General features: G+C 31.7%; 2 protein-coding genes across 2 annotated transcripts; one reads left to right on the forward strand and one right to left on the reverse strand.

Moving 5' to 3' along the window:
• Positions 1-1,472: 1,472 nt before the first annotated feature.
• LOC132752305 (uncharacterized) lies at positions 1,473-17,970 on the reverse strand (the record flags this gene model as incomplete). The annotated part of the gene is given in 12 exon segments (XM_060742615.1): positions 1,473-1,592; positions 2,310-2,413; positions 4,072-4,170; positions 4,567-4,666; positions 6,506-6,591; positions 7,500-7,599; positions 8,229-8,343; positions 12,190-12,281; positions 14,917-15,022; positions 15,900-15,978; positions 16,816-17,100; positions 17,724-17,970. Coding segments are annotated over 11 exon segments (1,214 nt in total), but the record flags the coding sequence as incomplete, so codon positions are not given.
• A 27,798-nt stretch (positions 17,971-45,768) lies between these two features.
• LOC132752303 (inositol 1,4,5-trisphosphate receptor type 3-like) lies at positions 45,769-114,040 on the forward strand. The gene is made up of 40 exons (XM_060742614.1): positions 45,769-46,229; positions 47,421-47,491; positions 48,193-48,317; positions 57,933-58,019; positions 60,871-60,948; positions 67,622-67,702; positions 68,236-68,339; positions 69,830-69,856; positions 75,064-75,151; positions 76,555-76,642; positions 77,083-77,190; positions 78,239-78,384; positions 78,759-78,837; positions 79,305-79,393; positions 84,647-84,772; positions 85,371-85,421; positions 85,929-86,065; positions 86,819-86,948; positions 88,266-88,493; positions 89,189-89,299; positions 90,079-90,093; positions 94,266-94,334; positions 94,771-94,903; positions 95,629-95,714; positions 96,613-96,744; positions 97,633-97,762; positions 98,401-98,494; positions 98,619-98,673; positions 99,325-99,434; positions 103,302-103,322; positions 105,748-105,835; positions 106,479-106,586; positions 107,298-107,434; positions 108,920-108,987; positions 109,445-109,500; positions 110,024-110,185; positions 110,869-111,107; positions 112,539-112,620; positions 113,137-113,324; positions 113,896-114,040. The coding sequence occupies exons 1-40, from the start codon at positions 46,144-46,146 to the stop codon at positions 114,038-114,040; spliced, it is 4,158 nt and encodes a 1,385-aa protein (XP_060598597.1). The 5' UTR covers positions 45,769-46,143.
• Positions 114,041-116,660: the final 2,620 nt, after the last annotated feature.

A 116,660-nucleotide genomic window follows, 5' to 3' on the forward strand; every position in this document is an offset into this window, starting at 1 on the left:
TGACAGAAAATTCAGTTAAAGTTTGGAAATGTTTTTGAAGTACCATATTATCAAATTTGATGCATATTCCTTCTACTTAAACTTTCAGTAAAGTGACTACATGTATTTGGAAAGCTAAATATAGCAATAATAAGAGACTATAATATTCTATAATCCATTGCCCAAGGAAGAAAGTGTGTAGAAATAAGCATGAATATGTTCTTTCTCTATAAACATATTGTGCAATATACTTACCAATTATTAATGTGCTCTGTTATATGGAAAACACATGTATTGTAAGTGAAAGGTACATGTATGGTATTATATGTACATTTAATTAGCAACTTAACAAGAGCTGTCGTTAGGACAGCATGCTCGACTATTTTAAGTGCTTCATAGTATGACCCTCCAATTATGACCCTAAGTGCATGTGTAAAGTTTCAAGTAAATATCTTTGAAGACCTTTAACGTTTAACCAAAATTTCTAAGTTTCAAAGGGGCAAATAATTCTGCAAATATTGCAGGCAGAGTATTGCAATTTTGCAAACTGATGTACATTGTTACTATAAAAAAGTATTTTAAATTTCAATTGAATATCTCAAGCAATAATTGAGATATTTGACTTTACAAATAAACTTTAACCAAAATTTCTAAGTTCCAAAGGAGCATAATTCTGTCAATATTGTAGGCATAGTTATCCAACTTGTCAATCTGATGAACCTTGTTACTATAAGTAAGTATTGTAAGTTTCAATTGAATATCTCAAGCAATAATTGAGATATTTGACTTTACAAAAAACTTTAACCAAAAGTTCTAAGTTAAAAAGGGGCATAATTCTGTCAATATTGTAGGCAGAGTTATCCAACTTGTCAATCTGATGTACATTGTTACTATAAATAAGTATTGTAAGTTTCAATTGAATATCTCAAGCAATAATTGAGATATTTGACTTTACAAAAAACTTTAACCAAAAGTTCTAAGTTAAAAAGGGGCATAATTCTGTCAATATTGTAGGCAGAGTTATCCCACTTGTCAATCTGATGTACCTTGTTACTATAAATAAGTATTGTAAGTTTCAATTGAATATCTAAAGTAATAAATGAGATATTTGACTTTACAAAAAACTTTAACCAACGCAGACGCCGACGCGGACGCTGACGCCGACGCCGGGGCGACTACAATAGCTCTCATATTCTTCGAATAGTCGAGCTAAAAATGATTAACTGGTTAATGTTAAAATCATATGTCATCTTTAGTGTTAATGTATTATATTGGATTGAATTAACTTCAAAACACATGAAACATTGATATAATCATCAGAAATGTATAGCTTAGGTACATGAAACTGGAAATAATCATCTGAAATGTATAGCTTAGGTACATGAAACTGGAAATAATCATCTGAAATGTATAGCTTAGGTACATTAATTGAAATAATCATCTGAATGTACATGAAACTTTGAAACAGTGTAACAAGGCAGTGCAGTACTTACTCCTCCTCCTCTTCCTCCACCTCCTCCACTTCCTCAACAACTTCTCCTCCAGCTTTTCTAGTAATCTTACGTTTCTTCACCTTGTTTTGAGCATACTGAGAGTGACCCCAAATATCATCCCTAAAATCAAATATTCTTTGTTAAAGATTTCCACAAAAAGTAATAAATTTACTGATTATTATGCCATTTTTCTGCCTGAGTATCAAGTACACAATACTTTAAGAAAATCTACATTTGTATCTAGTTAAATGAACAATAAATTTTAAGATAAGTTGTTTTTAAACACTTTCCATGCTTTATTCATAAAATGAGCATATCTTACTTTGAATTCTGAATTTTGTATTGTCAATGACATAATCACATATGAGCCGCGCCATGACAAAACCAACATAATGCGTTTGCGACCAGCATGGATCCAGACCAGCCTGCGCATCCGCGCAGTCTGATCAGGATCAATGCTGTTCGCTTACAAACCCTTAATCAAGTATAGAAACTGATAGCGAACAGCATGGATCCTGATCAGACTGCACGGATGCGCCTGCTGGTCTGGATCCATGCTGGTCGCAAACGCACTATGTTGGTTTTGTCATGGCACGGCTCAAATGACTCTTTAACTGAATGGTCATCAAAACATGTATAATGTCCAGTTACATCAGCAGAGATGAGGAAGCTGACGAGACCCTAAACTTGAAAAGCAATGTGCATTGGGCAATAAACTTCCCAACATGCAGCAAATTTAGACATTATGAAATTGGCATTGGCAAAAGAGGCTTGTTGTTTGAAATTATGGGTAAAAAAAAAACAACAAAAATTAAAATGTTACAATTATTCTTTCACCTGTGCCTATTTCTATTTTCTTTCACACCAAAATAAGCTTTAGTGACCATATTGAAGGCACGCTCACTCGGGTCCCTCTCTGTATCCTTCCCTGTTGAGATCATCTGAAAATTAGTTTTATAATAGTGTAATCTACAGCTGCTGTTATTCAGTGCAAAGCATATCAATGATAGTATAAAATAGATGTCCGATGACATGAATCGCCAAAACATGATCAATGTATCAAGAAATACTTAAAATTATTTGTCTATAATTCACTTTAATACCTGTTTAAATAATTTCAGTAAAAACATAATTATTCTGTTCATACAATTATGACATGTCTTTTTTTTTTTAATGCAAAGTGCATGATTTATTTCTTCTTATCACTGTTATGAAGTATGTTCATTATGTAACAAAAGCATAGTTGTGAGACATGGACACCTAGTTCTGTATATGTTTTGGGTGAATTTTCATAATATCTAGAAATTCACTTAAGTTAATATTACTGACTTTCTTAAAAATATGTATAAATAGTTGATTGACAGAAAAATATTGACTGTTAACATCAATATTGTTTGTATTGTTGACAGATTTAGGGTAATCATAGGATTATATTGATATGGAACTTGTATTTAGCAAGACCAGGTACTCACAAGGCCCTGAAGCACAAAGTGTGATTCTTTATAGTAAAATCCAAGATATCTAAATACAAGTTTCAGATCAAGATATTCCTGAATTTGTAACAGGAAATAAGAAAACAACAAGCGAATAACATGTCCTGAATTTGTACCAAACAATCACAAAGAACCAGAAAATAGCATGTCCTGAATTGTTTTTTTTATGTTTAGGTCCCTTAAACAGGAAAGATGATAGGAAAGATGATTTTGGCTAACCCCCCCCCCCCCCCCCGAGTGTTACAAACTTTACACAACACCAGGGGTCAAAACTACCTCACTTGCATAGACTCTAGTAATTTGAACCCATTCAGTTGCCTCTTACAATCACACAGGGATAAATGGTGGCTGAAATTCTCAGATGCCTCGAAAATTAACAACCCCACAGCCACAAGTGGGGGGTCCTGAATTAGTTACAGACAATCACAAATAATGACAAGCAAAAAACATGTCCTGAATTTATAATAGACATCACAGAACAGCAAGCAAGTAGCATGTCCATTCATACAAAATTTAACAACAAGAGGGCCATGATTACCCTGAAATCGCTCACCTGTATATAGCCTCCCGGGCGGGGTCAATCTTAACCCAAGGGCTTTTATTTGAAAAAATTTGGCAGACACCCATTAGTAGATGTTTCATGATGAATATTAAATCTCTAGCTCTTTGGGGTTTTTAAAAGAAGATTTTTAAAGTTTTTACTATACACAGTCATGGAAAAAGTATGATCCCCCCCACCCTGGCAGAGCCTATTTTGACCCCAGGACTTTTATTTGAACAAACTTGGTAAACACTCACTAGAAAATATTTCGTGCCTAGTATCTAAACTCTAGCTCTTAGGATTTTTTAAAATAAGATTTTTTAAGTTTTTTCTGTTGATTGCCATAGCAACCTGGAGAGTTTTGCATGGATTAAATTCTTTGAACAATTTCTAAAGTTGACTACCACAGGAACATTCCTGAGAAGTTTGGATGAAATTGGCTCTGCGGTTTATGAGGAGATGTCGTTAAATGTAAAAGTTTATGAATGGACGACCGAGGGACGAAAAGCGATCACAAAAGCCCAGCATATCACTTTGTGACAGGTGAGCTAAATAGAGAACAAACCTCTGCTTCAGCCATTAACATGGAATCTGTCATATTTTTGAAGGTACCATACATATGATACATCTCCTTTATAACTTCATCTGTCATGTCTGCTGTCACCTGAGATAACACAAGTTCAAGTGAGAGATATTAAACAACATTACTCCTGGGGAAAAATAATACATGAAAGTGCCAGAATGATATATTTTCAATGATGTTATATGCTGATTTTAACTTGTAACATACTCACTTTATATAACGTTCATGCCCCATTTTGAGTATAAAATTGTTAAATATTACTTCAAAGGATATCAAAATCATAAACATATTAGGAGTAAAATTGATCAGCAGTACAGTAATAAAGAGTAGGTTCATATTACATGGATGTACAGGCTTGCCTCACAATACCTATGGTACCTACAAATTATAGCTGTTCTCCTTGGGTGTAAGTTAAAATTTTATGACATCTATGAAAAGCTTTAACGCAGATACAATATGAGAAAATGAACAAGTTACATCTAGTTGTATATCCTCTGCAATAAGATGTACTGCTCTTTTCTCTGCTATAGACTCTGATTGTCTCTGCATCCACACCTTCTCCTCCTCCAACATGGCTCTAAAATTGTCATAACATTTATTACTCAGTCCTTACCATAAAATTTAGGATAACATCAACTAAATAAGTTAATGTCTGCTCTTATAATGAAAAAAATTTATGTTTTGAATTGCAGTTCTCATTATATTTTAAACTAGAAATGTGTCATCATGCCACGGATGCCCCCGCATGCAGTCAAAATTTGAGATGTTATAATATTTAGTTCCAAATTTGTTTGCACAAATTATTTTTTTCATTTTAAGTTCAAAGCTCTTAAAACTTTTCAATGTTAACACAAACCATTTTCATACAATGTTCAAGGCACTGAAATTATTCAGTCTTAACCTTTTGAAAATAGCATATTGCATATTTGTAGCCAAAATAATGGCTACATACATTTCCACTAAAGTATGAGTGCTGAAACTGAAAGTTCAAAAATTTTCCAAAATTCAGGAAAGATAAGTTTGTCCAAAATCACTGAACCACGACCAAATTCAAACTTAAACTGCTTATTCCTAAGATGTATCTATATTATTTTCAAAGTGAAAGGGACATAACTTTGCCAAAAAATCATAGAACCATGACCAAATTCCAACTTGACCTGCCATTTCCTTTGACATATCCATATGTCAAATTTGAGTTGAATATCTAACACTGTTGGGTAGATAATGAACAGAAACTGTAAATTTCATATTATTTTCAAAGTGAAAGGGGCATTACTCTGCCAAAAATCATTGAACCATGACCAAATTTGAACTTGGCCTGGGCATTCCAAAAACATATCCATATGTCAAATTTGAGTTGAATGTGTTGTACCGTTGGGGAGATTATAAACAGAAACTGAAAATTTCATATTATTTTCAAAGTAAAAGGGGCATAACTCTGCCAAAAATCATCGAACCATGACCAAATTCGAACTTGACCTGTATTTTCTCAAGACATATCCATATGTTAAGTTTGAGTTGAATGTGTTGTACTGTTGGGGAGATAATGAACGGAAACTGAAAATTTCATATTATTTTCAAGTAAAAGGGGCATAACCCTGCCAAAAATCATCGAACCATGACCATGTTCGAAACTTGACCTGTATTTTCTCATGACATATCCATATGTCAAATGTGTGCAACCGTTACTAAGATAATGAATGGAAACTGATGATGACGGAATGACAGAATGACGGAAGGACGGAATGACGGAACAGGGTAACACTATATGCCCCGGCCATTACATGGCGGGGGCATTACAAATACAATTCTGTATAAAACTTAAAGAACAATGAAATATGAGTGCTTTGGCAAATACAACACAAGCATTCTGACCTTCAAGCTCAGTTAACAATATTGATCATTAATTTGTTTTCTTGAAATTAGTTCACTAATCAAATTGTATTTCTATTATCTTCCATCTTAGTTACCTCTTTGTTTTATTCTGTTGAGATTAGCATCAGTTTAGCAGTATTTCAATTGGATCAGAAAGCATTTACTTTTAGGTTTATAGTTAAAAGTTTTTGCCACATGTCTTCCAAATTTCCACAAGAAAAAGAATTTGGTGGCATACAAATATTATCAAACATATTGTTGCCAAATAAAATTCTGGGAAGACCTTTGCCTTGCCCTGGACTCTTAACTCACTCATTCTATTTCCATACACCTGACTGAACTAGAGGAACAATCTATATATCAAGTAACTTGAATTCCTAAATTTCATTTGTTCATGGATAATAAATATTAAGGACAGCAGGGTCTTTCAAATAGAATTCTTTTTGAAAGCCCTGAGGACAGTAAGAGAGTTTTCTTACTTTTTCATATCAAAGTTATTTTGTTTACAAATATTTCACAATTACATAAACCTATGACATACTTGTATGTGCCTTTCTCCACTACATCATCATGTACAAAATAAAGGTTGAGGAAGTCTTCTACAACATCGTTCACTATATCCCGACTCTGAAACAAAAATGTTAAACAGTTATAACAATTATTTATACACTATTACATGATACATTGTACCCAAGTTGTAACATTTTGTCGGGTTTCCTTATTATCTGTGACCCTTATTATTAGGGATGGCAACAAACACCAAAATTAATACATGTACTCAAGTACTTGGTCATTTTTCCGATCGAGTACTCGATTACTCAGATGATTTCCAATGATCTTCAAAGTTTTATCACACAATATCAACACTGTCTGCATGCTACTTTTGTTTTCTATTTAAATTCATAGAATTCGTAACTATATATACGTATATGGGACTGCAAGGGAGGTAACTAAACAAATTAATTAAAGTTAACTCAACAACATTGTATTTTACAACGTTTTAATTAATGCACAATTTGAGGTAATTAAATGGCAAAAGAGGCTGGATGACGTAAGCGACACAGGTGTTCAATCCCATGCGCATTGCCTTGTTAAATTTACAATATCATTTTCAAACCTCTGCAAGGATATTTTGATTGCATTTAACAGGTATTAATGAAGATACATGTACATCTCCGAATTTTGGAACTAATTGGATACACTTATCTTTCAAAATCGCAAACAAAATAGAAATTATATATTTTTTCCGAGTGATCGAATATCAATTTTGTTAACCGATATTCGGACGTTCGATCGAGTACTCGGTTAACCGGTTACTTGTTGCCATCCCTACTTATCATGAATTTTCCAGTGTTTATAAAACATGTTAAATAATTTAGAAAAAAAACCACAAAAAACATGCTGTAACCTCTGACAGTACATGTTTAACTTCAAGATTAAATGTGGATTCTGGATTACAATTTTGTTGACTATATGCAGGTACATTTCAGGATGATTTAAACATCATAATTTATTTAAATATTTTTAAAACATACCATGAAATAATCTTGTATCTGCCATGGCTGATAACTGGACAAGCCCAGCTCTCCATTGTAAGGTTTCTTGTAGTAGTTATAATGGGACTGCAAATCCTCCCTGAAATAATAATAACGCTTTATCATCAACAAAAACAGCCATCATTATTCATGTATCATTTCTCTGGCATGGTTTCAGGTCAAAATAATACCTACAAGCATTAACCTGCTCAGGAACCATGGGATGACAGACATTGCCATAATGTACAGCCAGGTAGCGTTGTACATCCATCTGGTCTGATCAGGCTCTATATTGATTGCTGACTAACTTCAAACTTTCATCTTCAAACAAGAACAAAATGCAATTGATACTAAAAATGGTGCATATGTGTGACTTGGATGGGATCTGATTCAGGACTTGAATCTACCCAGAGTGTAACAACTTATTTTCTTGTACTATTTTTGTGTACTTTATAATGTAATAATACTTATAATGTGTGTTCAAAGTTGACAAATGGGCTGAGAGAAATATTGCTTTACACATTAACATAACCAGTGTTACACTTGATGGAATAAACAACATAAGCAGTAAAACCATTTAATCTCTTGGATAATTACCAATGCAATATTGTCGTTTATGCAGAAACAAAATAATATGATGCTCTTAATGCAAAAAAATCAAAATTAAGAAGAACTTAGATATTTTGAAGCAACCATTATAACCAAGGTAAAAGGTATTTTATATCTAACCTGATTTTCCATATTTTATCCATAGCCTGTGGCAGTGCTTCCACTGTGGACTTTATGTAAGAGTCTACCCCTTGTGCTGGCTTCCCTGATGGCCCCGGATCTATGGGTCTCTGCTCTGTAAAAAACAAAGAGTACACTCTTCTTCAGTTTATACATTTTTAAAAAAAATATTTGAAATTATTGACATCTTAACATTTACATTTCCACCTTAATATTTACATTTCGACCTTCATTTAATTCTAATCTACTAGGTCAAAGGTCACCAGAGCTTACTCAAAGTGGTATCCATTTTCTATGCAGGTCATAGGGTGTGCTCACCTTTGATCTTTCTTTTCAATATTCTAGGGGCTTATTGTGCATTTTGACATATATCATGAAGCCACCACAATTTTTTTCAAAAAAGCTGCCTTGGCAATCATGATGTTATAGAACTATTCTGATTGCCAGCATTATAGGTAGAAAAGAACACAACATTTAAGATACAACAATATTATTTGCCTATTGGTCCTAAATATGTTACTTCAATGACTTGAAAACAGGTGATCACTTCTTTTAAGGCTTGAAGTGTTTAATTGTAATCACGTAAACTATACCATCTGAAATGTTAAGTTTCAGAATCTTCATGTTTTACATACTTGAAATTTACACACAACAACAACAAGGTGTAGTTTTATTAATATCAATTTTTTTTATAAAACTAACGTTAGACAACTATAGGGAGCCTTCAAAAGAATATGATTAAAACTTGGTCCAATATTGCAATAAAACATCATACTCTTTTCAATTTAAACTGAATAAAATTTATTTACAGTACTTTCAACAAAAGTAAATAGTAAATACATCTACCATACAAAAAATAGACATTAAAATAAACTGTAAATGATTGAAGTAAACAAGCCAAATGTTTACATGTTTACCATGTTTATATCTTATTATTAACAATATTGATTTTAAACAAGCATGATAAAAGAAAAACATCTCTTTTTAAAGCAGGAGAACAAGCTACAACTCCTAGTGGAAGACTGAAGTAACACGATATAAATAAAGAAGCATGTACACTACTCTTCATTCAATATCAAATCTTTTCATTGTATGTGTAAAAAAAAAAATGTGTAAAATTCAATTTAAAATCTATTCAACATTTGTTCATAATATGCTATTAAAAATCCATTTCAAAAAGGTTCTATAGAAAACTTGAATGAATAAATCATCAATGTCAGTGGTTTTCTACCATTAAACGTTCAATAATCTATAAATCAATATCTCATCCCCTTAGTGCAGTAACAGGGTAAGTCCTATTAAAAATTCAATATGAGTTAACCTGTTACTGCAATAAGGAGACAATATTATAGAAGTCATTGACTTGATATAATATGTAAATTTAAATTATAATGAATATTTAAATTTTATGCAAATAAGAAATGTCAAAGTTCAAGGCCATAATGAAAAGTGCATTTATATAAAATTGAAATACATGTACTGTGATATTATTACTTCTTAAAGAATATTTTTCACATCAGGAAATGACAACAGTTTTTCATTCCTATAATTATGACATGCCATAGCAAAGAAAGATATCCACTTAAAAAGTAAAATTTACAATAATGAATTCCTGTTAAATAGGTGGGAAAATGCAGGAATCTATCACTAGATATTTTTTCTTGCTGACTTTTTGAATTTGGATTCATTTTGCTTTGATTTTGAATCTGTCCATTTGTAATTATCAGGGATGTAAAACTAAAATTCTGAAGCTACTTCTACCAGAGTCTTACCAAGTGTCAATAATGTGCTACTGACTGTGCTAAAATACAAACTTTAGGAAAAATAGTAGATGACCAATATATACTTTATAATAGGAGGACAACAAATCAACACAATAAAATTCATAACAATTTTATTGAACAATAAATATCTAATGGTACAAACATAACATCTATTAATAACTATCCAAGTTGACATTTTATAATACTGGCACATTATATAATATAATCAATAACTAAGATCAAAGTAACAAGGGGCGTTGGTGTGCTCTGTGGCTGACTGACTCAAGTAAATAGTTTCTTATCATTTGTGCACCAACCATGTAGGTTCAAATCCCGTCACGGGCAAGCCGTTGTTTCCTTGAGCAAGAAACTTTACACTCATAGCTTAGAACTGGCTGGTTCCAGGAACAGATTTGAGTGACTCTGATTCCAACACAATCAAACTAAAATAAATTTATATCAACTAAAACAACAGGAAAATATTGAAACACAGCAGCTCTCAACAAAGTATACAATACTATACTAGCTCCCACTTGCACATCAAGGGCACATTGTGCTTGTCCACTACCCGGAAAGATGTGCAGATGTGATCTTACTCTAACATTTCAATTTCCTACATTGTACAATGGACCTGCCCTTCTTAAAAAATGAATTAAAATCTAATTTTATAGGGGAAAGCTGGTCTGTCTTTATAATGTTGGCCTAGGCAAGACAGCATCATAAACAACATTATAAGAATAAGATAAACTGTTTAAAAAAAACAACACATGATATGTATATAATGTCTCAAAAAGTTCAGTGTTTAAAATCTAAAAAATATAGAAATTCTACACTGTGCCTTATATCATTTCTAATTCAAAGTGAAAGTATGTGTTCATTTGCAGACAACAGCTTATTATAATGTCTACAAATACAGGGTTAAAACAAATTACATGCTTAAATTCACAGAAACCATTTCAGTACTATTAAAATCTTGAATTGAACTTGCCTGATCTTTTATATTAAATCTTAGAATGTCCTGAGCATTCTGATACTGTGTTATAATATTTACAGCTAACACAAGTTACATTATATTCTCCTAACAATAACAACAAATTGCCAAAATATCAAAACATTCACTCTATTTTTTTCAAGAATTATTATCCTAATTGTGAAAAATGACTGAAGATTGTAACACTTTACACTAAAATCCAGCTATGAATAGCACAGGGATATGATTTTCAATTTATTTCTGAGTATACTATTTAATTATCTTTTGCATATAATTCTGTTTTATGTGTCCCAGATGAACTATGTACGAAATTCAAATTCTAGGATTTTTAGACTTATGGGTCTCAGTGGAGTTCCTTCAATTCTTAAGAAATAGTTTCTACCCCCCTCCCCCCCCTGCCCCCTTACACATCTGAAATACTGAATTCATTAATAGGATTCTTTACCATGGTGTCGTTTATATAAATGAACTTCTCACAGTGTAGTGGAATATTTCTAAAAATGTCACATTGTTCATTCTATCCAGTATGGTCCATTATTTTTAGGTCTATATGGTTCTCCAAATGAAGGCATTGGTCGAAACTTAACTTTAAGTTTCCTGGTAAAATCCTGACCTTGACCGTTTTGTCTATGTTGATTCAAAGAACTATTTTCTATCTGACCTACATGTATATCCTGTATTGTTTTTATTTTCTTGTCTCGATGTTTTGGAGTCCTATACCCGTCATGCATAGAAACAAATTTGAAAGATTCACGAAAATCGTCCGCTGAACGACTTAATCCAAAGTTTTTCATTTTACTTCTCAAGACATAGTCCTTATAGTTAGCATGAGTCCTAGACTGATGTTTGGCAGAATGCCAATTTTCATTATCTGCTGTGAACTGAGGAACATAGCGAACTTTGGGATATGCAGGTTTTTGAGAATGGTGTTTATTTTCTGTAAAACTTTGAAATGCCTTCACTGCTTCGTCTACCTCATGCTCTTCTTCATTTACTATCTTCTCCTTGTATTTATTCCATATATCACTATCCTCAATAGGCATTGGCACAAACTTCACTTTCAATTTCCAGTTGTCAGTTTTTGGAAATTCTTTTGTTATCGGCAAAAATAAAGAATTACGTATTAGTTCTTCTTTATTTTCAAAAAAATGATACGGTTCATACGGCAAGAAAGATTTGTCATTGTGATATGATATTTCATGCTTACCCGTCGGTGACATCGTGTTTAGTAATGCCCGTCTCTGCTCCTCAACACGTCTCCTAGCTTCTACTAAACGTTGTCGCTCTTTATCCAAGTACCTGTAAAATACATGCAAGGAATCATTGATAATTGACCAGGGCCAGCAAAATCAATTGTTTGTATTGCCTAGGTTGTCCCACAGCCTGTATGGACAAGTGAAGATTTTCAAGAATTAACTATGTAAATATCATACGAACAAGTTAAAAAATGCTTCACATAAAAACGGACAAGTGTTAAGTCAAAATCAGATTTTGCCGGCCCTGATTGACTTATACCTCCTTATAGATAAGTTCAAATATACCAAGCCATTTGGATAAGTTCAAATATACCAAGCCATTTGGATATGTTTAAATATACCAAGCCATTTGGATATGTTTAAATATACCAAGCCATTTGGATAAGTTCAAATATACCAAGCCATTTGGATAAGTTCAAATATACCAAGCCATTTGGATAAGTTTAAATATACCAAGCCATTTGGATAAGTTCAAATATACCAAGCCATTTGGATAAGTTTAAATATACCAAGCCATTTGGATAAGTTCAAATATACCAAGCCATTTGGATATGTTTAAATATACCAAGCCATTTGGATATGTTTAAAAATACCAAGCCATTTGGATAAGTTCACATATACCAAGCCATTTGGATAAGTTCAAATATACCAAGCCATTTGGATAAGTTCAAATATACCAAGCCATTTGGATAAGTTCAAATATACCAAGCCATTTGGATAAGTTCAATTATGCCAAGCAATTCGGATACGTTCAAATATCCTAAGTCATTTGGATAAGTTCAAATATACCAAGCCATTTGGATAAGTTCAAATATACCAAGTACATGTAGTTACTATATATTATACTTTTAATCTTCATAAGCAACATTAAAATTTATATAGAGCATTGTTGTTAGAATTTCAATATGAAATTATCCACTTTTAACTTTAATTATTTCAGTAGTTACTTAATTCAGTTGAATTTTAAAAGCTGTCCAAAGTCCAAAGGCTTAAAATTTGAAAACCTTACACAAATCAAATGAGGCATTTAAACCAAAATATATGCAAAAGATGATAAATAAATAAATTTTTAGTGTATTTCCTTAGCCCGATCTGAGTTAATAAACAAGAGCGATCAGTAATCACATGTGTCGCCTCATAATGGCCAATTTCATGTTGGGACAAATTTTGTGACAGACGGACAGTGCACAACTAGACTTGGTACTGATCAATCATGTAAAGTTTGGATAAAATTGCACCAGTAGCTTATGAGGAGTAGTCCGGACAAGCTTTTGCGTATCTGGCAACACACAGAAAAAAAACACCTTTTTATCAAAGGGCCATAACTCAGCCAAAAATCATTCAACCGGAAAACCCGTGCAATATGCGCAAGGACTTGAGCTACAGATCAATCCTGTTAAGTTTCATTGAAATTGCATAAGTGGTATAAGAGAACTAGTCCGGACAAACTTTAAAAATAAAAATTATTAAAGGGCCATAACTCTGACAAAAATCATTGAACCGGAAAATGCTGACAATATGCACAACTAGACTTGGTACTGATCATTCCTGTAAAGTTTGGATGAAATTGCACCAGTAGTTTATGAGGAGTAGTCCGGACAAGCTATTTGTGTATCTGGCAACACACAGAAAAAAACACCTTTTTATCAAAGGGCCATAACTCGGCCAAAAATCATTCAACCGGAAAACCCTTGCAATATGCCCAAGGACTTGAGCTACAGATCAATCCTGTAAAGTTTCATTGAAATTGCATTGGTGGTATAAGAGAAGTAGTCCGGACAAACTTTAAAATTAAAAATTATTAAAGGGCCATAACTCTGACAAAAATCATTGAACCGGAAAATGCTGACAATATGCACAACTAGACTTGATACTGATCATTCCTGTAAAGTTTGGATGAAATTGCACCAGTAGTTTATGAGGGGTAGTCCGGACAAGTTTTGTGACGGACGGACAGACAGACGGACGGACAGACAGACAGACGGACAGACAGACGACGGAGAAGTGATCCCTATATGTCGCCACTACTCCGTAGAGGCGACACAAAAAGTTTGAAGACTTCACTCTTTCTGGTTATTTTGCATAATACAGGTAAAATGATTATTCTGGGGGAAAAAAACAGAATGAGAAATTTATCTTAATTTTGCACAAATGTTTTTGGTACAGACCTTATCTTAAAAAATTTGTCATGTAAAAAATCATAGGTGTTCCTGTAAGTTGAATTGTTGTATGTGGAAGCCCTGACCCACTTAAAACCAATTTGATAAAGGTGGACTTGAAATAGCATATTTATAAAATTTTAGAAAAAATTTGGTTTTTCTTAATCCTAAAATTGATCCTTATTTTGATCTGATTATTTTAGAATAAGCATCATTATTCTTCAATTCTATCACAAAATATGCTTGTTTCTTTTCAATTGTTTACTTTTTTATGTATCATTTAATTTTAGCCTAATACAATCGATTTTAAGTTTTATAAACAAATGATTTTGATCCTGATCTACCTCTGTTCTTAGTGATTATGAGGCATGATCTTCTTTATACTAACTGACTACCATACTCACATGAGAAAATTCAATGCATTATTAACACCTATATACAAACCAACAGTTGTTAGGTGGGGCAAAAGATTAACTCAATCATTAGTGATTGTAAATACTTAAAACATAAAAGTTATACTTTGCTTTAAGAGCTGCCTCCTGTTGTTTTTGTGAGAATTCTTTGGTCCTATGCTGTATCACTGTTTCTATAACATTCCTATCTAGACCAGGACTGTTGTTCCTATCTGAAAACATCCAATAAAATAAATGAGCCGTGTCACGACAAAACCAACGTAATGCGTTTGCGACCAGCATGGATCCAGACCAGCCTGCGCATCCGCGCAGTCTGATCAGGATCCATGTTGTTCGCTATCAGTTTCTCTACTTGTAATAGAGTTGGTAAGCGAACAGCATGGATCCTGATCAGACTGTGCGGATGCGCAGGCTGGTCTGGATCCATGCTGGTCGCAAACACATTATGTTGGTTTTGTCATGACGCGGCTCAAATACTGACTGAGGAACAGATTGTTATATTAGAATACAATGTAATATCAATACAACTTTTAAATTACCATCTCAGTTCAATGATTTTGGTATCATACATTGCAGTGAAGAGCAATTCTAGGAAATTTAACAATATACTCATACTAACATAAAAATATGAAAAATTCACAAACTTTTTTTCTGTTACGGAATAAACTTATTCCAAATCATAAGATAATTGATTTATAGCCCTTAGAATGCAGGAATCAAAAGTAAACAAGACTTTTTCCTATCTGCCAGTATAGAACCAGACCAATCTGCACTTCCATGCAGGCTTACTAGAATAGTTACTGTTGAATAAACATCAATTTATCATATAGATATCTATACCTTATGGACATTTAAGTCCATTTAAAACAATCTGCTGGATAAAGGCTTACATGATAAATATTTGAAGGCAAAAGGCAATAGTAACTTGTAAACCAGTCTGCACACCAATGTCATTGGCATGTATCACTGTTGACAGATTTATTTAAGTATTTTAACATTGCAACCACATAAATTTGTAAAGGAGGTCAGTTCGAAATTGAACAAGGGTATTAGCCTAAAACAAGTCAAGATATTCTAACAATCATTCACCTAAATGTGAGTCTCTCCCATACAATCTCTCCATCTCACTTTGTAGAAGTCTGGGTGTGCTGTTTCTACTGTTTCTTTCCTGAAATACAACAACATTCATGTATATACATGTACTGTACTCTCTGTGAAATTTTAATGAGTAGCCACAAAATAAGGAACACTGAGGGACATCACTATTCATTGAACCAGATCAACAAGTAATGGCACCAGGACGATGGTGCACTATGTCACAGGATCAATATAATCACTCAAGGATTTAGGAAGGGAGGGACAACTTCAGTCGTTAGACTTTAACAACTGCAAAAATGCTCAGTGCACCATTAAGAGCAATGTACCACTTGCAACCTGCAAGATCTTGAAACAAATAACTATGATCTTATGCAAATATTAATTTTTGACTTTGTCAAACACTTATTTAGAGCATGTCACTCTTTTATTTGAGTAAAAGGTGTATACAAATATAATTAGATAAAAGCTAACATATGTAAACAATTTTTAAAATATTGTAAATTTCTGTTAATATATGAAAATGTGAATAAATTTACTGTTAATTCTTTAACTGACCTGAAATAATAATACATTTATAAAGTATAAATTCTTATTGAATTTGTCTAATTCTTATTGAATGTCTTATTTAAATAAAAGAAGGTAAAATCTTTGTATGGAAACCTGTGTTCCTTTAATAATGAGTCAAGAAAAGCTAGTCCTTTCTTAAAGAAAAACTGATAGATTTTTTTAATGACACTATTACCTTGTGTTCACTTACAGTGTATAGGGTATTAAGTATACAGTGTAGTTATCTACTTTGTGTGAAGTAAAAACATGTATACTTAATATTTACAAAGAGACTGTGTAGCAATTATCATTATTTTCAAATATCATATTTGAGCATAATATATACATTTAAAATATTTACCAAGACTTTATCTTCCACTTCTCTTTTCTCATCCTGTACAGCTTGAAGACGGTCAAGTTTTTGTCGTAGCAGTTCTCTATCTTTCCGATCATTTTCCATCTTCAATATCTGTCTTTGTAACTCATCGATCTTCTTCTGTCCAATAGTGGACCGGTCCCCTGTCTTCGGAACATACCAATGCTCTGTAGGGGTGTATTTAGAACCAGATGTCATGATTTCTATCTCATCTAGTCTCACTTTGACCTTTTAACCTTTCACCTTATAGGAAAACTCAGTAATCATGACCTGGAAGAGATTTTTTTAAACCATAAACTATCTCAAATATCTGAAATCATCATTAAATGTTCAAATCTTTATAAAAAAAATTTAATGTATGTGAACATATATAATTATATATAATTATATAATTGTGTGAACACAATGTCAAGTTATACACAATCAGTTCTTTATTTAAAACAGCTAGGTCACAAAACTGCAAGGATATACCGGCTATCTGGGTATAACTTTGTAATCACTTAGGCAAGACTTTATTTGAGCCGTGCCATGACAAAACCAACATGGTGTGTTTGCGACCAGCGTGGATCAAGACCAATCTGCGCATCAGCGCAGTCTGATCAGGATCCATGCTGTTCGCTTACAAACTGTATGTATTACAAGTAGACAAACTGATAGCGAACAGCATGGATCCTGATCAGACTGTGCGGAAGCGCAGGCAGGTCTGGATCCATGCTGGTCGCAAATGCACTATGTTGGTTTTGTCATGGTGTGGCTCATTTGTATCTAACTGCTAGTATTCATTAATTCAATGTGGTACTGTGACAATCTGACAGCTAGGCGGTCTGAAAATAGTCCTCATAATTTTATATATGTAAAAATTTGTTTATATACTTAGAACATAATTAGAATACCTTTAACTGTAGAACCACATTTCCTAGTACAAATGTATTTTCTTCCAGAAAAAAAAAAGACAAAAATAATCAAATCCAGTAAATAACATCTGTTATATTAAATACATCTTTACACATGGGGTTATACTTCACATCCTTTTATAAGATAACAGACTTTCTTTTGCCAAATATTTATCAGTCTTGTATATATAATTTATTCTATTTCATTCATTCAATGACAGAATTAAAGTATACACCCTATAGTACAACACATGACATTTGACGTAAACTGATTTAAAATCAATATTCATAAATTTTCCAACAACATATCCCTTTTAAAAATCTATTCAGCAATTTTGTTTGGTTCAAATTTTCATAATTCAGGCATTGAAGTAAATGTGAAGTGTTTAACAAATGAATAAAAGATATATTTGCTTTAATGTAACTTTGAAACATGTGCTTAAATGGAAAGGATACTTTTCACACTTATCATGCTTTAGTTATTTATTAACTTTTACAACTTTGAATTGGAAACTCTGAACTGTTTTTATAAGTGATTTCAATATCAAAATGTTATAAGTTAAAGAGGCAAACAGTATATTACAGTATATTTCGTCACCTTAGTGCAGTAATGGAATAAGTTCTTCTAAATTCAATATGAGTTAATGAGTTATTGCACTAAGCTAAAAAAGTCACAATATATTATATAAATATACTATAGGAAGCTCAATGAAAGTGTCTTGATATAGGAATTCATCAAACTCACACAAAAAAATGTTATTTCTTACCAGGACATGTACTATACACTTATGCATTACTGTAAAATTAAATAGCTGCATTTGTGCCTAAGTCCATCATTCTTAAACTGGGAAATTCACAACTTTAAAATTCCACTATCTCTGGGTAAAGAAATCTTCTCTGTACACACAATGAGATTATCTGATCAACTGAAAATCTCATTTAATACTTAATAGAGTGCTTACTGCATTCAATGTGAAATCTATACTTAAGATAAAGGCTTGTTTTTGTTAATTTTTATGTATTTTATTAAAATTTATCTTGTAATGTAAGAGTGATATTGGAACCTCCTTGAGTTGACTCAACTTCTTGATTGATTATAATTATTTAATAGTATTGTTTCAGAAAACCTGGCTGAAAACCATGTAAAGCCATATATATGCTATACTGGCATGCGAGCAGTTCCCGTACAAAAATCCTAGTAACTTGAAATTTATTTTTTATTACGCTCACTCACCAAAAAATTGAATTTTCCACATCACTATTCAGCTCATCACACAAATCATAGAAATTCCATCATTATCTAAACATAGAATAACCCTTAGTTATGAGGCCTCATATGGGGTACCGAAATTATCTATTATTTTGTACGAAGAGAAGTAGTTCCCGTACATAAAATATAACGCAATCTAATTATACAATGTTGTTATATCAGACCTATTTTTCATTTATAATGGTTGAACAGACCATTTTCCCAGATGTAATTCAGGAAATAGAGCGTAGACTAAACCCTGGTATCTATTATCCGATGCCGTTACCCCAACGCATTCACATGCAATGGCTTGTTTGTATGCATGATATTTTACGCATTAAAGCAATAAAATTATTAAATATATATAGTAATGTAGGCCAAAATTCTGATAAACAAGTTTTCATCCCATTGCCTACTTATCTGTACACAGGTGGTATTAGTGGAAAACCCTTTAACACGCCTAAAATGTAAGTATTTTTGCGCAGGCGCCCAAGTACTGAATCCCCCAAAGTAAACAAGGTCAGGTTTTGACAATGCACAGGTGAAAGTGATTTAAAATGAAACTTTTTATACGTACTGCCGAACTGTCTCGTTTATGCAACTGATTGATTTGATATTAATTTTTGAAGAATGCAAGTAAAAAGAAAGCGTTTAAACGAAAAAATATGGGAACTGCTTCTGTACGGGAATTGCTTGCATGCCAGTATATAAATATGATATTGTTGCCATTCAAACAATTATCACTTCAAGTTACTTGTTATTAAATACCTTTCTTTTTAAAGAAAATGCATCTTTATAAGCACTATACATTTAAAACATAACATAATAGTATTTGCTATATTGATATTTTTATTACCCAGAAATGCCCAGTATTACCCAGAAAAACCCGGGTTTTCCCAGTAATACCCACTAGGCTGGGCAATACTCTAGCCCAACAAATTGTGCGCTTTAGGGCTTTTATTATATAGACGATGGTCGCCCTAAAGACAGACATCTATGAAAAATCAGATTATAAAATCAGTCAGTCTTGCAGTCGAATATTGAGACTAGGCAATACTCATAAAACCCGTTTTTTTGCCAACCCTGTTTTCTGGCATTATATTTTGACAATTCTTTGACACTGAACATTATACTTCAAATTTTCCTCTGAAAACTGAATGAAATGTATGCTGACAGGTGTTGGCGCAATGAATTAGAGTATAAAGAAGTTATTTAACCTATTTTGTTTTACACTTTGCATATGTAACATTAGTTCTGGCTTCCAAAACTTTATAAGCCGCTATTTAACATTTTTTATTCTAATCTGATACGGCATTAAAGTTTTGGATTAGACCCTTTACGAAACCTAACCACAATAACATAAGTTGATTTAACCTTATTTTCTATTTGCAAATACACTTGACCCAATCAATTCTTGTGCATTTTACGATATAACAATTATTTTAACATTGTTCTATACCAATTAAAGTATCAAAATATTAATACCGTCATTAAAATTGTCTATTTAACTTTAAAACATCTATAACGACGACTACAGTAGGCCAGGACATTTAGGTGCCATGCGAGACCTCGTATGACGTCATTCGCGGGAACCGATTAGAATAGAGTCGTGTGGAAGCACATGAGTTCGTAAAGTTCAATCTCGTAATCATGTGGTCAAACATTTTAGCAATATGGCGGCCAAGTGCCGGAATTTCTATCTGTCGGAAACTGTTTGGTAGTTTATGTTCGTAATAAGATTTATAATTTTCCATCCTTGGCTTATCAACAATTATATATAGTTTTATCAAGGAATGCTTCACTTTACTTCATGGCATGTCCGATGAATGAATACGAGCGTGTCAGATTCCTGGCACGATTATTGGTGGACTTTCACTACGGGGTTGTCTTCAGCACTCACGTCATATCATAGTATATAAACGGGTACGCTGAAGACCTTAAGCTAATACTTTACTTTACTTTACTTTATCCAGCGTAGGGTCGCGAGATCAGAAATCTCTTGTATAGGCTAACCCCCTAATGTAACCATATTTTTTAAGGTCTTCAAAATTAATGTATAAAAACAAAAAAGGGAAATGGAAATAAATCTCGCAAATGTGACATTAGCCAAACATTTTTCTTTCTTTTTATGTCAAATATTATTCTCAATAAACAAACAAAGTTTAAAAGAAATATCTTTATTTCTTTTCTACCCGATCGGGCATATTTTTCACCTGCCTGACAAATGACTTATTTGTCTACTGTCATATAATAAAGAAAGTCATACTGTATCTAAATACATATCTACATCACCGCGATTGTTTTTACATTATTGACATATATATCAGTTAATATTACCTCCTTACTTTCATTTTGACGTTAGTCGGCCATTTTACAACAACTTTTGCAACCAGGTGAAGCAGTAAATATTGATCGATGATTGGCTAAAAATCATTACTGTTTGGGACAGGTCTAAAATGCGAATATTCAAGATGGAACTGTTTTACGGATGATTTAACTATAAAATATGCTCGCAATAAGACAAAATGATTTTAATATAAAACTTGTACATGGAACATTAATGTACATTATAAACTTAATTAGTGGTCACACTAATGTTATCCTTTTCATCTTCAATATCTTATTTTCTTTCTTTTATAACAGTCCCTAGGCCTGTGTCAAGATCAGCAGAATCCACCCTGGGACATACTATAACTTATCGTATGTCCCAGATCCACCCAACCAGGGTCTTTCAAGTAGAACCTTAATATAGAATAATATGGTTTTCTTCAGGCCAATATCATAACTTCACCGTGGCCGAAGAGTTTGCGCGCTCTCTTAGGAAGCGAGAGGTCTCGAGTTCAAATCCTTGTTAAGGCAACTCATTTTTTTTTCAAATTGTTTAAGTAAAAAAAAAACATTGAATTGAATATCAGTGTTGCAATGAGTCTTATAGCCAATTTACTTCAATTAAAACACTGGAAAGCATTGGTGGCACTATACAAAAACAAATTGGTTTATAATCTCACAACCTTCACCTTTCTGAGACCCAAACAAATTCAGCGCCTTAGAACTGTGCTTTGATTAATATTTGAAGTTACACAAAACTTGTTTGCATACTTTGGGAATTGACAAAACAAAGAAGTTATTTTCCTCAAGTCATTTGATTTTCTTTATTTTTTCCAGATATCTCGTGATAATTAGATGATAAGAAAGCTTTACAAATAATTATACAGGAGATCGATCCAGTAATATCAGATACAAAAGCAATATCATTTACGTACACGTGTGCCTGAAGCATGTATTTGAATATTTCAACGATTTTTTTTACTTCGTGATCATTTGTTTTTTACTTTCGAGTATATATGGTAAAATGACCTAATAAAGGTATGATAAAACGATATGGAAGTGTGAGTAATAGTGAGCGAAACAACCAAAGGTACATTTGTATGTGATGCTAAATATAAGTAACTACGTACCATAAAAGGCAAAAAATTTGTATGTAATAATTCATAAACTTATCATTTATAATAACGTTTATACAATTGCTTTACATAGCATATTTAAATATAATATTATACAGACGATTTCAGTTCAAATTAAAATAACAACAATATTAATAATAAGGAATATTTTGCAAATGTGAATATTTTTGTTAGAAATAGTCAATTGAATATGCATTCTGGTTCGAGTAATTTCTTTACTTCGAACTAATACATGATATTTTATAATACATTTTAACTGCGTGTTAAGGTAGAACACCCCTAATGGGCACTAGAAGGAACTGTATAATTGACAACATAGGACAGTTATATGCCTTAATAAATGTCACCTGCATGCAAGATTTAAACAAAATTTACCGTGTAGTTTATGAGTTATGGACATTTTTCTGAACTAAAAAAATGCCATTAGAAGGGCTTTTTTCAGAAATGCAGAAACTCTAAATAATCTATAATATCATCATTATGAAAATTGTTTTCCTATTGCTCATTGTTAAGAAACAAATAATGACATTTAGGTTTCAGATTAAATAAGCAAACTGATTGTTTTAAAACGAAATGTTTTAAATATGTATAAAAATGTAACCCGACCCATCCACTTTTAACACTTATTTGACCATTTCCCTATGTAAAAAGCCTTATTTAAAATATCCCTAAAAATTTTCACAATGAGGGGCTGTTTTCAAAGTTTGCCTAATTTTTTTTAAATGTATATTAGTTGGTCTTGCAAAATATAAAATACTTTTACCGTGTAGTTTTTATTTTATTAAACTTTGAAAATATCTGGTATCATATTTGTTATTAAATTTAGCATTATTTAGTAAATAAATACCGAAAATAATTATATAATTAAAATGAGACACTTTTTTCTTCCATAAGGGATCTGAGAGATTAATAAAAGATGTTAAAAAGAAAAAGAAAAAAGAAAGAAAAAAAGTTGCCTCTTCTGGGGTTTGAACCCACGCCTCTCAGTTTCAATACACTTACAGTGATTCTAGCCTATTTGAATACTCTTCAAAGTGGAGAAAAGCGTGTTCTTTCGCCCAAGAGTTCTTAGGCATCAATCATAGTCATCAATCAAGAGATTATTTTTTTGAAGTTATACCTAGATGGAAAATATGTTTCTCTGCAGTGAAAAAAAATTACAATGAAAATACAGAAAATGAAAGTATGCATTTTATTTCATCAATATTTCTCAATATTTCATTTATACGTTTCTAATAAATTTAATTATTCTATATCGACGATTTTAACAGATTATCAATACCAACACAATAAAATAAATATGATTCCACTGGCTACTTGTTTAATTTAATTAACATGAATTTATAAAACTATTGCAATGGAAAGTGCGGATAAGAGATGAATGATCATACACTGTATGTTATAGATTATATCATAGATAAATTTAATGAACTGTATATAATATACGTAGAATTTAAGATTTGCATCTTGTTCACAAAGACAATATAAGAACTGAGAACTATTCTAACGTAGCACAAATGTTTCCTTTAACATTGCCTGGTTTTATTGTTTCATTGCAGTATTTAACGCTGTCTCTCTGTCGTTGTGAAATATAAGAACAAGGTGAAAAATATGTTTACAAGGAACTATTTCCTCCGCGAGGAAACAAGCAAAAACACTGAACTGTTAATGTATGAAATCTAATTAGTCTTAGTCAATCATACAATTGGGAGAGGACACTCATAAGCTTTATAGCTTTCTGCCCAATCTCAAAATGTACTTTGTAAATATTGTTCAGTTGTTAAATGTTTTGTTGAATAAATACGTTTAAACCAATCACACAATTAATTACTGCTTCAATAAATTAATGATATAGAGTCGAATCAATATATTCAATATTTAATATTTCAGTTGAGGGTTTTGAACTTTTCAGATATATATCTAAAACGCAGAAGGATACATAACTGCTTGTGAAGGACAACTTTTCTAATATTTTTAAAAAAAGGTTTTCTAAAAATACAGTTTGATCTGCCATTTTTTATCATTTTCTTCACTTGAAATGAAATTTATAAAATAAAAGGAAAAAGTGTAGAAGAAAAAAGAGTGTGTGTATGAGTATTTATATTGGATTTATGATACCATACTTTTAGAAATGTCATATTGGTATAGCATATCAAATCAAGTCAAGGCAATCCTGATTTTGGTAACTTGCTCTAGTTTTGTTATCATTTGGTTATCATTTCGGCTAAAACTTCCAATGATTAAACCATTAAGTGGTCTTGGAACCAATCAAAGTGTTTCAGTTTACAAAATCGGAATATTAATACCATCAACAACAAGAACTTTAAAAAATCCAAATTTGAAAAACCTGAGTTTGATCACAAAATGTATGTCTTCTCTATATAAATTCATGGAAAAAGACTACAATTATCATATCTACGTGGGAGTTGATGAAGGTGATTATCTTGTAACAGCCAAGCGTGAACTTCAGACAATGTTTGATGATAAATTGAAAGTTATTGTGACATTTGGAGGAACATTTACAAAAACTGTCAATGCAGTCGCCAGAGAAGCTTATAAAGATGGTATGGATTATTTAGTTCGTACAAATGACGATACTTCGTTTGAAACAAACAACTGGACTTCCCAAGGAATTAAGGTACTACAGAGCTATTCTCCGCCAAATATAGGAGTTGTAGGCCCGACTTGTAACCAGGGAAACACAGCCATTCTAACACATGATATGGTACATCGAACACATTTAGAGATTTTCGATTTTTACTACCCTCCCTACTTTGACAATTGGTGGTCAGATGATTGGATAACAGAAGTGTATCAGCCCAAACATTCAACTAAATTAAAAACATGGATGGTAAAACATCATATTTCAGTACATTACACGAGATACGAAGTGGACGAAACACAACGTTTTCGACTAAATAAGATTTTAACGTTTGATAAAAAAAGACTTTCAAAATACCTTGAAAGTCGTAATCAATCAAGAAACTATCATCAGTAAAGTACTTAAGTTGGAGACTCTATGATGGACAGTTCTTAAAGCCCTTTTGGACTGAATTGCCTTAATGTTCGTCTTCTGCCTTGCTTCGTCGGGCCCTTGTAGGTGTTTTTCGTGTTACTCTGTCTTCAATTGGACATTGAGTACTTTTATGATGGTCATTGGGTTTACTTTGATATGTTTCATTAAAGTGTCATTATAAATGTATATCACTAGTTGTACAGGACTTGCATTCTGCCATTCGGAGCTGCCTCGGCTATTATCTATAATAACCTTATCCGAAGACTGACGGAAAGGACCGAGCATTTGCGATTGGCATTCTGCAAAAAATTGCTTGCAGAATAAAATGTTTGTTTTTTTTTGTTATTGATGGGGGTTTTTAACGCTGATTAACACATTTTTGTTCATATCAAACTGGCAATTCATTTTCTTGCATTTGTTAGATCTTAGTTTTCCATGCAGTTATATTATATAGAAATGCTAGCAAAGCTTGCATAACAATGACATAATAATTTCTTGTAGGATTTTTAATCTTAAAAATTTGAACACTTTAAGATGTATGTGTTTCTAAACAAACCTATCGTGTTTCGATAAGTGAACTCAATTTCTAACACGAACAGATCTACACCTTTGGTAAGTCAATCATTTTTATAAACACTTCATTAATAATATATAAAAATTATAAACATTTTTCAAATGAACACATCAATAATCAAATAATATATATGACATTTATTGAATTGATGTAAACTAAAGGTATCTGATAAGTTCTGATATTATTCTAGTTATTTCGGACAAAATTTAAAACTTAGATCTTGTGTAAAATAGAAATAAAATAAACTCAGTAAGTTCTTACGCAAAATAAACTGTCCACTAGAAAATGTTATGAGATATGAATGCAAGTTGTTAATCAGAACTTAGATATCTGAGGAATTTAACTAGAAAGTTAAAGAACTGCCATGTACATTTTATTTTAGAACAATCCTTTACATTTTATTTCATAATGGCAAGAACTATCCTTTAATTATATTTTAGTATAGAACAATCTTATAATGAAAAGACCTATCCTTTCCATTTTATTTTAGAATGACCAAGAAATTTCATATTGTAATTTTAAAATGACCAATGAAAACTATCATTACTGAAAACAGACCGGCCTTCGACTGGAAAAAGTGACAATAAATTATAATCATCACATTATTTAATGCCATTTGGTCATTCATTTTGAATATACTATAAGAAATTCAGGTGTAGTTAAGGCATGTAATGTTAAAATAATCAACTGGTTTTCAGTCATATCCAAATAAAAAGAGAAATAATAAAAACAGACCTTTTTGGCGTTTGGTTAAATGTTGTAGGATATAATCAAGTTCTGACATGAATTGAAATCCCCCACAAAATGATACCATTCACTTTGTACCTCAAAACATTAGTATGATAAAAACCATACACAAATTAGCAGTGACAAGCTAAAGGGCATCCTTATGGCAATAAAACACGAATAAGTAAATAGTTTACGTAACTGATACACATTATCATTTTTTTTAGATATTTCTACAAATGATACATTATTTTTAGATACATTGTAGTGACTTTAAGATAAGCTCTAGACGTAAATTAAATATGGAAAAAAATGAAAACTGCAATATTATATAAACAAGAACGAAACGAAAAATGCAAATGTAGGAGACGTCGGTCAATAAATGAAGTTGTTAAGAAAATTGCAGGAAGCGCGAAAGAACTACAATAACAGAACTATACAAGCATATGCGGTCATAACATAGTTGTTTCCCTTTAATACTCTCGTTCACTTGAATTCCAACTTCGAGATAAACAGAATTCGAGTTAGAGGGCAATACATAGTTTTCAAGGCTTCTCAGCAAACAACTTACCACGTCACAATAACATCTAGAATTACACACCTGAAATAAATGCATTTGATAATCAACATTAACATTTGTATCTCTCATCAAACAATAATACAATCATAAATACAATGTCAAACGTCTAGTTTTCTAGTATATAGTTCTGTGTTTTCCTTTTTAGCTCACCTGAGCACAACGTGCCCATGGTAAGCTATTGTGATCCCCCACCGTCCGTCATCCGTTGTCATGCGTCGTCAACAATTTCTTTAAACGACATCTCAAAAACCAATGACTGCACAGTAACCACACTTTATAGGAATGATCCTTGGGTGGTCCCCTGCCAAAGTTGTTCAAATGGTTCCTGGCTGTTCACGGGGCTAGAAAAGGAGTTAAAAAATGCAAACTTAAAAAATATTTCTGCTTGAAGGTACAAGGCTATTAACTTAGATATTTTGTATATAATATCATCTACAGGTCCTCTACCAAAGTTGTTCAATTATAGCCCCTTGGGTCAAAATTGGCCCCGCCCCGGGGTCATAGGTTTTCCTTATATGTATGTAGTAAAAACTTAAAAAAAAAACTTCTCCTCTGAATTGACAAAGGCTAGAGGTTAGATATTTGGCATGAAGCATTGTGTAGTGGAACTCTACCAAGATTGTTCAAATTATAGCCCTAGGGTCAAAATTGGCCCCGCCCCGGGGTCATAGGTTTTCCTTATATGTATTTAGTAAAAACTGTTCCCATCCACAAACTTTAACCTTGATGTCATTGCTTTAGAGTTCTTGGTGTATTATCTTAAAACATCAACTTCTAATTACCTATACAAAAAATTAACCCTGTTTTGAATATTTTTAAGACCTGGTAGCTTTACTTTTGTATATCAGTTGCATTTAGTACTCAGGTGAACGCATTGGGACCAATGGCCCCCTTGTTTATAGTTAGAATAGCATGGATCACAAACCATACATCAGAAGAAGAAAAATACTTTTAAATGGAATTGGCCTCTTGTTTATAGATAGAATAGCATGGATCACAAACCATACATCAGAAGAAGAAAAAATACGTTTAAATGGAATTGGCCTATCAAGGGCACATTTTCAAGAAGTACTTTAATACCTTTAAAAGTTTTGAAGCGGACACCAAATGTGGATTGTTTTTTCCTTTGACCTTTATGACTAACCTTTGATGTAGTGACCTATTTTTGCGCTCTGTACATTGTCTCATACTGGTCACTTAAAATTTTTCATTAGTTTAAAAGTTCTGAACTGGACAAATGTGGACTAAATAATATTTTATCTCTAAGAGTGACTTTTACCTTGAGATCTTGTTGTTGGCTTCATCTTGGTGGTCATTTGGGCCAAGTTATTTTTAAAAACTTTATTTAGTTCGGACATGAAAAGTTTCCGGTCGGACGTTCTAACGGGACGATACTTCTCCGTTGTTCTCTCTATTGTTCATATTAGCCACATAAAGGAAAATAGCCACATAAAAACTAATGGAATGAATGCCACCAAAGAAATAGTACAGTTACCTATCGTTTATATAACCACATTTTTAAAGTATCCATACAGATGGACAGACGATCGAAGGCCATTCCGTTAAAACGACAGGAGATTATTAAAGGTATACACATCGCATAAGCACTTCAAATGCATATGTTTGTTTGTTTGTTTCATTTTACGCCTTTTCCCAACAGTATTTCAGTCAATATAAAAGCAAAATAGTTTGAAAAAGCGCATCAACATTTTTAGGCTGAAATAATACAAAACTTAACATTACTTCATGACATAATTGTAATGGCCCTGTAATTTGCCCCGCTTATAATTTAGATCAGTCCATTTAAAGTTAAGGATTTCAGTATCAAACTTTAAAGACCGAGATACCAACTGTATAGAACGTGTCAGACTGCACATTAGTGCACGTTGGCCTGGTACTATTCTTGTAGTCTGGATTACCTGTCCCTTCATATGTAGTCTGAATTACCTACCCCTTCATATTTAGTCTGGATTACCTGCCCCTTCATATGTAGTCTGTATTACCTGCCTCTTCATATGTAGTCTGGATTACCTAGCCCTTCATATGTAGTCTGGATTACCTAGCCCTTCATATGTAGTCTGGATTACCTGCCCCTTCATATGTATTCTTGATTATCTGCTTTCTTATACGTAGTCTGGATTACCTCCCCCTTCATATGCAGTTTTATTAACCTGCCCCTCCATATGTAGTCTGTATTACCTGCCACTTCATATGTAGTCTGGATTACCAGCCCCTTCATATTTAGACTGAATTACATGCCCCTTCATATGTAGTCTGGATTATCTGCTTTCTTATACGTAGTCTGGATTACCTGCCCCTTCATACGTAGTCTGGGTTACCTCCCCCTTCATATGTAGTCTGAATAACCTGCCCCATCATATGTAGTCTGGATTACCTAGCCCTTCATATGTAGTCTGGATTACCTGCCCCTTCATATGTATTCTGGATTATCTGCTTTCTTATACGTAGTCTGGATTACCTGCCCCTTCATACGTAGTCTGGATTACCTCCCCCTTCATATGCAGTTTTATTAACCTGCCCCTTCATATGTAGTCTGGATTACCTAGCCCTTCATATGTAATCTGGATTACCTGCCCCTGCAAATATAGACTGGATTACCTGCCCCTTCATATGTAGTCTGGATTACCTGCCCCTTCATATATAGTCTGGATTACCTACCCCTTCATATGAAGTCTGGATTACCTACCCCTTCATATTTAGTCTGGATTACCTGCCCCTTCATATTTAGTCTGTATTACCTGCCCCTTCATATGTAGTCTGGATTACCTGCCCCTTCATATGTAGACTGGATTACCTTCCCCTTCATTTTTAGTCTGGATTACCTGCCCCTTCATATTTAGTCTGTATTACCTGCCCCTTCATATGTAGTCTGGATTACCTGCCCCTTCATATGTAGACTGGATTACCTGCCCCTTCATATGTAGTCTGGATTACCTGCCCCTTCATATGTAGTCTGGATTATCTGCCCCTTCATATGTAGACTGGATTACCTGTCCCTTCATATATAGTCTGGATTACCTGCCCCATCATATGTAGACTGGATTACCTTCCCCTTCATACGTAGTCTGGATTTATCTGCCCCATCATATGTAGACTTAATAACCTGCCCCTTCATATGTAGTCTGGATTACCTGCCCCTTCATATGTAGACTGGATTACCTGCCCCTTCATATGTAGACTGGATTACCTACTCCTTCATGTTTAGACTGGATTACCTGCCCCTTCATATGTAGACTGGATTACCTGCCCCTTCATATGTAGTCTGGATTACCTGCCCCTTCATATGTAGACTTGATTACCTGCCCCTTCATATGTAGTCTGGATTACCTACCCCTTCATATGTAGTCTGGATTACCTATCCCTTCATTCTTTCAGAAATACGATAGGGACCAGGCTTGTGACCAGACTACTATTCTTGTGGCACAGGCTAATCACTTTTGGTTCCCGCAGTTTAAGGGTTAAAATACAATAAAAAGTTTATAACTCTTTTGACATAAGGTAACTTTTAACCCATTCGACAGTGTTTCAAGTATCAGATACTAATGCGGAGGTCAGAGTGAGTAAAACAGCTATCCATATATAGAAGTAAATATTCAATACATGTTTTATTGTCAGATTATTAGTCGTTTTTGTCTTTATGGCAAGTGCAAAGTGAATACTGCTTATATATTCTAATCGCGATGATTAAATCTTAATGTTGTTAACTTTAATCTACGAAAACGTTTCCTGTCCTATCCAGACAATAGAGATAAAGGCAATCATTACATCCAATTGTTAGAAAATGGTTAATGTTTTCTATTAAATCATTAATTAAAATTTATTCATTAATTATGCCAAATCCCCGGGGTGGAGGTGAATACACGGGATCCATGGCGACCGGGATCCGGGATCGATTGAACTATAAATTGATAACTAATAAACTATATATGTGTTGATATGTGTCGTCAATAAAATAAATGACAAAACCAACGTTATGCGTTTGCGACCAGCATGGATCCAGACCAGCCTGAGCATCCGCGCACTCTGATCAGGATCCGTGCTGTTCGCTATCAGTTTCTCTATTTGTAATAGAGTTTGTAAGCGAACAGCATGGATCCTGATCAGACTGCGCGGATGCGCAGGCTGGTCTGGATCTATGCTGGTCGCAAACCCATTATATTGGTTTTGTCATGACGCGGCTCAAATGTTAACATTTTCGATTATATCGTATGTTGTGACCGGGATAAAGACTGGAATATATTTAGAGCTATATATAAACAAATTTGAAATGCGGAAGTCACAATACAATAAGGATCTATGTCTGAAAAGAAACATCAAAGTTTTTGTTCATACACACTTTAGCTGCTGAAGTTTATGCTCATTTTTTATTATTAAAGATAAGAGTTTAAGATATACATACCATAATTTACAAAAAAAAACAACCTTTTGACATCTCTGTCAATCATTTCTCATTACGATTCCTGGCTTTTCTGAAATCGATATGTACGTAATGGTCATTTCCCGGGATTTCTATATCTTATACGATCCCAGCTTTTCTTCATGCGATTTCCCGGGATCATTTTATGGGTATACACCTTCATTCAAGGTCTTTCTGTTTTTAATATTGAACGCCAGGGATCGTAATAATTTAATAGGGGGTTAGAGAGTTTAAATGAGCCGCGTCATGACAAAACCAACATAGTGCGTTTGCGACCAGCATGGATCCAGACCAGCCTGCGCATCCGCGCAGTCTGATCAGGATCCATGCTGTTCGCTTACAGACCCTATAATAAGTAAAGAAACTGACAGCAAACAGCATGGATCCTGATCAAATTGCGCGGATGCGCAAGCTGGTCTGGATCCATGCTGGTCGCAAACCCATTACGTTGGTTTTGTCGTGGCACGGCTCAAAGTAAAACCCTTGAAACTTAGACTACAGCTCCAGTAATGTTTCTCGTGTGAAATCCAGAAACAGAATCAAAAATTTTACAAAAAGATCGGGTGGTACAGCGGGAGACTTTGATGGGTCACCGCGGTACCCCTTTTTCAACCTGTCCACTTGTTGGAAACAGAAACTTGGGTTTAGCCCCGGCTGTTTTATGTTTTACAAGATTGTCCCAAAGGACTGATTTTCAGTCCCCTACTTCCTTATTTAAATTCTATAAAATCATAAAAAAACGCTCCCCCCCTTTTCAGGGTGTTTTTTACCATTTTTTTAAAAAAAGTTTTATATTAATTACATTTTTAACTTCCGTGCTTCTATACAGATTGCAACTTCTGTCAAATTATTGACGAGTGCAAAAAGTCATCAGATGCATTACCTCCTAGGAAAAGTCTGAAAGCTAAACATAGACATTGCTTTAATGTTGGTTACTTAATAGGGGGGTAATGTAAAGCGTGTTTGAATTTGTTATGACGTTGTTAGAAACTTAGTGATAAACTATTTGAAAAAAGATCAAAGAAACTCTGCATATTTATTATCCACATCAAGGAACTTCCTTGCATAATATCTACATGGTTCACTTCATGTGCGTAGTCGCAATTATGGGTCATTGCCTAAACTGTAACAAATCTTAACCGCATCGAGCGGACATGCATCCTTTTTCCTAAATGTTATTTTGCGGTAGGAGGCGCTACCTCTATGAATCCTTTCATGAATAGCATTACTTGCAATATTATCCATTTCAAGTCCCCGAGAAATAATCGTTAATAATCGACTCATTGATATAACTCTAAAAATCCATCTTTTGGAATATCATTAAAAATGCTGTAACAGTGGTTAGCGTCCCAATTATTTACAGCGATTTTTTTCTGTGTATTTGGTCATCCAACCAATCAGGAACACCTAACATACTTCTAATTGGCTCATATGGTGTGTGGTTTACAATATCAGTCATTGACACATTACATGAAAAGTAACCGAGGTTCCGAGTGGGTATTTTATTTATGAAGAGAAGCCAATTGTAAATTGAAATTTTATGTTTATTAAATTCTCATTTCTTTTTATCATGCGATAAAACAGTTATAAAATATATAACTCGACTATTATGTAGAAATATTATGGCCAGGGCGGCATCTCGAGTTTTCCCTACAGACAATGTTCTTGGTCCATATTCTGTAAAGAAAAACCTTGGATGTCACACCAGGCCATGGTATTTCCACATAACAATCTGGTCGCTGTAACTATAACTTGTTGAATCTTAAAGTGATAAATATTTTTATGAATGTAAGCATTATTATAGAAACATATTATATGACACGATAGCTTTACAAAGTTCAATACTTTCAGTTTGATTTGTCCAAGTTACATATCCTTTATTAGTGAATCGTTTATCATACGAGTACTATCCGCTCTGCGTCAACATTTTCATGTACTCGGGCCTTTGAGTATTTCTAATGCTAGCATAGGCTTGTGTGCCCTGTCATTGTGGTGATCAAACACACTAATGTTACAATTGAACTTTCAGCCAAACTCTAAGAAATCTTAATTGTTTCTAGACATTGGCTGTTTAATGATTATATGGAAGTGGTCCGTAGTTTTGTAGATAGTTTTCTACATCACTTATGGATCTCTTTAGCACATATGGAGCTCAAATGCAATTTTGAGCAGCGATTCCCTTCGTTTGTAGCCAATAACTGTTTATTTCAGGATTTGTCCGATTGTTAAGCATCGGTCTGTAGTGAGATTTTGTAAAATCTCAGTTTTTTGAGTCCGTTTAGTGACATTTTCTTCATTCACACTGCATATTTTTGACACACCAGAACCCACGACGGAAAGAATATCTCGATTAAGACTTCATTGAAATCAAAAAAAACAAAAATGGGTAATATAGAGGAGAATCAGGAGGGTAGAATCATATTTCGATTTTCTTAAAAAAGGATTGAATTTTATATAAAAATGTAAATGTTTAAAAAGATGAAAACTTAACCCTACGATTGACATATTTTCACAATCACATCTGGTGTTATGCTTCACATCTGGAGCAGCGGACATTCACATTTACTTTTTACCGATGCTCATTTTTGAGATACATATGGGGTTGCACCCCCGTGCTGGTGGATGTACTTACTAGTAATAGTGGCCGAGTCGGGAGAATATCGCCTACTTCAAATCGTCTTTCCTTTACTGCTGTGGTTGAAATCCCGTCATGACGTTGGATTCTTTGTATTTGAGGAATCTATCAAGCTAGTTTACAGAAGGTCAGTGGTTCTAGTTAAGTGCCCGCTCGTGTCTGAAATGTTTAACTAAGGATTATCTGGGGTCTTTCTTTACAGTAAGGCAGAAATGTTTTCACATGACCTAAATCACTGCGGATGATCACGTGACCAAAATCGTACAATGGGCTCATAAAATGGCGGCTTAATCTCTCGGTAAAAGCAGTGAAATTGAGGTAAGCATACAGTTAACGTTAAATTTATATGTAAAACTTGGCCGCACGGAACCCCTGTATAAAAACCACGTACTGTTCTGTTATTGGTTACTTTGTAGTTCTCTCTGTTTAGTCCTGAAAGTCGAAAAAGTTTTTTTGGGTGATGAGTACAATGGCCGAACATGTACTAAAATGCGTTGTTTTCAGTAAAGGAATCGCATTTTAAGCAAAATTAGCAATGAAATCTTGTGCACAATTGCAAGTTTGCCTGTCAAATGCAATTTCCATCCTTTGTAAAGTTGCATAACGAAGTCGTGCATCTTTTTAAAAAACGAGTACAATGGTCGAACCAAATTTAATGAGTATAAAGGCCGAACGATTTTATTGCCTGTCCTATTTCGTCAATTTTTTCATTGAATTATGCTTGTTTCTCGCTTCCTGTCTTTGAAATCATACAAATATGATATTTGAAAGTTAAAAGTAGGAAAAAGTATTAAATTAAATAAATTCACTTTCCTTGCTATAAATTTTCATCTTAATAGTATTCTGCTTTAATTGATAACACACGTATACATCAGCTTAAAAGTATTTACAAAACAAAATAAAATACAAACATGTACTATCTTTCATGGTCTTTCGGTATCATTGATTCAAGCACTTTTAAGTGTTTAAGATTGAGTAGCGCTCAAAAGGCCGGTGCTAGAGGGCGTGTGGGATGTTGCATCTATTCATTACCCCTAAATACAGATTCAGTCAAACCGAGTCTGCAATTTCATGTAATTTTGTTGTTTATAATGCTTCAAATCCCTTTATTTCGTTCTCACTCGTTTCACTTATGTAGAAATACTTTGTTGTTTATTTGTATGTACAGTATATTATATATACTTTTGGGAATAAATATGTTTAAACCAATCGATAAAATTGATATGGGGTTTCAGGGATTTTTTAATGTTGAAAAAATTAAAGAAACCGCTCAACCCGGTCCCTTAAAGGGGCGTGCCCGACCGTTTTTTTCCCATTATCTGTCATAAACTGTACTAAATAAAACGAGTCTGAAATTTTCATGTAATTATGTTGTGTTTAATCCCTTCCGGGGGAAAACCCCTTTTCCAAAATTTTTTTTTTCTTACAAAACCAACAAAAAAGAGATTTTAAAAGTTTAAGAGTTTGGGTTTTAGGTCTTTTTGGGTTTAAAAAAACCTTTTTTCATAAAATTCCTTCAAAATCGGTCCTTAAATATTAAGGGTTCGTACCTTGTAAATGCAATTTGAATTCTTCAACATTATCTTTATAAAACAAATTGAGAACAAAAATCAACAGGGGCAAGACGACGTTCATTTGCTAACTCAGTTTCATATACATTACGACATTTTACAGAACTAAAATGTTGATAATTTGATTTCATATAAGGAAATGTCAACTTTATTCATTGTAATTGACTACTTACTTACTCAAAAAAGATAGATTGCTATAATGGTGATTGACAGAAAATGGCACTTGTAATTTGCTTTCATATAATGACATCTGGTTCAATACATAGATACTTTGGTGCCATATAATTATAACAAAATGAACAAAATATATTGCCACTTCGGTTACATACACTTAGTTTAAACATTAAAGCTCGTTTGCGAAACAAGTTCTTGCAACTTATATTAATTAACACTTTCGAGTCCGCTTCCTGGAGGTAAACAGTACTGGTGTCATATGAGGAATCCTGACCCGAACAGGGTCGAACCCATGGTTCCTGGGTTGAGAAGTAGACAACTTAACCACAAGGCCACCGCTACATATACTGTTAAATTACATTGACGTTAAATAAAACAGAAAATGACTTTTGATTACACTCATGACTTCTTTGGTACCAAACATGGCAAAAATCGGTATCATAATATTCAAAATCAACTATATACATTATACATGTATATTCCTACTTCCTAGCTTTTGTTTGGTTTTACGGCGCACCAACACAATTAAGATAATATGGCGCCGAAAGAGGAAAGATGACTATGGCTCCAAACTTAAAGCAACACCAGGGGTCAAAACCACGGTGCGTAATCGTTCCGGGTTGATTTGAGTTATTTCCTGTTGCTGAACTGATTTGGATTTTTGCACCGGGCTGATTCATTGAAAGTGATCCAAAGTGACCAGAAAAACTTGTGATCCTCTCTGAAAAATCGGTTTTTACTTATTATCATCAAATGATACATGATAAAACTATCACCACGGAACATCACAGTGTTCAGTTTATCTTCAAACACCAAGGCAACATTTGTCTATTTTTTGGTTAAGACTATATTCTTCTAAAAACGAAATATAAATGCTGTATAGTCAATGTGTTTTATCTTGATTTCAAGAGAAATAAAAGATACCAGTAGGTGAATCATAAGTTAGAAACTTTCTACATGACCAGGAAAGTAAATCAAATTAAAGCTAAGTCTAAAACAATAAAATTGGTAAAGAAATGAGTATCAATGTGATTGTCAGAGTGGAAACAGGCTGCTAGAGGATCAGAAAACGGATAGATTCAACAAAAGATCAAATGTAGGAAACAATTCAATTCAATATTTTATTTGGCATTAAACTACATATAGCATATAGCCATTATTACATAATAAAGGTAAAGTGTAAGACATTTTAACAATAAATTGTTCATAATACAGTACAAAATGTTTTCAGAGAAGTTATTAACATTAACAATATATCTTCATGAGATTTAGCAATTAACAATATGAGATATATACTTAACATAGAAATAAGTTGTTATTGTTGTCTATATGTATATATATGTATACAAATACAATCATAAAATATGTTTTCAGATATGTTATTTACGGTATGTCTTTATTTAGATTTAATTATATACAAGTTAATCAGAGTTTCTTACTTTAAGTGAAAAATATAAATAGCTTGACAAATTATTAAGTTCTTTTTCATTTTTTAGATGACATTAAAGTTTCCATTTTTTGAAGTGTAGGCCAACGGCAAAAATATGGTTTTAAAAATTTCTTACGAAGGTTATAATATTTTGAACAAACGAGTAAAAAATGGAATTCGTTTTCATGCATATTTCATTGTTGACATAACCTATTTTCTCTTGGAACTCCGTTGTGCCTACCAATTTCAATTTCTAGATTATGTGATGATAGCCGAAATTGCGTCAGTTGTACTCTGTATTTATTTATATTTACACAATTTAAGTATTTTTCAAATTCGAGGTCGTACTTATACATACTGTATGTTTGTAATTTACCTGAATTATTTATTTCTGAATACCAAGTTTGTTTATATATATCTAATATTCTATTCTTTATTATTTGAAATGATATTGTTGTAGCCATATCGTCAAGTATTTTTTTTATTTGATATGCCCAATTATTTCCGTTATACGATATGTTATTATTGACATCTTCTTTCATTACATTATACATTTTTCTTATTAATGAATTATTTTCTGAGCTCAAAATTTTTAACCAATATTTAATCATAATAATTTTGCAGTGTATTCTCATCGGATACCGTCCCAGTTCTCCGTAAAGACCAGATAGATTAGTTGATTTTTAACGCTAAGGCAGCACACCACACTAAATGAAGCCGCATCTTCAAATGGCCAGGAGGATTTCATGGATATAGTGACTATTGTGGATGTAAATGACTGGTTGTCTTTAAAATGCATTTTCAGCATGAAATTTGTTTTTGTGACATGTAATATGATCATTGGCAAATTCGAAAACATGGTTAGAAATCACATGCTGATAATTATTGATGTCAAGGTCGCCATTGTTTGTAAACATTGCTTTTAAACAGCATGCTCGGTGAAAACAAGTAATTTTACAGGGGGGTACAAACTTTCAGCAATAGCAAAAAATCTACAAGGCCAAGCACCTATTTCTTTGTGATATTTTGCATGCATAGGGAGTTGCAAAAGCAGTGACAGAGTTTTTGTAGACCGTATATTTGCAGGTATTTTTTGTCGGAGGGACGAAAAATGTTGTTTTTGGTCTCGGACCACTATAGATTTTTGGCTTTTACGGAATAAATTGGAATTTTTTTTAACTGCCTGACTGTTGCCGTGGGATGATTTCATTACAGATTTGCAATGGTATGACATATATGTTCTTAACAAAATGTGTTTCCTTTTTCCAGGTTGTGTAGTTTGGGATCAGATTTATCAGACATATTGCTTGTAGGACATTGACGGCAGAAACTTGAAATTTAGTGTGGAGTGCTACCTAAGTGTCTTTCGTAAAAATTTACAATGTATACGCTCAATATATTTTCCCTCGTAATTGCCTATTATTTCGGCGCCATAATTTAGGATTGATCCCACCAAAGACATTATTTCAAAGTTTTTTTTTATTTTATCTTATTTTATTTTACTAAACTAAAGGCTCAGTAAATATGATAGTTGCCATCTTGAAGAAGAAAATAATAACTGTTTTCTATTGAAAGCTAATTTAAGTAACCTTAAACCTGGACAAAGAGAATTCGAAAGAGAAACAAAAAGAAAGTTCTCTACATTCTTGTATCAAATTGAGGTTAATTGAATTATTTTGCACGTTCATTTATTTCGCTAAAACTGCCACCATTTTGTCCTTACTCCAAGAGTATTGTTATGCGATGAAAATTTGCAAAATCTTTCTCAATGAAATAATCTTTGTACATTTTTGTAATTGTCATTTTTGTATTGAAACATATTTTTTCTCAAATTCTAAAAAACACTTTTTGTTCGCCTTATCAAACAAATATGGCTTAAGCCGGAATGGCTGTCTTAAGCCGGAATGTATGTCTTCTATTTCAATAAAGACTTATCACCAGAATTTGTACAACAGATTACTTATCAAAATATGCATTTTTTAGATTGCTCAACATCCAATTGAGAAATGACCGACACCTTAGCCTGTGGCAACCAAATGTGTTTTTTAGAATTTGAGAAAAAATATGTTTCAATACAAAAATGACAATTACAAAAATGTACAAAGATTATTTCATTGAGAAAGATTTTGAAATGGAAAGAAGCAATATTTGTTAGAATGGCAAAACCAAAGGTATACACCATCTTGGCAAGATGAAAATGATGTTTCTCCAGAACTTAAAAGGTTGTTCCATGTAACACATACAAAAACTGGAAAAAGGAGAAAGAGGCAAAAATATAGATTTCTAAGAAGAGTTGAGCCAAGCCCAATAATAAATGCGAATTAGATGTAAATTCAATTTTAGTTAATATGTGCACTGCTATATACTTGCAAATCCAATACATTAAGTTCTAAGCTGTTAAGAATTCACAGATACTTTTTTCTGTATATTACTTAGCCCTTGTTTCTACAACTGATTTGGGGTTAAGTTTTAAAGCATGTATATACAGTATGTTTGTCACCACAAAATTAATACATTATTGTAAGTGTGAGTGTTAGAAACTAGTAAGGTTTATTCTCATCTATCAAACTACTTAAGTTTGTAAACTAAACCAAACGTTATCCATATATCAGTGAAGTGTATGTTGAAGTATGTTAGTTGTATGAGTGTGATGTGTGATTCCTTTAATTTTTTTTTATCAACTGCAACTCCTGATAGGTACAATATTGTTGCGCGCCAATATCGTCACCATCTTTGGATAACAATCAAATCATTATATTTTTAGTTGGCTGGAGTAAACTGATGCTGTTTCTGATCTCCATTGTTTTGTGTGTCAATATGGTATCTGGTAGTCTACCAAATGAATTGCAGCGACTGAACTATGGTGTTGTTTTCGAACCATGGAACCGCATGCACATGGCAACTGAAAGTTGGATCCACACCTTTGCTCTGGAGTTACCAAAAGACCTAAACCTAATAGATTTAACAGGATGTACTTTAAGTCCAAATACTTGCAAAGTTGTAAATGAAGTTTTGCTAGAGATAAATCAAATCAGGCAAACAACAGAAATCAAGCTAAATGCTACAATGGATTCTATATACCAACTGGTTCCTGAAACTAAAATTGCTATGAGCAAATCAAGGTCACGCAGGTCCTTGTTACCATTTATCGGCAAATTGTCAAAATCATTGTTTGGAACTGCAACTTCTGGAGATGTAGAAATGTTAGCAAAACATGTAAATGCCTTGAACAAACTTTCCAGAACAATGACTTACAATATTGAACAACATGAAAATAATTTAGCCTCTTATATGCATACAATGGATACTAGAGTATCTAACATTGTTAAAGGGATGAAAGAAAATGAAATAGCCATTCAGCATATTCAGACACAATTATATGATTCATTTGAAAATCTTGAACAATCTTTTGCTACAATGAATGTATTGATGGCTAAACAAATTGAAAAGTCTAGAATGTTAGAACATAGTTTTAATGAATTATTAATGGGAGTTTATAATTTAGCAGAGGGAAAGTTATCTCCACATATAATTCCAGTATCTGTCATGCAAAATACTATGTCAAAAATACAAGTTATTTTACATCAAAAATTTCAAGGACATTATTTAATTTCAGAAAATCTAAATGAAATATACAAAATAGTACAATTTATTTTTGCACGAAAAGGCTCAAAATTGTATATATCTGTCAAATTTCCTATATCTGCATTTCAACAGCCTATGTTACTTTATAAGGTATTATCTTTTCCGGTTCCAATTAATAAAACATCAGATCATGCCACACAATTGTTGGATTTACCTCAGATTTTTGCTGTAACAAATGATTTAAAGCTTTATACAACTCTTGACTTGATAGATTTGAATAACTGTAACTCTGGTAAAATTTACCTATGCAAATATAGTAAAGTTTTGTCAGTTATGTCTGATGATACTTGTGTTTCAGCCTTATTCAAAGGTGACACACTTCTGATTAAAAGAAAATGTAACTTTAGGTTTTTGGTTAATCATTTGTCAGCTAACATGGTTCAATTGTCTCATACTTCTGTTTTACTATATAATGTAGATACATTTCATATGAATTGTAAAGGAAACACTAAAGTAAACAAAGGCTGTACATTTTGTATTATAAATGTACCTTGTGAATGTTCATTAGCAACAGATACACTATATTTACCACCCAGACTATCTGCTTGTCATAAAAACACAACCAGTATACTACACCCAGTTAACTTGGCTTTACTTCAGCAATTTTTCAATGATACTGAATTACAAAACATAGGAAGTAATTTACTGTTTGAAAATCCAATGTCTGTGGATGTGCCACAATTTAAAATTTACAACCATTCTATGCAAAATATACTTGCTGATGATAGGAAAAATCATTTAAATCTGGAAAAAATGGCCAAAGCTGCAAAAAATGATGCTCTAATATTTCAAACAATGACTGATCCACTGTTATATGGAGATATTGCTTTACAAAATGACTGGCCTTCTTCAGATGACATACTGCTGTATTGTACAACAGCTGTAACTTCTTTTTGTTTAATTATTATTGTTGTCCTTTCCTTGAAACTGAGAAAGGTTCTCATCACTTTATCTATTTTGCAAAAATCAACAGTTAAAACAGCTCATGCAGCCACTATACCATCTTTTGTGTATAAGAAACCAACAACAACCCAAAGTCCAGATAGTTATTTTTTGCAAAATTTAGACATTAGGCTAGAACATTATATACTTACATTTACTATCCTTACCATGATTTTAGTGTTCATTTTGGTAATAAAAAAATGTACAATTAGAAACAGATCCACACAAATTATAGCTGAAATAACCAATGGAAAAACATGCATTCATTTTCCATTGCATAACTTATCATTGTGTCCAAACTACTGGAAAATAACTGTTCCACAGGAAATCTCCTGTATTCAAGTTCAAGGGTTATGGAACCCAATTGTTACATTCTCTTGGGATGTTTTCAAGATACAGAATATCCTGAATGAACAAGTTTTTCACATTTCACCTTACATTAAAGTGAATTGTCTAAAATCTAAACGTTTGAGAAATATTATGAAAACTACATATTCAGTGCATTTTTATGTTAAACATAAAAATCTGTTAATACCACAGTTTTAATGAGACCATTGAAAGCCTATTGCTTTGCATTTTAGAGGATTGCACCTATAAACAAAGTACAAAATGTACTATATGATTCATGACTGTGTGTTACTATGATATACCTGTATATATAATGTTTATTAACATTGTTCAAATGTAACTTCTTTTTGTAAATGTTCAAACTTGTAAACATTTTATTAAAATGCAGTACTATGTATGTCATTAATCATAGCTGTATTAAATGCCATCTGTAATATTATTGTATTATTGTCAACATTTTATATGTGAACATGCATAACTTGTATATATCATGTTTTTTTGACTTCATATGAAGCATTATTTCAATTGAAAGTGTATTGTGTACTACAATATGAATATCTTAGCTTATTTTATAGGAATAAAGTAAAATAAAGGAGGGGAAATTGTTATGCGATGAAAATTTGCAAAATCTTTCTCAATGAAATAATCTTTGTACATTTTTGTAATTGTCATTTTTGTATTGAAACATATTTTTTCTCAAATTCTAAAAAACACATTTGGTTGCCACAGGCTAAGGTGTCGGTCATTTCTCAATTGGATGTTGAGCAATCTAAAAAATGCATATTTTGATAAGTAATCTGTTGTACAAATTCTGGTGATAAGTCTTTATTGAAATAGAAGACATACATTCCGGCTTAAGACAGCCATTCCGGCTTAAGCCATATTTGTTTGATAAGGCGAACAAAAAGTGTTTTAGCACCTTTTTTCGGCACAAGCCGCCGGCAGTGGTTCGGGATATTTCGATATATAATTTTTGATTGGTTGTTTTTTTTGTAACGTCAATGGTTATTGGTTCAAATCTTTTTTGGTCTTTCCTTAAAAAGTGTGTCTTTCCTTAGTAAAGTCACTTTATGTTGGACTTTACATGTGTTTTATTCTTTAAAATAAAAAAAGGAAAGTACACATATTCTTCTTGATATTTTAGATGTCTTGGAAGAGAGTCAAAAACAGGGGCAACAACTCCTGAATTACTTAAACAATAGAGACCGTGCAACAAAGCACAAAAGTATCGCTTCAAAATCACCAAAACTAGTTTCTGGAAGCCTTAATACTTTCTAAGGCAATCCATAAACGTTGATTCCACATGTACTATCGCTATACGATCCAAATTCCTGTGTATTTTACACAGAAAAATGATCGGTTTTCATTTGACAACACTATAAATCTGTCGAAAGTTTCAAATGTTCATATATAAACGTATATGTTGCTTTGATTTTTGCCTGCTGGTATTTGCAACTATTAAGAATATTTTTAACATTTTATACATTTAATATGTATATACAAATTGATAGATTTTAGTGACGAGCCTTTGTTCAACTTATACATAAGAATTCGGTGGTTGATTAATTGTTGCAGTGACCAGTCCGTTGCCTTGTTTTTGCTAAATATGACTCAATCCGGTGCCCTAGGTATTTTCATGGTTGTCATAAAAACACGTACAAATCATGTACTATACAAAACATTTTACCAAACCCACTTAATTGTCGCGGAATGATTTTTTTCTATAATATGAGCATGAAATTTCTGAAAAATCAGAGATGATAATGACTTTTTGACAATTTTATGTGAGTGTTAACGACTAATTCACTACATGTGAAATTTGTTTTTTTTTTATTTCAACTGATAAAAAGGCCGTTTACAAACCTTATAAAGTTGTATATGAATTCCTTAAACATTGCAATGTTCCGTGCACGCAGAATATTCGAAGACTAACATCATATATTCTTTCACCCCGTCAAGCTCAAAATCCTGAAATCAATCCGGGCCATAAATCCAAATCAGTTCTGGAACTGGGGAATATTCCAAATTTAAGCGATGAAAAGACTCATTAGAACCCATATAGTCCCCTCTTACGCTCACGCAGTTATTTTCAATTTATAAATTGTCGTATCGAACTTACACATTACCAACACGGTTAAATTAATAAAAAAACATAAGACAACCTCTGACCGTAAAAATAACATTTTATTCAGTTCTCGTTTATAGCACACGCTTTCTTTTAATTTGGGACCATACTCCTTTTTTCATGGAATGGCCCGAAAGTGTTACATTGAAGTTCCATGATCATTGCTATCATCTGCCGATGTTTCTTGATTTAAAATTTCACCATATTATGTTCAATATTGTCGTTTTGAGTGTTCTTTAGGATCTGTTTTCTCTATTTCCATTTAAATATGTTAATCATATTTTTTGTAAAATTGAAGACCCCTGCTGACCTTTTTTTTTGAATAACAACATGAAATGTGTCTTTATTAACAAAATTTGTGGGGGGTTTTTTCCACTTTCTGATAATGAGAATTAGACAGGTCGGGGACTTAGATACTTATTTTGTATTGGTTTGGGATTTGGTCTTAGGATTAATAATTGGTTGTATTATTTTCTTTCAATGTGATTTTTCATGTGACCAATTCAAACTCTTTGAAAAATGTTTCTAACAGTGTTGCCTTGGACGCGTCTTAAAGTCTTCAACGAGGTCACTCTTTACAGGACCAAGAAACCTGTGAAAGTCGTGCAAAGTTTAGAGTTATTTTTAATAAAAATTACTTATTTTAAAAAGTTTAATCTTTGGGAAAAAAAAATTTTTTAGTATTAATGAATAAAAAATATCACGTCATGATATTTAAAATAAAAATTATCACATACTAAACGAATTTCTTAAACAAATTTATATTACATGTATATTGCAAGTACATGTTGGTAACTTGTAAACGATTATTGAACATTCGTGGTAGGTGTTTAATTAAATCACAATAGGACGTCTTATCTTTACATATAGATCTAAATCAAAATATAGATTAATAATAGTCCTAAAATCAAATATTTTAAATCAACGAATAAAAGTTTTAATAAAGTTAGGAAGGTCGTATCTTATTTCGCCAGCAATTGTAAAACAGAAAAAAATATATTTTTTAATTTCAAAGTTTACAATACACACGCGATTGCCAATTGTGTACATGAACGAATCGATACCCATGTAAGACCGCTACCCCGATTGGTGTATTGAATTGATCGGATAATAGAAAAATAGGTAAAACTTAACTTGTCTATTCATTGAGGAACATGTGTTTGAACAGGAGCGGTTTTGTAAATTGGGATTAATTTTTATGGATAATGAATATAAAAATATAGGTCTGAAATAAAGTAAAGTTCAAGTTAGTTTATTAATACGTGATCAAAAAGAATTATATATTTATTCCACAACGGTGTATCTACCTTTATTTTTAATAATAGTTTCAAACAGTAAAGGATAATTATAAATTGTGAAAAGAAGAAAAAAACGAAGGTCGGGGATATACAAAAACGATTTTTAAAATTATAAAAGTGGAATAACAAAAAACTTAACCAGATGACGGACTAAAATTGGAAATACAAAAAGTTTGAAATCGTGAGGGGTTTATTTAGAGAACCTGATGGCAGACGATACTTTGTGTATCGGGGACGTCGTCTGCTTGTACTCGGCCGAGTCATACGGCTTCGTGTTCTCCTCACAGAGCAGGTATGTCTTGTTATTATCATAAAATAATTAACATCATACCCAGTTCTTCCTTATTTCAACACGATTGTTCTCAATAAGAAAAAAAACTAATTTGCGGGTTTCAGAAAAACGAAAAGTCGAAATTTAATCGAAGATTGCGTTATTGACTTATGTAATTGCCAGTGAGTGAGTTAGTACTAAAGTAAAACTCTCTCATACCAATTCTATATATTAGTGACGGTCCTCATTTAATCATATCAGTATACATGTATTACTATATGCCCGTGCTTGAGGTGATATTTGAAGTATCTATGAACCCCATCGTGACATTTTAAGTTTTTTCCCATTGAACAATGTCTTATGGACATGTGTATGTGTTAGAATGTTGGTGTGCACGTTTTTGATTGAAAGTTGCAATAGTGCTTATATCACTCTTTAAAGATCTTTAAACTGGTTCTAAATGCAACCTCATACTCGTAGAAAAAAAATCCTTTCCGTATAATTTACTGTATAGCAATCGAGTTTGAAGCCTTATTTAAAAAAACACTAAAAAATATATGTTAGGTAAATGTAAATAATCTGATAAAAGCTTATATAAAAGAATTTACTGTTATCGCTGGTTATCTTGAATGTTTACATTGAGTGTTCGAAGGTTTTAACAAAAGGTGTATAAGCGTCAATTTAAACATAACAACCGATCAATAAATTATCGTTCGAAGTTTATCATAAATAGGAAGGCAATCTAAACAATTGTGTTATAAATCAATTTTGGAATAACAAGGCTTGCTAAGTAGCCTGACTGTTTATAAATTTACTTAAAACAAATGATAGCTCTTTATTATAATATAAATCGGCATTTACAGAAGCATAATTTAGTGTACAGGTATGGGGAAATGAATCGAAAATGCTGTCGGACAATATGATGATGACGATACTTTGAATGATTCGTTAGAAGTTTAGAAATGCACGTAATTGAAATGAGGCGGTATCATTTTAAATTGTGTTCTATTATACGACATTTGTCCCCCACCCGCGCGAGATAATTGTCTCAGACATTTGCATCTCCACTCGTTATTGCTATGGCGAACATTTTGCCCTTTTCGTTAACTTTTGATAGGGTGGACATGACTTTTTCTTTCTTATTTCATATATACAAATGTAATATGAATCTGACAGAATGATGTGTTATGATATTGGAAGTTTACATTTCAGCTCTGTACATAATGAGGTGGCCGTTGGTTCTAAACAAGATAAAGTAAAACCTGACGTGAAGGACCAGAATTGTAAGTATGACTGTATGACTAGAAATTTACATGTACGCCTATATATAAGATTTATAAGTAATACAGTATACATGTAGCTCCCTCTTATAACAAAACTGACAATTCTTGTGTATTAGATCTGAAACAAATAACAAAACCACCATGAACAACAGCATATGATTATTATAAATAACATTGCAATTATCATCATCATCATCATCGTCATCATCATTATTATTGATACAACCATTATTACAAACAATTACTTTTCATCATCATCATCATCAGTGTCATCTGACTATTAACAACAACAACAACAACAACAACAGCAAATCAACAACATAATTGCAAATATAATTTTAATATCATAACCACTGCCCTTGCAGTTATTATAGTGGTCAATGTACCTTTTTTGTGCAATAAGAAGTACAACAATATATAACCTACAATCAAGAGCACAATTAAGACCTGAGGGATTTAATAAAGTCTGAGGGCTTGAGATTGCAGATGTGAATTATGCATAAAAAATATGCAAATTTGCACTATTCTTATAAGTGTATGTCTGATTGGGTAATTTTGCTTTTTATTAATTTTTCATATAAATAAATGGGTTTAGTTATGCTAAAATCTGAAGAAATGGAGCCATGTGATTGGTTCAGCCATTTCAATAAACGATCGTTATTGTTTCATGCACTGTATAATATTTTGACTTTTTTTTTCAGTGCTATCTTTTGAGATATGTATAGCCAACAGATACAAGTTAAACAAAACTTTCCGCAAGATCCGCACAAAGATTGAGGAGGATCCAAATAACTTAACATTGCGGAATCAGCATCATCAGGCACAGGTAAAATAATACACCCATTTAATGTAAAAATCAAAATAGAATCTCGTCGCATTTCGTTTGTTTGTTTGTACAGCACACAAACACAGTATAGGTCATATGGCACCAAAACAGGAAAGATGCATTTTGGGTAATCACAGGTGTAACAAACTTAAGGCAACACCAGGGTCAAAAACACCTTACCTGCTGGAGCTAAGAAATGCATAGCCTCCAGTAATTTGAACCCATTTAGTCACCTCTTACGATCATGCAGGGATATTTGGTGGTTGCAATTCTGATACTTCAAACTGTTAAGGAAGACCCTCAGCCACAAGTGGCTTATGTCCCATTTCATGTGTGAAAATAAAAATTCTCCCATTTAATGTAAAAGTAAAAATTCTCCCATTTCTTGAGATTATGAAAATACTACAATTTCATGGGAGAAAAACAAATTTCTCCAATTTCATGTGTAAATCAAACTTCTTCTAATTTTAATGCGAAAATCAAAATTCTTCCATTTCATGTGAAAATCAAATCTCTCCCATTTTAAGTTAAATCAAAATTATCCCATTTTATGAAAAAATACTCTTAATTTTGTGTGAAAATCTTAACATTACAGTCATCATGCAAAGGTCAAACAGTCCATTTTTTTTATAAAAATTTACTTGTTTCACATGAAAACCAAACTCTCTCTTATAATGATTTTCATGTGAACATTGAAATTTTCCAACTTTTTTCATCTGAAAATCTCAAAATACACGCATTTTGTGCAAGAATTAAAAATACAAATGTACTAAAGTTCCAAATTGCATATGTTTAGATAAAAATATACTTTTATGTCATGTGGAAATCATAATCCTTGTTTATCCCTATTTGAATAACAACAATACATTTAATAACAAATATTGACATATGTTCTAGTCTGTTAAACAGATATATTGTAATGAAGTTCTTATTGTAATCCACTAATCTGATAATAAATAAACAGATTATGGTCATGTAGTGTTCTAATGTGAAAATCCACTACCCATTTAAAAATAAGATATCATGTGTAATGTTAATATAAAATTAAGTACATTTTTTCTTTCTGGCACATGTTTGACTTGTATAATTTACCCTTTTTAAATATGTAGAACACAATTTATGCATTTCAATTTTTATCAATATTCTATAGACATTCCAAGTCATTTTGTTCCTGTTAACATTTCTAATTTCTATAATGACAGATGTAATGCCGAATAAAATATGCAGCACTTTACTTAACTTTTTCTTCCAAACAAAATGAATTAGAGCTACAATATATAGTAAAGACATAGATAAACTTTAAGAAAAGTAACCTTTTGGCAAAATATAAATATTATTTTATCGTATGTATATAGATTAGTTCTTCTCTAAACTGGTCTATACATGTATACGGTAAGTTTAGATTATAAATTTGCCTTTTTACGTCCATTTTAACCAATTTTATGTTTCTGTACAACTTTTCTTTAATTACCTTACAAAAATCAAAATATTTGATCAGCCTTAAAACAGAATCTTTATAAACCCTTTATTGATTTTATTCTCAAATTATGTATGTGGTATACATGTACCACAGGGGTTGATCAATTAGTACCAGTATTTGGACTCCTTATTTTTGAAAACAGGGGCCATTAGGTTACAAAAAAAACCCACTAAGCTGAAACTAAGATGTTAAGGCATTTCATTGGTCAGAAGCTATATCACAGAATGTACACTGACCAATGAATGTCCTGAGATTTGAGATAGAACTATTTATAACAAGAGGGCCATGATGGCCCTGAGGTCGCTCACCTGTATATAGCCCCCCCCCCCCGGGCCAATTTTGACCCAAGGGCTTTTATTTGAACAGACTTGGTAGACACCCATAAGAAGATGTTTCATGCTAAACATCTAAGTTCTCGCTCATTGGGTTTTTTGAAAGAAGATTTTTTAAGTTTTTACTATACACATATAGTTAAAAACAATGACACCCCTGGGGCAGGGCCAGTTTTGACCCCCGGGCTTTTATTTGAACAAACTTTGTAGATATTTACTTAAAGATGTTTCATGTATAATATCTAAACTCAAGCTATTTGGGTCTTTTCAAAGAAGATTTTTAAGTTTTTGCTATACACATATAAGGAAAATCAATGACCCCCGGGGCGGGGCCAGTTTTGACCCCAGGGCTTTTATTTGAACAAACTTGGTAGACACTCATTAGAAGATGTTTCATGCTAAATATCTTAGCTCTAGCTCTTTTGGGTTCTTTAAAAGAAGATTTTTTAAGTTTTTACTATATGCATATAGGGAAAATCTATGACCCCCTGGGACGGAGCCAATTTTGACCCCAGGGCTTTATTTGAACAAACTTGGTAGACATTCACTAGAAGATGTTTCATGCCAAATATCTAAGCTCTAGCTCTTTGGGTTCTTTAAAGAAGATTTTTTAAGTTTTTTACTATATGCATATAGGGAAAATCAATGACCCCCGGGGAGGGCCAATTTTGACCCCAGGGCTTTTATTTGAACAAACTTGGTAGACACTCACTAGAAGATATTTCATGTCAAATATCTTAGCTCTAGCTCTTTGGGTTTCTTTAAAAGAAGATTTTTTAACTTTTTACAACATGCATATAGGGAAAATCTATGACCCCCTGGGGCAGGGCCAATTTTGACCTCAGGGCTTTTATTTGAACAAACTTGGTAGACACTCATTAGAAGATGTTTCATGCTAAATATCTTAGCTCTAGCTCTTTGAGTTCTTTAAAAGAAGATTTTTTAAGTTTTTACTTAATATGCATATAGGGAAAATCAATGACCCCCGGGGCGGGGCAAATTTTGACCCCAGTGCTTTTATTTGAACAAACTTGGTAGACATTCACTAGAAGATGTTTCATGCCAAATATCTAAGCTCTAGCTTTTACAGTTCTTTAAAAGAAGATTTTTTAAGTATTTACTATATGCATATAGGGAAAATCAATGACCCCCCGGGCCGGGGGCCAATTTTGACCCAGGGCTTTTATTTGAACAAACTTGGTAGACACTCACTAGAAGATGTTTCATGCCAAATATCTTAGCTCTAGCTCTTTGGGTTCTTTAAAAGAAGATTTTTTAAGTTTTTACTATATGCATATAGGGAAAATCAATGACCCCCTGGGGCGGGGCCAAATTTTGACCCTAGGGCTTTTTATTTAAAAAACTTTGGTAGACACTCATTAGAAGATGTTTCATGCCAAATATCTAAGCTCTAGCTTTCTAAGGTTTTTTAAAAGAAGATATTTAAAGATTTTTCTTTCGGTTGCCATGGCAACCAGAGTTCTGCATGAAATGGAATTCTTTGAACAATCTTGATAGAGCTTCATACAAAGAGTATTCCTGCAAAGTTTCATTAACATTGGCCTTGCGGTATCATAGAAGATGTCCTTAGAATATTTAAAATGTGGACGGACGACAGACGACGGACGCCATTTGGTTGGCCATCCTAAAGCTCACCTGCACTTTGTGCAAGGTGAGCTAATAAAAGTGCCAACAAAACAAAAAAGAATACTAAAATCAGTCCTTTACATGATGCTTTTCAAATTTCTTAATATCAAGCCATAATTTCATACCAGATGTCTAATACTTTTTTCTTCATTGGTTCTTCAACATTAATTTAGCGCCTTTGTAGTTGTTAATTTAAAACTGTATATTCTTTTTTAAAGTTTATGTTGTACCATATTTTAATAATTGCTAATGTGAAAGTAATGTTGGACATTTGTACTTTTAGTTTTACTATTTCTATAACCAAGGTTTATAAATTTTTTTGATCAAATATCTATTTTTGTTGTTGTAACTTTTATTACGTTTTTACAGATTTATATTTTCAAAGTGCGTTAATGATTTATTACCTGCAACCATGTCTTAAATTACATAATAGGAAACATGATATTTCAGATCTTTGGTCTTGCCGGTTTTCATGTTTGTACTGTTTATAAACAATCCAATAGGAACCAAGTCCTTTTCATTATACAAATTTCCCTACCATAGTAAAAAGGTCATTGTTGAAATAGTCATACTTTATTTACATATTTACTTAAAATGTTCGACTACATTATAATATTGAAAATGTTTGAGTTGCTCAACGCAAATATGCAAAGTTTATATGATTGTGAAATATTGATTCTAGTTTTATAGATAAAGAATGACTCTTTTTCCAATCAAAATCATGTATGGTAAAGTGTAATGTATTTACTCAATAACATGGTAATAAAATTTCCAATTTATGAATAAAATTGAAAAGTCTTGATTGTTTTAAAGTATACATTTTTCAAAACAAGGTCCTATATTGATGAATTAATTAATACAATTTCTACTTTGACAAATTAATAACAAAATTTCAAATAAGTTTGCAGTTTTAAGGTAGTCTCATAACTTTCTTAAACTGTTGCAATTAATAAAACTTTACTTTCTTTTTTCATTTGAAATTTCTTTAATCATTAAAATAAACAAAAGTTTAGCTTCTTTTTTCACTTTTATGATACAAAAAAATGAATATTTTTCACCACAATTATTTTCTAATAAAGCATGAAAAAATAGTTATATTTTGATCATGTTTTTCTATTTAAAATACATTTTATTTTGAATAACATAATCACCAGCTTTGGTTGTAAATATTTCAAATTAGAATTAAATACAAGATACCATAATTCATCAGTAAATATTCACTTCTCCATTGCAAACAGCACTTGCATAATCCACACAAATTACCAAAAGGAGGTCAAAATAAGTAAAAATAGCCCCTTACTGTGGTATACTCGTTAGTAAATCAGTAGAAATATGTTCTTTAAATACATACAAAATCAAACCGCACAATCATAACATGTAAATTATTACTTTACTCTTGAATCTTTTAACTAATTTCTTTAAATCTTAGTACACTTTTCTCAAGTTCGATTTTCTTGAAATATTTTGACTCATCTGATTAGGTATGCCGCTTTAACATGTGGACAGTGATAGTATATCAAACTGAATTTCTCATATAAAGAGATTAAACTATGCTCAAAAAAAAAAAAAAAAAGAAAAAAAAAAATTATGTCCTTACTTTGGGTGTGGGGGGAGGGTATTCAATATCTTACAGTACTTTATATTTTAAGCAAGACTAGTATCAGATAAATATTTTTTTATCATATACCACTGACCTTTATCCAACCCTACCCATTTTTAGCGTGGTTTATTTTAAGACAATTGAATAGTGTAAAGAAAAGAAAAACTGTAATGGTTTTCAAGTTGACTGAGTCAGTTGTATGTATGAGATAAAAACAATGCTGATACTCAAAAGTGTAATTCTATATGAAATTATGTGATATGCATAGATTAATACAACATGGAGATTATAATGTATTATATAGATTAGGGAATGTGATATATTCTATATAAAATTATATGATATGCAAATATTTTTTTACAGCATGGAAGCCAATCTTTGATTACTTTATATAAGAAAACTGAAAGGAGTCATTACAAATTCAGATATAAAAATGATGTAATTTTGTTCCACTTAAAAAATATACAAAAGTTTGTATTTTTCTCGTATGCTGCTTTATTATATACTTGAAATGAAATATTGAGAAATTTTGATGAAATAAAATCCTTATTTTAATTTTCTGTATTTTCACAGTAAATATTTTTTTATTCACTCAGTGCAGTGAACTGCTATCTGCTGGCCGGGACTTAGACTAAGGTACCGCCACTCATGAAATGTTTATTTTCATACCTCTCAATGAAAATAAATCCTGTTTTTAAAGGAAAACTTTGAATATCCTCTATATATTTGCTTATTAGCAAACTGCAACAATAGAATAACTGTATGTGATTATATCAAGTGTACCCTGAGCTTATTAATATTATGAGCTGGATCTTTCACAGCAAAAAGGAACCATGCAATATGACATTGCTTATTTCTAATGACATTGATACAGCACATCTTTAGCCTTATATCAAACTACAGCTTTAGTCTTACATCAAACTACATCTTTAGCCTTATATCAAACTACAGCTTTAGTCTTACATCAAACTACATCTTTTGTCTTACATCAAACTACATCTTTAGTCTTACATCAAACTACATCTTTAGTCTTACATCAAACTACATCTTTAGTCTTACATCAAACTACATCTTTAGCCTTATATCAAACTACAGCTTTAGTCTTACATCAAACTACATCTTTTGTCTTACATCAAACTACATCTTTAGTCTTACATCAAACTACATCTTTAGTCTTACATCAAACTACATCTTTTGTCTCACATCAAACTACATCTTTAGTCTTACATCAAACTACATCTTTAATCTCACATCAAACTACATCTTTAGTCTTACATCAAACTACATCTTTAGTCTCACATCAAACTACATCTTTAATCTCACATCAAACTACATCTTTAGTCTCACATCAAACTACATCTTTAATCTCACATCAAACTACATCTTTAGTCTTACATCAAACTACATCTTTAGTCTCACATCAAACTACATCTTTTGTCTTATATCAAACTACATCTTTAGTCTTACATCAAACTACATCTTTAGTCTTACATCAAACTACATCTTTAGTCTTACATCAAACTACATCTTTAGTCTTACATCAAACTACATCTTTAGTCTTACATCAAACTACATCTTTAGTCTTACATCAAACTACATCTTTAATCTCACATCAAACTACATCTTTAATCTCACATCAAACTACATCTTTTGTCTTACATCAAACTACATCTTTAATCTTACATCAAACTACATCTTTTGTCTTACATCAAACTACATCTTTAGTCTTACATCAAACTACATCTTTAATCTTACATCAAACTACATCTCTAGTCTTACATCAAACTACATCTTTAGTCTTACATCAAACTACATCTTTAATCTCACATCAAACTACATCTTTAGTCTTACATCAAACTACATCTTTTGTCTTACATCAAACTACATCTTTAGTCTTACATCAAACTACATCTCTAGTCTTACATCAAACTACATCTCTAGTCTTACATCAAACTACATCTTTAGTCTTACATCAAACTACATCTTTAGTCTTACATCAAACTACATCTCTAGTCTTACATCAAACTACATCTCTAGTCTTACATCAAACTACATCTTTAGTCTTACATCAAACTACATCTTTAGTCTTACATCAAACTACATCTTTAGTCTTACATCAAACTACATCTTTAGTCTTACATCAAACTACATCTTTAGTCTTACATCAAACTACATCTTTAATCTTACATCAAACTACATCTTTAATCTTACATCAAACTACATCTTTAGTCTTGCATCAAACTACATCTTTAGTCTTACATCAAACTGTATAGATGTGCAGACTGGTCTGTCTTTATTGGTAGCACTGGTTATTATCATCTCTTTGTTCTAGGGCAAATTGAAAATACTTTGTATTAATAAAAAATTCTAATCCCATTAACTTAAGGGTTAGTTTAATTAGGAGGTGGCTGTAGGCCAAAACGACTGTCTGCATTTTGGGCCAATGCAAAAACAATCTTTGTTCTGTGTGATAAAGCCAAAAATGAACCATCTCAAAAAAGTTTTAATTAACTTATTACATCCAAGTAAACATAGAGAAAAAAATTTAACAATTTCTATGGCTAAATGACAGATTTTTTAATTGCAAAATGATTTGAAGATTTCAAGATTTATTGATTCATCAGGCATATACTGGCAGTATAGCTGTAAGCATATAACACAATGATTAACATAAACTTATATATTTTTTCAACTTGCAAATCAATAGATATCTTTACAATTGAATGTTATATAATTTTCACCTCCTACAGTAAGGTTGAATATTGCAATCATGTGATATTAATCCCTTACTTTAATAACCTACCTTATTATATATTAAGGATGTTTTCGGGAGTTTTCATATATACATAATTATAGGCAAAATTGAAACTGTTCTATAGAATTTCTTTAAACTTGGCATGTTATTAGAATATGATAAAAGAAATTTTATTGAATACCGGTAGTTTTAATTTTGCCTATATGTCTATATGAAAACTCCAGAAAAAGTCTTTAATTACATTGAAGTTAGCAACTAATTATCATTTAAACTCTATTGTTTCAAAAACGTATTGCTCCTAAAAACTGAGCTTATAGTTGAAGTGATTCAGTGAATTTCTTTTTTTAGCCTAATTATTCAAATAATAAGGAGAGCTGATCACTCTCCAAAACTACTGTAGGGAATGGGTTAAAACTTCACACACTTGTTCTCTGTGATTATCTTACATGATTGGCACAAATCCCTGGGATAACTCAAGAGTTACTTTTTAACAGAATTATGCACCTTTTCTTACTGTCAAGAATTTAGAAGATAGTTGAGCCCTCTGTTTTATAGTCAAAATCAATTTGATCTTGACTTTTTATTGAAAAAATATATTATGTTGAAATACTAAATTCCTACAATTTAAGTGTTACCAAACTCGTACATGTAGTTTGTAGAACAAATAATTATTTGCTTTGAAATTGTTTGATAAAGATTAATATAGGTTGGGAAAATTATTATGATCCTTCATCTTAACATATTTGTTAAAAAGCATTTAATATGATCTTTTTCTAAAACTTTATCATAATATATTATTTTAACCTTTTCCTCAATTAGTTTATATATCGTCCCATTCCATACGGTTCATTGTAAATGTGAGGGAATTTAAATATTAAAGTAGTAATATAAAATAAAGTAGTCAAAAGAATATAAAGCCTGCAAGGACATTAACTGCACAAAAAGTGTTGGCAGGTCCGGGCAATAAAAGCAGTAGTATTATATGTCTGAGGATTTTCACCTTTAGTACTCAGTTTGTTTAAAGGCCATGACTGATATGTAAAGTAACTTCACATTTAACCATAAATTGTGACATGAATTTTTATTTTAAATTTTACACCTTCATGAAGACAGAGCCAGATATGTCAATTCCAGTGAATACTTTTCACCAGGGATAATTAAGCACTTCAGGTTTATAACCTAAATGATTACTAAGACCACTTTGTTTCAGTAGTTTATAACCTACCTTATTACTAAGACCACTTTTTTCCAGGTTTATAACCTACCTGATTACTAAGACAACTTTGTTTTATGTTTATAACCTACCTGATTATTAAGACCACTTTGTTTCATGTTTATTACCTACCTGATTACTATGACCACTTCCTTTCAGGTTTATAACTAACATGCTTACTAAGATCACTTTGGTTCAGGTTTATAATCTACCTGTTTACTAAGACCACTTTGCTTCAGGTTTATGACCTACCTGATTATTAAGACCATTTTGTTTCAGGTTTATATTCAACCTGATTACTTAGATCACTTCGCTTCAGGTTTATAACTTACCTGATTACTAAGACCACTTTGCTTCATTTTTATAACTTAACTGATTACTAAAACCACTTTGCTTCAGGTTTATAACTTACCTGATTACTAAGACCACTTTGCTTCAGGTTAATAATACCTTTTGCGTCAGGTGTCTTTTTTGTCTGATTAAATAAACTTCAAAAAAACATCATGTCTGAAATGCATCTACCACACTCCTATGTTACTGAAATATTTTGTTGTAAACTTATATATTAATTTTTGTAATTGTTTTCAGTTGGCTGCCAAAGCTGAGACAGATGACAATGAGCAGGAACAAAAAAGACAGCAAGGCAAAAAACTTCTCTATGGCCAAATTATACAGGTATAATTTACTGTCACCATTTAGTTATTGATAGCGTCACACCTGTGTCACAAGAAACCACTGGCCAATCTGAATCCCGGTATAGTTATCAAGATATTAAAATTACACAAATCACCATAAATGGTCTGTTTTTTCTTTCTTTCTTAAAACCTTGAAATAAGTCCAAGAATGAGTCCCTGGTGTTTTGTAGATATATAATTAAATGCATTTTTTTCAACCTGTAGACTATAATATCCCCCTTGACCCCTGGCCAAATCGGTTGTTTTTGTTGGCACGTCTGTTGCCTCAGATAAAAAATGAAAACCCTGCATTTACATTTAACATACTCAGCAAGTTTAAGTCCTGACTCACATCTGATTTGTCTCACAATCAAGTAAATTATAAATTATCAGTATATTAATATTATTTCATTAATATTTAATTAATGAAAATTAATTATTAAATGCAAATTTTAAGAATAATATTTGATTATCTTTTTAAAGGTAAAATTGACAAAGAGATTATTTCATTGTGTCTATTTTGCCAAACATGTATTTTATTTTTAATACATTTCGTAATCTAAAAAGTCAAATTTTTTAATCTTGATTAAACAAAGCAAAATTTATTGACCCTTTTAATCATAGTTAAAAATACACATTGATTAGATACATTAGATATATGCGATTTCTTCCATTATTGACCCAATAAGTAAATTGAAAAAAGAAAAATGTGACCTGTTTTTGACATTGTTAGTGTATTAACCTTGCTTTTTGTATAAGTCTATGATTATGCTATTAAGTTTTTTAGGTGCCATATACACTATTTACATTCGTTTTGGTTACAAACCCTACTTACAGTGGTGTGACAATATTACAGTATTAAATTATATAGAACGTTACCGGATTATACTGTATTGGTACATTTAAACTTAGTAGTGTAGAAAATATCAAAGGGGAGAAAGGAAAATAAAATAAATCATATGATCATAATACTATTGAAAAGTTATCATGCTATTCTATAAAATCTGTCTTTGATAAATAAAAAAAAAAAAAGATAATACAGAACAAGTTGACAGGGTATTTTTTTCAAAACAGTGAAATTGCTAAAAAAGTCAAAATTAGGAAACACTACCTCAAGCACTGAGTGATTTGTTGTCTGTAACACTTAAATGTGTCTTCCTCTTAACCAAGTTGCCTAATTGGGTCCAAACCCTTCTTAGGTCATCAGACCATTAATAACTTTATATCTGAACCCAAGGTTATTTAAACAGTTATAAAGAAACTTTCTTATCTCAAAGATTTCAAGTATTTGGTTGGTCAGAAACTGTCATATCATACACATTGACTAGTGAAAATCCTGAGATTTGAGACAGAACCCAGTAAAAATATATATACATATATAACCTTGAGGGCTCAGAGTTTCCAGAGAGAGGTTAGAAAAATGTTATTAGCTTAAGGATAGTTCTGGCTATAGTTCCAGGGTTCAACAGGTTATAAAGAAAATTCTCCAAGTTTACAACTGACAGATCTCATGTATTTGATTGGTCAGAAACTCCCACTGAGCGTACACTGACAAATGACAAACCTGAGATTTGAGACAAGACTCAAAAAAAAAATTCAGAGTGGTTTAAAAACTCTTCATGCTTGCATCACAATGAAGTTAAAACAAATTTATTTGTTTACACTGAAATTTTAACAAGTGGTCATTTCTTAAAGGCAGCATGTATTAAATTTGAATAATATCCCAATAGTTCTGGCAGTCAGCGATAAATACAGATTAAATTTTGGGCTATACTTATATTACCACTATGATAAAATACTTGTTTTAGTCATATTCGTCTAGTCCTATTAAATAACTGTATTCTATTGTTTGAGATTATGAGCTGATATAAAAGTCGTGTAGTGTTTTTGACCTGAGACCAACTGAGACATTTCATTATTTTGACAAAAGATAAGCTAAAGCCATATATTTACTATAGTGGAATATTTTACCCAAAAGTTTATTGAGTTCTGTAAAAGAAAATGAAAGCCCAGACAACATGTTGTAAATAAAGGGTATTGAAATATATCCTGCCGGTGTGTGGCCCATTGTATACACTATCAGACTGTTTATCACAGGTTCACATGTTCACTCCCCCACTATTCAAAGTTTAGCAACTTATCATTGCCTTCATCATCTTGTTAACAGAATATTCACTTGAAACTGACTGTTTGTGTGCATAACTGAAGGTCACTATCCAAGACCAATAACTCTAGCATGGAATTTGTATGAATTATATCCCTTTGTGACCTTTTTTTTTTAAATTTTGCCTCCACAAACCCTGAAGATATACAGTTCTCTCTTGAAACTTAACAAATTAATATATCCTAGGGATGTGATTCTAGTATTATATCCAAGATCTGTAACTCAAGCATTTATTTTGACTTTATTATAAACCTTTGTGAACTTTCCTGGTTAAGGAATTCATATGAATTCTGTTTTCACAATCTTTTGTATTCAATAATTTTTAACCATTTATAACTGGAATTTAGTAGAAAACAATAAAGGATGAGCCATTGTGCTCAAGATTTTGAAAAATAATGTTCCGGAAATAACTGATTTGCTACGATATTGGTCGATGTTAGATTTTTTGGCGGGAAAATTAAGCATTACAGTCAGAATACCTAGTCACTAATACTTTGTTATCACATAATATAATTTGAAGATCACTGTATACCTAGTAAAATGCAGTCTAAATTTACAACAAGAGACAGAAAGTTTGTTTTACTCTCATATTCTTTCTGTAAATTCTAAATTGAAAGGAAAGATACTTTCTTACCAATATTAGTAAGTATTTGATAGTAAAATATATTATATAATGTTTATATTTCAGCTCAAACACAAGTTTACGCTCAAGTACATTCATGTCAGCACCACAACAACCTCGCCAACAGAGAGCAACAACATGGCTGTAAGTTATTTCATATTTAGGAAACAGATATTAATTTTGAATGCGTTTGTCTAGAATAAACCATGGTTTGAGTTCAAATGCATAGGAATATATTCACGAAGACCAACAGGCCTGAGTGATAAATTACAAAGCATTTGAATGATAAACCGTGCATTATTATGCTATAATGCAAGAAAAATTATGATGTATTTCCATTCTAACATGCTATCAAAAAAGAGAATTGATAAACATACTTTTTGAACTACAATGAACGTGGAAGCAATTTTCTTAACGTCATATCTGACATCAAAAGACCTGTTAGCATTCTTTTTTTATTCTTTGCATATATTTTTGTAATAATGCTCTTGATCTGTTTGATAAGGGGCATTATGGTGTGAAGGGTGTTAGAATAGTTCTGAGTCTTTCCCTGATGACAATGCTTAATATATTTTTCTTACTTTGAAATTAATTAAAATCTCTCCCTAAAGGTTCAGCATTTTCAAAGCTGACAGTATGAAGTCTTCTCAAACGGGAGAGATATTTTGGATGACGGAATCAACAGTAAATGAGTTTAACACAATATCAGATATAAAACATTTTGGTTGAATATCTAATGGAAATGATATCATCACTTATTTACGGTGTCTTAACCTAATTGCCAAAATATTGAAGATACTGTAACTGCCCAAAACCTTTAGATATTTACATCTAACTTCCTAAAATACATTTATTCCTTTTGAAGACTGAACTGTTTACACCTAAATCATCAGATTTCAGAATGCACTTCTGTCATCAAATGAAAGACAAGGACTTTTAATCTCTGTAAACAAAATATTGACAGTCCCATTAGAGCACATTTAAATGTCTAAAATTATCAATATGATTTCACAACTAATAATTGACATTAAATTTTGTAAAAAGGATTTATTCTGTACTCAGTGAAGCTTAAAACATTCCATAAAATAAAAAAAGTAATGTCAATAATACATTTTTATATCATATTTAAATATATATATAATAAGCCAGTAAAGTTAATATGGATGTAAAATTTGTTCTAAGACTTCAAAATGAATTTTTTTGCATTAAAAATAGAGAGAAGTTTAAGATAACATTATGGTTGACCCACATTGTTTAACTGATCATAATTATGAGGAAAACCAATCATCACTGCCTAAATAATAAATTCAGATGCTCATTCATTGGTTACTTTTTTACTGGGGTTTCATTTTGTGACATCAGAGAACATGTTTTTATTATTGCCTATGATATAAATGACAAGAACATCAAAATACTCGGCAATCTTGTACAAATCAGATTGCCTGGTGTTTTAATGCTCTTTCTATTTACCTTATAATCATTTCAAATGATTTACTATTATAATTAATGGTAATTGATATTGGAAAATGTTTAGGATAAAATATAAATTTACCTAAAATATAAAAAGACTACCTACTGTACAGCATATTTACAAAAATTTCCTTGGCTACATGAGCTATTTATTGTTAAGTTTTAATTGCGAAGAAAATTATAGAATTGAAAGGAATTATGGCAAAATGTAAACTAATTTTGACTTTGACCTATTCAATCACTTATACCCTTGGATGGGTATTTTGATATCACTTAAATAAAGTATCAAAAACAACTTTAAGAAAATTATGTCTTCAGCTTATAATAAAACACAAGTCAAAATGATTGTTCTTTCTAATCACAGGTTCCTTAAGTCATTTTTTGAGAGTGCCATGACAGCTGAAATCACTCTGATGTCCACTGTATCATTTAAATGGACTGTTTATACTGTTTCAAAAAATCTCTTAACTGACATTATGGCCGAAATAGAAATATAGCTTTGCAAAGGAGTAATGAACGGTGGATTACCAAAAGGAAATTAATACGAGGTCTGATTAAAATGGCAGGGACAGAAAATGTTACGAGCCAAAATTAATGATCTATAAAGGAAATGTATACATTTTCAGAATCAGTTTTAGTTAATAATTATGATACAAAATACCAACAAAATATAATATAAAAATGTGTCATCATTATAAACATACAGGCATTCTTAAATGTTACTGATTTATGCTGGCAACATTATTATCAGAATTATAATTATAATCCACTTCATAAAATAACATAACTACACATGTAGTAATATTAAAAGAATATGGTTCTTGAAGAGTCCTCCATTGAGAACCAGGCATTTCCTGGACTGGTTCAAGCATAATTCAAGTATAATGTGACTGGGTGGGGTATAATGTTAGTTTTTCTGGGTAATGATATTTCAGGGCAGCAAAGTTAATATTTATAGTGCACGTTGTTATAACAGGGCACCTGAATGCTAGTGGAAGCAAAAAAAGAATTGTGCATATCACAATCTGGTTATTTAAAATCCAGTACACAATTTTACTTTGAAAAAAAAAAGTCATAAATTTCTTGAAAACTGTTGAGTAATGACAGGTAAATCAATCATTTTTCTAGATTTTTGTTTTGTATTTTGGAGAAAACAGTTATCATATAACCATTAAAGTACAATCCATTTTAAATTATTTAGTATTCGAAAGTATCACGTTTTTGAAATTAAATATTATGGACCAAAGATGTTTTGAATAATTTATTAACATTACAAACATAATCAAAGAATTGTAAGTCAGACCTTTTACAAAGAGATTTAAAAGCAAACTGATGTAGTTAGGAATTATTGATGAACATGACCATTTAAACACAAAGTTCTTTTTTGGAGCAATGAGAGAGCTTGCTTTATTATTCAGTCTTTCAATATCTCAGATTGACAGCCTGTTTCAGTCTGTACTAGGGAGTGCTAGATCATCATCATCATCATCATCATCATAACCCTGTTAATTGTACTGAAGTTAACCAAGTCCTCATTTTTGTATTTTCTGACCGAAGGTCAGTAAATACATAGCTGGCATTCAATCTCTGACACAGAATTTCCCGACAAACCTAACAACAAGTAGTTCCCAAAACAGCTTAAAACTAGCGATTTAAAAGAAAGAAATATTTTTATTTTGTTACAAGTATCCAACAAATTACAACGCATTCAAAGTTTAAAAGTAGCGTTGTCTTATAGAATTGTCAATAAATGCACAATCACAATTACGCGGATGAATTTGATTTTAATCAATGAAAATGCTATTTTTAGCGATGTCGATTACCGAATACTACACAAATAAATCTGACTGCCGAGTAGTGGAATATATAGATTCTACATGTCGGACTGTTTGGGCGAGAAGATTTTCGCTAAATTATTTACTTCAATTTTAAACAACAGGTTTATCCTGAACCAAATACCTCGAAATTAATAAGGATTACAAACCTGGAATGCAATGGAAGTTCTAAATTTAGAATGACTAGATTTTATTCAGACAATGTTTATATAACTTCTCCGTGGTGCAGGGGTAACGCGCTCGTCTAGTGTGTGAGAGGTCTGGAGTTCAAATCCAAGTCGAGGCAACTTTTTTAAAATTCTTTTTTAAGTGTCTTGTAAAGGAAGCAGCCATGATATGCAATGATAAAGTGTGGCTGTCATAAAAAATGAACATAAATGATTTTTTGATCCAACTCTACTGTAGTTATGCAAAATTCCGTATGTATCAAACTCTGGTGCTTTGCAAGATGAATTATAGTACATAAAATAAACTTATACAGGAAAATACATACAGATATACAGTACGATTTAGATTGCAAAGATCAGAAAATACCACAGAGCTTGCAGCCCTTTGATTATTTTTATTGCTGTTTAGATGCCACACATTTTCCTCTTGTGCTTCCAGCTCTTGAGAATATGTTGATACAGTTAAACATTCATGAAGTAGGGGGGTCATTGTTTTAACATGTATGTTACTAATGAAACAATTAATTATCACATATGTCTCTAGTATCTACAAAGTCATGTACTTATGTTAAATTGTGTCATCAGTAAATGGTGATGCATATTCCTAAGAATGTTGACATTTTGAAAATATATGAATTTTGAAATAAAATTTAGAGGTATCCAGAGGCTTTCATATGATAATATAAGATAAACGGGTTCTGGAGGCACTTCCATGTGGTAATTGATAAAGGTATCCAGGGAAACTTCTATTTTTGAAAGGGTAATTAAACTTTTATTAGACTATATATTCCAAGTAAATTCAATGAAGGACAAATCCATTACCAATGCTGTAACCAGTAGTGGTCCAACTATATCACTATATGTGCTTTAACCACAAACATGTGAACTCTCCCTATTTAAGCGGGAGACTCCCTCTTTCTCCTGTCAAATTTAAAGTATTTTTCTTAAAATAAGGGGTGTTTTAAAAAGAATAAGAAATCTCCCTCTTTTTCATTTCAAAATTTCCTTCTATGTCTATTGTCAATTAAAAATCTCCCTCTTTTTGAATTAAATTCTCCCTCTAGAACATTGAAAAAAGTTCACATGTATGTAACCAATGTACTGTATAGTTGCTGGTTCAACTAATAAATGTGACTTATCAAGGATATTCTCCCATATCTGAAGGTATCACTTTACTTACATGTAAAGTTATTCAAAAATAAAGAAATGAAATAACAAGCCTCAATAAATACTAACTCAAGTCTTACCATTTTCTATTGGCCCAATGTGTCTACTGGTATATAAAATCCCAGATAGGGAATTGTTAATTGCCACAATCGCTAAGAATGCATTTCCTTTGATAAATAAGTAATAGGTCTACTGTGACATAATTAGCAGGTATTGATTTTTGGAGTCAGGCAATTTTTTCTGGACTCAGCACCAGATTTAATATTTTTTCTACAAGTAACTGACAACTTCTCATATATCATATGAATATTTTCATAAATGTCAGTTGTGCTTAAGATGTGAAAATATGACTCCTTACTTTGCGCTTTTAATTATGAGCTTAAAGGGCACTGGTTAACATTGTATTGAAGTTTGTAGAGGGAAAATGGTTAAAGTAACTTTTTTAGTTTAAATTTTTGAACCCTTCTATTATATGATACTTTCACAGGTAGGAGATTAAAAATATTACATTGAATGGATTAATAAACAGCTTAATAGAGATTATCCGGTGAAAAAGCTGTCGATATTGCATACTTTCCATATCAACAAATCCAAAACAAAGCAAATTTCGCAAGCACTGTTAAATATTGAAAACATTCAATGCAGTCTCAATATGAATGAAGCGAATTGGCTATTTGAGACATGAGCAAGAGCAAGCATAACTGACTATAATGTTCCTCCAATTGAGAGCAAAGGCAAAAAATTTAAAACTGGGCAACACCATAACAAAACTGGGCAACAAATAAATTTATAATGGTAAAAGTAACCCCGATTATCTCTATTATTGTGGTGTTAATTTGAGTATATTAATTACCATGGCATGTCTTGAATCCTCTAAGCTTCATAGCTCATAATTATATGACATCACTCTGACCAAGGGCTATAACTGTAGTTTATTGTTTTTTTATTGAATTTTTCTCTATTTTGAACATAAACACTTCCTGCTGGTGGGGTTTGTTTAATTATCAAAGTACCAAGCATTGAGAATAATCTGCAATTGTGTCTGTATGGAAGCTCATGATTCAAAATCAATGATAGATAAGTCTCAATCAATAACAAAAGACATTAAAAAACGGAAAACAGTAATGACCCTGCAATTATTTAAGAGCGAGATACAAAACTTATGTACTAATATTCTATTGCTGGTTTTTTCCAAGACATTGATTTTTCCAGTCGATCTATTGACTTTATTTACTTTAGGTTAAATACTGGAACAGCTACTTTATATATGGGTAAAATTACTTGGTATTTCCAATAACCCTTTTGTTCATATAACTTTACATTTTCTGACACACAATATATAGCTTTTGAATTCCCTGAATGCCCTTTTCCAGCAATTCAGTTCAAAATCTCTTCATGTCGGAAGCTTTCATTGAATAATGAATGCGTATATTACAAAGGTTTTAGATATGTTTATTAAAGATAAATAGCTGTTCTATAGAAAATCAATAAATGGGATATTGAGTGTTGTAAAGTTACAATGGGACAGTTCCATTTTTAACAAGGTTAAGTTACAATATTACATTTTTACAGGTTTAAACACTTAAATAAGTTTTTTTTAGGTCAAGAACGTCAAAATACAGATAAATATTTTTGCTATAAATATCATATCGTACTGAGGGTGGTTGAAGAAAATGTTAACCAGAGACAATGCATAGCATATAATTATGGCAAAATGACAAAATGACAAAAAAGACATATCTTTTACAAGACTTTTTAAGTGATAATCTCTGGATGAATCTTTTGCATGGGTTACTTCATGATGTCACCAATAAATGAGCCGCGTCACGACAAAACCAACATAGTGCGTTTGTGACCAGCATCTGCGCAGTCTGATCAGGATCCATGCTGTTCGCTTACCAACTCTATTACAAGTAGAGAAACTGATAGCAAACAGCATGGATGCACAGCGTGGTCTGGATCCATGCTGGTCGCAAATGCACTATGTTGGTTTTGTCGTGACGCAGCTCAAATAATCATATAATACTGAAGTTTGTCATACATTGACATGTTTTTACCAGCAAATCCTTTCCTTTATAGATTTCTTATTCACAGAGGATATTTTTGAACATAATTATTATTCTAATTTATATTAAATTTTCTTTCTTTGTTTAAACAGACTTTATGTTATATTTACAGGTTGAGTTGCAGGAGTTTGATGCAAAACATGCCCAGTTTAAGGTCATGCCGAGATACAAGGTCAAGGCAGAGGGTGATGTGGTATGTTCATGGCTGTTTTTTTTTATAGTACAGACAGTAAACTAAAATACTGCCCCTATTTCTGATTCCCTATCCAAAATACACCAGACCAAATTATCCTGGAAAATAATTCAATATAAGCAAACTTTATAGTCAAATGGCAACCTGGAGACAAGAATCGGTAGCAGGTAGCAAATTACACAATGAATAGGCAAACTAGTTAATATGTCTTGGGCTTAGATATAAGCCTTATAAATATTTATCAATGCATCACTGTTGCACATCTTTTTGGGAAGGTTTCCACCAGTGCTGATAATGTTGGAAAAAGATTTTGTTGCACCATCATTCTTAATTGAGAATTATATTATTTATTTTAAAACATGATGCAACTAATTGGAAATTTATTTTCACTTCTTGGCATTTTAACTGAATCCTTCTTTTCACTTTTTGCAAAATTATTGACAAAAAGCAACAAAAAAAGAAAACAAACTGATAATTAACCAAGACTATTGTACTAATTGGCATCTGAAATATAAACTTTGTTGTATTGTTAGGTACAAGTTGATGACCAGATTGTGTTTGAGAGTGTAAAATCTTCAGGACAGTATCTACATGTATCAAAAACATTGCTTGGTGGACAGTCAGTGTATCAAAAAAGGTGAGTTAATTAATTCATATTATTCAGCATTGTTGATATTAGATAACATTGTTTATTATCAGTTCATTCAGTTCATTAAAGTTTGGTGTCATTATAATGCCTTACCAGTAATTTTCTCATTACTTTATCAGTAATGTTCATATTGGTTTATCAGTAATGTTCATAATGGTTTATCAGTATTGTTCATATTGGTTTATCAGTATTGTTTATATTGGTTTATCAGTATTGTTTACATTGGTTTATCAGTAATGTTCACATTGCTTTATCAGTAATCTTTATACTTCTTTATCTATATTGTTCATATTGCTTTATCATATCATTTTGTAAATTAAATGTTCATATTACTGTAACAGTATTGCTTTATCAGTAATGTTCACAAAATGCTCATGCAGTAATGGGTTAATATTCAAATTGTTGTAAACAATAATGTCCATATTGCTTTATAAGTGATGTTCACATTATTTTATCATTAATGTTCATATTGCTTTATCAGTAATATTCATATTGTTGTATCAGTAATATTCACATTGTTGTATCAGTAATGTTCATTTTGTTGTATCAGTAATGTTCATATTGTTGTATCGGTAATGTTCATTTTGTTGTATCAATAATATTCATATTGCTTAATCAGTAATATTCATATTGCTGTACCAGTAATATTCATATTCTTGTACCAGTAATGTTCATATTGCTGTATCAGTAATGTTCATATTGCTGTACCAACCATGTTCATATTGCTGTATCAGTAATGTTCATATTGCTGTACCAACCATGTTCATATTGTTGTATCAGTAATTTTCTTATTGTTGTACCAGTAATGTTCATATTGTTGTACCAGTAATGTTCATATTGTTGTAACAGTAATGTTCATATTGTTGTACCAGTAATGTTCATATTGGTTTATCAGTAATGTTCATATTGTTGTACCAGTAATGTTCATATTGGTATATCAGTAATGTTCATATTGTTGTACCAGTAATGTTCATATTGGTTTATCAGTAATGTTAATATTGTTGTATCAGTAATGTTCATATTGTTGTATCAGTAATGTTCATATTGTTGTATCAGTAATGTTCATATTGTTGTATCAGTAATTTTCATATTGTTGTATCAGTAATGTTCATATTGTTGTACCAGTAATGTTCATATTGTTGTATCAGTCATGTTCATATTGGTTTATCAGTAATGTTGATATTGTTGTATCAGTAATGTTGATATTGTTGTATCAGTAATATTCATATTGTTGTATCAGTAATGTTGATATTGTTGAATCAGTAATTTTCTTATTGTTGAATCAGTAATGTTTATTTTGTTGTACCAGTAATGTTCATATTGTTGTATCAGTAATGTTCATATTGGTTTATCAGTAATGTTCATATTGTTGTATCAGTAATGTTCATATTGTTGTATCAGTAATGTTGACATAGGTCATATTGCTGTATCATATCATTTAGTGAACTTCACATTTTTCTGTTACCTAATGTTTCTAGGGAATCAGATACATCAACAGACGGCAAGTAAGTGGTTGAACACAAAAAAAGCACCGTGTGTTTGAAGCACTTTTACTTTACAGTGATACACATAAAACTGCATCAAAAACTGTATCATACCAGCTAAATATATTTTCCCATGCTAAATTTGTGAAAGATTGTCCCAGCATTTAAATGCAAGTCTATGGTTAATTTAACTGCAAACAGTGTTTAGACTTGTCAGACCACACATGTAAGTGCAGACTGACTTGATTCTTACTTGTAGTCACAAAGTTGGCTGTAATGTTCTGAATAAAATCAAACCCTTGAAGAGATTGTTAAATAAACACAGACACAAACACTAGAAAGCTTCTTAGTTTTTAGTTTTTATGGTACACATTATAACATAGAACTTACCCTACAAGTATCAGAAAGGTCAATGATGCATTAAACTTAAGGGGATAGGCTGGGGGTAATTGACTGCAGTATTATTTAGATTTATATAAAATCATTTACAAATAAAATAAAATTGGTAGAACAAGTCAAGACAGCACTCTGCAGACATGTCACCAATATCTTTTGTAATTGTGACTTTTATATATGGGACAAATGTATAAAGAAATACTTTGAAATGATCCAATATTTTTTAAGTTTGAGCATTTGTTGTTATTGATTGTTTTTGTTTGTTTGTTTTGTTTTGTTCAGTTAGCAATCTATAAGAAACAGTAATTACAAAATAATGTTTCTTCCGACTTTAAAAAAAATTCTATTTTCCTTCTGATGTGAGATTGAAGTGCATTGATTACCTATCTTTTTTATTTATAATTGTTTATTACTGTATGAGTGGACATTACTGTGTGTTGAAAAGTTAGCAAATTTAAAATACCAGACATTTTACATTTAGCAAAATTGTGAAGAGTATAATTTGAGCCATACCACGAGAAAACCAACATAGTGTGTTTGCGACCAGTCTGATCAGGATCCATGCTGTTCGCCTACAAACCCTATTACAAGTAGAGAAACTGATAGCGAACAGCATGGATCCTGATCAGACTACGCGGATGCGAAGGCTGGTCTGGATTCATGCTGGTCGCAAACGCTGTATGTTGATTTTGTCATGGCAGGGTTCATTTAATGACAGGTTGGTTGATATTTATGCGAAAGGAAATTGAGTGGTTTTCGTCAATTCACGAAATTCGCCAATATTTCGGCCTCACTAACTAAACCTCTTATAAAGCAGACTAGGAAACATGAGATAGTTTACACCATTTACTTCCTTCAATCTCAAAGTTTACATTACTACACTGTTTTGTGTACATTATGTATACACATTTGAGATAACAGGCGATTGTTACAATAACTTTTTGTACAGTCACCAATAATTTTACAAGTGCCCACTCAAAGACTGTTTTGAGAGTAAAAATAAATGTCATTCTCTGAAAAATAATAATAATGCAACAAGGTATTATTTGGTAGATTATTCTGGCTTATTTATTATATGAACAACTTTTTTATGTTTTTGCTTGCTTCTTCTTTAAAGGTTAGGGCAATACATGCCAAAATGTTCCGGATGTGTCCCGGACATCCGGGACTGTCCTGGAAATCCGTTGACTGTCCCTGTAAAAATCAAAATCTGAAATAATCTTCTTACCTGACTCATCCCATGAAATGTGAAGAGCTTGAAACTTTCAGATAACCACATACCTAGTATAAATTACTAAATAAGACAGCTGTAGTGGTTATTCCAGGAATCAGACTTTAAAAGTGATTTATATAAAAGTTGAAAAAATATTTCACATGACACTTAAATCAAGCAATATGTTTTAACTTGAATGTTTTTTTGAATATTTTTTTGGGGGGTTAGATAGTGGGAGAAGGTAGAGGGGGTGATAATTGACGCAGTACAGATTGAGGTCACCGTGTTTGCATGATGGAATCTTGTGTGATGATCCAGTGGATATCTGATTTTTCGTGCTATATTCTGTCAAGTCATTGTTAAATGGGTTTGATTATTGGCAGAATTTCGGTGTTTTTTTTTAAAAAAAAATCATAACAAGAATGTGTCAAAAAACAAAACAAATGTATTTGCATATAATAACCCATATTCATTGTATGTCAATCGTGATTAATTGTACATTTTTTAACAAAAGGATTAAAGAGAATTGCGTGCATTTTAATCACAAGACAATAAACATGCAATATGGCTTACATTCAAATGGTTTGGTGATTTTATAGATCTAATACATGCAAGTGTATTATAATGTTACACGTGGCTGTAGTATTAGCCTTGAATAATGATAAATTGAAACGTCCTTAAAAATACCCCCCTAAAAAAGAAAAGAAGAAAAAAAGTCTTTAATTTCATCTAAGTGATGTAAATTGCCCTTCCCAAACACACAGGAACTCGAGAACGGGACCGTAGAATGCGGCGCATATTTTCGATCATGTAACAGTTTTTAAAAATGTTTCTGCTACATCTAAATATCTTTAAGTATTATCCTAGTATATGGCCTCAAAAAATATATTATCAATTGAATCCAATCTGTTACTTTTAAAACTCAGGTAAATTTTATGGTATTATAGCGCTCCAGTGTCAAAAAAATATGTAATGGCCTGTTATACAGGAAGACTAAGTACCTTCTCTCATGATAGCATTCCACCCAACTGACATAATTCAAACTCCTGGACTTTTGCAAAGATTATCTTTTTTCAATTAACATGCCCTGCTTTGTATTTAGAACTGTTTATTGTTATTTTAAGAAGTTTCAGTATACAGATGGCTTAACTTGGACAGTAGAGACTCAGATCACATCATGGAACTCTGTATTTCTACCATTTATTGTTATAAGCTTTTCATTATCGAGCTATTGCCTAAGGAGTTACAGTTAAAAGAAATTAAAGAATTTAGGGCCAGAAAAACACAAGCCATTCAAGCTAGTCATTGACAATATTTGCTAGCCCTAACAAGGTTGAGAAGCCCAAAATAAACTTTTCAGTGGAAAGCAAGGTCATATAGTTTGTGGAATAATGAGTTGTTCCATTAAATTTTGAAATTTGAAGTTATTTCATTTTCAGAAAATAAGGTGACTAGCTGCTAATGTTTTATAGGCCTTATTTAAAAGCTAGTGTCTTAAAAAATTTATTGGTCCAACAATAATTCTACTGGCAGTTGGTTTGCAGACTTACTTCTAAATTCGCACACTCAATATTGTGGACCTTTTTTGAAGTTATTTCACATACAATAAATTCAATAATGATTGTTATTAAATGCTACATTTCTTAAAAGCAGTGAAATAAATCAAAGGTTATGCCCTTTTCAAGTAATTGTATAATATCCGACAGTTTTGTTGAAAGTATGTTTACACATCAACATTTTTATATTATTTGCATGTTCCTCCTTTTATCTGTAGAGTGTCTCTTCAAATAAACTTGGTCTCTGGCCTATAAATCAAATCTGAAGTAGTTTAACAAACAATTAATAATGTAGTCTTATGCCATTTTCCGCAATACCCTAATAATTTTTACTTATATTTTTTTTTGTATTGTGAAATGTAATAATATTGTTAACCCATAACTAGCTGAAACTCTTCCATCCTTCATTTTGGTCAAAACCATTTATATATTTAGGGTGTGCATGGGTATCTATAGAAACAGTTGCTGCTAAATATCTGAGGAAAGGGGCCAATTAAGTTGTTTTGACATATAAAGATTGACAAGCTTGTATAACTAGGATTATGAATATTTGTCTAACAATTATCTCATACTTAGGTGTATAAAACATGTTAAATATCTATATAAGTATGCTAAATATGTTTTGAAATTTCTTATTTGTATTATATATGATATTTATAAACATGTTTTTTTTGTTTTTTGTTTTTTTGTTTTTTTAATAAAAAAAATATTTATTCTTTCTTGCCTATTAAAACATTTGTAGAGTAAGTGTGATTTAAGGCACTTTGATATTATATGACTGTCATTGTGAAATGTGCCAAACATCACACCAAATTTGAAAAGGCAATAATAATTCTTAAGGATTATGAATAACATACTAGAGAGTACAAAAAGAGAAGGAAAGGGTAATAAATGAGGAAGTTTAGAAATCACTAAATATATAGTTAGAGCTCCTATAAATTACAAACAAAAACATTGTCAAAAACTTTGATTAAACATGATTAAAAAAATAAATTTCTTTAAGGAATTGAAATTAAGTTAAAAATGGCCTGCATATTATTATTTAAGATCTTCTGCATTTCATTGCTGATATAGAAAACATTTAATTTTGACAAGTGTATAGTGAATTGCAGTGAAACACAAGTATACCAGGTATATTAATGACAAGTGTATAGGGTTTATTTGATAAGAAAATTTGGTCCATGTAAGATTACAGTTGTTCTACTTTCATAGATATTTTTTTTTATATATTAAATCACTGATATCAAAGTTCAAAAATAGAGGAATTCCAAATGTCGCAATAAGTAGTTACAGTGGCATTTAATGTAACAAGTGATATTTTACAGATTTAAAATGCCTTATGACAAAGCACAACATCAAATTGTGTTCACCTTCTGAAAAATAATATGTTTTGTTGAAATATTAATCACATCAGCACTGATAATAAAAATCTTGTGGTTGTCTTTAACAAGGAATGCATTCATCCACCTAATAGCTGTATGATTTTTAACCCATTAAAGAATAATTTTTTACATAAAATTTCTTGAAACCCATAATAGTTATGGCAAAATGGGCATCAGCCTATGAACTTGTCTTGGTTTGAGTAGATTAAGCAATTTCGGAAAGAAAATACTCCTGACTAAAGGAATCGCTTATATTTGTTAAATGGAGGTAATTGTCCAGCTATGTATATCATCAATTTTTGAGAGATCAAGAGCAAGTAAGTCCACAGTACACAGTAGTGTAGGCTAGCCTGGTGCAATATTGGTGGCATAGGCTATAGTCACTTTATATGATTCTTGCATAGTAAGAGCTTAACCTGTGGCAAAGACTGGCTGCTGCTTTTTTTACCGGGACATAAATCATCTCCGGGACAACTCCGGGACAGACACCTTATTTCCAGGACTTTCCCAGACGTCCGGGGCGTTATGGTATGTATGGGTTTCATCAGAGTAAGGGCTCCACCTGTCAGTTAAGGCTAGTCACTTTTTGTTCCATCTGGGTAAGGACTAGCTAAAAGCTTGTGACAAATAGTTATATGTATATGAAAGTTATTTTACAGTGCTAAATTTTTCTATTTTCAGCTATGAATTAAACTTGTCAGTTCAGCAATCCGGTTTCACAATCTACCGGAAATATAAACCGTCCCCAGATGATGAGAAAAAAGTCAAGGTTAGTGACGTTATAACATATCACTGCAGCACAGATAGAAAAACTTTTAAGTTCTTTACATTTTTTGCATTTAATTTCCCTTTTAATATATATTTTACATTATCTTTCTGAATACACATGAACCCTATAACATAGCTGCATGTGGCCAAAGGGAAATTATTCTGATAATAATATCCATTGAGAAACTCATGTTCACATTACAGTTTATAAAAAGAGTCATGGGGCAGTGGCAGACATTTATTTTATTGTAAACATTTTCCAATATCAACTGTTGGTGAATCACCATTATAACAGTCAATCTTTTGAAATATATAGTCAGTAAAGCTCAGCTCAACTTAACTATAATGTCATGGTATCTTACATGGTTTACAACAAGGCTTAATTCCTCTCCCATGACACCATGGAACCCTAACTCTAAAGGATAGGGGAATAGCTAGGAAATGCATACTCCCCCTAACTTACATAATATACATAACAGTTTTAATGATACATAATTATATCAATCATATTCAAAATTCTGCTATTTTCAAAATATCAGTAAGTTTATCCTTTCAAAATGATTTATTGCTTGAATAAAGTGTATTTTGAAGCAAACATTAAATCATTCTTATTATTTTGTACAAATAAAATATCACATGAAAAAAGAAAAAAAATACAATACAGTATATTAAATGTAAAGAAAAAATGTACTTTCAAGGTTATAGCACACTTGTTTGTCTGTAGTATATTGATTTTGTTCAAAAGATATGTATTTAAACCTTTATTAATTGGGTTGATATACAATTTATTACCTTACCAAATCTTAAACTTAGACTAGTGTTTCCATTCAAAATATAGATCAATAACTGTTTAGGTTTTTTCAGTTTATTGTATTACAATATTGAATATCTTTTTTGAATACCTTTATAATAAAATACTGTATTGACACAAGCTCTTTATTCCATATATATGTCTGTTTAAATCCTTGTTTAACTTCCTGATACACTATATAAAAGATAGAATCAATGACAAATCTGAAAAGAAACCTTTGTGACTGACTGCTGTGAATTCTAAACTATTAACTGACGAATATCTCTATGATATCCCTAAAATGGATAAAGAACTATTTAAAAACGCTTCTCAAGTCCACGATTCAAGGTTATAAATAATTTTCCTATGCTTATACTCAGATCTCAGAATAAAGATTTTATAATCTATAAAACTAATAAAAGTAGGAATAAATTTCTTTTTGGCAAGCTTCAAAATTCGAAAAAAATGGAGAGATTTTCATGACGCCCAAATTTTCACGGCATTTATTTTTAAATTACTGAATCAGTCTAGTAAAATATTCTTCTTGTGAAAAACATCGTTTTACTGAAGACATTAAGTTTAACATATTTGACACATTTTTCTCATATCTTCAGGTTGGGGACATTGTTCGGTTCTACCATAAGGAGATGGAAGCATATCTGGTGGCCGAGGGATTGTTTGATGATGAGCTCACAGAAGATGGTATATACCATTCTTTATAAACATTTACCCCTTCATAGTTGTAAAATAGACTTGCCCTTATAGATAGATTAAAAAAGTACATTAAACTTTCAGCCACCTAAATATGTTAAATGAACCTGTCAATCTTTCAATCTGGTCAAAATCATTTAAGTGAAAATTATAGAATTATGTACTGAGTGTATAGGAAACAGTGAAGACTATGATGGGTTGGCACATCTGATCTTGGTCTAAACTAGTTGCAAGGGTCCAGGTTCATTATAATACATATATAGTCAGTCTGGTTGACTGCTAAACTTTAAGCATATTGAAGTATTTTAACAAGCCTTTAGACTGTTTCCATTGAATTAGAAAATCTGCTGTGAAAAAAAAGGTAACAAAAATATTGTTCTCATTCGTGAAAATGTTTTCTTCAATATTGATATTGAATATTTTATTTTCAGTACATTTGCGGATGCGACCCGTGGATCAAGCCAACCCAAAGACATTATTTCCCAGCAGTTCTGCTGTCACCTACTGGCAGATTGAACTTCAGCAGGGCTGTGTAGCAGGTAACCATAGTTACCAGTGATAGACACATGTTTATAAATTTCTTCTTTTATTTAATTTTACCCATGAAATATGGTGCTATATCAGTCAAATATATTTCATATTTTTTAAAAATAAATATGAAATATAAATATGAAAGTGGGCGGAGTCAAAACTCATATTTATTTTAAGGGACTTCTTTCGCCATTTTGTTCGAAAAATCTGATAAATACAAAACAATTTTTTGTTGAATTTTGTTGTGAAAACTATCTAGAATGATAGAAAATGGTCTAACTAAGAAAATAAATCTGATCACTAATATCTTTAATTCAGTCATTAACGCTGTACAGACGTTTAAAGAGTAGTTTACGTGACGTCACAATGTAGCGCTAAATATCGCATGCAAAACAAGACAATACTTATTACTGCGCACTGTACAAGTACAGTTGCGTAGCAAGCAAGGGTGTTTGTCACCATTTTTCTTTGATAATGAAATTAAATAAAAAGGTTATTTTTTCGTTTTTCGTGAAATATGGTATGCATTTTCACTCAACATGATAAAATGCCACATATTTTCACTCGCCGTCCCGGCTCGTGAAAATATGTGGCATTTTATCATGTTTCGTGAAAATATATTCCATATTTCACTGAAACGAAAAAATATCCTCTTAGTATTTTTTTTTTTGAAAAATTTATTCTGTGAATCTGGTAGGAAGAAGTTAGCTTGCATTTACAAATGTTATCCAATTAAATACATATGGAAGATCGTTTTGGCGAATATGTTAATATGTAGCCTCGTTAAATAAAGCCTTTATTATTATTATTATTATTATTATTATTATAATTATTATTATTATTATTATTATAAATAGGCTCTATCAAAATAAGCCTGCAACATTTTAAGTTGCTGAAAAGGATGAAATTGAAAGTTCCCATTTTATTGGATAAATTTTTGTTATGTTTAACATGAAAATAAGTTTTAAGTTTGCTTCTACGTTATAATTGTAACTTCCTCAAGTATTGGCCATTAAACATGATGTTAGTATTTGACTACTTTGAAATTCTTTGAAGGTGGTGTCTTAAAATGGGAACAACAGTGTAGGCTGATGCATATGTGTACTCGGAAATACCTGTGTGTGGCTCAAGGTGGAAAAGTGACCTTGACCTCAGATCACCTTGACCCTAAAACAGTATTCAGACTTCATCCTGTGATTAGAGTAAGTAACTCTCTAATATTTGTTTAGGTTATACAGTATATTCATTTATTGCTTAGTTTTTTTTTGACACAGAGGAAAAAAAGGTTTTATTGACGTGTTGCAAGGTGGACAGGCAAAAAGTGGCACTAATCAGTTTGAAACACAGTCATCCAATTAGAAAACATTTTACAAATGAAACCCATCTCAGAGATTTTTAGTATTAAATCTTAAAGCTCATAAGTTGAAAAATGAAAAAAAAAAATTAAATCATCCTTAGTCATTTTGAAGCCACTTTTAAGCTTTAACAATATGGAACATGCAGCCAGGTGGAGAGTCATTGCATAATTAATTTAGTAAAAGACATTCTATTAATAGATATGATGTAATATTTACAGGAAAGTGATGATATACCGGAGGACAGTTATTGTAGAATGGAACATGTTGTGTCGGGACAATGGTTGCATGCATCTACAGGTAGGTGAAATATTGAAATATCTTATTTTAACAGTACTGCACAACCTCAATCTACTAAGGTGTCTACAATGTGCTCTTAATTCAACAAATTTAACCCTTATTATCATAAATTTGTTCAGTGGTGCAGTTTTGGCTGAATCATTCAATGTTTTTATCTAGAAAACTGGCAATTCATGCAAACAGATGGTTCGACACACATTGCGTTATATTATCAACCAAAAATTCAAATGTTGAAATATTACAAAATTAAGATACAGTATAGATTTCGGACAGTCTCTGTATAGGTGTGCAGTTTGGTTCTGCTATAACTAGGTGCTAAAGTACGAATCCTGAATACATTACTGGTACATTATTTTATTGTAATGGTATTACATAGCTGGTATTGGTTTGATAACAGAAATTATTTTTTTTTGCGGATTGCTATCAAAGTATCCTGTGTGTAAATAATTGAACTTTTTTTATGACAGATGAGTACAAGAACAAGAAACAAGAAGAAGGGAAGACAGACAGTAAATCAATGGGCTCATTAAAATGGACAACTGCTCAACTTAGAAAGGTATAAAACCAATCATGATGGTCCCTCAGGACGATCTTATCGATCTTAATTGGTCGATTATTTTTATTATAATGTCCAAAGAAAACAAATTCTTAATGCATAAGAAAAAAAAAAAGTTTTTTTTTAATAGTTAATGAAAGATTTATAAATTCAATATAATTTTACGAAGTAAGTATGTGACAGTGTAATATATTTATTTAAACATTACAATAAAACCAGTTTGGAGAAAAGTGTTTCAATGTAACAAGTGGTCTTTGAGCAAGTGGTCATTCAGATCATGTAACTTCACACTGAATACTCTAATGGGTCAGTCAGATTTTGGCCTTAAAGCAAATAAGTCTTATTTATGAAGAGTTGGACTACAGTATAATTCAGGATCCAGAGTGATATTTTCCTTCAAGGTTATAATGTGTTATGTTTTACATGTAATAGAAGTAAGGTAATAAATATAGAAAATATATGTTTTATTTTTCAGTAACATAATATTAATTTTGTTTATGTAAACTTATCCATGTTATATTTATTTCTTTATGGAATAATTATCGGACAAACATTTTAGTTTTAATTTATTTATACTGATTTCATTCTATTTAAATCTTTACAAAGTTATATCCTAATAACTTGAAGATAGGGTTACAAATGAAATATTTTAAAGTGATAAGTGACATCATTATGGGAAGAAGTGCATACAATGAGGGGAGGTAACTGCAGTTTAACTGAAAAATTTCCCTACTGCAGTTTTGTCCCTTGTAGTATTTTCTTACTCAATTTCTATATATTAAATTGCTGCATAAAAGGAATTGAAACAAAGTGGTGGTAAACTTGTAGTAAGTTGACAAACAATATAACCAAACAAGTTTTTTTTCTACATTGTTTTTTTACTACTTTTATGATAATATATATTTTCATTAAAAGTGCCACTTTAACTACATTTTCTTTTAATGACTTGGTAGAAAATTGTTAAAAAGATCATAAATAACATAAATCCAATTTCCCTGTAAATTTTTGTAAACATCGGTCCAGAAAATGTAACAAACTAATAAGGTTGTTTCGTATTTTCTTATATTTATATCAATGTTTTTTTGTCTACATGAGATAAGTAAATTATGGTAATGAATGTAACCAAAAGTTGGCACTTTTGATGACTGCAGAATGTTGCATTTTCTAAATGTTTATTTGAATTGGCAGGTTCTGTTAAGCTGTTAAAAATTGCGGATGAATCTGAATTTCATTTTCATAGAATGAAGCCCCTTTATTACTTTATGCATAAACATTTTCATCAGCTATTTCAACACCTTCAGTATTATCATTTACCAGAAAATATAATAAAAGGATCTTGCATGAACAGTAATTTTATATTCTAGTTTTATAATAATCAGAGTTTAAGAAAGTGTTGTATTAAGCCAGCCTGTGACTAGATTTATAAAAAAATCTTGGATGTCTTTATTGTTATCAATATATTAAAGAATGATAACAAATTTACGATTTTCTTATCACATGCCAATATTATCAATGCCAGAAAATGGAAATAAGCAAAAATCACCATCTTCGAAATAACTTCAGCCATTGTCTTTATATAGGGTTAGATAGATAAGAACTGATCTCAACATTTTTATATTAAACATGGATCATATAAAGGTATACATTATAAATGTATAAACATTATATATATTATTAGTTATAAAGATTGTTGACAGGTTACATGGCCCTATATAAACGGCTGTTTTTAAATATAACCAGAGCTGTTGCGAGGGTTATATTGCAAACAGTTTATATACGGCCATATATCCTGTCAACAATCTTTATAACGAATTTATAATACAGGACGCATCATTTTTTTAGAGAAAAGGTAAGATTTCTTCATGAATCGACAGTAGCCGTGTATATAAAACTATATAAACGTCACGATTATCCAATGAAAAGCCACGTTACAAACGTGCAGTATTATAATACATTGAAAACAACTTATGTCATGTGATAAGAAAGGATATACATATACAGTTAGTGGTGGAATCATTTTAATAAGTGGATCTACTTCCTGTTTATATAAGAAAGGTACAGGTAAAAATATTTAGGCTCCAAGATGTACAGTGATAGGAAGTGCTTGTTTAAATCACAAAATGTGTTACATATTGAATTGATATAGGCTTGCAGGACCTGTTACAGTGATTCCTCAATTTATCCATTGTGAAAATGTATAATCATAACAAGATTCATGCGATATATATTGATTGCAAAATAAATTATATCTACTGATCATCACTAAAGTGATGTTTACTGACCAATTACTGCCGATAAAGTGATCATTGTGTCCCACCACTTACAGTCATAACTTTTTTTCTTTTCTATTTTGAAAAGATATTGCATGTTTTACTATGTAGTAGATAGATTTTATCAGGCATTTTTTTCAATTTATATTTAGCTCACCTGAGCATAATTTTGCTCATGATGGGTAGTTGTGATCAACTGCTGTCCAAACCATTATAAAATATTCATTTATATTTTAAGTAATTTTGATTTGACCAAAACATGTTTGTATTTTGCTATTTCCTACAACAAATTATGCAATTGACATTGTATTAAAAACAATACAAAAAACAGTACAATACAGGTGAGCAATTTTTGGCCATTTTGGCCCTCTTGTTTCATTTTTTTGTAAAATACATGTTTTTGTAGATGATAGAATCCTTTAGTTTTTGTGTTTTATAATACATCATGTGTGATTTTCTAATCATTATTGAGCCGCGTCACGACAAAGCCAACATAGTGCGTTTGCAACCAGCATGGATCCAGACCAGCCTGCGCATTCGCGCAGTCTGATCAGGATCCATGCTGTTTGCTTACAAACACTATAACAAGTAGAGAAACTGTTAGCGAACAGCATAGATCCTGATCAGACTGCACTGATGTGCAGGCTGGTATGAATCCATGCTGGTCGCAAACCCATTTATATGTTGGTTTTGTCGTGACGCGGCTCATATTATTTTTTTTCCAATATTATATGAAATTTTAATGAATGTTATTTGTATATATAATTGTATATTTTTTAATATAAATGCTGTCTGATGTAGAAGTATGAAAAACTGAGTGTAAGTTGCTTAACTCTGCGTGATTTCTGAAGTAGAGTTCTGTCCCCTGTATTACAAGTATATGATTTTTTAGTGCATTCGTGTTCCAACGAAATATTGGAGAGAAAAAAACTTTCTGATTTTACAGTCAAAAAACCTTCTGAAATCTTTCAAACTTATTTTTAAAAATTATTTTTGGTGTTTATTAGCTTTCTGAAGTAGCATTCTGTCCCCTGTATTACAAGTATATGACATTTTAGTGCATTCGTGTTCTGATGAAATAATTTGGAGAGAAAAAACTTTCTTCTGATTGTGCAGTCAAAAAACCCTCAGAATTCTTTCAAACATTTATTTGAAATTTATTTTTGGTCTTTATTAGTTTCATTTTTAAACAAATACAGTACAAGAACAATCCTCACATTATTATCTTATTAAACTTTATGGCAAAATTAACCCTCTCTTTATAAACAGGCTTAGAGTGTTAATAAGTATCATATCCATTTACAAAATTATTGAATTTGTCTAAATTTACCAGGCTGATTGTTAGTTATTAGTCTATCTATCTCCCAATTATAGTGAAACCCTATACAGGGGACTTCGACATGCATAAAAAAGAGATTAATACATGTATGTTATGATTCATTTTAGAAAATGCAATCATTTAGAACAAATGAATGATTTAAAACACTGAAATACCCCTTTGACTGTAAATTATATACCTGTACCTTTATTAAAAACATTAATTTACTGTTAATTAATATATTTACTATGATTCCTATGTTTTCGGAGTGCCAATTTTGTTGAAACTAAAATTATTTGTAAGACTTATTTAATAGCATTATTTCATTTTATTATTTGTAGTTCCTATAATTTATTTTGATATGAATCTTATAATACTTTTTCTAAGTTTTGATTTAATATCTAGATCTTTCAATACTTCTTTAAAAATGCTGTGTTTCTATGAAGAGCATGAAAAACATGGTATGGAATGTTTTAGCTCAAGCTTAAAGTATAAATAATATTTTATGTTTTATGATATAGTCCCAAGCAACAATGTGTATTAAGCGACTTCAGCAACCATACATATGTGAAAAACTTAAATTTCCAAACAGAGAGAGGTGAATAACAAATGCATAACAGAAACCATCAACACTTATGCCCAGAAACAATATTTTTTTATTTTAGTAACTATTTATATTATCAGAGAGGTATGATTATAATACATGTATATAAATAAAGTTGAAACACTCCTTTTGTCCAAAAGGAAATATATGATGAATTAAATAATATTGACTTTTTTTCTCATGATCGGTTATATTGAGCAACCATTTTTGGTGTTTGTCATATATGGTCGCTTAATACAAGTTTGACTGTATTATGAAATAAAAATTACACAGAAAAATGTTAAAACAATTTCTGTAGTTGACATTTCAAATAAAAAGTCCTTTTTTGTTGTTATGAAATGAAAACAAATGAGTTTTAAACAATTGAAAACTGAGCAAAAGATTGAAATAAAAGAGTAAAAGTTTTGATCATAGGACATGTATTATGTGTTGATGTAATTTGAAAGAGTGAAGTGAACATTTTGAAAATTTAAAGAAAGGAAAAAAAGGAGTGTAAATACATGATATGGAATGTAAAAACTGGTTTATTTATTCCAGAAAAAGAGTGCAAATGAAATACACACATCATTTATTTGGATGACATTTCTTATTTATACAATCATGTACAAGAACTTGCTAATGATCAATATGACTGAGACAATATTAAACATTTTAGATTTTTGTTACAATCTTTTAAAAACACCTCTTTTTCAAGGGCTTGAGAAATATTCAATTATTATACAGATTTTTTAAATAGTTTTCAAAGAAGAAATTTCTTAAACTATAAAGAATTATGAGATGTTAACATTATAGTATAATGGTGTGGTAAATGTTTGGGTTTTTTTTGTATGTGAAAAACAATGTGAATGAATGATGCTGAAACATTTATTTATATAAGACAGAAATAAAATACCTTAAAACATGGTCTACTAATATCTAATAACATTTCAGCAGTTCCATTAATATCTAATAACATTTCAGCAGTTCCATTAATATCTAATAACATTTCAGCAGTTCCATTAATATCTAATAACATTTCAGCAGTGATTAGGTTGTAATTTATCTCATTGTAATTTATACAGATTGGTGTTATAGAGGAGAAACAGTATGATGATGCCTTCACTCTACAGTCAGTGGATCAACCATTGGAGGAAATCTTTAACACAATGGCTGGAATGGTTCCCTTTATACAGAAACTTGTTTCAGATGTATGTATTTTACTGGTTCTTTTACCTTTTATTAACAGGGAGCGTCTCTGTTTAGTTGGGCATTAAATAATCACTGAAATGCATTTTTTACTACATCTTTTGTGGGGAATAGATGAGAGTTACATGGTGGTTTAGCATTAGGAGCTTTTATTTAGTCTAAGAGGATATTGAATAAGTAAAGGTTCAATACTCAGAATACATTGTAATTATATGAAATTATATTTGGCAATAGTTCAGACACTTGTTATTGAAAATTTCAAGTATTACAATTAATATTGTAAGTGTCCATGTCTTTTTCAGTGTCATGTCAAATCATAAGGTGAATATTTCTCTGTCAACTGTTAAAGCAACATATACAATATGTATATTAATGAGCCATGCCATGACAAAACCAACATGGTAAGTTGGTGACCAGCATGCATCCGCGCAGTCTGATCAGGATCCATGCTGTTCGCTATCAGTTTCTTTACTTGTTACAAGGTTTGTAAGCTAACAGCATGGATCCTGGTCTGGATCCATGCTGATCGCAAACACATTACGATGGTTTCGTCATGGCACGGCTCATTTATTGAAATCAATCAATGTCTCCTTGTTTCAGAAAAAAGCTGGAGTGGTACTGAATGCAAAGATGTCCTATAACGTCTCCACTGTAAGTAATGCTATATATTGTACATGTATTAAAAACAGTATAAATAAGTTTATAAATCTTTATCACTCAGAAATTAAATGTTAGGGGCAACAACTATATTTGAAAATGTTTTCTCAAAAAAGTTCAAGTTAATTGTGAAATAACATGTTGGAAATTATATTTTGGCCGAACAGCAAATCTACCAAGATTGTTGAAATAATCTTATACTGTCTTCAATCATTGGCCTTTTTTCACCATATATATTAAATTTTTCATACAAATTCTTTTCTTGATTAATATTTTATTTTTTTGTTTTCAAAGAAATATTTAGATGATCTTTCACAAAGCTGTTATATATATAAAAAAAACACAATTGTCACAAATGCTGTGTCCATATAACCGTTATTTTCGTGTTGATTATAACTAAAACAGAGATTACTCTTTTAGAATTTTAAATAGTAATGAAAAAAAGGATTTTATAATAGTTATCACTTATTTCTGTATGTGTTAATGTATTTTTGGTTCCAGGCTTTGAAAGAGATCTGTTCATTTATGGTAGTAGATGGGGAACCAATCAAACAAAGACAAAAGCTGATGAGAAATCTGAGAATAGTAGAACTTCTTGTAAACCTGCTCAAATGTCCGTTCAATGGCGCAGATCAGTAGTAAGTGATTATTTCCATGTCAAAACTAATATTACATATATAACAACAAACATAATTCCATGTGTATCATGGATAAATATTATATCAATGTTCCTTGAACCTTTAACCCTATGATATGTTTTTTGATGCCTTACACAGTTTGAACCTTATCAGATGTAGCAGTCATAATTTAACTTACCGATGGTAAAAGTTTAGCTAGGGCAGCCAGTAAATCATAGTTCATTCTGATCTGCTCTGCTCGGTTTGTTGTTCAATTACTTTTACACTAGAATACCTTACAATAATACTGGACTGTTGCAAAGTCCAAGCAGGGCTGGTCCATTATTCAGATTTAGCCTAGTGATAGTTGATTGCCTGAATTGAGAAAAGCACCATCTTAATCCTGAACTTGCTTTTTTTATGCAATGTATTTGTCCTGCCTTGAAACTGGAACAGTCCATTCAAAGTTTAGAATTTCAATATCAAAATACAAGAATTAAGCTTGGCATCAGTATAGCACATGATGAGACTCTGTGACAATGTGCGAGCTGGCCTGGCTCTATACTGGTAGTAAACATTTCCAGTTGCAGCAATTCAATAATTAATTCAGCCATACACTTTCTTCATAAAATTATGGCATTTTCAGACCTATTTGCACATTTTTTTTAACCTTATAAATTTTCTTATAAATTAAACTATTGAGCCAAATGAATTACATATTTAAAAAAAGGTTGATATTTGACAGTTTATATATGTTTATTGCGCTTTTTCCAGTCACATGACGAGAATATTCAGTGTAGCATATGATGTATTGTACACATATCTGATGGGGAACTCCAGAAAAAATGAGTTATATATAGCAAAATACATAGATTTCTTCCTCACACAGTTTGAAATTAAAGAGGTAAGATTTTGATTTGTCAAAAAAAAATGTACAGTTGACTCTCAATAAGTCAAAATCGCTTTACTCAAAATTCCGCCTTAGTCAAATAATTTCTAAAGTCCCGTCAAATTTCCCTTTTTATCTTTGTATTTTAACTCCGCTTAGGTCAAATTTTGACTTACCGAGACTCCTGTTTAGTCGAAAAGAAAATTTGGTCCCGTCAATTAAAGTCCACATATTTTCATCTCAATTAGTCGAAGTGTGAAATCAAAGGCCGGCGACATCAAGGTGAGATGTTGTCACTCGTGATTTACACGTTTCATAGTAATTTTTAATTGCCGGTCATCATGTTTTATTAACACGGCGTAAAAGTGTCTTTAATCCGTTTCACGACTTAATTGGTTTTAACAGTTAGATAACTAAATTAAAATTTAATTACATTTCTTTAAAAAAGTTTACTCGTGCCAGTCTGACGGGTGTTAGTCAAATAACAGCCTAGGTATTGATGTGTATTATCAACGTAAATGATATTTGTATAATTAATGTTCCGTCATATTGCATACATTAATTTGTACTTCCGGTTCACGATAGTTGGTTCGATGATCAATTAAATCAAATATAATTGTGTGTTTATGTTTCACTATTAATATACATGTATAAAATTTTGAATGATATATTTATGTTCATTTATAATTTGTAGTTGAAAGTGATTTACCGTCATTTCAATGGTTAAATATTGCAGCATTGCCGCTAACAACAATAAGAAACCTACTTCTTTGCACATTCAATCAGGTACATGTATATACATGTACGAAGTCAACATAATGGCGGTAGTTCCAAGTTACTCGAATTCCGTTTCTCTCGAAGTAAAATACCTAGTCCCTTGGATTTCGAGTTTAACCGAGAGTCAACTGTATATATAGTTCACTCAACAGCTCTTATATTCTGATGTATTTTGATATACAATCAGTAAACAATGTGAAACATCATAAAACACAATATAATGAATAAATAACTAGAATTGTTCAACTAAAAACAACTATATAATATAATACAAAGTTATGCATTTCATAGATTTTATATGCTGAATATACAATGTTGTAATGCTCTTTGATTTCATTGTAAGCATACATGTGAACACCCCCACTTTTAGCGGAAGGCTCCAACTTTCTGCAGCAATGTTTTAAACAATTTTTCTTAATGACATTTGTCACAGTGTATAAAAAGAAATATTTAAGATCAATTTACCTATATGAACACGGAAAAACTGTTTTCACAAACATGTATATATCATTGATTTTTCTGTTGTTTCATTTGTAAATCTTCACTTTTTTACAGGGACATATTGGTTTGAATGCTGCACACATGGTTATGGAGCTGATTCGTGACAACAGAAAAATCGTGGACAGAATAACTCACGATCACATTGACAAATTTGTGGATCTTTTACGACGTGATAAGAACTATCACTACCTAGACTTACTAAGTGTGTTATGTGTGTGTGATGGTGTGTCCATTGCTGACAACCAGAAATATATCACGGAAGTTTGGCTTATGCGCGGAATGGTAAATATATATGAGCCGCATCATGACAAAACCAACCTAATGCGTTTGCGACCAGCATGGATTCAGACCAGCCTGCGCATTCGTGCAGTCTGATCAGGATCCATGCTGTTAGCCATCAGTTTCTCTACTTGTTATAGACTTAGTAAGTGAACAGCATGGATCCATATCAAAGGCTGGTCTTGATCCATGCTGGTCGCAAACGTACTAAGTTGGTTTTCTCATGACGCGGCTCATATTCAAGTTTTAACAGTTAACTGTCTAAGTTTAGAAAAACTGCTGTCTGAAGTGAGAGCTCTTTGCGTCTACTGGATTGTGCTTGAATTAAGAACAATGCATTATGGGCTTGAAAATGTGCTTTGAGACATTTTGGTCACAGACACGCACACAAAATTGTTTTTCCAGTTTTTGTAACAAAAACTTATAAATGTTTGTTTTAAACGGCATCTGCTAAGAAATATTTCAAATGCATTAAACAATACATAAGTAAATTCAATGGACAGATGGTGCATTTTGAAAGATAATTGGAAAAAGACAATAGCATCAAATGATTCAAATCAGATATTTTAGATGATACTATAGAATATCTGATGCTTGAAAAAATTTGGTTAAAAGTTTTACAATGATTGAAATTCTTCAAACTCTTTAAATCTCTTCTTTTGTCTATCGCTGATTTTGGAATATTTCTTCTTTTTCAGAATTGTGTGTTTTTCACAGATCTTGGCCAGAAGATTGGGTTAGATGATGGAAAGGTGTATGTATCTACAAACAATGGAAAATCTTACGTAGACTTGTTCACATTCTCAAATGTAAGTAATAGGCAGCCTGGTTCCCCCTGTATTCTTTGCTTTATAATGTAAAATGTTGTAATTTTAGAGTAGAACCAGTCAAAGCTATAAAACAGAAAATGTGGATCAGTCTTGTTGAATAAGAATCTGATTGGATATTGCTGTAAAACCAAACTTGAAATCAACCAATAGAAAGAAGGCTCTTTGTGGACTGGTCTTTATTTATTGTTTTGTAACTAAACCAAATTATATATTTCAAAATTTGTTGTAAATTTTTATTGTATCACATGATTTTGTTTTGTTATTTTAATTTAACGTAGTTGCAAATTGTTATTCTTTCACATTGCCCTTTTTAGTTATACACATATATTTTTTGTCAAATTTTGACATCCTATTTTATTGCATCGGCATCCTATTTAAGCTAATGCTTTTTAATTAAGCGAGCTTTTGTATTTAAATCTAAAATTTGAATAATGTCTCAGAGTTTTCAGCTTCCAATGAAGTAGTATAGATCACTAACTAGTCATTGCAGTAGACATAATATTATAGTAAGGCGCAGATATATTTCACACATCTATTAAATGAATATTAACCTGTTAGTAATGATAATAAATTTAATAAAGTGACCTTCCGATAACAAAAATCTAGTGTATTAGAGTGTTAATATATCTTCACAGAGGCCCCCTTATACCGGAATCCTCCATCACTAATGCTGATAAGCCTCCATTTGGCTTTACATTCAAAAATCATAACGTATAATTTTACTTTAATCGAAGAGTTTTATTACTTTTGATTTTTAGAGACATCTCGAGGATGTAAGTTTTATGTTTATCATGTTTACCTAACAATTGTATGCAGAGAAAATATTATTATATTATTATTATTATATAGCATTGCTATATACAAAGCTATAATGGTGCTGGTGTATTTTATATGCTTATAAAAGAGTTTTGCTTTCTGTTCTTATGATTATATACTGCTGTTATTTAAATATTATTCTTACAAAATACCATACTGCTATGTTTTTTTCTCTATGCTTTATTTTCCTATGTGTATTAAAACTATATCATAATGAGCTAAATGAGGAATAGATCATTCTGTCTTTTATAATATATGATTCAGTCTAAGAAAAATATAATTGTTTCCTTGACAACATCCTGCTGACTTTGTTTATATCTTATTAGTATAATATGAGCTGACGTCAAGTCAAAACCAACATTGTAAGTGCGTTTGTGACCAGCATGGATCCAGACCAGCCTGTGCATTCAGTTTCTCTACTTCCAAAAGGGTTGGTAAGCGAACAGCATGGATTCTGATCAGACTACATGGATGTGCAGGCTGATCTGGATTCATGCTGGTCGCAAACACATTATTTTGGTTTTGTCTTGAAGGGGCTCATATAGAGTATCTTCATGCTTACAAACAATTTCATCTTTAAAATTATTTTCCGGTAGGTAAGTTTACAACATTAGTGCTTTAAAAGAATAATGTAATTTCACTAAGCTTTAGTTTAGGTAAAAGTCTCTATAGATAGCAAAATAGATATTTATTCAGGTTAAAAAGACACATATACACACATACAAATATAGTTACATATAAATATAGTTAATATTTAGATTATTATTTACATTTGTATTAAGAAGCTTTCAAAAAAGACGTCTTGATAAACATTCATATATTATTAGCATGTTGTGTGAAATTTCTATCTTTTTTCAATATTTGAAGTTACCTTTTTTTGCTTATATAATTTATTATATTACCTTATTACTCTTATAAATGCCCTTATACTTGAATTTAATCTTGTACATTTTATAGAAAAATGATAATCTCTTGATATCGGTAGATTTAATTATTATTATTTATAATAAAATAAAACTCATCTTATATCATACTCAGTAACAGAAGGCCGCTGTTAGAAGACAGCTGTTAGAAGAAAGAGTAAATGAATTGAATTTATTGATATTTGATGAAAATAGGGGAGATAAATCTTTAAATACACGGTAATGCCCTGCCTATACCACCAGTGCATATTCAGTTTTACCTGTGCAGCTTTGCTGTCTGAGTACATGGGAGGTTACTCTTTGAATACTAGCTGCAGTTATATGCCCTTCATTTACAACCAGGGCATATTCAGTTTTACCTGCGCATCTTTGCTGTCTGAATACATGGGAGGTTACTCTTTGAATACTAGCTGCAGTTAAATGCCCTTCATTTACCACCAGGGCATATACAGTTTTACCTGCACATCTTTGCTGTCTGAATACAGGGGAGGTTACTCTTTGAATACTAGCTGCAGTTAAATGCCCTTTATTAACCACCAGGGTATATTCAGTTTTACCTGTGCATCTTTGCTGTCTGAATACAGGGGAGGTTATTGTTTGAATACTTTCTGCAGTTAAATGCTGTTCCTTTCCACCAGGGCATATTCAGTTTTACCTGTGCATCTTTGCTGTCTGAATACATGGGAGGTTACTGTTTGAATACTTTCTGCAGTTAAATGCCCTTCATTTACCACCAGGGCATATTCAGTTTTACCTGCACATGTTTGTTACCTGATCTGATTCTTTATGTTACTGTCTGCTGTTCAGATTGCACTATTTTGAAGCTGAAGTTTGGTAGCATTCTAATGAGTGCAGTTCAAAATTAAAATTAGGACATGTCCATTTTACAATAAGTTCACATCATGGTGAATGTTAAAAACTGCAAGGTAAATGAAACAATTATATTGTTTTATCTATATTTATTCTTATGAACTTATCAGTTCTTTAAATAGACAGAAGAACAGTTAGTATAATTGCCTGCTATAGTGAAAGGCAAACAAGCTGGGGCATTTATATAGCGTAATACAGTAGTTCTGTGTTTTTTGACTTTACAGTGTTTGATGTTTTTATTTCATTGCTAGTGTTTTTTTTCTGTACATCATGAAACAATTTTCAGGACTTCTTCAAGTATTTCATGTATCATGGCAGTAGGTTTTCTTCTCATATTCATAATGCAAATATTATTATTAATACAATATTAAGAGTTTTTATGTTAAAGGCTTTTCAAAACAAGTATAATAATATAGTCCAAAATTATTGACTAAGTACAGTAAAGATTTTATATAAGCAATTCTAACAACATTTAATGTTATCCAAACTGATTTTTATTAAAAACTGTATAAGTTACGTCCCTATTTGAGCCGAGTCATGACAAAACCAACATAATGGGTTAGCCACCAGCATGGATCCAGACCAGCCTGCGCATCTGCGCAGTCTGATCAGGATCCATGCTGTTTGCTTACAAACCCTATAACAAGTAGAGAAACTGATAAAGAACAGCATGGATCCTGATCAGACTGCGCGGATACGCAGGCTGGTCTTGATCCATGCTTGTCGCAAACACACTATGTTGGTTTTGTCATGACGCGGCTCATTTGTTGATTGTTCATATACAATAATTATTTTATATTTAATAACTTACTATATGATCTTGCCAAAAAAGCTGCTGGTTATGCTATATCTGTCATTCTGACTAAGCTCTATGATTTTTTTTGATGCACATTGGTGGATCACAGATCACTTAGATAGATGCTTTGGTCACCAGTTAATATGTTTAAATTAATTGTGCATACATTATATAACAAATCTTGCTCATTAGAATCTTCTTTAGACAAATATATATGTCAAAGTCTGAAAAATTTAACATTGAAACCAAACAAAATGTTACATTGAACCTAAACGAAATGTTACATTGAACCTAAATGAAATGTTACATTGAATCTAAATAAAATGTTACATTGAACCTAAATAAAAAACAACAACATTGAAAACCCCCATCTCTTCTCACAAAAATAACATTGAACACAGACAAAATGCTACATTGAACTTAAACTCATTGTTAAATTTTGAACCTAAACAACTCAGTATTACATTGAACCTACTGAACAAAATTGAACCCAAATAAAAAATTCAAGTGTTGAGAACCTATAATAAAGTAACATTAAACCCAAACAAAATGTTACATTGAACCTAAACAAACTGTTAAATTAAACCCAATTAAAATGTTACATTGAACCCAAACAAAATGTTACATTGAACCTAAACAAAATGTTACATTGAACCCAAACAAAATGTTACATTGAATCCAAACAAAATGTTACATTGAAACTAAACAAAATGTTACATTGAATCCAAACAAAATGTTACATTGAACCTAAACAAAATGTTACATTGAACCGAAACAAAATGTTACATTGAACCCAAACAAAATGTTACATTGAACCTAAACAAAATGTTACATTGAACCCGAACAAAATGTTACATTGAACCTAAACAAAATGTTACATTGAACCTAAACAAAATGTTACATTGAACCCATGAACAAAATGTTGCATTGAACCTAGACAAAATGTTACATTGAACCCAAACAAAATGTTACATTGAACCCAAACAAAATGTTACATTGAACCCAAACAAAATGTTACATTGAATCCAAACAAAATGTTACATTGAACCTAAACAAAATGTTACATTGAACCTAAACAAAATGTTACATTGAACCTAAACAAAATGTTACATTGAACTTAAACAAAATGTTACATTGAACCTAAACAAAATGTTACATTGAACCTAAACAAAATGCTACATTGAACCCATGAACAAAATGTTGCATTGAACCTAAACAAAATGTTACATTGAACCCAAACAAAATGTTACATTGAACCCAAACAAAATGTTACATTGAACCCCAACAAAATGTTACAGAATCCAAACAAAATGTTACTTTGAAACTAAACAAATGTTCTTACATTAGGATAAAAGTCATTGGCAAATAGTTCTTATTTACTAACTTCATTTTCTTTTGTATGCAGAAGAACAGCATGAAATTTATGTTAATGACATTAATTTTGTATATAGGAAATTAAGATTTTGTAATTTCAGATAATTCAGTTTTAGGTCTATACATTTGACCTTTGACCTTGATATGATATAAATTGTTATTTCAGAGAGATAAAGATGATGATGAGTATTTGTTCCTGGAGCATCAACTAGAACTGTTTGGCTACCTTTGCCATGTAAGTTACCATGGTAACAGAAATTTTAAGTTTTAAAATTATGTTGTTTATTTTGTTTTTGTTTTGTTTTTGCTTTTTCTTTTTTTTTTCTATGCAACGAGAAATGATATTATAGTAAATATAACTTAAGTATAATACATTTATCTAATAATGATCATTACATGTATTTGCTACAATGGATCAGCATTCTTTGGGTTTTATTAGTTGAATCAGTGTTTGGCTAATCAATTTCAAAATACAATTTATTTTTGTAAAACACAAGGTTATTTTTAAATCAAAAATTTTTTCATAAACTTTATCTGAAAAAAAAGATTATTATAGAGGTTGACTTAATATAAAAAATATGATATGATATGTTATGTTATTTTATGTTATGATATGATATGATAACAAACGATACAATACAATATAATATAATATAAATATTTCGTACCAGGGTCAGAACAGTCACTCAATAGCAGTGATAACACAAGAGTTGAATTACCTGACATGGGAGGAGGCGTTTACCTGCCTCAGTGACGACAGATTACCTGATCAACTGAGAGCCATGTACTGTGATCTTATCATTAGTAAGTGTGTGTTTGCGTTTATTTATACTTGCCACCCAACTTGCCCATATGGGCAAGTCCTCCAGAAGAGTATTAGTCATTTTAATTTTTGGTGGATAGTGCAATTACATAAACAGAAAGATGTCCAAATTCCAGAGGCTTCTCCTGGTTCTTTAGCGTGCCAAGTGTTTAAGCACCCATACACGGGACCTCGATTTAAGTCTCATCGGAAAGATTGATTTTAGAAAAATTTTAGTTGGGCAGCCCGGGAATCGAACCCACAATGTTGAGATTACAAGTCTCGTGCTCTAACCGATTGAGCTATGCGGGCTGGCTCATTAGTAAGTTCAAATCTCATCTATATGTATGACAAAATCTTGTAATGATTGAAATGTGTATTCTTATAAGAAACATTATTTTTAAAAAAACATTCAAATTTGTAATTTTTATTGCCTGGTTTAGGATTATAAATAAATAGTGATATAATTATAACTTACATTAAATTTACATTTTTGGTACTGATTTTACAGTAAACTTAAACTATTTAGACATTCTAGTTATGTCTTTAAGAATTGACATAAGAGATTTTAGTTATGTCTTTAAGAATTGACATAAGATATTTTAGTTATGTCTTAAAAAATTGACATAAGATATTTTAGTTACTTTTTTGAGAATGGACATGAGATATTTCAGAATTAACATAAAATATTTCAGAATTAACATATTTAGATATTGCATATTTTCAGCAATGTTTGTGGACATAGCGGACAATCATTCTGTGGTAGATAGAGTCAAGCTGTCATATATCTATGATGATGTGGATAATGAGGAGGTGATATATATTAAATATCAAGAAAAAAGTGATTCCTCAGAAGCATTAAAAACAGCAAAATTTCATCAAATTTGCAGACTCATTTTGATTGAGTCTGTACATGAGGGATACTCCTTTCAGTTATGATAATAGATCTATGTCTGCAAGTATAGATCCAGGTTAAAGACGTTTTCGGGAGTTTTCAAATAGACATTTAGGCAAAGTTAAAATTCCTCAATAGAATTTCCTTAACTTTGGCATTCAAGCTTCATGAAAATATGAAGAAAAAGTATTGTTGCGCTTCATTGTAAATTATTTGCCCTTGAATTTAACAAGAAAATCCAATTCAAGGGCAGATAACTCGAAAATGATAATGGTGACCCCAATTTTTTTTTCGTTTAAAATGCTTCAAATCTGTTATCATATTCTAACAACATGCCAAGTTTAAAAAAAAATCTATAGAACAGTTTTAATTTTGTCCATATTTCTATATGAAAACTCCTGAAAACGTCTTTAACATGTGCAACCCTAACACTTCGAACAACTTCTTTACTACCAACTTCTTTTTCATTAAGTCATGTTGATATGAACAATTCATATTGTATAGTTCTTAATTAATCTGTTAATATAATTTGCAAAGTAACAACTCAAAATGATGATTGAAACAAATTGTTTACACAAAATCTTGGGGGTCACAATCCTCCATTTTTGAGTTGTCTGCCCCTGAAGGTGAGTTTATTTTGGCTCCCTGCTTTAATTTCATTAGATATCATTCATAAATAGTGGAAAAATTGAAAATCTTACATATGCTTCTAAATACTATGTAGAGGAAAAAGATCTAGATAAAGCGTTTAAATAATCTGAAACTTATTTAATAATTTATGCTAAATAAAATGTTGATTGTTTTTTTGCTCTATAGAATCGAACGGACAATACACAATCTTTGACTTACCAGTATTTTCCACAAATCAGTCATTGGATCTCAGATTTTCTGGGTAGGAATGGTGACATGACAGCATCCCTCATTGGTAATAACATGCTTGTCAGACAGGTATGCTTAGATTAAATTTTATAATTGTATCTATTACATACAACAGTAATTTTTTTTTTCTCCTTTCAAGAAATTTTAATTAGTCTAGGTTTTCATTATAACATACACATCTGATCAAATTATTTGTGAAAATAGTAACATCGTAATAGTCCATGCTGGAAATACCAATTATTGTTATATATAAGACAAATGGGAGATAGTTGCAATTATGTCATGGATGATTCAGAAACATCTGTTTATTAATTTTGCATACTTTTTATAAGCTATACTGTCACAGTGATTTTTCTCACTTAATTAGGAAGAGGCCTTACCTCTTGATTTTGGAAAAAAATACTGCTAAAATTACTCATTTGGGAAGTAGAAAAGCTGGTTTAAAACTGCAAGATTTTAAAGAAAATTTCAATTTGGAAGAGGCCTCTTTTCAGAGTCTGTTATATAAGTAGTAAAATCACTGTACTGTATAAGTGGTAAAGTTAGTGAGGTGGAAAAATTGTTGAATTTCGCAAATAAATGAAAATTGCTTACATTTTTTCTAGCTTCAATATCAACCAACATTTCATTAAATTCTACCCTTAAATGATTTGCTAATATTTCCTCACAAGAATTGTCTGGATTTTTAAATTTGCTAACTTTTCGACAGATGGAAATATCCAATAATAAAGTAATAAGGGAGAGAGTGAGCTTAAAGCAATTAATGACCAATTATCTTTTCACAGTAAAATGTGCATGACCCTTTTAATATTGTCATGATATATAATAGTTACCATATGGGTCTGGCTTGAAAGATGTTTCAGAAAGTAGTGCATTTTTTTACAAATAAGATAAATGGAAATAATTAAGAACCTTGAAAATTTTGCTTTTCAACAATACAAAATGTTATATTTTTAGGTATTGCGGTTGGTACATTACCTGGTATTGTTTGGGTTTTATGACAAGTCTGAGGATATCAAGAAATTACTGGAACCATTGATGAGTCTCCTAGATGGTAGAAATGACAAACCTTATCCAAAATGTGAAGGTATGGTAACTTCTGTAACTTTATTTCGATGTGAATCTTGGTTCTTACTATTCCCAAATAAACAGACTGAACAAGTAAGAGCATTATTACACAATAACCTCTGCCTTTGAGATTGTATTAATGTGACTCAGAACATCTCCTAAATTCTCCTAATAATTGCCAACATCTTTTTATATATTTATTACACTTTGGATAACCTAACAAAAGGATAAAGAGGCATTGATTCTTCAGTTTCTAGTGAAATACTTGTAATATGAAGGAAATGTGATAAGAGGAACCAAAGGTTCTCAGAGATAGAATGTTCCTGTCATAAGAAAACTGTCTATAGTAACAATCCTTCGAACCATACAATATCCTTATCACTGACCATCCAGTGTCTCAAAACTTCTATTTAATCTGTATGTAAACCAACATAGTGGATTTGCGACCAGCATGGATCCAGACCAGCCTGTGCCTCAGCGCAGTCTGATCAGGATCCATGCTGTTCGCTATCAGTTTCTCTACTTGTAATAGGGTTTGTAAGCGAACAGCATGGATCCTGATCATACTGCGCGGATGCGCAGGCTGGTCTGGATCCATGCTGGTCGCAAACGCATTACGTTGGTTTTGTCATGAAGTGGCTTAATTATCATTTTCAGGGAAAGAGGCTCAGGAGATACTTGCAGTGTTCCGCCAGTCTGAGAGATTCAAACCCAGTCCAGAAACAAAGGCCATCGTGGAGGCCAAAGTGCAGTAAGTTTGTTTTAAATATGATATTTATCATTTGAAAATTGTAAAAGCAAGCTATTAAATACTTTAAATTATATTCATATAAGTTGTCATTTATTGTGACATTTTTTGTTTGATTTTATTTCAGAGCACTAGAAGTGTTGGATTTGTTTTTCAACTTCATTTTCAACATCAGGCTGGAGGTAAGACACATTTTAATGTGTTTATCCTTTTTTACAAAGAAAAATAACACTTTTTCATTTTTCTTTCATAAAGATTATCTCTTATTAGATTTATAATCCGTCTTGGATACAGGAGGTTACTGTATGATATCCAAGGCTGTATCAAGCAACAGTGAAGGAAAACAGGTGTCCCTGGACACAATGTTGTTAAATGTCTCTCACACCTATATGACTTATATGACTATCATAATTTAGTACTTAAAACCAAGGACATTAGTCTACTAGATAAGTCTTAATGTTTATAAAAAGGTGCTTTGTTATTTTATCCCTTAATAGGGCTGATTAGTTTATAATTACAGAATATATTTGAGTTCTATTATGTAAGAAACTTTAGGTTTATAATCTGTTCCTTGAACCAACCAGTACTAAGCAATGAGTGTAAAGTTTCTTGCTCAATGAAACAATGCCTTGCCTCTGACCCATGCAGCCAACAGTCCTTAGATAACTAGTGCAATGCATTAACCACTTGTCCATTGAAAAGGTCATTATCATAATTTATGTTGAATTAAAAAAAATACTGTTGTAATCCTCTATGGATGTTACATTGTTGATTTTTGGTCAATTTTTAAGTTAATAATAAAACATCAAATTAACAGAAATCCTTATTTTCAGAAATTCATCAACCTTTTCAAAACAACCAATCAGATTGCCAACCAACCTGGAGGTGTGGCAGAATTAGCTCCCCTTATGTATGACAGTTTTGAGTTGGAAACAAATGCAGGGTATGTATACCACATTGAAAAAAAAATCTGTAACAATTCATACATGTATAAGATAAATTGTAATTGTGTAACCTGATGGTTTGTTATTTTGTAAGTCAGTTACATTTTGTATTTTAGTTAAATGGTTTAGATTTGTTTATAAATGTTAGAATATTGTCCAGATATTGATTAGTACATTGTCTGCTTATAGATTAGTTGTGCATTTAGAAACTATGATTTTTATATTGGAAAAAAAGGTATGGCAATCATATATTAGATTGTCAGTGTAGGTCATTTTAATGAAAAGAAAAGACTTATTGCTTTATAAAGAAGAGTTTAAAGGTCAAGCAGTTTTGTAAAACTACTCAAAAATTAGATAGGAACAACTTTGATATTATGTGGAAATCACATTTGAAAAAGATTTGTGTGTTTGTTGTGTAATAAATGCACATGTTTAAATAAAAATCCACAAGGTCAAAGCCTTATTATCGCACAATACCCAAGCACAGATTGGTACTGTGAATTGCAATTTATTGGCATTGTTTCTGTAAAAACTGAACTTTAAAAAGTGGTACTGGTACTGTAGTATAATTTGTTATTAAATATTTTTGACATGTTTGTTATATGGCCAAATATAAATGGTTGTTTGTTATATAACCCTGACCTAGTGGCTCAGGTTATATTTCAAAACAACCATTTATATAGGGCCATATAACCTGTCAAAAATCTTTATAACTAATACACAATGTACATGTAATAATATAAATGAGCCGCGTCACGACAAAACCAACATAGTGCGTTTGCGACCAGCATGGATCCAGACCAGCCTGAGCATCCTCGCAGTCTGATCAGGATCCATGCTGTTCGCTATCAGTTTCTCTACTTGTTATAGAGTAAGCGAACAGCATGGTGGTCGCAAACCCATTATGTTGGTTTTGTCATGGCGCGGCTCAAATCTACAATACATTTTGTTCATATATTCAAACATCTATGTATGCAGGGCAAAAGTACTTAAAGAAAGTATGCAACCGTAAGTGAATGTAAATCTGATGCAGATAGACATTATTTAATTATCCTCCCCCCTTTGAATTCTTTATAAATATTACATTTTTTATACTCTCTGTGTAATAATTATAATATGAGCTGGGTCATGAAAAAACCAACATAACGGGTTTGCGACCAGCATCCGCGCACTCTGATCAGGATCCATGCTGTTCGCTTACATACTCTATTACAAGTAGAGAAACTGATAGCGAACAGCATGGATCCTGATCAGACTGCGCGGATGCGCAGGCTAAGGTCTGGATCCATGCTGGTCGCAAACGCACTATGTTGGTTTTTGCATGACGCGGCTCAATTTTACACAAACTGCTGTCTATTTTGTATTAATTCTGTTGTCAAAATTTTGTCACTTCTATACATGAACAAGTTTTTTATGCAAATAATATCACTACCCTTGGTTTGTGTGTCCCAGTATATATTTCTTGTGATCTTAATTGTTTGTATAATAAAACAAAAAAAAAGATATTTAGCATAAAATGGTAGACTGTAGGCATGTAAAATTTGAACAGTCTGGTATGGTCAGTTACAGAATGAATAATACTATATCATGTAACTTTTAACTTTACAAAGAAACACTTATGTCGTAATTCTTTTCACTTTGTATCATCTCATTTAATAAATTTTTTTTAATGTTTGAATAAGTCTCCCTTTAAAAAAAGTAGTACACACCACACCATTGCTAGTTGATCCACCCACTTAGCTCAATAGTGAGAGTATCAAATAATTAATCCATGGGTGGCTTGTTCAATCTTCAGAAATTGTTCCATGACAATTGATCTTAGACATTGCTTGTAATTGTCTTTTGAGCATACATGTGAACTTTTTTTGATGATCAAGTGGGAGATCTACATCAAAAAGAGGGAGATTTTAGAATTTGCAAAAGACAAAGAAGGAAGTTCTGACTTCAAAAATAGGGAGATTTCTTTAATTTGTGAAAATACCGCTTATTTTTAAAAAAAAATCTTTGAAAATATTGCTGCAGAAAGTGGGAGTCTCCTGCTATCACATGTATGTTTGAGCAATTATTTATATGCTTGAATGACAAAATTTCTATTCAAAAGTTGAAAACAGGCCCCTGAAAAAAAAGTAGTCTTATTAGCTATCATAATTTGCAATGGTTCAATGATGAAGGTGCCATCTTGTGCACAAAGGTGGAGATCTTTCTCCACTAGTAAACCTGGAAGTTGCCAAATTTAATGATTTTAATGATTATAGTGTTAGTCATTTGAAAACAAGCAAAAATTTATCAAAATACATTATGCACACCATTGAAATACCATGCTACTTTATTTGTAGAGATGACATAGATTTCAGAGATAAAAAGAAATGGCAATACCGAAAAATCACAGTGGACACTAAAAATCTAGAGTACATTTTTAATGTTTTACAGTTTTAGTTATATTTATCTAATAATATTGATACACTGTTAAAACCCTACTCTAACCTAACATTCTCTACTCTGAACCTTGCAAGACACTGTTTTAGATTGTAATGATTCTAGCATGGTATTATGACATTAAAATTTGAGACGCACCATGACAAATCAACAACTGCGTTTGCGACCAGCATGGATCCAGACCAGCCTGTGCATCCGCACAGTCTGATCAGGATCCATGCTGTTCACTTACAAACCCTATAACAAGTAGAGAAACTGATAGCGAACAGCATGGATCCTGATCAGACTGCGCAGATGTGCAGGCTGGTCTGGATCCATGCTGGTCGCAAATGCACTTTGTTGGTTTTGTCATGACACAGCTCAAATGGTTAGAAATAAAACCTGTAATTTTCTTTTCAGCTTGACAATGATTATGATGATGATATTCAATAAATAATTACACCATTATATGAATTTTAAAATAATAAAAAAAATATTCATCATTTTAAAAGCAACTTATTAATATTTTTTCATGATAAACTATGCAATTGCTCAGGTAGCCCACTCTGCATGAAAAAAAATAAAAATATCTTAATTCCAGGTTAGGTATTAGAATTCCAGGTTAAGAATAAGAATTTGAGGTTAAGTATAAGAATTCCAGGTTAAGAAATTCAGGCTTAAGTATAAGAATTTCAGGCTTAAGTTTATGAATTCCAGGTTAAGAATAAGAATTTCAGGTAAAGAATAACATTTCAAGGTTAAGTATAAGAATTCAAGGTTAAGTATAAGAATTCCAGATTAAGTATAAGAATTTCAGGTTAAGAATAAGAATTTCAGGTTAAGAATAAGATTTCAAGGTTAAGTATAAGAATTCAAGGTTAAGTATAAGAATTCCAGATTAAGTATAAGAATTTCAGGTTAAGAATAAGAATTCCAGGTTAAGTATAAGAATTCCAGATTTAGTATAAGAATTCAAGATTAAGTATACAAATTCCAGGTTAAGAATAAGAATTCCAGGTTAAGTATAAGAATTCCAGGTTAAGAATAAGAATTCCAGGTTAAGAATAAGATTGCAAGGTTAAGTATAAGAATTTCAGATTAAGTATAAGAATTTCAGGTTAAAAATAAGAATTCCAGGTTAAGTATTTTAGGTTAAGAATAAGAATTCCAGGTTAAGTATAAGAAATCCAGGTTAAGAATTCCAGTTTTAGCATAAGAATTCAAAGTTCAGTATAAGAAGTCAAGTAAAGTCAAGTGAAGAACTTCAAAAGTTCAGTGTTTAGTCTTAAGTTTTGACACAGCTGAAGCTAGTGCTACCTATTTTTTTTCATTAACAATATCAGAATTTTTAGGTTGATTTTTAGGTTGATGATATCAATGTCAGATTTTACTGCAACAAGTACACAGTTAATTATCAAACAATTAATTTGTCTATAATTTAAATATTTAAGTGAATCAGCCATAGACTGGAGGTAAGGGTTGAAATGGTCACCTTTTTATATAAATCTTCATTGTATATATATTTTCTTTTTCATTACAAATTTCATTTTCACTTTTTTTTTTATTTCTTTCTCATTTAATTTTTGTGAATACACATTATGGGTTGATTTTTTAGTTAATTACAGAGAACACAGCGTCAAGTGTTATTTATTTTTACAATTCATGTTGCTTTAAGTTGTATGGTTGTTTTTTATATAAATATATATATATATATATATTATATATTTATTCCTTTATTACAAAATTGAAGAATTGTGTATAACTATTTGACAAAAAGTTAGAAATATTTTTTTTTTACATTAAGAAATAAAATTAAAACATTTTCTCATAAAAGTAAAGAATAAAACTTTGCCATAAAGGTAATAAGAAGATCTTTTTTTTTTTAAACTTTGAACCATAACACTTCTTTCAGGTGTAAAATGAATTTACAACAATATATAATCTGAGTTTTATCTGAGTTTATTTTACCTTTTAAAAAGATAATTAAGTAAAAATTTATCCGGCAAAATGAAGCATTTTCATCTATTTCAAAATCAGACCTCAATTCTGGTTAAATACCATACCTGGAAAAAGTATTTTTCTCAGAACAGTTAACTAATTGTGAATAGGTTTTTACTTAAGGTTGAACTACTTTGTCAAACCCCATTACTGTTTGTTACATTAAAAAGAATGCTTTAGTCCAAAAGAAAAATGTTCAGTGATATGACAAAACCAACATAATGGGTTTGCGACCAACATGGATCCAGACCAGCCTGCACATCCATGCTGTTCGCTTACAAACCCTATTACAAGTAAAGAATCTGATAGCAAACAGCATGGATCCTGATCAGACTGCGCAGATGCAGAGGCTGGTCTGGATCCATGCTGGTCGCAAACGCACTCAGTTGGTTTTGTCATGACACGGTTAATGTCCAGTGATATAAACGTCTAAACTATCTGAGCTGAGATTGTGACTTTGAGATATGAACATAGTGAAAGTGGTGCCAGATCTTTGATGTGATGTTAAAACAACATGTATGGATATAGCTCTACTAGAATACATGCCACATATTCCCCTGTTTGTAAAAATTGTGACATTTTTAACAAACATTTTATTTTCAGGCAATTTCTGTGAATGCATGATTGTGCTGTTTTATATAATTTTAGACTAAGTTTTATTAAATTTCCTGCATGATGACTTAGATACATATATAGATGAGTTTAATTGCATGCTTAGAATATTAACTTACTTTAAATCAAATCTTATCTTTCTTTACTTTATTTTGGGGAGCATAAAATGTGAACAAACATTTCCTAAAATTACATGATGAGTATTCTTGACCTAAAATGCTGTTTTAAATATAATTGAGCCGTGTCATGACAAAACCAACATAGTGCGTTTGCGCCCAGCATGGATCCAGACCAGCCTGCGCATCCGTGCAGTCTGATCAGGATCCATGCTGTTCGCTTACAACCCCTATTACAAGTAGAGAAACAGATAGCGAACAGCATGGATCCTGATCAGACTGTGCGGATGCGCAGGCTGGTCTGGATCCATGCTAGTCGCAAACCCATTATGTTGGTTTTGTCATGACGCAGCTCATATACTTAATATACTAGTATTGGTTATATATGCACCTTGAAATATGGTATATCTCTCACCATTTTTGAGAATTCTTCTTAAGATGAAATTGTATATTTTGACCCTGGATTATTGTTGTAAAAAGGTCTTTTAAGGCCTATTGTTGTTGTAAAAATGCCTTTTTTTTAAACATTTAATTTTTTAACAAGAATCCTACATCAACATCTCAGTGGTTTACATATACAAGAAATGTTTCCATTGATTGTTGAATTACTGTTTATAAATTTATATCATGTGCCATTTTTGTATAGAAACTTTCCTAGTCGACAGACCATCTTTGTCAACTTATGCAGACAACATTTCCCTAGAAATTTTGACTTGTTATATAGGAGTCAAAAGCCAAGTTTAATTACATTTATGTTAATTTCAGAGGTGTCAGACCTTATAAGTACTGAACTATTCTTAGTATTAACAGAAAATTACTGACTTTTCAAGTCTTTCTTTAATTTATTTTAACAGCATCATTCTGAAATGTTATTATTCGTCATGTATGATTCTTAAATTATAATCTATAATTCTATACATGTTTTATCTAACTAGTTGCAAGACTTTTTTATGCATTTTGAAAGTACAAACATAATCCAAATGATAATCTTCTGTTTTACTTATTTGTACAATTCATTGATCCCATGCAAAACGTTTTTTTCTTATGTCCCAAAAGATCTGAATATAAATAGTGACTGTCATCAACAAAAATAAAAACAGGATATGAATATTTGTCTTGTTCTTTAACTCATATTGGAGATTAAATCAGATATTTTCTTTGTGTTTGACAGGGTAGCTAGAGCTGGTATGAGGAAACTAACGGAGATATTTGAGATTACTTCATTCATGAAGGGATATGAGATTACAGAGATACTTCTTGTGAGTACTGTACATTAAATATACTTAGTGTTAGATAAGGTTTTATATCACAAACTCGTGCTGATTTTGCAACTCCGTAAAAATGGTATATCTTGCACGGCGATGCATATATTTTGACAAGATGTCATTTGCGTAACTGTTTGTTAAATAAGGTTTTTACAGATACCCATGCAGATTTTGTGACTCAGTAAAAATGGTATTGCACAGCCATACATATAATTTGATGTGATGTCATAAGCGTTATACAAACATAGTGTAAAGACGCTAAATGTTGGCGTTACACTATAGATGACTATAGATGCATGAAATGGGTCTGCTTCTAATGCTGGTAAATTAAGATTTTTAATTCAGAATCATTATCCCCCACTCTCTCAGGGATTAAAATGATAGGAATTTGGTAGAGTCAACTGCAAATTTGGAATCTGTATTTTGGTTAGCAAGGATTGCACTAGGGGCAGGATTGGCATTTTATCATATATTTCCTCATATTTTAACATTTATCTAAATGTACTAAAATTGATAAAAAATTAAGTGCGGGCAATCAAATTAAGATTTTAGTTTTTACTCTGTTGAAATAGAGTGCCATTGTGTTTTTAGCTGTATTAGTTTAAGAAAAATAATCAGAAGTTTTTTTCTTTTTCAGGATTTGTCCCACTATGAGTATGATGATATGGTACGCAAGTCTATGCACCTACTTAACAGATATTTCTCTGCTCACAACAATCTCTATCAAAGAGCAGTGCAGGCACAGGTAAACTTTTTCATTTTACACTATCGATCTTTTACTTGTTGAATAATATTTTTACTGCCAATTGTAATATGAAAAGTTTGAGCTCTGTCTTATAACTGGTGTGTCTTAGGCACGCATATTGTTTAAGTTACCTCAATATAACAGCAAATAATTTTCACATTTACAAAATGACTATTAATTGCATATACTTCAAATGTACTACAATTATTCAATGTCAAGGGCACTTTAAAAAATACAAAATAAAAATGTCATGGAAAAACCCTTGTTATTTTATCCATTATAATCTAGCTTAACTAGGTAAAGGTCAAACTTGAGTACAGAAAGGCACAGGAGCTCACAGGAGCTCAATTACTATTTAACAGCTATTTAAAGGAAAGGAAAGTCATGAAACTTTTCCAGTAGATAATATATATGAGCCGCATCACAACAAAACCAACGTAATGCGTTTGCGATCAGCATGGATCCAGACCAGCCTGCGCGTCCATGCAGTCTGATCAGGATCCATGCTGTTCGCTATCAGTTTCTTTACTTGTTATAGGGTCTGTAAGCGAACAGCATGGATCCTGATCAGACTGCGCAGATGTGCAGGCTGGTCTGGATCCATGCTGGTCGCAAACCCATTATGTTGGTTTTGTCGTGACGCGGCTCATATCAAGTTACAGTTAAAAGCCACTGTTGCAAATGTCAACTGTATACATAATTTTATTGCAGGTATTGATCACAGATGGTTCAGTGAATGTATACAAGGAGTTGGAGGAGAAGTTGCCAGTATTGAGGAGATTATCAGCAAACAAACTGGGAGACAGTGAGGCAAACCAGTTGGCAAATATTCTAGAAACATTCATACAGTAAGAAAACACCTTCTTATGTTTGTTTTAAATAGGCGTTCAAAAATATCAACATTTTCATTTTTTGGATAATGTAAAATGGCCACAGTTTGACAAACTATATTATTAGATATATTCTTATATAGACTTCGACAATATAAGGAATGTAATATGTTTGATTTGCCAGAATATTAAAAGAAAACTTTGTGCCATAATTGTTTTACTCCAACTCCAATTGCAATTCACAGAGATTATGTTGTTTATCAATGCTTTTAAGTATGTTAACAAAATAATTCTTAACTATAAATCATTGATGTGTTTTGGTAGTTGCACAAATTTTAATTTATATATTGGTACATGACTGTTTTTTTATAACTATTACATACAACCAAAAATGCCTGAAAAAATTTGTCACCTTAATGAAGTACAAGTTACAGTAACTCCTAGTATGAAAGAACAGAGTTAACAGAATGTATATGTCGCTATAAAGTGAATGAAGAAAGTAATTTACACATTGCAAACAGAACTTGCAATCCACGTAAATTACCAAAAAGAGGTCAAAATATACATTAATACCTCTTACTGCGTTAGTAACGCAGTACAACTGCGTTAGTAACGCAGTAGAATGATAGTGATGAGACTGCAAAATCAGTCATTAATCGCACATAACATGTAAATAACTAATTATATATTGAATCCTTTTAGTTTTCTTAAGATCTTAAATACATTTTTCTAAAGATTGAATTTCTTGAAATATTTTGGCTCAACTGGACTGGCATGCAGCATTTACAAATTAAGTAAATGTTATATTGACTGACGGTATTTCTATATTATTATTTAAGAAATAATATATCCCAAACTGTGATTTTATTGCTCAATAACATCACTGTTTGGAGTTCGGATGCGAGGAATTATATCACCAGGGCGTAGCCCGAGTGATATAATGATGCGCATCCGAACGACAAACAGTGATGTTATCAAGCAATAAAATCACCGATTTGGATATATTATTTCGATTCTAACACGACATCAACAAATAAATGCTGCCGTACCTGATATTTAGGTAAATTGCGCCTTTTTTGTTTCCGTACTTATTGTCAGCGCGTCACATTTTTAGTGGTTACGTCACGTGTATAATGATTACGTCACAGGTCTAAATATAGAACGTCAAACAGTGATTTTATAGCAAAATAACACACACTTTCGGTTCTTCTATGTTCAATAGGGAAAAATGCGAGTCGTGTTAGAATGTAGTTTTTGTCACTTGTTTGACTGATGGTAATATTATTATTGTAGTTTTTGTCACTTGTTTGACGGATGGTAATATTATTATTGTAGTTTTTGTCACTTGTTTGACGGATGGTAATATTATTATTGTAGTTTTTGTCACTTGTTTGACTGATGGTAATATTATTATTGTAGTTTTTGTCACTTGTTTGACTGATGGTAATATTATTATTGTAGTTTTTGTCACTTGTTTGACGGATGGTAATATTATCATTGTAGTTTTTGTCACTTGGATGGTGAAGAGGAGGAGCCACATTCCATGAACCAGAGCATTCTTTACAATAATGGTACGTTCTCTTTTCAAAGCAATTCACATTATTTGACAGTTTACCATTGTAAGACAGCTCACATATAAGATAATTCACTTGTATTAGATCACTTGCACCTTACAACTGTAGGTACAAATCCGTTCAAGGAATTTGGATTCTTTCATGTGAGGAAGCTATCCAGCTAGCTTCAGAACGTTAAATGGTTCTACTCAGGTGCCCGTTTGTGTCTGAAATAATGAACGGAAGGGCATCTGAGGTGTTCCTCCACCAGTAAAAAGTTTAAAAGTCACCATATGACTTAATTAGTTTTTGTGTGAATTAAAACCCATCAAACAAAACACACTTATAAGACAATATTGAATTTGATATTAAGATCAACACTGTCTTAATGTATTAGTTTTACCTACATTCATTCATAGTAGCTATTTACAGCATGTATAAAGTGATACTTTAGGAATCATGATTTTTATTTCAGGAATCATTGAGGATGCATTTTCTATCCTGTCTCAAGAGATTGATGTCAAATTGCTGGTAAGATTTGATTCTTTTACGCCACTCGTGCGAATACTGTTTTTATAGATCATTCAATGAAATAAAATTTCATCTTCACATAAACACACAAATATCCTCTATATATTAATTGATTGGTTTGATGGTATTACTGTTCAATAAATGATTTTTTACTATGAATATCAAAATCAGTCTGAAATAATTTAGTCTTTAATTGTGGTAGGGTGGATATATATTTTGCATTCATCCCCTTTTTAAATGCATGTTTATGAAAATAGTTTCAACATGTACCGGGTATATTAACTTATTCTAAATCATCGTCTACTTAGATTTTAAACATCAGCTGTAAACCTTTAAGAATGCACTCTGTGTCAATACAGTTTTGAAGGACATTAAAAAATATTGAATGCAGACTGCTTTTCATTTGTTTCTCCACTAATTGTGTTGGTTTTTTATTCTTTTATTATCATTTTTGAACTTAAAACATTCAAAATTTTATTTCAAACGATCTGCTATTATGATAAAAAAATTTTTTTTTTATTAGGACCAGTACACTGGGTTACGTCAGGTGTTTGAGAAGACATTTATTCTGTTGAAACGTCTAGCCAGAGAAAATCAAGTTGTACAAGAACGCTTGTTTGACCGTCTTGACCTACTTCTAGGCAAAGAAGGTGCGGCACCAGAGCTGGCGGAGGCACTTACAGAGGTAACTGATTTCTCAATAAGAATAATTTGAACTTTTGGAATTTCATTCGTACATGTGTACTTTGGTTCAAGTCTCATTATAGTCTATAGGAGTCAGTCGGTTTGTTGGTCGGTCTAGTGGTCTGTTGCATTTTCCTTGTCAGGAGCATAACTTAGAGACTAATGGTTGGAATTCAATACAAGTTCATACAATGATCAAGCACATTGAGAGGAAGTGCAGTGCATAAGAACCATAGCTCCATCTTGACTAATTACAGAGTTATTGCCCTTTGTTACTTTTCCTTGTCCGGAGCATAACTAGAAAAGTACTGGTTGGAATTCAATACAACTTAATACAATGGTTAAAGACAATAAGAGGAAGTGCAATGCACAATAACTCAATTGTCAACCACAGTGAAAGGAAATGCAACATACAAGAACCACAACTATCTTTAATTGCCAACAACCATAACTCTAGTTCAATTCTTGTACAAGGTATACTGTTACTAGTAACTTCCTCATTTCTGAAGCAGTCTTGGGGGGATATTAATCACATTTAGTGATAGTTCTAGTTTTATTTGTTATGATTATTGCTCAATAAGTAATAATTATCATACAAAATTAATTGCTAAGTATCTAATTTATTTTAATCAGAAAAAGGAAGGTGCATAAATTCATTATTAAAAGTGTCATTTTTTATCATAGGTGTTTACTGGAAATTCTAAGACATGTATGAAAATAGCCCAACATCAAGTACAGAAGATTATGGCCCTTGTGGCAGAAAACAAGTCTCAAGTTCCACAGTTCTTAGACCTCCTCAATGCCGTTGTCAAAGTGGAAGAGTTAGATCTGCCGTTGAAACGTAACCAAGGTTTTGTCATGACATACTTCATGCAGTTTAGGTCAGAGGTTGCAGCTGTTATTGACCAGGATGAAAAAGCAAGGTTTGTACAGAACCATTTAGCGTTGTTTAACATTATATAAAAGTCTAGCTAGAAAACTGGTATTGTCTGATATATGAGTCCAGAGCAACAGATAAGCTTTAAAAGTGAATTGGGTATTACTCCATCATTTCCTTTGGAATTGGGTATTGGCTCCATTTATTTGGGTATTCCAAAAATTGATACCCTATGATTTCAAGATCAATTGGGTATTCAATTATGAAGATATGAATTTTATGGTTTCAATATCAATAAAATTTAAACTGTTTTAAAAAAAAAAAGGATTAACAATTTACTAGAACTTTTCACAATTGTTTTATTTTTTATATAAAATGCTCATGTTATATTTCATAATACTTTATCGTTTTCTGACTGATTTTTGATTATTTACGACTGTTTTGTTCCAAATCATTTTCCCTTTTGTACGACACCATATTGCTTTCAAAGCGTCTATTGATACAGCTTGGACCTACTTATTGACGGTCTCCGCAAAATCAACGGTCTCTGCCGATCTGTAAAGACCGTCGACCTGAGTAGACAAATCGACGGTCTCATGCTTTATTGATATGGCTTAGTCGGTCTTTAGAGACCGGGGACCGTCAAGACCGGAGACGGTTGAATAGTTAGCATTGATTCGGGAATATTCGGATAGCATGCATATCGATATAATTTGTCCAAAACTACGAGCGTACGACAGATTAATTTTGCGGTGATGAAAATGACAATACGCACGGGTTTTAAAGACAATTGCGTATTTTACTTTTTTTAATGGGTTTTGATACGCATTCTTAAAAAATCAATTGCGTATTTTATAAATTTAATAGTGTAAATACGCAAATACGCACCTTATCTGTTGCTCTGTGAGTCGCTTTTTAAGATGGTCACATGTGGCATCTGGGTTTTGAATCCAGCAAGCAAAATAGATTAATTTGACACAAAAGTTTGTGGTCTTCTCCCCGGTCAAATTCAAACCCACTATTTTTGGTTAGAAAGGCAGCCACTTTCAGCACTAACATACAATTAATTTATTACAGTAATATTTCTTATAACCTATGAGGACAAGAAAGATTTGCCAGATTTTTCTAAACAAAAATTTGCGGCATTTTAATCAATCAATTGTTGACACTGAAAAACATTATTTGTTACCAGTATAGAGCCAGCCAAGCCTGTTAAGCCATGCAATCAGACCAAACCCTATAATATTTGGTGCTTAATTTAAGGACTTTGTTATTAAAACCCCTAAAATGAACAATTAATAGATTCAAATTTAAATAAGGGTATGTCCCTTATACATTTTTATCATTGACAGGCTTAATTTTGTTCTTATTACACAAGTTGTTACAAAAGGCTTTTTTGGTTACATTGTTTTCATCCATTTATTTCTTTGTACCTAATGAACATTTTAAAGACAAAGGCCACCTGTTTGTTTTTCAGGGAGAGTATTCTGACATCATCAAACTCCACAGATCTTAACTTCCTGATCTCAATGGTGGATCTACTAGCTACATGTGCTGAGGTAAGTCTGGAAATTGCTCTGTTTCTTTGTGAAATGAATGAAAAATAGATTTTATCCCCCCCCTCTCTTCCTCTTGCCCACTACTTTGTAAGTTTGTCCTGTTGTCATCTTGTTTGTCTGAAGACTGACAAAGCAGTGTCACTTGGAGGCATATGTGGCCATTTCTACTTTTTTTTCGACCGCCTCCGTGGTCGAGGGGTTAGAGTCGATGACTTCTAATCCAGTTACCTCTCTGGCGTGGGTTCGATCCCCGGGAGATGCTTTGGTAGTTTAGCGCGGAGGAAGGTAGTAACTCACCAGGAACAATGGTTAGGAAACTACCTGCCTATATGACTGAAATACTGTTGGGAAAAGGTGTAAAATGAAACAAACAAACAAATTATCTTTGAATGTTTTCGGAACACAAGACTTTAAAAAAAAAGAAGAAGAAAAAACTCAAGTTGGCTGGTGACATTCTATCCAATGGAGTATGTAAAGAAATATCACTCAATAATTGCTTCTCTTTTCTATTCATAGGGAGAAAACAGGTTTATTGAGTCAATCTGTCAGACAATATTCAAGATTCCGGAGTTATTGAAAGTTCTTAACAATCCGAATATCAATGACAACCTGAAGAGGCCATTCTTGAGGTTCTTCCTGTGGGTTTATCTGAACACAGCTAGTGGCATGATTGAAAGTGGGGCCGGGGACATCCCTCATGATACGTAAGTTAATACAAGTTAGGTTTTTAGTCAAAATATCTGAAATATTTTGTAAAGAGATGATTGAGGCAAGTACTAATGTATATATTACAGTCTAATTGTTATAATGCAAAAAAGACATTACTTTGTAATAGGAAATTTCAAGATACTAAACCAGGACTTGGCTATCTTTTATGAAAATGTTTGCTTAATGATGTCATAAATTAGAATAGGAATGTATTTGATTCTGACATTTAGAAAACAAAACATTTGAGTTGCGTCAGGACAAAACCAACGTAATGCGTTTGCGACCAGCATGGATCCGCGCAGTCTGATCAGGATCCATGCTGTTCGCTATCAATTTTGCTACTTGTAATAGGGTTGGTAAGCGAACAGCATGGATCCTGATCAGACTGCGCGGATGCGCAGGCTGGTCTGGATCTATGCTGGTCGCAAATGCATTATGTTGGTTTTGTCATGACGCAGCTTATTTCTTGTGTCAATTTTTTTAAAACTTTACTTGAAGAACAGTTCTTTAAAATACTTGCAACAGAATCGTTCAGTAGTGAATGCATGATAATATTATTGTTTCTAGAGCTATGTGGGGTTATATCACAAGTCTGAGTGGGACACTGGTAACAGTGACTGAGTATTGCAGAAACAACCCAGAAATTGTCAAACAGTTACTAAAGAAACCTCCAGGAAGAAGGTACTTCAATCTAGACTTTTTATTTTCATAATTTTGTTGTTTATTTATACTTTCAATTTTTATAATTTGGTATTTCTTTTATGAAACAGGAAAATTATGAAAAATCAATGTGTTTTAACCGGAGCAAATGTGCTCAAATTGAATTATAAAAATAACCTGTAGTTAAAGATCCTGTAACACAATTTTTTTATTGTTTTACATGTATATCATAGATATGATGATCAAATAAAGATTTATCAATTGTGTAAGTTCCAAAAAGCATTATTTTTCAATTCAAAATTTTTTTCTTACACAATTCTTGTGAATAGTTTTAAATGCAGTATTTTTCATTTACTCATTGGCATATGATATCATTCTATCAATTGGTTTTATTGTCAGGGTTGCTTAAAACTGTTGAAAAATTTGTTTCACCTTCAAACAAGAATTCTTTTTGTCTTAAGTTTGAGATCTACCTATTCCACATTAAAAACAAGACAAATAACTTGTTATCTCAGTGCTGTAAAGGGTTTACTCCTATTAAATCATATAAGGAGTTAACCTGTTACTGCACCAAGTGACAAACTGTTCAATATCAGATTATTAAATTCAGCCAATTCTTAAGTTTAAACATATTGTTTTTTCAGCTGGCATTCTGTTGCATCCATTTATAGATATTATAATTTTGATTATTTACAAACTGCACTTTTTTTAAATTCAATATTATCAATGCTTTTAGGTTTAATAGTTTGTAGCCATCATGTCGTTTTTTGTTTTTTTTTCATCAATTTATTTTGTTACAACACCAATGGCGGCTGTCATTTGGATAAAATTTTGCCCTTATTACAGGAAAAAGTATTTTAACTACAACAGGTATGAAATGAGCCGCGTCATGACAAAACCAACATAGTGCGTTTGCGACCAGCATGGATCCAGACCAGCCTGCGCATCCGCGCAGTCTGATCAGGATCCATGCTGTTCGCTTACCAACTCTATTACAAGTAGAGAAACTGATAGCGAACAGCATGGATCCTGATCAGACTGCGCGGATGCGCAGGCTGGTCTGGATCCATGCTGGTTGCAAACGCACTATGTTGGTTTTGTAGTGACGCGGCTCAAATGTCCTTACATTGAACTTACATTGAAAATTCAGATTCTCCTGTTGTACAAATTGTTGTCTTACGTCATTACCTTGAAAAAAGGTTCTCTTTTGTTTTGGCAATGTTCATTTTAGGTATATGTAACTATGTGTATTTAAAATTGCAAAACTAAAGTTAATTTTCTAATTTTCTTTACTTATAGAAATGTTTTCAGGTGCATTTGTGTGACTATTGAATTGGTTAAATTTGAACATTTATTTATTTAAGGATTTACCAGAAGAACTTTCCTACTGCATTTTAAGATACATTGAAATATTTCAGATTTCACCTGCTGCTATATTTGTTATATCTTTTTATAATGTGCACAAATCTACAGTATTGTTTCTTTATGCATTTAATCAATATTGTAATGATATGTTGTACTGTTTGTTTTATTATTTCTTTTCATAGTATTTGGTTACCATTCAAGAGTTCATTCTACCGGGTACTAAAATTTAAAAAAAGAAGAAAGTCTTCAGAAAAGTACTGTTTATTACCGAAAAGATTATATTGTTTAGCAAAATTGACCAGAGACATTTGAATATTCAGTGACCATAAATTGTCTTCAATAATTATCAGTTTGTGAAGAAATTCTTATGGAATTTATAACATTATACTGGCCCTTAGTTAATCTAGCCTCGTTATTTGGCCCTTAGTTAATCTAGCGTCGTAATTTGGCCCTTAGTTAATCTAGCATCGTAATTTGGCCCTTATTTAATCTAGCCTCGTAATTTGGCCCTTAGTTAATCTAGCCTCATAATTTGGCCCTTAGTTAATCTAGCATCGTAATTTGGCCCTTATTTAATCTAACCTCGTAATTTGGCCCTTAGTTAATCTAGCCTCATAATTTGGCCCTTAGTTAATCTAGCATCGTAATTTGGCCCTTATTTAATCTAGCCTCATAATTTGGCCCTTAGTTAATCTAGCCTCATAATTTACAAGACTTCAGCGTTGGGGTTATTGGCTTAAATCTAACTCACAACACTTATTAACAACTCAAGTTGTAACCTTCAACATACAAGGTTAACAGCCTATATTTATTGACTTAAGAATTGATATACATGTACATTATTGCATCAAAAACAAATGATCGAATCATGATAATAGATGGAAAGTGAGAAAATGCTTGCAGAATATTTAAATTGGTCTCTCCAGTCAATTGTTAAAAGACATCACTTGTATATAAAAATTTAATAATTTTTCTTTTCAATGGAATAGTTTCTACATTGAAAGATATTTTATGATATTTAGCACGGAAAAGGTTGAAAAAACAAATTGAGGAAATGCTTTCAGAAGAATAATTGGTCTCTCAGGTTAATTATTGCCAGACATTACTTCTATATAATTATAAAAAATAAATAACTTTTCTTTTCAGTGTAATAATTTTAACATTAAAAGTTTAGCAAACTCTTGAATGGTTGTCAATATCTTGTATTGTTGTTATTTTGTTGTGATTTTAGTTCTCAGTTTTCATTTTGTTGCTCCTGTTTTTTGTATTTTTCAGTGGTAGCAGGTATTGTTTGTTTATTTCCTTTT

This window comes from Ruditapes philippinarum, unplaced genomic scaffold, assembly GCF_026571515.1.
Source record: "Ruditapes philippinarum isolate M1 unplaced genomic scaffold, ASM2657151v2 ctg1688_1_1_1_1, whole genome shotgun sequence".
NCBI classification, from domain to species: Eukaryota; Metazoa; Mollusca; class Bivalvia; order Venerida; family Veneridae; genus Ruditapes; species Ruditapes philippinarum.

Excerpts from the sequence above, each read along its gene's own strand:
- LOC132752303 (XM_060742614.1), top strand. The coding sequence starts at position 46,144 with ATGGCAGACGATACTTTGTGTATCGGGGACGTCGTCTGCTTGTACTCG. Across the intron at positions 96,745-97,632 it reads ATAACATGCTTGTCAGACAG|GTATTGCGGTTGGTACATTA; the intron begins GTATGCTTAGAT and ends TTATATTTTTAG. Across the intron at positions 109,501-110,023 it reads AGATTGATGTCAAATTGCTG|GACCAGTACACTGGGTTACG; the intron begins GTAAGATTTGAT and ends TTTTTTTATTAG.